Source organism: Hyperolius riggenbachi, chromosome 9 (assembly GCF_040937935.1).
Source record: "Hyperolius riggenbachi isolate aHypRig1 chromosome 9, aHypRig1.pri, whole genome shotgun sequence".
In the NCBI taxonomy this organism is placed as follows: domain Eukaryota; kingdom Metazoa; phylum Chordata; class Amphibia; order Anura; family Hyperoliidae; genus Hyperolius; species Hyperolius riggenbachi.
In genome coordinates this window covers 86,116,617-86,246,438 of record NC_090654.1, presented here as the reverse complement: position 1 = coordinate 86,246,438, position 129,822 = coordinate 86,116,617, and the positions used below count along the sequence as shown (strand labels likewise).

The 129,822-nt window shown below is 45.1% G+C and overlaps 1 protein-coding gene across 1 annotated transcript; it reads right to left on the bottom strand.

Moving 5' to 3' along the window:
- Window positions 1-8,867: 8,867 nt before the first annotated feature.
- On the bottom strand, window positions 8,868-65,615 carry POC1A (POC1 centriolar protein A). The gene is made up of 11 exons (XM_068251593.1): window positions 65,380-65,615; window positions 55,145-55,229; window positions 54,185-54,356; window positions 43,753-43,932; window positions 39,533-39,640; window positions 34,820-34,935; window positions 32,005-32,138; window positions 28,323-28,391; window positions 20,790-20,942; window positions 16,849-17,013; window positions 8,868-9,245 (listed from the first exon to the last, which is right to left on the bottom strand). Exons 1-11 carry the CDS (start codon window positions 65,389-65,391, stop codon window positions 9,132-9,134), a joined length of 1,308 nt encoding a protein of 435 aa, XP_068107694.1. The 5' UTR covers window positions 65,392-65,615; the 3' UTR covers window positions 8,868-9,131.
- Window positions 65,616-129,822: the final 64,207 nt, after the last annotated feature.

Genomic DNA, 129,822 nt, shown 5'->3' with positions numbered 1-129,822 from the left:
AGAAGATTAGTGAGGAGAAATGTAAGAAATATGAATGTTTGGCTGCTGTGAGGGCCTGTCTGAGTGTGTGCAAAGCCTTTTTGTAACTTTTAAAATGCTCAGACAAATCATTTTTTCCGCCTGCACCGTTCAACTATCCGGGAGTGGCATTTCAGTAGTTTGATCTCCTCGTTCAGCCAGGGTTGGCGAAGGGCCTGGTGTTGGTAGAACGTGGAGGAGGGAGCCACAGAGTCAATGACTGAAGTTAAGGTGATGTTATATTGATCAGCTGCTAGTTCAAGGTCAGTAAAAGAGGATAGAGTGAGTAGAGGATGCAGAGAGGCCCGACAGTGTTTGAAGGTTGAGATTGCGAATATGGCGGAACTTGTGTACAGAAGTGTGTAGGGGTAGGATTTCTGCCTATTTCTAGCAGAGACCTCCCCATAATATTTTTAGATGGAATTGTTTATGTGGTGGATCCCCATGCCCGGCATTTTGACAGTACAGCTAGCATAGGGGAGAGAAGGAGAAAGGGAGAAGTATGTCATTTTTTCTTAATTTTAATAAAGACTAACCCTTAGTTGAGAAGTGATTTGTGATGTTAAAGACAGCTCAATGACAGGAATAGATTTCCCCCAGTTTCTCCCATAAAATCCTCTTATAATGCTTAACCATCTTAGCGGTATGGACGAGCTCAGCTCGTCCATCACCGCCGATGGCTGCCGCTCAGGCCCTGCTGGGCCGATTTTGCTCAAATAAAAAGCAGCACACGCAGCCGGCACTTTGCCAGCCGCGTGTGCTGCCCGATCGCCGCCGCGAGCAGCGGCGAAAGAGGGTCCCCCCAGCCGCCTGAGCCCTGCGCAGCCGGAACAAATAGTTCCGGCCAGCGCTAAGGGCTGGATCGGAGGCGGCTGACGTCAGGACGTCGGCTGACGTCCATGACGTCACTCCGCTCGTCGCCATGGCGACAGGAGAAGCCAAAACACGGAAGGCTGCTCATTGCGGCCTTCCGTGTTACTTATGGCTGCCGGAGGCGATCGGAAGAACGCCTCCGGAGCGCCATCTAGTGGGCTTTCATGCAGCCAACTTTCAGTTGGCTGCATGAAATAGTTTTTTTTTTATTTAAAAAAAACCCTCCCGCAGCCGCCCTGGCGATCTTAATAGAACGCCAGGGTGGTTAAAGGACCACTATCTCAAAAAATAAAGTGTAAAATTTAAAATGCATGTAAACACATACAAATAAGAATTATGTTTCTTCCAGAGTAAAATGAGATGTAAAGTACTTTTCTCCTATGTTGCTGTCACTTACAGTAGGTAATAGAAGTCTGACAGAACCGACAGGTTTTGGACTAGCCCATCTCTCAGGGTTTTGTTTATCTTCAAAAGCAATTAGTGAATGGCAGTTGCTCTATTCAGCTGCCAAAAAAGTGTGCAGCGAGTAAGGAGGCCGGCCAGCATCACTGTATAAATTCTTTTCAGGGAATGTCTTTATAAAGAACAAAAGCCTTGTTTAGAATCCCCCATGAAGACATGGACTATTCCAAAACCTGTCGGTTTTGTCAGATTTCTACTAACTACTGTAAGTGACAGCAACATTGGAGAAAAGTAATTTATGGCTCTTTTTACTCTGGAAGAAACATAGTTCCTATTTGTATAAGTTTACATGTATTTCAAATTTTATAATTTTCGCGATAGTGGTCCTTTAAGGCATCGGCTCAGTTAAGCTAATAAGTACATTTGCTGCTAACTTGTGTGTGATGCCAAAGAGGTAAAAGACCTGTATCTCCTTTAATTTCTACAGACCCCAGCAGAGATAATCCAGGAGATGAACAGACAAGTGGCACTATGTGATACTCTAACTAGCCAGTGATAACCACTGATGAGTTCTAAAATTAGGTGATGGGACCGTAGCCTTATTCAGTTGCATTTAGCACTTGGCCAGGTGGGAAAGAACTCACTTGGGGCGATGTGTTCGTCCAGCAAGTTCTTTTCCCCCTAAGCAATTGAAGTCGACACTGCTGATGCTTCCTGTCAAACATGGGTGAGAACCTTTCACCTGCTCAAAGCATATTGACCATGTCCCAATCTGAAATCTGGGGCCCTCCTTTACTAAGGAGATGCCTGTCTTTTAATGTTGGAATGGAATTGATTAAGGTTGAGTTCACACATAAATTTGTACATTTCCAGTTCAGTCCTGTCCTGCCAGTTTTGCAGTCGTTTGTACCAGCTTTACCTGACAAGATTCGAACTCTACACCACACCCACAGAAAATTGATATAAAATTGAAAGGACTGGACCGGAAACCGATGTGTTCGTCCAGCAAGTGCTTTTCCCCCTAAGCAATTGAAGGCATCACTGGTGATGCTTCCTGTCAAACATGGGTAAGAACCTTTCACCTGCTCAAAGCATATTGACCATGTCCCAACGGCTTCTCTTGGAAACTGAGGATCTCCTTTACTAAAGAGATGCCTGTCTTTTCAGTAGGTAAAGGGAGTCATTATTGACAATCATTTTTCTTCCATTGCAATGTTGCTGCCCGCCAGGACCACCTTTTGCCCCGCTGCTGGCTGTTGGGAGCAAACACAATAAAAAAAGACTGGGTTTTTAATTTTGTTGGTCTACTTTAGCACCTTTGTTGGATCCATGTACTGACTGGTTGACTCCCTGGTAGCCTTCTAATGACCAGCGGTTGAGCTACTGGACTTTTTTCTACTGTGTGTTGGAGCAAACACCCCATCACTCCTTCATGAAACTGACCAATGAAAATCCTCCACAGGACAGATCCTGAGGGCTTATGTTGGAATCTGGGAGCCCCCTTTAATAAGGGGACACCTCAGATGTCTGTCCTCTTCCAGGTAAATAGGTATAGAGGGTCACTACTGACCCTGTAGCTATTTAGTGTTAAGAGTAGAATAATAAACTTTATCAGCGAATACAAAAATACTTATATATTCTTCTATTTTTAACGTCATTTATTTATTTTTGTTTCTTTAAATCCTGATACAAGAATCTCCTCCTGTCTGACACTGGAAACTAACCTGAGCCCCGGCAGAGAACCGGATGATGGATGAGTGACAGCGTGGGCACAGGACACCTGCAGGGGGCTGGTGGAAGCTCCAGGTAAGTAAAACTTGTTTTTTTTCTTCTCGGTTAAGGTTCCCTTTAAAGCCATTGTTATTAGAAAATGCAACCCAACTTAAGCATATACTCACACAGAACCCTCCCTCTGCCAGGCAACTAATAAGCCCCCCCTAGTGGCAACTAATAATTACCCCTGGAGGGAAGAAATAACCATTTAAACATACTCTGCTCATGGTCGTCCACAAAAAAAATTTCCAGGCTGTGGGTGGGGGGGGGGGGGGGGGTGCCCCCCAGTTTAGGTAAAGACAGTGACCTTCCATGTTAAGTGGCAGGGACTCCCCTCAGTTTAGGTGGTGACAGGTGCCCCCCAGTTTAGGTAGTGACAGGAACTCCCCCCAGTTTAGGTAGTGACAGGAACTCCCCCCAGTTTAGGTGGCGACAGGTGCCCCCCAGTTTAGGTAGTGACAGTTTAGTGTTAGGGACCCCCAGTTTGGTGTTTATTGACAGGTGACCCCACTCACCGCCGCCTGTCTGTCCCTGCGCCTATCATGTAATAGGCAGTGTGCTAGCAGCCAGCGTCAGACCTCCGATCAGCTGGCGACCAGTGAGAAGTGGGCGTATTGTAACCCCGTGGACACCGTGCTGCATATGCAGAAGTGAGGTCACTTCCGCATATCAGTGCGATGTCCGCAAGGTCCTAGCTCCTGCACTCACTTGTCGCCAGTTGATCAGAGGTCTGAAGCTGGCTGCTGGCACACTGCCTATTGCATGATAGGCAGCGGGGATGGCCTTTGGGGGGCAGGCAACCGTTCCATTTTGCCCCTGTGTGTGGACACCCATGACCAGGTCGGGCCTTAGCTTTCACATCGCCCTGAGCGTAACCAGATTTTGGTGCCCCCATTCATCCTCTTCATGCCCGCACGCACACACACGCTTATGTGCAAGATCCCCTTTAGTGTATATAGGGAGATCCCCCCTTTAATGTATATCGGCAGATTCCACCTTTAGTGTATATATAAGCAGATCCCCCCCTTTAGTGTATATAGGCAGATCCCTCCTCTATTCATTATAGGCAGATCCCCCCCTTTTAGTGGATAGAGGCAGATCCCCTTTTATTGTCTATAAGCAGTCCCCCCCCTTTAGTGTATATAGGCAGATCCCCATCCCTCTTTTGTGTATGTAGGCAGATCCCCCCTTTAGTATATATAGGCAGATCCCATCCCCCCCCCCCCCTTTTAGTGTATAAAGGCAGATCCCCCCTTTAGTATATACTGTATAAACAGATCCCCCTTTTAGTGAATATAGCTTGGCAGATAAATAGTGTATAGTATACAAGCAAATCCAGTTGGGGAATCTTACTTTTCTGCTTGTAGCTGGGGACAGAAGATGGCCAGGAGTCAGGCGTGACAAGCAGGTCTCTCTCTGATTAGTGGGCAGCACAGACATTGCCTGTGAGCGAGGGGCGGCGCTACTGCCACGCACAGCTCACACAGACTCAGCAAGAGGCAGCAGCAGGTTCCTGGAGTCTTCGTCCCATCACTCCCAGCGGCACCAGGGGGCAGAGCTACCACTTGCAGCAGCCACAGATGGACCCGGAGCCCGCAGCCACAGCCAGGCGGTAGAAATGCTGGCAGGACCAGTTGAATACATATCACGTGTACCCCCCTGGAAGCCGGCGCCCTGAGAGACCACTCCGATCAAAGGCCAGCCATGCCCATGACTTGGCTTTAGGAACACCAGCGGTTGCATATTATTACAGCAGAGATACTGTACATAAGAGAAGACGCGCATGCACAGTCCATACAGCGTGCATGCTCTGTATGGCAAGTTGCAAAATATAATGGGTCGAAAGATCTATCACCACACCGGAGCTAGTCTACTTTAGGGGACCCAGCAGGAATTCTCATGGGGAACAGTCCTCCAATCGCAAAACCCTCTTACAGCACAAAAAGTTGTGGGCAAATTCAGTGTGCAGGGTTTACTACAACCAAATGCCATCCTTTCTGATTTAGCACAATTGCAAGCTGCATACAATTTGCATGGAAGCGGCATCATTGATCATCTCTATACATGACAAATCCGTACTTGGGGTATCAATACCCATTTCCATAGTTTTATTCATTTTCTTCCCTGGTAAGAAAATAGGGATCCTCCACCCCTCTCGCTGGTTCCAGTGGTAGAGTCCTACCCAGGTGGTGACTGTCCTGCCCACAGGGAACAGGAATGCAGCAGATAAGTGGCAAGCAAAGGCATACCTCCCCCATTAGCAAATGAAGACAGGAGAGTAGATAATAGGATAACAGAGGCGCCAATAGGATAAAAAACACTAAAAGAACTTAAAAACCCATCTTGGTAATAGAGGCAGTGGTGGACTCACCCCCTCCAAGCAGAACACACAACTAGATTTTAAGTCAAAACAATTTTATTGGATATTCCAAATAAAGTGCAACGTGTTTCACGGGCTACAAACCCGCTTCATCAGGCAATAACAGATAGGAGTAAACAGCATCTGCCAGTATCATCAACACTGAGCGCCTCTGTGACGAAGACAGGAGAGTGGTAGTATGCAGTATGCCTCCTTAGAGGGCACTGCAGTAGGACACACTAAAGCAGCACTTGGCCTCCAGAAGACAAGATTAAATCACACATAATTATTGGTTAAGAATTAAGTTAGCCTGAAAATTAGGCTGCACTGTTAGATACTCTAGATGTTTGTGATAGTGTTTAAAAATAATAAAGTGACCTTGAGACAAACAGATATAAAAGATTTACACATACCTGGGAGCAGCACTGAGCACTCTCACACCACGTTCCTCCACCTCCTCATTCTCCCAGTAGAAGCCCTGTTAGCTTGGCCAGTCAGGGAGCACTGTGCATGTGCAGGCCAGCCTCGTGCCCCACAGCAGAACGCACCCAGCTGCATGAGCAAGATGGGGGCACTCGCAGTCAAACAGCGCATGCGCCGACTGGCCAAACTTACGGGCGTCTACCAGGAGAACGAGAAAGTGCAGGAAGACGGCGAGGAAGCAATCAGTGTGGAGGGGGCTGGAGAAAGCCCCAGGTATGTATAAATCTTTATATCTGTATACACTTTATGTGCTCAGTACCCGTAAAAGGCATCAGCTATCTTTAAGAAATACCATATTTTTCAGACGATAAGATGCACTTTTTCTCCAATAAAGTGTGTGTGTGTGTGTGGTGGGGGGGTCAGTCAGTGCGTCTTATGGTCCGAATTATACATTCAGACTGGCGCCAAGTTTCCCCCACATGTACAGATTTAGCCACCAGACCGCTGAAAATGATGCTGCCTGCTGCTCCCTTTGCACAATCCTCCTCAAAGCAGGGTTACAGCGGTTTAAACAGCACTGTGTATTGTAATGCCCCTGCAGATGTGGGACTCACCAGCCAGTCTAGTGCCAGAACACACTTCAGCTCAGTTCAGAAGACAAAGCCCCGCGTCCGCCATTCAAAGCAGTACTGGTAAGAAGAGCATGGCCTCCCCTTTTGTGACGTCACCACTAGAACGACTCGCGGGCGGAAACAAGGCACCATCATTAGGTCACTGCTACTGCAGGAGTGCATCCATTGGCCCTAATTGTGGCACCGTGATCCCGCCTGCGAGACCTTTGGTGTGATTCATGATACCGTAATCGAGACGATTAGCGATTCTGTATCGTTCAGGCACAGCGGAACAGAATGACATTTTTGTTTTTCCTTTTAAACAAATGTCTTTCCTTTCCCTCTCTTTTGAAGGGAAGCAAACCCCTCACCCACAGAGGAATATCACACGTGGCTGACCCTCCTGCTGAGACCAGTTGCTGGCACAGCCCATTCCCAAAGAAACCAGATACAACTAGTAGAGAAAAGGGATTCCCTCCAAAACCTTAGAATCAAACAAAGACAACTTTAATGCATTTGTAATTCAAAATAGGCTTGTCACAGAAAGACAAAAAATACATTTTCTGATACCCATAAACCAGTTCTATCATCCACCCGAATTACAATTTTCCAACTGTCAGGGGTCAGTCGGGAAACTGCTTTATTCAGCATGCGTAGACCGAACGCGATAGAATAGGCATGTGTAGCCTCATTTGATACAGGGTCGCAGACCGCTTATGAATATAGTCTCGGATTTGCGATATGCCAATCTGGGGCGGAGTCACATAGATGATTAATTAATGTTACATTTTCTGCTCTGAGTTCTGGGGGCAGCAACCTTGCTGATTAGGAGGTAACCGCGCCTGAAACACACCTACTTTCTAGGTAAAGACAGCCCAAAACTCAGTTTCTATAAAAGTTGGGGCAAGAACAAACCCACCCAGTTCTCCAAATTCCATCGACCAGGAATGTCTATGCATGCGTTCCAGGAGGACCAAACGCATGCTTTCTTTCAAGGAATTTTCTGGTATCAATGCCTGCATTTGAACTGGACTTTATTTCTTCCAATATCTCACAAGGACTGCTCAGCTAAGTAAACATTCCACAATTATTCCCTTTTATTTTTAAGCTTTGTGTGTATATGTTAATTAGTGTATATAAATGTATAGAATGCATTTTTGTTATTAAACGTTTAAAAATCAATTAGCGGTTATGACTTGTTGCTGAACATACACAATCGTACCTATTCTCCTGAAACCGCTACCCTGTGTTTAATAGAAGTGTACATTTATAACCCGTATGCATGAACCGTATGCATGATTCCTGCATACTGCAAAGGGTTAACAGAGCGTTCTCGAAGTATTAGCGTAATTACAGTAGCGGGCTGTGTAACCCGCTTCCGCTTGGTGGCAGATCTTTGAATTTTATGTGTGTGGTGAATCCTTTGGCGTCCGAACGCCCCTCCGCTAGTCAGTTCATCAACTTGCGAAGTCAGGTTACACTTCGTGATGAGCAAAATGACAGTGCGAGAGGATTTCTGACTCTGATCGATTGACCTTGATCGCAGACCGGCCCTTGCGGTCTGTGACAGTTGGCACCAGTCAAAAGATGTTCCAAGGGGAGGCCATGCTCTTCTTACCAGTACTGCTTTGAATGGCAGACGCAGGGCTTTGTCTTCTGAACTGCAGTGTGTTCTGGGACTATACTGCTTGGCAAGTCCCACATCTGCAGGGGCATTACACAGTGCTGTTTTAACCGCTGTAACCCTGCTTTGAGGAAGATTGTGCAAAGGGAGCAGCAGACAGCATCGATTCATCGGTCTGGTGGCTGAATCTGTACATGTGGAGGACACTTGGCGCCAGTACGAATGTATAATTCGGACCATAAGACGCACTGACTTCCCCCCACACCTTTATGCGAGAAAGTGCATCTTAAGGTCTGAAAAATATGGTATTTCTTGAGATAGCTGATGCCTTTTAGGGTTGATGAGCCTTAAAGTGTATTTATCAGGCTTTGTCTTCTGAATTGAGCTGAAGTGTGTTCCGGGACTATACTGGCTGGCGAGTCCCACATCTGCAGGGGCGTTACACAACACAGTGCTGTTTAAACCGCTGCAGCCCTGCTTTGAGGAGGAAAATATTGTGTGATTTGGCAGGAGGATACAGGGATAGAGGAGGACATAAAGGGGACAGGCTACTACACCAGGGAGACAGGAGGACACCAGGGGAGACTAAAAGGCATAATGGGGAATAATAATTGGGGGGGGGGGGGGGGAACCTAACACAAGTTTTAATATACTTTTCCTGTTTTTTTGCCCTAGGTGCATCTAATGGTCCAAAAAAATATAGTAATCCAGAGGGTAAAATTAAAACACGAATATGCTGGACAGTATTTATTAAAACAAATCATTCATTAATTTAAAAACACTATTTACAAATACAAACCATTTATTACATTTAAAAACACTATTTACAATTAAAATCTCTCAAGAAATATGTAAACTATATTGACAGAAGGTCAGCAGACCCCATAAGCACATCTCAGTGTCAGTTTGATGACCTCTTCACCCCTTCAACACACTCAGCATTAGCACATGCTGGAGCTATGGATGCTGAGGCAGTACTTCCTCTCTTGCTGCATTCATGTGGCTTTAGTATGTACTGGTGTCATGGCTGGCCGAGGAGCCCCTCATATTAATGCACGCTGGTATCTTGGCTGCTGTCAGGGACCCTCCTCTCTTGCCGAGCTATACATTCCCTCAGTTTGTCCTCAGTTAGTGATAGTCTTTGTTCCAGAATAGCTACAGTCTACAAATAAAAAAAAAAAAAAAAAAAAGTGTAGGAATGAAAATGTGTAATATACATTTAAGATAAATGTGATTCAAAAATGGTCAATACCACCCAGAGTACCAGTAGTATCACATCTTAGGGACTCCAGCAGTTAGATTGTGGTAGATCCATTCTGCTGTGATCTTGAACATGCATTACAGAAGCATTATTTCACAAGTGTATTTAAAGCGTACTCGCACCCTATGATTGTCACCTGCAGGGATCAGGACTTGATCCCTTGGGGGGCAGTTTCGGGTCAACTGCTGTACAGACATGCCACAGGGTTAGTAATAACAATATTTACCGTATGTTTCAGACTATAAGACGCACCTTTTCTCCCCTAAAAGCAAGGGGAAAAAGTCCCTGCATCTTATAGTCCGAATGTGCGGCCAGGTGTCCCCCACAGGCAGGTGCAGGACATAGTGTAAGCCCTCACCTATCCAACTGCAGGCTCCAAGTCCTGCATCCTGCTTCATCCGGCGTCCTGCGTGAGATGGAACGGGCCAATGGGGCTCCAGCTTTCTTCACACTCTTCCCACCCGCTGAGTCCATTCCCCGTGTCGCTGAGACTAGTTTCCCCACTGGCGAGACCCAGACCAATCAGCTGCCTCTCACCTGTGGGCCAACCCTCCAGCCAGCTCCTCCACTGCCGAGACCCGGACCGACCAGTATCCCTGTCACCCGGCGCACCACGTGGGCCAATCCTTCAGTGGCTCCAACTCCTCCACCGCTGAGACCCAGACCGATTAACTTCCTGTCCCCCGGGCGCAGCACGTGGCCAACCCTTCAGCGGCTACAGCTCCTCCACTGCCACCGATGAGACGACTATTTCCCCTGAGGCTGCTGGGACTAGTTCCCCTGCTCCACCAGACTGATGAGCTGCCTCTTACTACGTGGGCAGCTTCTGCTGATCCCCTGTTCACTGTCACTGATGAGGCCCGCCGCTGATGGGAGATCCAGACCGATCTCCATGAGGGCAGCTTCCCTCTCTTCCAGGACTATTAACAGCACACTGAAGCTCGGCTACTGCTGGTAAATGCACTGTAATGTATGTCGGGCCAGTGTAGCTTAGTGTGGGTTGTGAGGCCAGTGTAGCTTAGTGTGGGTTGTGGGGCCAGTGTAGCTTAGTGTGGGTTGTGGGGCCAGTGTAGCTTAGTGTGGGGCCAGTGTAGCTTAGTGTGGGTTGTAGGGCCAATGTAGCTTAGTGTAGGTTGTTGGGGCAGCAGAGGTTAGTGCAGCTTGGCAGTTAAGGTTCTTGTCCTCTGAAACTAGGTGTGTCTTATAGTCCGGAGTGTCTTATAGTCTGAAAAATACGGTAATAGTAAAAACTGTTTGCTGTTAAAAGACAATAAAAATGGAAAACATTCACCAACCTTATCAGAAAAAGTCACTTCAAATTTGATACTCACCTATGTAGAGGGAAGACTCTGGATAGCATACAGCCTTCCTGGTCTTTCGCTCCGTGCCGTTGTACCTGTGCTGTCCCCGGTTAAAGTTAAATTTACTCGACGTCCTAGCTCTTTGGCACTCCTCGGATAGCCTGTGGAAGGACTCACGTCCCCGAATAATTCCCGAAGTTGAGAGCATCTGTACTGCGCATGCATAAGGTCAGACTCATGCGTGCGCAGAATGGGTGCGCTTGTCATTGGAACTACTACTGGGGGATGCAAGTACTTACTAAGGCTGCCCAATGAGTGCCAAAGAGCTAGCAGGTCAAATAACTTCAACTGGAGACAGCGCAGGAACAACAGAATGGAGAGAGGACTGGAAAGGCTCTATGGTATGAGTTTCCTTACTTAAAATTCCACAGGTACACAATTGAGCCCAGGGCTGTGTACAGTATGTGCAGTAGCCCGCGACCGGCTCAATTGGACAGCATTCAGATGGGCATAGCAGCGGACCAGGAGGACCGCGCGGGGGCTGTAAGAAGCCCCAGGTAAGTTAAACAATGCCTTTGCGTTGCTTACGTTTACCTTTAAGACGGCCATACACAGTTACATTTTCCTTTTATTTTTCTTCAAAAAGATCGATTTTATAGACTGATCATATATGATTATCTATTATATGTATTCCTATATAGTACAGATAGTGCACACCACTTATATTATGATTATATGGCTATGTATAGTGTGCTAGGGAAGCAACAGAAACATTATATATGTAGAGAGAAATATTCCCTGTAATAAGCACCACTGTCATATCATAAATCAGGTATAGACTGATCGAGACCAGACCATAGAATTATTCAAAATGGCAAAAGTTTATGAATCATAGCAAAAAACTATATATAATTAGAGCCATAAAAACAATTAAAAAAAACAACGGACCATAGGCCCATACCACCAAGCAACGGTATAATAATTAATTATATATCAATAATCTCTCCAATAGGGGCAAATAAAGCCCATACAGGAGTATGATCCGGAACATGTATAAACACCTGTGCAAGTATGACAATATTATAAAGTACAATGATGAATACCTATGAAATAATATAGTAAAGTGCATATGTCCAGTAAAACTGGATTTTATTCAATACCAGATAACACATAATAAACATACATATAAAGGTGATCTCAAGACGATGGCAGTGCAACCCTGGGGAAAAAAACGTATTTCCTACAGTAACCACATCCAAACGTGGGAGAATGAATGGAGAGAATATCCTGATGGTAAGACAGCCTTAAAGAGAATCTGTATTGTTAAAATCGCACAAAAGTAAACATACCAGTGCGTTAGGGGACATCTCCTATTACCCTCTGTCACAATTTCGCCACTCCTCGCCACATTAAAAGTGATTAAAAACAGTTTTAAAAAGTTTGTTTATAAACAAACAAAATGGCCACCAAAACAGGAAGTAGGTTGATGTACAGTATGCCCACACATAGAAAATACATTCATACACAAGCAGGCTGTATACACCCTTCCTTTTGAATCTCAAGAGATCATTTGTGTGTTTCTTTCCCCCTGCAGCTATCTTCCACTGAAGTGTCAGGCTGTTTCTTCCTGCAGAGTGCAGACAGCTCTGACTGTATGTAATTCCTCAGTATGTGAAAGCCCAGCCAGCTCAGAGGAGGATTTATCCAGCTTATAAAAGATAAGAGAGAAGAGAGAAGCTGCTCTAATCTAAATAATACACAGGCAGTGTGCAGAGAGGGGCCTGGAGGGGGGAGATGCATCACAGAACCACAACACTGAAGAAGTTGGCAGCCTTCCAGACACAGGCTGACAAGTCTGACAAGAGAGAGATAAGTTGATTTATTACAGAGATGGTGATAGTAGAACGTGCTGCAGTAAGCCAGAACACCTTAGAATAGCTTTTGGAACTTGTAGGATGATAAAAAACAGGATGCAATTTTTGTTACGGAGTCTCTTTAATGCATAGCGTGGCTAATTGGGCACTTTGTTAGAATAACCATGCATACTGGACATTTTACTATATTATTTCATAGGTATGCATCATTGTACTTTATAAGATTGTCATACTTGCACAGGTGTATATACATGACCCTGGGTCATACTCCTGTATGAGCTTTATTAGCCTCTATTGGATAGATTATTGATATATAATTAATAATGTTGCTTGGTGGTATGGGCCTGTGGCCCCTTGTTTTTTAATTGTTTTTATGGCTCTTATTCTATACGGTTTTGGTCTATGATTAATAAACTTTAGCAATTTTGAATAATTCTAGGGACTGATCAGTCTATACCTAATTTATGATATGACAGCAGTGCTTATTACAGGGAATATTTCTCACTATATATCTATTATATTTATAAAGCACCAAAATATTTTGCAGCGTATTTTCCACCATGCCTGATCAGCTGTTTTTCTAAGAAAAAAAATTGATATAGATTCATCACTCCCTAATGAAAAGCTTTATTTGATTTTCCTAAACAGACATTTTATGAAATATATTTTAAAATATCAAATGATTTGTTGGTACGGTGAATGGCCACATCCATGAATGTGTTCACAACAAGAGCTTATAAAAAAAAAGTTCTAATGCTTGCATGAGACTGCTACAGTAATTTACGAACCCATCGGCGACCTTCAGCAGGTTACAATACGACTCAGGTGAACGTTGCAATCTTTTACCGCGGGATAGCAGTACAGTGGTGAATGCACTGGCAGAGTACCGGGTTCAGTCTTGCTCAGGAAACTATCTACATGTAGTTTATATATTTACTCCAAGCCTGCATGGGTTTCCTCCAGGCTTTCTCCCACATCCCAAAATTATTCCGATACAGTGGTTTGCAAAAGTATTCGGCCCCCTTGAAGTTTTCCACATTTTGTCATATTACTGCCACAAACCTGAACCAATTTTATTGGAATTCCACGTGAAAGACCAATACAAAGTGGTGTACACATGAGAAGTGGAACAAAAATCATACATGATTCCAAACATTTAAAAAAACAAAACTGCAAAGTGGGGTGTGCGTAATTATTCAGCCCCCTGAGTCAATACTTTGTAGAACCACCTTTTGCTGCTTGTACATGCCTTAATCATCTCCCGCCTAGACTACTGCAACACCCTCTGTGGGCTACCACAAAAAAGGCTAGCACATCTCCAATCCCTTCTAAATTCAGCGGCCCGCCTCATTTACCTCTCCACACGCTCTTCCGATGCAGCCCCACTATGCCGTTCTCTCCACTGGTTACCTATTACCCAGAGAATCCAGTTCAAACTCCTGTCTCTAGCATACAAAGCCCTCCATGAGTTGTGCCCTCCATAAATCTCATCACTAATCTCAAGATATTGTCCCTCCCGCAACCTCCGCTCCTCCCAAGAAATTCTCCTGGCCTCTAAGCTGATCACCTCCTCTCATGCTTGCATCCAAGACTTTACACGAGCATCATATCTTATCTGGAACTCTCTTCCACAGCTTCTACGTCATTCTCCAAACCTGGACATCTTCAAACGCACTCTTAAAACACACCTTTTCAGACAAGCTTATAACATTCTATAGCCCTTATTTACTTATTTGACACAATGTAATCAGAGGCAAAGGGTCACTGCCTCATCCATCTTTCACCCCCTTACCTAATGGGTCCCCCACTACCCACTAGATTGTAAGCTCGCAAGGGCAGGGTCCTCCTCCTAATGTTTACTGTTTTTGTCACAATATTTGTGCTGCTTGAAACTCTGTTTTACAATTTGTTAGTATATCTATGTTCCCCTTGTCGTCTTATTGTGCTTTGTAAAGCGCTGCGGAATATGTTGGCGCTATATAAATAAATAATAATAATAATAATTACAGCTGCCAGTCTTTTAGGGTATGTCTCTACCAGCTTTGCACATCTAGAGACTAAAATCCTTGCCCATTATTCTTTGCAAAACAGCTCCAGCTCAGTCAGAATAGATGGACAGCGTTTGTGAACAGCAGTTTTCAGATCTTGCCACAGATTCTCGATTGGATTTAGATCTGGACTTTGACTGGGCCATTCTAACACATGGATATGTTTTGTTTTAAACCATTCCATTGTTGCCCTGGCTTTATGTTTAGGGTCGTTGTCCTGCTGGAATGTGAACCTCCGCCCCACTCTTTTGCAGACTCCAACAGGTTTTCTTCCAAGTTTGCCCTGTATTTGGCATCCATCTTCCCATCAACTCTGACCAGCTTCCCTGTCCCTGCTGAAGAGAAGCACCCCCAGAACATGATGCTACCACCACCATATCTGACAGTGGGGATGGTGTGTTCAGAGTGATGTGCAGTGTTAGTTTTCCACCACACATAGCATTTTGGCCAAAAAGTTTCATTTTGGTCTCATCTGACCAGAGCACCTTCTTCCACATGTTTGATGTGTCCCACACATGGCTTGTGGCAAACTGCAAACGGGACTTCTTATGCTTTTCTGTTAAAGGCTTTCTTCTTGCCACGCTTCCATAAAGGCCAACTTTGTGCAGTGCATGACTATTAGTTGTCCTATGGACAGATTCCCCTATCTGAGCTGTAGATCTCTGCAGCTCGTCCAGAGTCACCATGGGCCTCTTGACTGCATTTCTGATCAGCGCTCTCCTTGTTCGGCCTGTGAGTTTGGTGGACGGCCTTGTCTTGGTAGGTTTACAGTTGTGCCATACTCCATTTCTGAATGATTGCTTGAACAGTGCTCCGTGGGATGTTCAAGACTTTGGAAATCTTTTTGTAGCCTAAGCCTGCTTTAAATTTCTCAATAACTGTATCCCTGACCTGTCTGGTGTGTTCTTTGGGCTTCATGGTGTTGTTGCTCCCAATATTCTCTTAGACAACCTCTGAGGCCGTCACAGAGCAGCTGTATTTGTACTGACAGATTACACACAGGTGCACTCTAATCATTAGCACTCATCAGGCAACATCTATGGGCAACTGACTGCACTCAGACCAAAGGGGGCTGAATAATTACGCACACCCCACTTTGCAGTTATTAATTTGTAAAAAATGTTTGTAATCATGTATGATTTTCGTTCCACTTCTCACGTGTACACCACTTTGTGTTGGTCTTTCACGTGGAATTCCAATAAAATTGATTCATGTTTGTGGCAGTAATATGACAAAATGTGGAAAACTTCAAGGGGGCCGAATACTTTTGCAACCCACTGTAAGTAGAAAAAAAATTAAGTACCTCCACTGTATTTTAATTTGTAAGTAATGGCATCCTTGTAGTGCCTGAATGTAACATTGAACGTGTAAATAACTCATCTGTTTGCCGGTAAATGGGAACTAGTGTTAAACCATGCCCCGTTGAAAATACACCACGGCCACCCCAACCTGAGTTGCCATGGGGCACACCCTGTTTGGCTGCTCCAGGCTGATAGGCAGCTGAGCTGGGGGCAGGGCATGGTAACACAGGTTGGTGTAGTCACAGAGCTCCGGACTTCTCGTGATGTTTCGGGTTGTGGGGGTGGGATTTAAACAATAATGGCAATTTCCCAGTGGAAAGGTGATTTATTCACCCATTTAATTGCTGAAGTTGCATCCAGGAACAGAAAAAAATATACTCTTACATTCAATTTTAAGTAAAATACATTGGGTGTATTCTTTCATCCCCAAAAATTGTCCCAAGACCATGAAAAGGATATTAGACTGACTATGGTAGGGGGTAGACTGTAACTCCGCTGAGGGACAGTTACTGACAGGACTATGAACTATGTAAAGGGCTGCGGAGGATCAGAATTTTATTTTATATTCTCATTTTATTTGGCCAAATTTTGCACAAGAATTTGACTTGTTGCTTAAAAAAAATCTGTAATAAAAAAAACCTCCCCTGGGGGGTACTTACCTCGGGTGGGGGAAGCCTCCGGATCCTATTGAGGCTTCCCCCATCCTTCTCAGTCCCACAGCGGCGGCGAAAATTCTCCCAGAGCGGCGGCGATGTAAATATTTACCTCCTTGGCTCCAGCACAGGCGCACTATCCGCTCTCTGCACGGAGATAGGCGAAAATAGCAGATCTCCGTCGGGCCGCTATACTGCGCAGGCGCAAGTCTCCTGCAGCAGCAGCAATTTATCAGGAATGTTTCCTGATGCTATTCCTTGCATCACAGGAGATGCCTTTAGTAATTCAGATCCATGGTATTTGATACCACAGATGAACAAGTTTACCTGTGTGAGAATATCCAGCTGCCCCACAATGTGCTCCAAAGTGTTGGCAATGTTACGGACGTTGGTGGCGTCTCCTAGAAGCTTTGGTTGGTCATCCAATAGCAGTTTGGGGCTTCTGCTCCTCTCCACATTCAAAACATTCCTAGGAGGATCAAAATCCACCACCTGGATTTACAAAAGACATGTCAAAACTTAGTTGAGGAAAAAACCTCTCAAAAAAAAAAAAAAAAAAAAAAAAAATGTATAATTTTGCAGTGGAACATTTACTGTATCTATTCAAAGAAAATTCTAACTTATTAACCACTTCAGGACCACAGGCTGTTGTAAAGATGAAGCCATGGTTCCTGGGTTCGTGATCAGCGCTGTTGTGTTGAATTAAGATCATGAGCTGCTTGTTTGCCGTTATACTCCTGTAAAGTAGAGGCTTTAAAGGGGACCCTAACTCTAGCACAGCACACAATGAAAAGTCTTTCTTTCATGTGACGTAGTGGATCACACTCTCGCCCTGCAACACCCAGGGTCCGCAGTTCAAATCCCAGCCAGGACACTATCTGCACAAAGTTTGTATGTCCCTCAATCCCCCCCCCCCCCCCCCCGTGTGTGCGTTGGATTCCCCCAGGTACTCCTGTTTCCTCCCACATCCCAAAAACTTACAGATAAGTTGATTGGCTTCTCCTCTAAAATTGGCCCTAGACTACAATAGACATATGACTATGGTAGGGATTAGATTGTGAGCCCCTCTGAGGTTATGAGGTTAGTGACAGAACTATATTGTGTAAAGTGCGGTGGAAGAGGTTGGCGGTATATAAATAATAATAATACAGTTGCTGAATAAATTTACTGGCCTGTGCTTGTTTAGCTAGATAAGAGTGTCAATTAGCTTTTATCAGCAGCTGTAAATCAGAACTGTGTTGTGGCAGCTCTCTACCCCACAGTAAACACAGGGTTAAAGGAAACCTGAGGTGAGAGGGATATGGAGGCTGCCATATTTATTTCCTGTAAAGTAATACCAGTTGCCTGGGATTGTTACAAGGAACTTACAAGGAAATAAATATGGCAGCCTCCATATCATTCTCACCTCGGGTTCCCTTTAACCCTTTCAGTACTTCCAGAGGAGTGAATCAAAGGAAAACTTCAAGGTGGTTTTTTTTAGGATTTCCATAAACTGTAATGAATACATTTTTTCTCCAAAGGGCTATGGCCCACTAAAGTACTTTTAGCCGCATTTTGAAATCGCCCCCGATTCCGAAATGCTAGGCTAAAGAAAGTTAATGAAGCTGAGAGAGACCACAGGATCAATTTGCCAAATGTCAAATCACCCTGCATGCAACATTTTCAGTGCTAATTAATAGGGGAAAGCAAGGCCCCCAAATCGCTGCAGAAATCACTCCACTTTCAAGTTGCAAAATTGCTGAGTGTTTTGAGAGCGATTTGCAATCACAAGTGTGTGCCCAGCCTAAAGGTTATCATGCTGTGCCCAATCTTTTAGAGCAGAGAGGAAGTTCTGGGGTTAGTACCACTTTAATTAGCCCAGGTATAACACTGTCCGCTAAAAACATGAAGATAGGAAACACAAGTATGGTAGGATTCAACTGTGTGGTTCCTGGTCACATGATGATTGTGACTCACAGCGGACTTTTTACATTGCAGTGTTTCCATATTCCTGGCTCTCACTTTTCTAATTGTATACATGTGGGTTCAGTGGAGAGAGAAGCAAACATACACATATTTTTAAAGTAATGCAGTGTGTATATAATATATAACAGAGCTCCGTCTGCCCTGTAAGAGAGTGTATAAGATAGCTACTGACTATAAACCAAGGAGCAGTTATCAGCTGCACATATCAAACGTGTGAAAAGATGGCCCGATCCTACACAGAAGAGAACAAAACCATCTGTCTGACCAGCATCACAGATCACATTTTACTTAAAGAGATTCTTAAGCCGTGCAAAACTTTCTGCAGCAGTCCCATGCCCTCGCAGTCACTCTTGGATCCTCCTGTCTCCCACCGCCAGCTACTTCTGACTTCGGCCGACAAACTCAATGCGCAGGCCTGGCCACGAGTCTCCTTCTTTGTGTTCCCGTCTGCAATAGCGCTATTGTGGACGGGAATGCGAAGAAGACCACGCGTCGCCAGGCCTGTCGGCGAAGTGAAAGTAGCTGGTGGCTGGGGACAGGAGGATTCGAGAGTGACCGCGAGGGCACAGGACAGCTGCAGGGGGCTGGTAGAAGCCCCAGGTGAGTAAAACTGATTTTTTTTTTTTTTGCAGGCTTAAGTGTCCCATTAATTTGAATTTTTTTTATTATTATTTATTTCCTTTTGCAAACATTTTAAACATTCCTCAAAGTCTAGCTGCAGCTAGTAGCGGTACTCAAGTAGTGCAAGCGTTGCCACAGTGACTCTCAATGTGTGTTACCATAGCAACACTCTCACTACTTGAGTACTGAAGGTCTAACGCTGGGCATACACGGGTCGATTCGGATCGACCCCCGCCTCGTCCGCGCGGATCGATTCGCGCTCGTCCCCGCCGGCGCTTATCACCCGCTCCATTCGCTGCTATTGTCCGCCTGCGGGAATCAAGCGTGGAATCGATCCCCACGATGATCGGACGCGTCAGACATTATCAATCGAGCCATCAGGCTCGATTGATAATCCTCCCCTCGACGCCGTGTATGCCCAGCATAATAGCATAACTCACAGTGCAATGCTGCCGGTAGTAATAGTAATATTGCCGTGCACTTTCTGCATAAAGCATTACCGCACTTTTGTTCAGCAACCCCCATATGACATGCTGCTTATAAATGGTTTGTCCCACTTTAGAGCATGCCTAGCATACAGTTCACATGGACAGTGAACTGTGCAATTGGCTGTTTTAAATCTGAAAATCCATCATCTTTTGATTGCAGTGCAGTGCAACCAAATGGCAGAATGTATAGCCACCATAGGTGCCAAAGTTTGCAATTACTCAGTTTTTAATGGGTTCCAATAATATCACAACATTGGTAAAAACCATTATCTTTAAAACTAAAAAAGGCCTAAATGATGAACAAAATATAATATGCAAGATCTTTCTAAATAAGGAATAACAAAGCTAATTGTGGCGTTCATACATCTGGCCTGTAGACGGCACCTGAAATGATGATCTATACTGTTGTGGATTGTTGGTTCCAGTCTGCCTGGCTGGAGACAGGAGAAAAGCATTGTGACTACTGAACACAACACTAGACAAGACAAATAACACTCCTCGCAGACTCAAAGTGCCTGAGCTGCAGCCACTAGGGCGCACTCACTGGGCAGTAACAGAGTTAGGGAGTCTAGCCCAAGCACTCCTTACTGAATAGGTGCTGGCTCTTGAACAGGAAGATCAGAGAACTGAACCCAGGTCTCCTGTGTTAGAGGCAGAGCCATTAAAGTGAATGGGAATCAGACAGATCCCCTGTAGCAGTATTCAACCAATTTGGTCAAATACTTCACTCTCCGCTACCAAAGAGAGGCTTTGGAAGTCTTCGCGAGCCCTAGTGCTCCGGAAGATGGGCCGCTCCATACTGCGCACACGCGCGAGTGCCCTCTCTCGACTCGCACACTCACAGTATGGAGCTACTTGGCTTCTGAAAGTATCAGAAGTCCCTCGCGGCGGGGGATTCAAATGGAGGAGCTGCTGCTGCAACAAGGGGACCGAGAGAGGAGATGGAAGGGTCTATAGGACTCAGAGCCTTCCCACTCCTTAGGTAAGTATATGGCTTTTTATTAATCTGATTCCCATTAACTTTAACCATTACACTATCCAGCCACTAATCAAAGCCAAAGATGTTGATTAACAACATTTCACCTAAAGGATCAAGAGCTCAGTTCTCTTTCATTTTCTGGCTCAATAGAGATTTGAATGTTAGAAGACATTTTGCTGAACATTTGTGTGAGAGGAATACTTTAGCTGTACAACCTCACATATTGGGTCATCTGGGACAGCTGGATAATTTGGTTTGAGGGGGCGTCTTGTCCTGGTCTCCAAGGCACCCATAGCTGGGTCTTGCGCTTTGTGTTTGAGGAGGTCACTGTAGGCTGCAGAATCGAAGTTTGTTTTCCACACCATTATCTGAAATGAATGACAAGTCAGCAGTGATTTGTAACACAAACCCAACACAGCAACAACAAAAAAATCAGTAATAAACATGTATCAGTAAATGCTCAAATATCTGTTGTGTTTTTTCTGTTTTAACTATAAGCACTATAGTAAATAGTGCAATAGTCTGTGCCACTAGTCTAGGGGGCCCAACAGGAAACCTCATAGGGAACAGTTCTCCAATCACAGCACCATCTACAGCACGAAGCCTTGAGTGGCCAAATAGTGTTGGCGTACTTTACTACAACCTTTGTGAAAGCTAGAAGTTCAAGATGGTGCCATTCACCCAACCACATTAGTGAGATTTCCCAGTGGATCACCTAAAGTAGACTATCGCCCATTCTGTTTCCTCTATCGTAATTCATGTATTACTAGTAGGATATATGGTTCATTGCTGAGGGAAAAAAAAAACATGATCAGACATATTTTTCAGTATCAGATAGCAGTTCATCTGTTAATAGGGCTACTGGAGTGGCCTAAAATCCGGTAGGGTTATCAAACAAATTACCTCATATGAGATAATTTACCTCATGAGCTAATGACATTTAGCAATTCTGGTAGTTTTTAGTCATGTTCTACCTCATGAGGTGAATTTTACAGAAAATAGCTATTCGCATGGAAATTAGGGGGCATGTTAGCACATAATTTACCAATCAGTTTAAGACCTGCCTGTACCTGGAGGTAAAGTCAATTTGTATGTATTTTGCAGTTTTAGTGGAGTTCCTATTGCTGTTTTAGTATCGTTCCTATTCAGGCTGTGTAATAGAAAAGAATGGTAGAAATAGAACTCCAAATATTTACTGGATTTTTTTTTTATAAGGGATGCCTATAAATATACTTTTCATAGGTTGCTACATAAGTAAATACACCTTCCCCACCTCAAAAAACATCTTCCAAAGACTAGCCTAACTTATGGAAGACAATTAAAGACTACAATTATTTATTTACTGCATGCTTACTGCTGAAATACCTTGTTTCACCTCACTTTATGCATTTACCTCATGTTCGGAAATGGGGAAAAATCGTTCAGAATTGCTAAAAAAAAAAGTTGAAAATACCGCTTGAGGTATTTTACCTACAAAAAAATACCTACCTCACATGGCTACCAGAATTGAGGCCAATACCCCATCTTCTACAACAAGACTTTCTAACAGCCATAAAGCTACGTACACACATGCGACAACGATCGTTCGTTGTCAACGACGAACAAACTTTTAATTGATGAAAGAACGACCTAAGTAAAGTTAGTTTTAAAAGGTGTGTAACGATCAGATCGTTAGAACGAACGTTACATCACATAAAAGTAACTATTGCGCCTGCGCATAAAAATGAAAAGTTCCATGGAGAAATAGTGAAATGCGCATGTCAAGCCTAGTACGAACGATCGTTTCCAACGATGTACTACTTTTGCAAACGATCGTCGTTGGGAAAAATCCGCCAAGCTAGATCATTAGTTTTGAACGATCTCGCTCGTCCGTCGTTAGACTTCATGGTCGTTGGCTGCTTTTTTTCAAACGATCGTCGTTTGAAAGGATCGGGGAACGATCGTTTCAAACGACTATAGTCGCATGTGTGTACGCACCTTAACACCTGTGCACACAGCAGCTGACTTGACAGATATGTTCACACTATGCTTGTCGCTTTGCATAATACCACCGTATGTGAACTCACGGCTCATACAATGTATGGGGGTGGTCATGCATCCATGAAAAAGGAGGTGCGGGGAAATTTGGGCACCCAATTTAGCAAAGTAGAATATCGGTACATTTACTGATATTCTACATTTTAAAAGAGTAATATTTGTGACACTAAAATGTTGATAATTTATTTTACTACAACTAAACCTAACCTTATTCTCACACTGAACCCTCCCACTATCGATGCCTAACCTTAACCCCCAACCCTCCCCCCCACCCCTAACCTTAACTACCCCCACTCCACAGCTAAACTTATCCACTCCCCCTCCCATAGCTAACGCTAACCATCTCCCTTGGCTATCCTTAGCCTCCCTCCCTACCATGGCTAACCTTAACCACCCCCACGGCTTACATTAACCACCCCCTCCTCCACAGCTAATCTTAAAAAAACAACCCCCGCCCCCCAAACCTAACCTTAACTAAATGCAAAAAACAAGACCAAAAACAACAATACTCTAAAACTATATAACTATAAAACTTGCAAAAACGAATTATCCCGATGGGCGACCCATACAAATTATTGTGTGTGGTGTGAAATGTGGGAGCCGTTATATTTCACACTATAAACAATAATTTGCATGGGCTCCTAATTTCCTGCTGTCAGTGGTCACACTTCTTATTTATTTAAGTATTGGTATATAGCGCCGACATATAATGCAGCGCTGTACAGAGTATATTGTCACCAACTGTCCCTCAGAGGGGCTCACAATCTAGTCCCTACCATAGTCCTATGTCTATATCGTGCAGTGCATGTATCATAGTCTAGGGCCAATTTAGGGGGAAGTCAACTTATCTGTATGTTTTTGGGATGTGGGAGGAATCTGGAGTAGAGTTGGGCCGAACCTCCGATTTTAGGTTCGCGGAAGGTTCGGTTCGCGTTAAAGTTCGCGAACCGCAATAGACTTCAATGGGGATGCGAACTTTGAAAAAAAAAATAATTATGCTGGCCACAAAAGTGATGGAAAAGATGTTTCAAGGGGTCTAACACCTGGAGGGGGGCATGGCGGAGTGGGATACATGCCAAAAGTCCCCTGGGAAAAATCTGGATTTGACGCAAAGCAGCGTTTTAAGGGCAGAAATCACATTGAATGCTAAATGACAGGCCTAAAGTGCTTTCAAACATCTTGCATGTGTATACATCAATCAGGTAGTGTAATTAAGGTACTGCTTCACACTGACACACCAAACTCACCGTGTAACGCACCGCAAACAGCTGTTTGTGTAGTGACGGCCGTGCTGGACTGGTGCGCACCATGGCGAGAGTGCAGGTTTTGGTGGCTTTACAGCCCATATGGCCGCCTGGCTGATGTAGCTGAATGACAGAACAGTAACTGTCCAGCTGATCAAATTTGGTCTGACCACAATGAGGCAACGACCTTATTATCGTGGGTGTGCCCCCCGAGACACTCATCTAGGCGCCGGTCATTGCTTCATTGTGATACGCAAGCCCCTTCACCACGGCAAGGTAATGATCACGAAGGGGAATGGGCGCATGTACATGCCTTTTCTTTTGTTGTTGCAGCTGCCCGCAGTGCAGCCAGAAAAATTAGGCAGTCATGTACACGCACCAGAAAAATTATTACAGCCTAAAAAATTCAGCAATCCGCCTGGAGTCCCGGACCCTGTTGGTGGTGGCGGAGAAGGTAGTCAAGCGGCCTGCAGGCAGACATGCTGTGTGGAGGGACTGGGAGCGACTTAGTCTTCTTGGGGCAGGCCAGGCAGCCAGTCACACGGCGTGCAGGCAGAGATGCTGTGTGTGCGGGGACTGACTTAGTCTTGGGGCGGGCAGCAGCCCTCCGGGATCCATGCCTCATTCATTTTGATAAAGGTGAGGTACTTAACACTTTTGTGACTTAGGCAACTTCTCTTCTCTGTGACAATGCCTCCAGCTGCGCTGAAGGTCCTTTCTGACAGGACGCTTGCGGCAGGGCAGGAGAGAAGTTGGATGGCAAATTGGGACAGCTCTGGCCACAGGTCAAGCCTGCGCACCCAGTAGTTCAAGGGTTCCTCATCGCTGTTCACAGCAGTGTCTACATCCACACTTAAGGCTAGGTAGTCGGCTACCTGCCGTTCCAGGCGTATACAGTGGCGGGTCCACTGAACAGAACAGGTATGCAGTGGCAGGTTCACTGAACACAACAGGTATGCAGTGGCGGGTTCACTGAACAGGTATACAGTGGCGGGTCCACTGAACAGAACAGGTATGCAGTGGTGGGTTCACAGCACAGGTATGCAGTGGTGGGTTCACTAAACAGAACAGGTATACAGTGGCGGGTTCACAGAACAGGTATGCAGTGGCAGGTCCACTGAACAGAACAGGTATGCAGTGGCGGGTTCACTAAACAGAACAGGTATACAGTGGTGGGTTCACAGCACAGGTATACAGTGGCGGGTCCACTGAACAGAACAGGTATGCAGTGGCAGGTTCACTGAACACAACAGGTATGCAGTGGCGGGTTCACTGAACAGGTATACAGTGGCGGGTCCACTGAACAGAACAGGTATGCAGTGGTGGGTTCACAGCACAGGTATACAGTGGCGGGTCCACTGAACAGAACAGGTATGCAGTGGCAGGTTCACTGAACACAACAGGTATGCAGTGGCGGGTTCACTGAACAGGTATGCAGTGGCAGGTCCACTGAACAGAACAGGTATGCAGTGGCGGGTTCACTGAACAGGTATACAGTGGCGGGTCCACTGAACAGAACAGGTATGCAGTGGCGGGTTCACTAAACAGAACAGGTATACAGTGGCGGGTTCACAGAACAGGTATGCAGTGGCGGGTCCACTGAACACAACTAGTATGCAGTGGCGGGTTCACTGAACAGGTATACAGTGGCGGGTCCACTGAACAGAACAGGTATGCAGTGGCGGGTTCACTAAACAGAACAAGTATGCAGTGGTGGGTTCACAGAACAGGTATGCAGTGGTGGGTTCACAGCACAGGTATGCAGTGGTGGGTTCAATGAACAGGTATACAGTGGCGGGTCCACTGAACAGAACAGGTATGCAGTGGTGGGTTCACAGCACAGGTATACAGTGGCGGGTCCACTGAACAGAACAGGTATGCAGTGGCAGGTTCACTGAACACAACAGGTATGCAGTGGCGGGTTCATTGAACAGGTATACAGTGGTGGGTTCACAGAACAGGTATGCAGTGGTGGGTTCAATGAACAGGTATACAGTGGCGGGTCCACTGAACAGAACAGGTATGCAGTGGTGGGTTCACAGCACAGGTATGCAGTGGTGGGTTCACAGCACAGGTATGCAGTGGTGGGTTCACAGCACAGGTATGCAGTGGTGGGTTCACAGCACAGGTATGCAGTGGTGGGTTCACAGCACAGGTATGCAGTGGTGGGTTCACAGCACAGGTATGCAGTGGTGGGTTCACAGCACAGGTATGCAGTGGTGGGTTCACAGCACAGGTATGCAGTGGTGGGTTCACAGCACAGGTATGCAGTGGTGGGTTCACAGCACAGGTATGCAGTGGTGGGTTCACAGCACAGGTATGCAGTGGTGGGTTCACAGCACAGGTATGCAGTGGTGGGTTCACAGCACAGGTATGCAGCCAGACAGGAACAAGTTAAGCCTAACTAATCTTTCCCTGAGAGACAGTCTGCAGCAGCTCGCCCTACTCTCACTAACGCAGGCAGCACACGAGTGACCGTAATGGCCGCCGCTGCCTGCCTTATATAAGGGGGGGTGGGGCTCCAGGGGCTAGTGTAGCCTAATTGGCTACACTGGGCCTGCTGACTGTGATGTAGAGGGTCAAAGTTGACCCTCCATGTGCATTATGGGGCGAACCGAACTTCCGCAAAGGTTCGCCTGCGGGACGCGAACGCGAACCACTGAAGTTCGCATGGAACCGTTCGCAGGCGAACCGTTCGGCCCAACACTAATCTGGAGTACCCGGAGGAAACCCACGCAGACACAGGGAGAACATACAAACTCCTTGCAGATGTTGGCCTGGCTGGGATTCGAACTGGGGACCCAGCGCCGCAAGGCGAGAGCGCTAACCCCTATGCCACCGTGCTGCCTCTGCGTCACGAAAACATTTTGTACGATACACAAAACCATCAAAAACCTTATTGCCCAAAAGTCAATGTGTGGTTTCATGTATGAACTAGCAAATAATTATTTGTCTCTACAAGTGGCTTATTTGTTGGAGCAGAGAGGATATTTTGACTATATTGCCACTTTAAAGGTTAGGGTGTGCCTAATAGGACAAGGGATGGAGTTCCAGAGTGAAGAGCAGCCCAAGAGAAGCATATAACATTACACAACTACCGTATAACCCTATTTCAGAAATAAAAGCAAGCAGTGTGTTGCTAGAATAAAGGGCAGGATTCCTGTAACCACGTTAGTGGAGTAAATATTGTGGCATCGTTTGGCAAGTTGGGTGACATGAGACACCAGTAGTGAAAATATTGGTAATCTGTTCTTACCAATATTTTCCTTCTGACCCTTGCAGGGTCTCCTTTTGAAGAAGCGGAGGGAAGCCCGGGGAACTAGTGGACTCGTCCACCCTGACAAGTGGAGACGCCACACTCGCCTTCTTGGGTCCTTCCTGGTCTGCATACCTGTGTCATGTATATTTGTATACACTTCTATTGCTCTTCACCAGCATCATTCGATGTATGTGGTCATTATTATGCGATTGATGTTTTTTGTAGATGTTTTTTGCACTTGTTTGATTTCACACTATTGCACTTTATCTGAACTCGGGTTCATAACACACGCTGTTTCAGTATGAATACAGTGCTGTGCAGATTTACCTAGCATTACCAGGATTCTAATAAATTACGGTACCTATGTATTTCTGATTACCTTGGGAAAGTGTTTTTGGTTTGAATTGGATTTATATTTATATGTGTTTAAGACGGGTTACTGATGATATAATAAACTTTTGATATTTTTGGAATATACACTGGAGTGGTGCGGATAATATATGAGGGGGGGATTTTTTCTTGTTGTTCTATATACATCTCTCAAATACCCACCCATAGCACACCCCTAGTGGTCGAGTGCGGTACGATTTATTGTTTATAAACCACTTCCTAAAATCTAACACTACCTCCCCAGTGCTGACCAGTTCTGCTCCTAGGTCAGAATACCCTTTATTTGTACACTACCAAATAAGCTTTCAGGAGCTGCACGCCCTAAAGCTTTTCCTGTAAAGTCATACTAATGTACTATGGCATACAGCAGAGCCATAACTACAGGGGAGCTTTTTGTGGCTATACTTTTATGGGTGTGACGATCATGATGGCCACACTTGTTTTATGACCCTTGTGAGGGGCACCAAGGGAAAGGGTATGAACATTGAAGGGGTCCCATCAAACTTTCTCTGGGGGTCCCATGAATTATAGTTACGCCACTGACAGACTGCATTTTTCTTTCTTAATAAATAAACAGAACTGTAGCGTTGGCCTGCCGGGGCTCCCAGTAGCAGTCACTGTATGTTACTATTCCAGCAGGACAGAGAAGCAGGAAGAGGTGGTAAATAGATCAGCGTGTTCTACATTTCAGTCATGTCAGTGTGGCAGTGTTCTGTGCCGCAGCTCACGCCAACACATTCCAGGTGTGCAACTATCGGCTGTGCTTCGGAATCCGATGACGGCTGTTCCAGCTATTTACGTATCAGACTTGCACTCACTTGTTCATCAGATCCCCCAGAGGCAAAGAAATCTCCTTCTCGTGAAAACTTGACACAAGTCACCGGGCCCTGCGTAGCAGAAGAACAAAGCAGGAAATGTCAAAGCTTCACGGTCGCTGCAAAGCAATCATCAACGCAATTTCCCTGCCCCCCGCATCACTGCAGCAGCTTGTACAGATAAGATTAACATGTATAGCAGAAATATTTACACGCCTGCCTGCTCTGGGTATATTCCAGGGCTTCTCACTGTGTTAGGTCTAATGTATGTACATAGCTTGCCCCATGTATTATTGCTTCTTCCCACACTCCAACATGTAAAGGCCGGTATACACCATGCAATGTTCACTTCAGATGCAATCCAAGCAAGTGATCAGATATTCAGATCTGATATCGATCGGATATAGAAGAAAGCTAGCAGACACACTGAGATTTTTTTGAAATTCCAGATTTCATAATGGATACGCCTTGAAAATGAATAAAAAAGGACATATACAAAAGGAACAAACAACAACATTTTCCAGCATGTCCATTCGTGTACATTTAATTAAGGCGCCAGGAAATTTGGGCGCAGGTTAAAGCCAAAAAAACAGCTTGTCCTGCTCCTGCAAAAGTCACGGTGGCGTTAATTACAAGACAAATAAAGTTGATATCGCGCTTTTCTCCTGGCGGACTCAAAGCGCCAGAGCTGCAGCCACTAGGACGCGCTCTATAGGCCGTAGCAGTGTTAGGGAGACAGAGCAGAGATTTGAACCCTGGTCTCCTGTGTCAGAGGCAGAGCCCTTAACCATTACACCATCCAGGCTGCCACTGAGGTAAGACGTTGCCAGCTATTGTTGGTGGGCGAATTACGCTGTTTTTATCATAATTTGGTCTTTTGATGCCACTGCTACAGCCATTATTCACATAATGACCTATTACGGCACCAGCTGCGCCCAGATTTCCAGGGTCATGTTTCCCTGGCTTGTGTCCGATCTGCTCTGATCTGGAAGGACGTTGATTTTCAGCGGAGTCTGGTCGATGGCAGTCAGTATGCTATATATTTTTTTGACCTATCCAATAATGTTCTCAGTGGGAAATAGGATCTGAAGTGAAAATTGCATGGTGTGTACCCACATGTAAGCCAAACAAAATAGCTGATTTAACAGATCGTGTTCAATTCATGTAACTCCTGTAGTTTTTAAAGCCATAAAAGTGATTAAATTATTCAAGCACAGTAGTGGGCTTATTCTTTTATTGTGGCTTTTTAAAACGAATACATGGTTTGTAATCCACTATAGTTCCCTTAAAGCCCCTGGAAACATTTTTCAGATGTCTTCAAAATTTCTTCTCGTTCTGTTCAGACTTTCAGAAAAAGTCAACAATATGATTACATGAGCAGGAAGAGAGTCTGGAATGTTTTGTATGTAAAGTGTACTGTTACTGGAAGTGCCCAGTCATACTAAAATATGTGCAGTGAAGAGCAGCAGTAAGTGAAGCAGGGGATTTAACCTCCCTAGCAATATTCCCGTCCCAGCTTCGGGGTAAAAAAAAAAAAAAAAAAAACACGCTCCTAGCAGTAATCCAGAGCTTGGGTCGGGCAACCACTGGGCAGGTTACCGAAGACAGCGGAGTGGCTTTTAAAAAAACGTATCCCTGGGATCGGAGGACTCTCTCGGGTGAGATCGCCATTTCACAGGTAATTGAGTTCTGTGCAGGAGTTGCCTGAATTAGGGGAAGGGGGTGTGTGACCAGCTCTAAATTTTAGGGTCTAAAAGCTTCCAGAACACCAAGGAGGTTAAAGAGAACCAGAGACAAAGCACTCATGTATTTTATTATATTTATCAGTGGGAACATGACAGTAAACACCTACCCTGCTTTTAAGCCCAATCTACACGATACGATTCTTTGTACAATTCGATTACGATTCTATTTACGATCCGATTAAATCCGACATGTCCGATCGGGATTCAATTCGATTTGCCATTGCAAAACAATGGCTAGTCAAATTGAATCGAATACCGATCGGACATGTCGGATTTAATCGGATCGTAAATAGAATCGTAATCGATTCGCACAAAGAATCGTATCGTGTAGATGGGGTTTTAGTTTCATTCTTCTCTGCTTAATCTGTCTGTTACCAGCTGTGATAAAAATCCCAGACTGAGCCTTCAGTCTAGGTTTGACCTGGAATCATTATAGCTGAGTCAGTCTTCTGTGGAGTCTTTTCTAGCCCAAGCCTGCCCCTCCTGGCTCAGCTTTCCTGCTTTGCATACTTAGAGCTGATGACATGGGAGGGGCTGCTCCTGAAGAAAGAAGCTCTGAAACTGACAAGTGTGGCTGTGTGATCTGTCATCATTATTATCTACTGTATGCAGTTTCATTTGTATGAGAGACACTTCCTACAGGCAGCCACACAGCATACCAGAATAATGAAAGCACACAGATGAAAGCCTGCAGCAGCAGCCCTGCTTGACTATAGTTTTATAGGCCTGGTGCACACCAGAGGAGTTTTTCTGAGCGTTTTGAGTTTTTAAATCTGCTGCTAATGTTATCCTATGTGTCTGTGCACACTGGAGCAATGAGGTTTTGTAAAAAACTCCATAGCATTACATTGGGAAGAGCTTTTGAAACCTTTCAAAAGCTCTTCCCAATGTAATGCTATGGTTTTTTTTTTACAAAACCTCATTGCTCCAGTGTGCACAGACACATAGGATAACATTAGCAGCAGATTTAAAAACTCAAAACGCTCAGAAAAACTCCTCTGGTGTGCACCAGGCCATAGAGCCTAGACAGCTTATCCAGAACAGTTCATAACCTGGAAGCAGAAGGGATATGAGCCGGCAGCCATATTGGATTTTTCCTGGAGCAATAATGGATAAAAAAAAAAAACACACAAAAAGGCACACCAGAGAGGCGAAATTATCAGGTAGAGCATTTATTCTTTACAAGCTAACGACTGATATGTTTATTTTGGGTGAATCGTTCATCTCTGGTTCCCTTTAAAGCCCAATTCAATCATTTTTGTTATGACTGCACCCCCCTCTTAAGTGCATCTACCCAACCCCCCATATTACATGTGGGTTTTTATCTTTTGGATGATATGACCCCTTCCCTCAATGCCGCCGCACCCCCCTCCCCATATCTAGCTAGACGGTCCACAGAGCTGGGCACTCAAAGCCACTGTGACTCCAATCAGTACTGTCCCGATCCCCCCTCATCCAAAGAAACCCCATGTTGCTCCCACTTTGCCTTCCACACCTTATCACACTATCACGACCATGACCCTCCACTACCCAGTGTATATACTGAGAACAGGGAAGGGGGGTTAGGGAAAAACCCATGGCTAATAACATTTACGTCTTTCCTTCTATCACAGATGAAGGAAAGGGATGTTGCCACACCCTTCAGATATTACTGCGGCAGGCTGAGGCACTGCAAGGATGCAGCAACCCACCTACAGTAGACCAGGTGGAAGTTCTAACAGGGGGTGTCTAGTGGATACAACGATGTGCTCTGGGAAGACACTTGTCAGGGAGGTGGAAGGACGGGTGGCAAAACTTGTGCAAATTTGGAGAGGCGGTTAGAAAAACAAAAAAGGAAATTCATTTCATGATTGGATATTTGAAGCAAACTCAGCATGAATGTTCATCCCCTTTAGTAACCCAGCACTATAGTCTACAGTTTTCCCATTCGGATATGTCACCTGGTGGCCGTGCAGGGTGTACAGCAGTCGTCCTTCCAGCAAGTCCAGGATCTTCAGGGTGGAGTCGTTAGAGGCAGTGATGAGGTAATTCCCAGATGGATGAAAGGACAGAGAGTTGACCACCCCACTGTGGACTGAAAGACAAGGCGAGAGTGATGAGGACTGCGGCCTACACTGCAGACATCCAATCAGATGCACAGTGCCCCGAAATGTACCAAGTCCCTGGAATATGCCACATCCCAAGCAGCTCAACATGGAATCCAACTGGCCACATGATATTATGCTGCCAACCATGCACCAACCAGCACATGGTGGTGCTTGGCATGTGCATAGAAGAGGTGGCCACCGCAGTCACTGTGAAAAGTCTTTGTAAGAGTACTTACATCCTTCTCAGCAATCACTTAGGCTGCATCTGAGCAGCCTTACTGTCAATGCACACAATATATATATATATATACACACACACATCTTCAGGGGCTCTCCATGTCCCTTTCTACACCTGGCATGGTTCATGTGACTGCATCGGATAAGATAGATCGGATGAGGCTTTGAAGTTGCCAGACTATGGGCACTAATGATAAGCACTGTGGGAGGAGCCACTACATAAAAATCATCTTTCTTAATGATAAAGATAATCAAGATAAAGATTAAACATAATCAAGTGTGTATACAGTACCGACCACAACTCCACAAGCGATTCGTCCAGTGGAGCAACTTGGCTGAGTGACGGCCCACTCATTAGTGCATGCCGCTCCCCCGCAGGACATCACATACTATGAACGGGGGGGGGGGGGGGGGGCATAACAGAATGCATTGTCAGCTACGCATCTGTACTGGCTGGCCCAGTGATGTTGCCCAAAGGTCCCGATCCCCGATGAGCGACATAAGTGAAAGGTGTGTGCATGCACCTTTAGGCAATACGCTGTATTTAATCTAGAAACACCCCGTTTACTTACCAATAAAGAGAAATAAGAAGGGCAGTATAGGTACTCTTAAGGTGGCCATACACTGGTCGATTTGCCATCAGATTCAACCAACAGATAGATCCCTCTCTGATCGAATCTGATCAGAGAGGGATCGTATGGCCACCTTTACTGCAAACAGATTGTGAATCGATTTCAGCCTGAAACTGATCACAATCTGTGGAGCTTCCGCTGTTGCAGCCCCCCCCCCTCTTCCCCCTGTATACATTACCTGCTCCGGCCAGCGCGAGTCCCCTGGTCTCTGCTGTCTTCTTCTCCGCTCTGGACCGTTCCTACAGCTACCGAACTTCCTGTCCAGGGGAAGTTTAAACAGTAGAGGGCGCTCTACTGTTTAAACTTCCTGCCGGGACAGGAAGTCCTGTGCAGCTGCAGGACCGGTCCGGAGAAGAAGACAGCAGAGACCAGGGGACTCGCGCTGGCCGGAGCAGGTAATGTATACCCGCTGTATTGCGTCGGTCATTCGAACGCCGCTATCGACGCACTTCCGACCCGCTGGCGATCGAGAAAAATCTTCCGCACGGACGGATCAACGGGAACTATCGATTTCGGACGGAAATCAATAGTTCTGTCAGCGGTGTGCGTGGAGATTTCACAGCCGATTCGATCACGGTGATCGGATCGGCTGTATATCGGCGGGAAAATAGTTAGGTGTATGGGCCCCTAAAAGGCAATCTGAAGTGAAAATAAACTTCTGATATAATGATTTGTGTGTGTAGTACAGCTAAAAAATAGAACATTAGTAGCACAGATATATGAGTCTCATATTGTTTCCACAGCAAGAAACTTCAGTTATCTATGGAAAAGAGCTTCTCTGAGTAATGCTATTTTCTGAAGCACTTATCTCAACTGTCTCTCACTGTTTCTTGTTTGTTTAAGGTTTTTCTGCCAGAAGTTCAAAGAGTCAGTAGCTCTGCCCTGTTTCATCATTTAAAATACAGAGTGTAATTTTTAAACTGCAAATATTAGAGAATGATGCAATGTTATAGAAAAACAGCCATATAACATGCAAATAAAAAATATGAGACTCTTTTCTTTGCTACTAATGTTCTATTTATCTATACTACATATACAATTCATTATAATATTTATTTTTTCCGCTTTAGTGTCACTTTAAAGGTGTCACACGCTTGGGTGTTGCACAGGAAACTTGCTATTTAACATTAATCCCACCACTGGTCCAATTGCCATCAAGAAAGTGGGGTGGGGGATGCAAAATATTTACAGCTAGACTGGAAGAAAGCAGCCGGACTCCAAATCCATTTTCCGCTGTGTTGTTTCCCTTACTAAACGACTTGGTGAAAACTGATGATTGCAAATTCTTATCACGGTGACTCAGCAAAACACTGGCAACACCACCTCTCTCAACTTCCTGTTTTCAGTCAGGAAACCAACTACTGTTTATTTACACAAGGTGTGTCTCAAACGTTACCCTTACTGCCAGTTTCCTTGCCCATAGAATAAATTATATTTTTATTTACATTTATGAACACCCTCAGCATAGCTGGCCCACAGCTATGGGGATTTGGATGCGGTATGCAAACAAAAATACAGCCTCAGCATGCGAATTCGGATGCAGCCTACTGATTTCCATAGGCTGCGATACCCCATCCAACTTCACGTACAGGGCAGGGAAGCGCTGCAAATCGCCCCTAGTGGAAATGAGCCCATACTGTATGCTATGTTAGTCATTGACTGCACCATAAGCAAAGTTAGATAATCACTGAGAAGCAGATATTGTCATATATACTGGTAATATTCCCTGCTCTGAAACAACGCACTGCAATTATTCCCCAACACTGCCTACGGTAGTCTATGCCTCAGGTGGTGAATACCTTGGTAATGTTGGATTAGTTTGTTCATTCGAATGTCCCAAACTTTTACTGTGTTGTCTGTACCAGCAGCAGCAATGCAGGTCCCACTGGGGTGAAAGTCCACAAAGTTCACAAACCTGCAACACAGAATGGTTAAAAGAAACACGGAGAGGGTCCAATGGCACCAGAATTAATAGAAAAAAATATACATCACATCAGACAGGTATATTTACTGTTTTATTACTCTACCCTATAAAAAAAATAAGAGGTATGTGTTCACAGTGATAGAGGACACTATATGCAGCACATATCCCCCCCTCCACCCCCCGGTTGGGGGTCTGTCCTTCAGCACACACACACCTTGTGTCCTGAGGGCAGAGGAAGAAAAAAAATGATATACACATACATACATAATCGAAGCAGCAGCTGCGCGCCAATGCAAAATGTGGGGCTGGGGGGAGGGGCGCCAGCATCATTTCTCCCTCTCCATAGGCCCACTCTCGTGTCCCCTTGCAGAGTACTGACGCAGGTGTTCAACTCACCTGTCCGTGTGTTTTGGCTTCTGTCTACTTCCTGTTTCCCATGAAGCATCATGCTGAGGAACAGGAAGTAGAGAGAAGCCGGCTTTCAGAACGCACGGACAGGTGAGATAAATGCCCGCACAGCTGCGCCAATACTCTCAAAGGGGACACAGGAGGAGGGCCCATGAAGAGGAAGGGAGGAAAGAGGTCAGCCCCACTTTCTGTATCCCCACATTACTCACCGCCGGTGTACCATCATTTTTGCCTGTGCGTGAATTCAGCCTACAAGGATAGGCTTGGAGCGCCGACACTGCAACCCAGTGGCACCCTCCTCCCTACCCAGTGGCACCCTCCACCCTAACCACTGGCACTCTCCTCCCCACCCAATTTTTACCCTCTCCCATGCACTGGCACCCTCCTCCCACCCAGTGTCACCCTCTCCCACTGACTGGCACCATCCTCACCTAGTGTCACCCTCTCTCACCCACTGGCACCCTCCTGAAAAAGTAGGAATGTGGCTTAAGGCCACACAGTGGGCACAGCTTAAGTGTCCCTCTTTCTCATCTTCAAAAGTTGTGAGGTATGTATGCATATATTTGTATATTCTCCATGTGTTTGCATACCTTTCCTCCAGGCACTCCGGTTTAGGTAGTTTAACTGGTTCTACTACAAACTGGCCTCGACTACAACAGGAACAAAACTCAATTACTGACCATGATAAGGATTAAGTTATAAGCTAGTCTGAGGGACAGTCAGTGACCTGCTCATGTAAAGTGCTGTGGAAAAGTTCAGCACTTTATAAATAAACAGTAATAATTCAAAATCACACATATGCTTAGACTATTGTAGAATGTCTCTTGAAGTCCACAAGGTGGCACTGTTCGGACTATGAACAGATGTCTTAATGAAACACAAGGCTAATTTTTTCTTCAGGGGCTCCCCTTTCCTTATGTAAGCATGTCATTTTTCACCAGGGCTGCAGCTTGGGTTTGCTTTAAAGTGCACCTAAAGTGAACTTTAAAAGGCTAAATTAAATTTCCCCCAGAGAGTTTATGAAAAGCCCTGCTAAATCACATTACTTTGTCAGGGCTCCTGACAAAGCCCCACTTAGTCAGGAGCGCAACATAAAAATCTGAATCTGTCTTGTCTGCAGGAAAGATATCAAATGTTGCTAATCCCCACCCCCTTCAGTGATGCTGCTTCCCACCCACCTGCTGTTCTGTGTGTATGCATTTCTCTTGACTGTTTTTGCTATTAAAGCACACCTCTGGCATAACCTAAAATAAAAACTAATGCATACCTAGTGGTATTAAATTATAATGTCCTCACACATTCCATTAGTAAGACATGCCTTATCGGTCAGGATTTGGCATGTAGCTCCACCCCTTTCGGGGTGTGTGTGTTCTGCACTGAAACCCGGCTGATACGGGTCTCCAGTGACACTTGTTATGGTGGCCATACATTAATCGATGGGCACCTGATTTAGCCAAAAGAACGATCCATGTCTGATCGAAATCTGTTCAGAGAGGATCTATTACTACCACACACTAGAAATAGATTATTAATAGATTAAATCTATTATACAGCAAAGTCCCCGTTATTCGGAACTCAGGACACCGGAAGTCTCAACTCACCTGCATGCCTGAGGGATAACAGGGGCTGTGCTTTGGGGGTTTTCAGAAGCGTTTCCAGGCAATGAACTACTCACTGAGCCTCCAGTGACGTCTTGTAGCTTTCCTGTTGCTCCTAGCGGCTGGCGTCCGCAAACCGCTCCTGGCGTGTCACATGACCTGATGCAGATGACGCTAAAAAGCCACTAGGAACAACAGGAAGGCTACAAGATATCGCTGGTGGGTATTTGGGAGGAAGTTGTGCTTTTCAGCTGGTGCTGGATACTGGGGACTTTGCTGTAAATCTACAGGACCGCCAGTACCCTTTTGTATCACCCGCCCCCAGAGGTTTAGACCCAGCTCTTCCCCCAAATAATAGTGGTCCACCGGGACACCATGCAGTCCATAGCATCCCTGCCACCGTTCGAGTAAGATCTGCCATCCAGACCAATCAATTTCATCCAGAAATCGATCGAAATTACCATCTCTGCGATCAAACCTCTGCCAGGTCTGATCACAGAGATTGAATCTGCCAAGGAAAATGTATTGGTGTATACCAATAAGTATTATTCATTTTTTAGGCTACACCAGAAGTGCTCTTCAAATCACGTTCTTCCATATACTGTATGAATGTACTGGGTATGCTTAAAAAAACATCCACACACACACAAAAAAAAAAACACGCATATGTTTAAATGCTCTGCAAAGTAGGGATGATCAATCGGATGCAAATCTTTCCAAGTTCATGCAGGATTACGTAAATTTGATTGCAAATTTAGGCAGCTTGAAAATGGACCAATCAAGTCCCACCCAGGGTTAAATTGATTGGCCCTTGATAATCCTGCACGAACCCGGAAATATTTGCATTTTATTGATCATCCCTACCTGCAAGTGAGATCCCTGCCTTACTTGGCCCTAATCATCATCTGTCTCCAGTGACTGGACTGCCCATGATAATGGTACGTACACACTTGCGATAACGATAGTTTACAAGGAACGATAGTTACCAGACCAACAATATTGGAACGATTGGAATGCAACGATGGGATGCAGCAATCATCATACACATTTTAATGATCGTTCTCGCAGAAAAAAACAATCAGAGGGAAATGTTGCGTACATATTTCTATAAAATTAACAAAACAAAAAACAATCAAACGTGGGGTTACAATAGATAAGAATATACGTATGATAGTTAAGTTGAAAACAAAGTTTGTTTGAAATTTATAATGTAACAATCTTTACGGGCCACGCTACACAAGAAGTACGGAAGCCGGGCACAATCCAACGCAGGCGCATTGGCCCTTGTAACGATCGTGCTCGGCAGAGAACTGTACACACTATAGTTTTGTAACGATTGTCGTTCAATATGATTCATCCTGCTGGATTTTCTCATCATGCCGATATAGTTCGTTCGTCGTTGTACATCAAGAAAACCTGTACTGAAAAAAGTTCCCCTGGGGGGTACTCACCTCAGTAGGTGGAAGCCTCTGGACCCTATTGAGGCTTCCCCCGTCCTCCTGTGTCCCACGGCGGTCTCGCTGCTGCCCACAGAATGCACAGGCAACAATGGTCAGGCTGTGCAATATTTACCTTTTCTGGCTCCAGCGGGGGCGCTGTTGCAACTCTTCCCACAGAGATAGGCGAAAATAGCCAATCTCCGTCGCGTCCGCTATACTGTGCAGGCGATTTGCGCCTGAGCAGTACAGCGGCCCGACGGAGATTGGCTATTTCCGCCTATCTTCGAGCAGAGAGCGGATACTGTACCTGCGCTGGAGCCAAATATTTACATCGCAGTCGCTCCGGGAGGATTTTCGCCGCCGTCGTGGGACCGAGGAAGACGGAGGAAGCCTCAATAGGATCCGGAGGCTTCCCCCACCCGAGGTGAGTACCCCCCAGGGGAAGTTTTTTCATTACAGATTTTCTTTAATGTTTGTTTGGTAAAGTTCTTTACCCGATTGTCGGCAGACCAATCATTAAAGAGGAACTGTAACGACAAAACGGCCCCTGGGGGGTACTCACCTCGGGTGGGGGAAGCCTCAGGATCCTAATGAGGCTTCCCACGCCGTCCTGCGTCCCTCGGGGGTCTCGCTGTAGCCCTCCGTACAGCCGTGACGCAATATTTACCTTCCTGGCTCCTGCGCAGGCGCTCTGATGCCTCTCGGCGCCGAAGTAGGCGGAAATACCCGATCACCGTCGGGTCTGCTCTACTGCGCAGGCGCAAGTTTCCGGCGCCTGCGCAGTAGAGCGGACCCGACGGAGATCGGGTATTTCCGTCTATTTCCGTGCAGAAAGTCGCCACAGCGCCCCCGCTGGAGCCAGCAAAGGTAAATATTGAACTGACAGTCGGCACAGTCGCCGGCTGTTCGGAGGGCTGCGGCGAGACCCCCGTGGGACAGAGGACGGCGTGGGAAGCCTCATTAGGATCCGGAGGCTTCCCCCACCCGAGGTGAGTACCCCCCAGGGGATCTTTTTAATGTTAGAGTCTCTTTAAGCTGCTGTTTCAAACGACCATAGTCGCAAGTGTGTACGTAACATAAGAAGCAGATCACAAAGCTGGCTGCTCTGACTCACTGGGCTTTCTAGTGGGATTGATTACTTACCCTCCCTGCTCACAGAAGGAATGGATACATTCTCTGCTGGTTTTATCCCACACTTTTATGGTTTTATCATCGCTGGCTGAAACAATGAGTCTTCCGTCCGGTGAAAACCTACAGATATAAGCATGAGTTATAGTAGTTTGAAAAGACAAAGTGGTGACAACAGATGGAAAATGAGATACCAAGAATTCTGGCTTGCATGTACATCTCATGCAAATTGTATGCAGGTTGAAACTTGGCCAATTAAAACATCAGCTCAGGTACAATTTAAAGGACAAATGGAGATGGGTATGGAGGCTGCAATATTTATTTTATTTTCAGTAATACCAGTTGTCTGACATCCTGCTGATCCTCTGCCTCTAATACTTTTAGCCACAGCCCCTGAACGAGCATGCAGAAAATTAGGCGTTTCTGACATTGTCAGATCTGACAAGATTAGCTGCATGCTTGTTTCTGGTGTTATTCAGACACTACAGCAGCCAAATAGATCAGCAGGGTTGCCAGGCAACTGGTATTGTATAAAAGGAAATAAATATGGCAGCCTCCATATAACTCTTGGTTCAGTGGTCCTTCAAAATACTCACTTTCATTTAGCTCTTGATGACTCCAGTGCATTTCTTATTCTGCCTGTACCCAATAAAAGGGCTCCTTTTGCCCCCTGCTGGATTTTTCAGATATTGTATATTATGAAGAATGTAAAATTCAAACTTCCAGGTGGTAGGAAAATACAGCTGGGAACTGGTGAAGGGAGATCATAATTCCCACCAAAACCAATAATTAAAATATTAGTACTGGCTGCTGGCTGAACATGTAAAATACCTAAAAACTTAAAGGGTAACTTTACTTATCGGTAGCCCCCAAATATGATTCTTCTTTCTGGGGCTTCACTCCTGTGCAGTGTGGTTGTGCTTAAAGTGTACCAGAGATGTTTAACTAAGCAGCTTTTATACTTACCTGGGGTTTTCTCCAGCCCCATGCCGGCCATGGGCTCCATCGCCATTCTTTTGTGCATGTGTGTGTGTATGTGTGTGTGTATAGGGGTGTGTGTGTATAGGGGTGTGTGTGTGTATAGGGGTGTGTGTGTGTGGGTGTGTGTGTGTGTGTGTATAGGGGTGTGTGTGTGTATAGGGATGGGTGTGTGTGTGTGTATAGGGATGGGTGTGTGTGTGTGTGTGTGTATAGGTGTGTGTGTGTGTGTATAGGTGTGTGTGTGTATAGGGGTGTGTGTGTGTGTGTATAGGGGTGTGTGTGTGTGTGTGTGTATAGGGGTGTGTGTGTGTGTGTGTGTGTATAGGGGTGTGTGTGTGTGTGTATAGGGGTGTGTGTGTGTGTGTGTGTGTGTATAGGGGTGTGTGTGTGTGTGTGTGTGTGTATAGGTGTGTGTGTGTGTGTGTGTGTGTGTGTGTGTGTATGTGTGTGTGTGTGTGTGTGTGTATAGGGGTGTGTGTGTGTGTGTAAGTACCGTAAGCTTCCTCCTATCACCTTACGGCGGCAGGGAGGGAAGGGACAGTGGCGGGGAGCCGGTAAAGAACAGGCTTACGATAATCTAAGTGTCTGCGCTTTTTTTAAATGGGGGACAACAGAGCCTGGGGGCACAGTGTAAGGACAGAGGCTGGGCATTGTATACAGAACGTGCCTCTGTATCCTAATATGATTTCACAAGCCCACCTCAGGTTCTCTTTAAGGCATACCAGTTTGCTGGCATCATGCTGATCCTCTGCCTCTAATACTTTTAGCCACAGCCCCTGAACGAGCATGCAGAAAATTAGGCGTTTCTGACATTGTCAGATCTGACAAGATTAGCTGCATGCTTGTTTCTGGTGTTATTCAGACACTACAGCAGCCAAATAGATCAGCAGGGTTGCCAGGCAACTGGTATTGTATAAAAGGAAATAAATATGGCAGCCTCCATATAACTCTTGGTTCAGTTGTCCTTCAAAATACTCACTTTCATTTAGCTCTTGATGACTCCAGTGCATTTCTTATTCTGCCTGTACCCAATAAAAGGGCTCCTTTTGCCCCCTGCTGGATTTTTCAGATATTGTATATTATGAAGAATGTAAAATTCAAACTTCCAGGTGGTAGGAAAATACAGCTGGGAACTGGTGAAGGGAGATCATAATTCCCACCAAAACCAATAATTAAAATATTAGTACTGGCTGCTGGCTGAACATGTAAAATACCTAAAAACTTAAAGGGTAACTTTACTTATCGGTAGCCCCCAAATATGATTCTTCTTTCTGGTGCTTCACTCCTGTGCAGTGTGGTTGTGCTTAAAGTGTACCAGAGATGTTTAACTAAGCAGCTTTTATACTTACCTGGGGTTTTCTCCAGCCCCATGCCGGCCATGGGCTCCATCGCCATTCTTTTGTGCATGTGTGTGTATGTGTGTGTGTATAGGTGTGTGTGTGTGTGTGTGTGTGTGTATATGTGTGTATAGGGGTGTGTGTGTATATATGTGTGTATAGGGGTGTGTGGGGGTGTGTGTGTGTGTGTATAGGAGTGGGTGGTTGTGTGTGTATAGGGGTGTGTGTGTGTGTGTGCGTATAGGGGTGTGTGTGTGTATAGGGATGGGTGTGTGTGTGTGAATAGGGGTGTGTGTGTGTATAGGGATGGGTGTGTGTGTGTGTGTGTATATAGGTGTGTGTGTGTGTGTGTGTGTGTATAGGGGTGTGTGTGTGTGTGTGTATAGGGGTGTGTGTGTGTGTGTGTGTGTGTATAGGGGTGTGTGTGTGTGTGTGTGTGTATGTATAGGGGTGTGTGTGTGTGTGTGTGTATGTATAGGGGTGTGTGTGTGTGTGTGTGTGTATAGGGGTGTGTGTGTGTGTGTGTATAGGGGTGTGTGTGTGTGTAAGTACCGTAAGCTTCCTCCTATCACCTTACGGCGGCAGGGAGGGAAGGGACAGTGGCGGGGAGCCGGTAAAGAACAGGCTAACGATAATCTAAGTGTCTGCGCTTTTTTTAAATGGGGGACAACAGAGCCTGGGGGCACAGTGTAAGGACAGAGGCTGGGCATTGTATACAGAACGTGCCTCTGTATCCTAATATGATTTCACAAGCCCACCTCAGGTTCTCTTTAAGGCATACCAGTTTGCTGGCATCATGCTGATCCTCTGCCTCTAATATTTTAGTCATAGACCTTGAACAAGAATACAATACAATACAATAACATTTCTATAGCGCTTTTCTCCCATAGGACTCAAAGCGCTTAGGCTCTCTCAGATTCAGTAATTAGTAGGATGAAGTATTCACACAACAAAAGTTATATTTCTGCAAATGCCAGACTAAACAGGTGGGTTTTCAGTCTGGATTTAAACACGTCCAGGGATGGAGCTGTCCTGATCTGTTGAGGTAATGCAGATCAGATGTTTCTGACTGAAGTTTGACTTGAATCTAGCCAACTCCAGTTACAAGCTTCATGCTTGTTTCATGTGTATGATTTAGACATTACAGCAGCCACAGAGATCAGCAAGACTGCCGGTTCAACTGGAATCGTTTATAAGGAAATAAAAAGCGACTTCAATTCTGCCTTTTTCCTTTTTTTTTTCTTCCTTTGCCACAGCTTAATGTCAATAGCACAGCTAATATCGCCTAGACAACAGGCTTAACTCACTGTGTAAACGCTTTAAAGGGAGAGGGTATTTAAATTCTAGTCGTAGTGTCCTTTTCTAAGTTTTCATATCTGAAATATGAAGCTTCTTGTTATTTGCATGCTGAGCTAAGCTTGTTACCGTAGCTAAAGAAAAAAAAAAAATAAATAACTTCCCGCAATACCACTTGTACTATAGAATTCCTGCAGTTAGGCCAAGGCACCCAAGACCAGGTAACATGAAAAAAACATGGGACATATAGGGAACTATTTTGGGGAAGGGGGGGGGGGGGGGGACGTTTTTGTTTTTGTTTTTTTTACACCAAGAAAAAAAACCTTATTGAAAGAAAAGTTTCATACAGCACAACCAGTGCTGGGCAGATAAAGTCATCATGTTAATCGCAACAGATCTGGTATAATTAGAACATGCACATTGGGAATGTACAAAATAATAGGAAGGGAACACTATGGGCACGATTGATGTGTCAGTAGATAGAAGAGCATGCAATATATATATAGGCTTAGTTGAAGGCAGGTTAACTTAAGGTCCTCAACAAATACAAATACACACACACACACACACACACACACACACACACACACACACACACTAAAAAAGGGAGTTTACACTTACTTGGCACAGCGAACCCAGTTGATATGCTGGTTGAGACAGAAGAGAAATTTCTGCCGGTGTACCGTCCACACTTTCACCGTTTTATCATCAGATGCAGTGACCAGAGACTGACCATCACTAGAGAAGCTGACACTTCGCACGGTGCCCGTGTGAGCCTTGAAAACCGTAGACTCTCCTTTCCTGGAAGCAGGAAATAGCATCTTAAAGCCATTATACAGTGCAGCCAGTGTTGGAAGCCAGAGACATGACCATAACTGATGAGGGTATGATGTATAAAACTTACAAAAGAGAGAACCTTGCTGCATTGCCTAAAAAATAAACTATGTATGTCCTATCGAGCAAAATAATAAATGTTAGTTACATAGGGATCCTCCTGGAAAGGCTGTAGAAGGCATCAGGTTGAAAGGGAAACCCAAGGCAAACCTCAGGCAAAAAAAAAAAAAAAAAAAAAAAAAAAAAGGACATACCGTATATCCTCGAATATAAGTCGACCTCGTGTATAAGTCGACTCCAATATTTGACCCTCTTAACTACTTCCTGACTGCGTCACACCGATGGCTGTCGCTGCGGCGGCAGCCCCAGGACCACCTAACGCCGATTGGCGCAAGGTCCTTGGGGTCTGGTTTGCAGGCGATCGCGCATGCATCCCTGCTTGGATGGCAGAGCTCCGCCTTCAGTCTGCCAGCGGCGATCGCCGCTGGGAGACTGTTAGACAGTGTAACCACCGTCTATTTACTAGGTACAGTGCTGCGATCTGAGGCAGCACTGCACAGGGGACAGCCGTGTGACACGGCTGTCCCCTCCAGAGGCAGTGAAGAGATTGGCTGTCATAGGCTGAAGCCTATGACAGCCCATCAGGCGGATTGGCTGGCGTGGAGAGGGAGGGAGGGGGGGAAACCACAAAAATAAAATACACATTTTTATTTAAAAAATACTGGCAAAAAATTAAATAAATAAACATTGGGGGAGTGATCAGACCCCACCAACAGAAAGCTCTGTTGGTGGGGAGAAAAAGTGTGTGTGTGTGTGGGGGGGGGGGGAAGAAATCACTTGTGTGCCGAGTTGGATGGCCCTACAGCGAGGCCTTAAAGCTGCAGTGGCCTAATTTGAGGAAAATGGTCTGGTCTTTAGGGGGGGGGGGGGGGGGGGGTTAAACACTGTGGTCCTCAAGTGGTTAAGCTGGATTTTTTTTTTTATTGACTCAAATATTAGTCTACCCAGCAAAGTTAATGGCTGCCCTTAGGAACCAGGAGGAATTAACAGCTGCACTTGGGGTAAGTGACTGCAATGCATACAGTATTGCGGCCATTAACCCCTCCTGGCCCCTAAGTGTAGTCAATAACTCCTCCAGGCCCCCAAGTGCAGAAATTATTCACCCCCCCCCCCCCCCTGTTAATTTTGGCTAGGACTTTCAGGCCTGTGTTTACTTGGCATTTCCTTTATCAAGAAAATGTCACCACTGAGTAAATTGCTACAAATGGGAATGTCACTATTAGTACACACATAAGGCCTCGTTCACATCATATGCGCTTACGTGCGGATATGGAAGCACGTAGGATGTGCTGAAATGCAGGAACGGCAGAAGGGCATAGACTGCCGCAGCAGTACGATGCACTGGGAAGTGCTTGCGTACTGCTGCCTGCATTTTGCCCGCACCGCAGAGCTGATCCCATCACTGTCAATGGATGGGATCAGCAGCGCAGATGGCGTGCGATCGGATGCGCTGCGTTCCGATCGCACAGCCATCTGCGTTGGCTAGATGTGAACGAGCCCTAACTCAGTGTGTTCAGTGTTACCCGTGACTCATGTATAATTCGACCCCTACAGTTTTATTTAGCGAGTCAGACCTAAATTTCCAGACTTATAGTCGAGTATATACAGTACTTAGGGCCTGAGCCCACTGACGCAGTTGTGTCCATTTTTCAGTTATACATCAATGTTAGAAATGCTGAAAAGTGGACACAACTGCGTCAGTGGGCACATGCCCTTACCGAAGAAGACGGAAGCATGTGGAGACTTCTCATGCCCTGCTCGTCCCTGCCACCAGTTGCTAAGACCCTTCGGAAGATTCTGGCCACACTCCTCTTCAAGCATGAGCGCGGCCGTGCTGCACCCGCGCTAGCATGGTCACACCTGCGCAGTAGTGGACTTCCTATTGCTGTGCCACTTTTGCGCCAGCAGCACACAACCACTATGCCACCAGCAGCCACATTTAGAAGCCACCAGCAGCCACATTTAGAAGCCACCACGAACAACTGTTTACGGTTTACAGCACTGGTGCGTGTACATGTAAAAAAAAAAATGGTGCCCAGTAAAAAAGGGCACAGGACATAGCCGCTAGTAGAATATCGGTAAAATTACTGATATTCTATTACTTAATTACAATAGCAAAAGATCGGTAAGCTTTATCAATATTTTACTATGACCTAACATAACTCTATTCACACAGAACCCTCCCTCTACTGATGCCTAACCCTAATGCTGGGCATACACGGCACTTTCTTTCCTTATCAATCGAGCCGCTGATGGGCTCGATTGATAATATCTGACAGGTCTGATGACCTGCCGGATAAATTCCCCGCTCGATCCCCGCCGGCGGACAATAGAGGGGAATCGAGCGGCTGATAAGGAGCGCGGGCGGGGACGAGCGGGAATTGATTCGCGCAGACGAGCAGGAATTGATTCGCGCGGACGAGCGGGGATGCGCCGGCATCGAGCCAGCAACTCGATCCGGCGCACAATTGCATCCAGAAACGTGCCGTGTATGCCCGGCATAGGACTGGCCATAAAAGATAAAATCTTGGTTGTTCTATCTTACCATGTCTTATCAAAGTATTTTCAATTTGTTGGCCCTTATACCTGTTCAATCAAAATTGAATATTGTATGGCCACACTAGGACTCCCCTGGTGGTGCCTAACTATATCCCCCCCTTGGGGAGCCTAAACTTAAATTCCACCCCCATGCCTGGTGGAGCCTAACCTTAGCCCCTAGGGACCCCTACCCACAATTCTAACACTAAAGCCCCTGCCTCCATATTTTGGTCGCCTAAGGCGGCAATGTCAAAAGCCCCTATTAGCGGCTATAAACAGTAAATTGAGGCTATAAACAACTAAATAGAGGATATAAACAGTAAATAGAGTCTATAAACTGGTACCTCTGGGCGCTCAAATTACAGTTTACAGACGCTAATCACATCTATCGACATTACCGCTTTTTACCTGCTGCGGCTGGCCCAGCCTTACTCGTGAATCTTCAATCCGGCAAGTTTTTGTAGGCTCTCCCTGGGGGAGGGGCAATAAGGGACCAGAAGATGGCAGAAGAAGTCTCTATAGCAGGGGTGCCCTTCACTTTTTCGGCTTGTGAGCTACTTTAAAAATTAACAAGTCAAAATGATGTACCTATGTGCAATTTTAGGAGCAAAATTGTATTTACAGAAAGGAAAATCTAGTGGGGTTGGGATCTACCATGAAGTCCTTGTGATCTACCGGTAGATCGCGATCTACCTAATGGGCACCCCTGCTCTATACTATAGGATCATTTGTTAAACTGCTACACTATAGAATCTGTCTTCATTGCAAGCCCAGAAGCCTCCAATCCTAAGCCCATCATGAAGAGAGGTGATGACTTCTAAAAACATGATGTTCTGTCCTGCCTCTGCCAGCTGTCCACAAGCAAGTCATACCAGCCCTCCTGTCTACTACAGAACTCTCATTGATTTATTAAGGCCAGGAATGGGTGGGCATTACAGAAAGACATAAAATGTCAAAACCCTCATTCAGGCCTGTGGGGCTCCCTGGACAGAATCTGCAGTACAGGAAAGTCTCCATTCCAATACTCCAAAAGTATTGGTTTGCAAATTCAAAACAAACATTACCTTTGCTAATCTATATATTTTATGCCACAGGGTATCCATTTTAAGCACAGTGGAGAAAGTGATTACACTTTGGGGTCCGTTCACACTGAATTCGCTGTGTTTTATCCAGGGCTGTGGAGTCGGTCCAAAAATCCACCGACTCCTCAGTTTAGGATTCCACCGACTCCGACTCCTCTAATTTGCATATTACAATTTTGTTGATTAAAAGTATGTAACATGAAATTCGTCTCTTAACTGCCAACGCTTAGGAATTTTACAAGACAACTGAAGTGAGAAGGATATGTAGACTACTATATTTATTCCCTTTGGACTAAAACTAGTCCTTGGTAAGAGTACTTGTAAAAGGTACAAACCGGAACAAAGAACATCTATCAGGCCCTAGGCAATGTAACTGTGGGTACATGTAAGAATGATGTGCAGGTACTCTGCAGGGGAATGAGGAGATTGTAAACAGACAACACCTCTGTATTCAATGTGCACAGCATTCTCAGTGGATTCCCTGCAGCTCTGTGGGGAGTGCATATGTAGAGTATAGTACTACTGTGTAACAAAGTAAACCTGAGACAGATAAAATTAAAGTTTTATACATACCTGGGGCTTCCTCCAGCCGCCTTCAGGATAATCAGTCCCTCGTTGTCCTCCTCCACCACCTGGATCTTCTGCTAGGAGTCCAGGTACTTGAGCCAGTCAGGCGTAGTGCGCATGCACACACTCCGCCGCCAGGAGCATACTACACCTGTGCAGCACTATTGCGCAGGTGCAGAATGTTCCTGGCTGTGGGAGCGGCATGCGGCTGGACAGCGCTGACTGGCTAAATTTCCAGGACTCATAGCAGAAGATTCGGGTGGTGGAGGACAGTGAGGGACTGATTAGCCTGAAGGGGGCTGGAGGAAGCCCCAGGTATGTATAAAACTTTACTTTTCATCCGTCTCAGTTACCCTTTAATTTGTAGTCACCAAACCAAATTTTAATAACATATCAAATTATTTGATTTCATCAGCAAAGGGAGTGCATACATTTGCATAAATCAGCATCAGTGCGGAATTATTTCCATCTCATTGACCATCTCTATTAGTGACATGGCTACACATCAGGCTTTATTCTTACAGCATAGATGTTATTTAGTATATATAAGAGATTCCTGTGTACACATCATATATACAGTCACAATCAGATATGTATATCAGACCTTAAAAATACGGGGACTGCTTTATTGAAGCAGCACAAGTAACTAATTTTGATTGGTTTATTTCATTTTTGTGGACAAAGCACAGCTATTACTGTATATATACATTATTTTTAATGACTATTATCTGAGAAATAGAACATTTTATCATATTTTCTATTTTAATTACAGTTACAAATTCATTAGGAGTCGGAGTCGGTGCATTTTTTCCCGACTCCGACTCCAGGCACCCAAAATTGCCCGACTCCACGACTCCGACTCCACAGCCCTGGTTTTATCTCAACAAACAATATCATCAAATCCCATTGTTCACATCGGGTGCAACTGCTCCCGTTGGAGTAACACACTATTGCGGTAAGCATGCTGTCATTGTACTGTAGGCTTCACTGCAAAGTCGCATTGCTTGTCTAGGGCGTGATGCCACTTTTCGGGACTGTCACACGCCTATCGCAATTCAAGGTGCATAGTGTGAAGGGACTTTTAAAGGGAACCTAAAGTGACAGTAAGGTGACCAGTTTAAATTACCAGGGGCTACTTCCAGCCCTCTGTAGTCATCCTGGTAGCATGCGGTCATTACGCTTTGATCCCTTCAGCAGACTTCCCTTCTAAAAGCTGCATGTGCGGCCCCAGGGCACACTTTGCCTCGATCGCGCTTCAGCAACCAGGAGCATGCTGTGCTTGCACAGTTCATAAAAACTGCAACTGCGCACGTGCCAAACCCTCCCTGATATGTGATCAAGGATGGGCACGACTGGGAGCGTGCATGCACAGTACCTCGTGACTGGCTCAATCGGCCAGCTTTCGGAGGCGCACAGTTGTTGAAGGAATCACCGGAACAACAGCGAGGGACCAGGATGACTACAGGGGGCTGGAAGAAGCCCCAGGTAATTTAACCACTTCAGGACCACAGTCTTTTCGCCCCTTAAGGACCAGAGCCTTTTTCTCCATTCAGACCACTGCAGCTTTCACGGTTTAATGCTCGGTCATACAACCTACCACCTAAATGAATTTTACCTCCTTTTCTTGTCACTAATACAGCTTTCTTTTGATGCTATTTGATTGCTGCTGCGAGTTTTACTTTTTATTATATTCATCAAAAAAGACATGAATTTTGTCAAAAAAATGACTTTTTTAACTTTCTGTGCTGACATTTTTCAAATAAAGTAAAATTTCCTATACATTTGAGCGCGAAAGTTATTCTGCTACATGTCTTTGATAAAAAAAAAACCATTCAGTGTATATTTATTGGATTGGGTAAAAGTTATAGCGTTTACAAACTATGGTGCCAAAAGTGAATTTTCCCATTTTCAAGCATCTCTGACTTTTCTGCGCACCTGTCAGGTTTCATGAGGGGCTAAAATTCCAGGATAGTCCAAATACCCCCCAAATGACCCCATTTTGGAAAGAAGACATCCCAAAGTATTCAGTGAGAGGCATGGTGAGTTCATAGAAGATTTTATTTTTTGTCACAAGTTAGCGGAAAATGACACTTTGTGACAACAACAACAAAAAAAAAAGTTTCCATTTCTTCTAACTTGCGACAAAAAAAAAAAATGAAATCTGCCACGGACTCACTATGCTCCTCTCTGAATACCTTGAAGTGTCTACTTTCCAAAATGGGGTCATTTGTGGGGTGTGTTCACTGTCCTGGCATTTTGGGGGGTGCCTAATTGTAAGCACCCCTGTAAAGCCTAAAGATGCTCATTGGACTTTGGGCCCCTTAGCGCAGTTAGGCTGCAAAAAAGTGCCACACATGTGGTATTGCCGTACTCAGGAAAAGTAGTATAATGTGTTTTGGGGTGTATTTTTACACATACCCATGCTGGGTGGGAGAAATATCTCCGTAAATGACAATTTTTTTATTTTTTTTACACACAATTGTCTATTTATAGAGATATTTCTCCCACTCAGCATGGGTATGTGGAAAAATACACCCCAAAACACATTATACTACTTCTCCTGAGTACGGCAATACCACATGTGTGGCACTTTTTTGCACCCTAACTGCGCTAAGGGGCCCAAAGTCCAATGAGTACCTTTAGGATTTCACAGGTCATTTTGAGAAATTTCGTTTCAAGACTACTCCTCACGGTTTAGGGCCCCTAAAATGCCAGGACAGTATAGGAACCCCACAAATTACCCCATTTTAGAAAGAAGACACCCCAAGGTATTCCATTAGGAGTATGGTGAGTTCATAGAAGATTTTTTTTTTTTGTCACAAGTTAGCGGAAATTGATGTTAATTGTTTTTTTTCACAAAGTGTCATTTTCCGCTAACTTGTGACAAAAAATAAAATCTTCTATGAACTCACCATACTCCTAACGGAATACCTTGGGGTGTCTTCTTTCTAAAATGGGGTCATTTGTGGGGTTCCTATACTGCCCTGGCATTTTAGGGGCCCTAAACCGTGAGGAGTAGTCTTGAAACCAAATGTCGCAAAATGACCTGTGAAATCCTAAAGGTACTCATTGGACTTTGGGCCCCTTAGCGCACTTAGGGTGCAAAAAAGTGCCACACATGTGGTACCGCCGTACTCAGGAGAAGTAGTATAATGTGTTTTGGGGTGTATTTTTACACATACAGATGCTGGGTGGGAGAAATATCTCTGTAAATGACAATTATTTGATTTTTTTTACACACAATTGTCCATTTACAGAGAGATTTCTCCCACCCAGCATGGGTATGTATAAAAATACACCGCAAAACACATTATACTACTTCTTCTGAGTACGGCGATACCACATGTGTGACACTTTTTTGCAACCTAGGTGCGCTAAGGGGCCTAACGTCCTATTCACAGGTCATTTTGAGGCATTTGGATTCTAGACTACTCCTCACGGTTTAGGGCCCCTAAAATGCCAGGGCAGTATAGGAACCCCACAAGTGACCCCATTTTAGAAAGAAGACACCCCAAGGTATTCCGTTAGGGGTATGGTGAGTTCATAGAAGATTTTATTTTTTGTCACAAGTTAGTGAAAAATGACACTTTGTGAAAAAAACAATAAAAATCCAATTTCCTCTAACTTTTGACAAAAAATAAAATATTCTATGAACTCATCATACACCTAACAGAATACCTTGGGGTGTCTTCTTTCTAAAATGGGGTCACTTGTGGGGTTCCTATACTGCCCTGGCATTTTACGGGCCCAAAACTGTGAGTAGTCTGGAAACCAAATTTCTCAAAATGACTGTTCAGGGGTATAAGCATCTGCAAATTTTGATGACAGGTGGTCTATGAGGGGGCAAATTTTGTGGAAGCGGTCATAAGCAGGGTGGCCTCTTAGATGACAGGATGTATTGGGCCTGATCTGATGGATAGGAGTGCTAGGGGGGTGACAGGAGGTGATTGATGGGTGTCTCAGGGGGCGGTTAGAGGGGAAAATAGATGCAATAAATGCACTGGGGACGTGATCGGAAGGGGGTCTGAGGGGGATCTGAGGGTTTGGCCGAGTGATCAGGAGCCCACACGGGGCAAATTAGGGCCTGATCTGATGGGTAGGTGTGCTAGGGGGTGACAGGAGGTGATTGATGGGTGTCTCAAGGTGTGATTAGAGGGGGGAAATAGATGCAAGCAATGCACTGGCGAGGTGATCAGGGCTGGGGTCTGAGGGCGTTCTGAGGTGTGGGCGGGTGATTGGGTGCCCACAAGGGGCAGATTAGGGTCTAATCTGATGGGTAACAGTGACAGGTGGTGATAGGGGGTGATTGATGGGTAATTAGTGGGTGTTTAGAGGAGAGAAGATCTGCGGGCGATCTATTGGTGTGGGTGGGTGATCAGATTGCCCGCAAGGGGCAGGTTAGGGGCTGTTTGATGGGTGGCAGTGACAGGGGGTGATTGATGGGTGGCAGTGACAGGGGGTGATTGATGGGTGATTGACAGGTGATCAGTGGGTTATTACAGGGAATAACAGATGTAAATATTGCACGGGCGAATTGATAAGGGGGGGTCTGAGGGCAATCTGAGCGTGTGGGCGGGTGATTGGGTGCCCGCAAGGGGCAGATTAGGGTCTAATCTGATGGGTAACAGTGACAGGTGGTGATAGGGGGTGATTGATGGGTAATTAGTGGGTGTTTAGAGGAGATAAGAGATGTAAACAATGGATTTGGGAGGTGATCTGATGTCGGATCTGCGGGCGATCTATTGGTGTGGGTGGGTGATCAGATTGCCCGCAAGGGGCAGGTTAGGGGCTGATTGATGGGTGGCAGTGACAGGGGGTGATTGATGGGTGGCAGTGACAGGGGGTGATTGATGGGTGATTGACAGGTGATCAGTGGGTTATTACAGGGAATAACAGATGTAAATATTGCACGGGCGAATTGATAAGGGGGGGTCTGAGGGCAATCTGAGCGTGTGGGCGGGTGATTGGGTGCCCGCAAGGGGCAGATTAGGGTCTAATCTGATGGGTAACAGTGACAGGTGGTGATAGGGGGTGATTGATGGGTAATTAGTGGGTGTTTAGAGGAGATAAGAGATGTAAACAATGGATTTGGGAGGTGATCTGATGTCGGATCTGCGGGCGATCTATTGGTGTGGGTGGGTGATCAGATTGCCCGCAAGGGGCAGGTTAGGGGCTGATTGATGGGTGGCAGTGACAGGGGGTGATTGACGGGTGATTGACGGGTGATTGACAGGTGATCAGGGGGGATAGATGCATACAGTACACGGGGGGGGGGGGACTGGGGGGGGGGTCTGGGGAGAATCTGAGGGGTGGGGGGGTGATCAGGAGGGAGTAGGGGGCAGATTAGGGACTTAAAAATAAAATAGCGTTGACAGATAGTGACAGGGAGTGATTGATGGGTGATTAGGGGGGTGACTGGGTGCAAACAGTGGTCTGGGGGGTGGGCAGGGGGGGGTCTGAGGGGTGCTGTGGGCGATCAGGGGGCAGGGGAGGGGGAAATCAGTGTGCTTGGGTGCAGACTAGGGTGGCTGCAGCCTGCCCTGGTGGTCCCTCGGACACTGGGACCACCAGGGCAGGAGGCAGCCAGTATAATAGGCTTTGTATACATTACAAAGCCTATTATACTTGTTACATGCGGCGATCCGGGTGCTAGTAACCCGCCGGCGCTTCCGAACGGCCGGCGGGTTACAACGAACGGTGGGCGGAGCCAGTCCCCGGCGGCTGATCGCGTCACGAATGACGCGATCGCCGCACAGACACTCCCGCAGCCGCCCCCGCCGATGGGCGTATTGCGGTCGTTTGGGCCCGGTCTTTGCCGCCGCCCATCGGCTGGGGGCGGTCCTCAAGTGGTTAAACTGGCTACCTTACTGTCACTTTAGTTCCCCTTTAATTCTTCAGCATCTTCCATATTCTGAAACATCCTGTCTAGGTGAAGTGTCATATTGGTGCAAAGTGTGAGTTTTTAGACTTACACGCTGGGCACCCACAGGCGCACGGTTTTATCTCTGGAAGCAGATGCCAGGAGATGCCCAGAGGGTGAAAACTCAACAGACATGACAGCGTCCTTGTGGCCGACAAAACGATAGGCTCTCATCTGAGGTTTCATGTTCCAGACCATTACACACGAGTCCATAGAGCCACTCGCTGCAAACAAACAACACCACAGACTGTAAAAATGTTGGGGTTAAATTACTTTTTTTTCACATGCATACAGTGTGAAATGTATTATGATTTGCAGTGCATGGCGTTTTGTGAATTATACATACAATATGATGGTGGGAGGGGGGTGTCAGGTGATGGCTCTTTGCCGAGAGAGAAACCTCCACTCTCCTGGCAGCTCTGTACTTCACGCACAGATCTCTAGGGCATGTGACTAACTTTTCCATTAAAAAATTCTCTGATGATTGTCTGACGAATGGGCGACTAGTGTCTTCTATTCATCTTAGCTGAAGCTCGGGTACAAAATCACATACCTGCCTAAGAGGAAAGCCTCTGGATCCTAATGAGGCTTCTCTCTGGTCCTCTGACGCCAAGCGCAGACTCTCCAAAGATTACCGACAGGGCTAGTCAGCAATCTGATCGGGGCCATGCTCCTTCTTCAAGCATGAGCGTGGCTGTACTGCGGAGGCGCAAGTATGGCCGCACCTGCACAGTAAGCCAGAGCCACTTATGTGGCAACAAGGGAAGCCTAATTACGATCCAGAGGCTTCCTTCTCCTTAGGTAAATATCTGTTATTTTTTAATACATTTTGGTCTTGTTTCTCTTTAACCACGTCAGGACCTCAGGCTTACACCCCCCTAGTGACCAGGCCATTATTCATACCATAGGGCTGTGCAAGCATGCTGGATGGATGAGGAGTTTGGCAGTGCCCAGGTTCAGGAAGGGACGGATTGTAGAGTTGTTGCAGGTAACATGTATCTGTGCAACTTACCTGTTTGCTTCATGTTGGGATTAAAATCCACACTGGTAACAGTGTCTCTGTGACCCTTGAAATGTCGCTCAAGGGAGGGATCATCCTGAAACACGGAACAGATGGCATGAGGATTGAGTCAATATAACATTGCATGCTGGAACTTCTATTGCGCTCAGAAGATATTGACTTGCAATACATCCATAATAATGTTAGTAATACCAACAGTGTCTGAGAATTGGCAACACTAACAGTTTCTTGTACTGCTCCAAATTATAAACAGAAAATGCATACCCCTGCCCATGCTGGCAAAACTAGTAGTACCGACCCATGTAATAAATACAGGTCCTTCTCAAAAAATTAGCATATTGTGATAAAGTTCATTATTTTCTGTAATGTACTGATAAACATTAGACTTTCATATATTTTAGATTCATTACACACAACTGAAGTAGTTCAAGCCTTTTATTGTTTTAATATTGATGATTTTGGCATACAGCTCATGAAAACTCAAAATTCCTATCTCAAAATATTAGCATATCATGAAAAGGTTCTCTAAACAAGCTATTAACCTAATCATCTGAATCAACTAATTAACTCTAAACACCTGCAAAAGATTCCTGAGGCTTTTAAAAACTCCCAGCCTGGTTCATTACTCAAAACCGCAATCATGAGTAAGACTGCTGACCTGACTGCTGTCCAGAAGGCCATCATTGACACCCTCAAACAAGAGGGTAAGACACAGAAAGAAATTTCTGAACGAATAGGCTGTTCCCAGAGTGCTGTATCAAGGCACCTCAGTGGGAAGTCTGTGGGAAGGAAAAAGTGTGGCAGAAACTGCTGCACAACGAGAAGAGGTGACCGAACCCTGAGGAAGAGTGTGGAGAAGGACCGATTCCAGACTTGGGGGACCTGCGGAAGTAGTGGACTGAGTCTGGAGTAGAAACATCCAGAGCCACCATGTACAGGCGTGTGCAGGAAATGGGCTACAGGTGCCGCATTCCCCAGGTCAAGCCACTTTTGAACCAGAAACAGCGGCACATGCGCCTGACCTGGGCTACAGAGAAGCAGCAATGGACTGTTGCTCAGTGGTCCAAAGTACTTTCTTCGGATGAAAGCAATTTTTGCATGTCATTCGGAAATCAAGGTGCCAGAGTCTGGAGGAAGACTGGAGAGCGGAAAATGCCAAAATGCCTGATGTGCAGTGTCAAGTACCCACAGTCAGTGATGGTCTGGGGTGCCATGTCAGCTGCTGGTGTTGGCCCACTGTGTTTTATCAAGGGCAGGGTCAATGCAGCTAGCTATCGGGAGATTTTGGAGCACTTCATGCTTCCATCTGCTGAAAAGCTTTATGGAGATGAAGATTTCATTTTTCAGCACGACCTGGCACCTGCTCACAGTGCCAAAACCACTGGTAAATGGTTTACTGACCATGGTATTACTGTGCTCAATTGGCCTGCCAATTCTCCTGACCTGAACCCCATAGAGAATCTGTGTGATATTGTGAAGAGAAAGTTGAGAGACGCAAGATCCAACACTCTGGATGAGCTTAAGGCCGCTATCGAAGCATCCTGGGCCTCCATAACACCTGAGCAGTGCCACAGGCTGATTGCCTCCATGCCACGCCACATTGAAGCAGTCATTTCTGCGAAAGGATTCCCGACCACGTATTGAGTGCATAACTGAACATAATTATTTGAAGGTTGACTTTTTTGTTTTAAAAACACTTTTCTTTTATTGGTCGGATGAAATATGCAAATTCTTTGAGATAGGAATTTTGGGTTTTCATTAGCTGTATGCCAAAATCATCAATATTAAAACAATAACTACACACAACTACTTCAGTTGTGTGTAATGAATCTAAAATATGATAGTCTAATGTTTATCAGTACATTACAGAAAATAATTAACTGTATCACAATATGGTAATTTTTTGAGAAGGACCTGTACAGTAGTTATAGCGGTATACATTTTCCCCCACAGCCTCTCCATGCAGTTAGATCCCATATATTACTGATACTTATTGTTCTGTTTCGATTCCCGCTTTATGTGTGAGGCACACTCCAGAAGACCCAGCCTGTTTTACTCGATGAAATAATACTCCAAGTATAATCCAATTTATATTTACTTGCATTTAAAGAGAACCCGAGGTGGGTTTTAAGAATCCTATTAGCATTTAGGAGGCTGGTTCTGCATATAATCACCAGCCTGTGTTACTATACTGTTCCCCACCAGGCACCCCCCTGCGCTCTGCTCTCCCCCATAAATCAAACCACTGTGCTAGCGACACGCAGCGTGTCAATAGCATGCTGTTTCCATGCAGACTGTCACTCTCCGCCGCTCCCCGACTCCTCTTTCCTGATACCTCCACGTCTCCATACTTCCTGGGTTAGCTCCTCCCCTCTAACCCCTATAGGACCCGTACAAAGCTATAAATAAAGGATATGATCCCACTACCCTCATTCTCTTTTTTGTCCTCAGACACTATAGGATCCGTGGTTTGGTAGATATGTTGTACAATTTTCTATCTGCTATACTTTCATTACTCTTTAACGATTGTTTACCTATTGCTCATTGAGCACCTTACCCCATGCCAGGTTTTTTTTTTCAAATGTTTTTTCCTGGTAAATAAGAGGGCCTTTGGCTACTAAATGTGCCTGTATAGGACCTCTTAAGGATCATAGAAGGCGTTTATACAGGCTAAAGGCTTGTGGGGATTCCTGTGTGCCCGTTTTGGGTGCGCTTTAGCCTACCTGTGGGCTCCTGTGCGTGTATCTTTTAATATGGCTCCTTGGTCGGGCTCTTGGGTCGCGCTGACTTAGGAGATTGCTATGGCGGCGGCGCTTCTTCACTTCCGGGTGCGCGTCCTAGGCGTCCGGAAGTACGCATCTGCGCATGTGCGTCATGCCGCGCATGGTAGAGACTCGGGAGAGTCTAGCGGCGGACATGTTGCGTGTGGGCAAGCGTGCCCTCTTCTTGCGGCTACGGCTGCACGCACAATAAGCGCGCTAGGCGGTGTATTTAAGGGCAGTAAGATCCGCTCCTCAGAGAGAGAGGAGTGGGTTACTGCTGCTCTGAGAGTTCTCCAACTACATTCTTTTTTTGGTGGAAAGAGGCTGCAGCTTGTATGAATCAGTAAGTGAGCATCCAAAGTTTTCTTACACTACTCATATTGCAGCATACACAAAACTTTCTGCATGTTATAGTAATAGTTGCCTTGTTGGACTGGAAGTAATTAGGTGTTTCTAATATTCCCCACAGTGAATCCCGCCGACAATATTGATCCTGGTCCGTCAGGGTAAGGTTTTAATGTTTTAAAGGGGCCTTATATAAAAAAAAAAAAAAATTTAATATATGTATATATATGTATATATCAAATCTATTGGAAGCAATTAAATTATTGCTTGTATCTCACAGAGCACATAAGGATGATGCTGGATCAGGCTCCAGTAGACCAAAGTCCACAGTGCGTGCCGTAGATAGCGCCTCTCAAGGAACATCGGGGTGAGAAAAAAAAAAAAATGTTTTAAATAAACTTAAAAGCAGATCCGTCCTTTCAACAAGTGAAGCAATTAATTATTGCTTTTATCTTGTAGAGTGCGCAAAGTGGGGCAAGATGAGTCAAGATCTAGCAGAACCAGGTCAAGGTCAAAATCAAGATCGAAAAAGCACAAATCGAAGAAGCATCATCACAAGTCTTCTAGATCCAGATCAAGATCTAGATCACGCTCCAGAAGAAGGAGATACTCGTCTAGATCAAGTCATTACCACCATTATAGGAGCAGATCACGTTCTCCTACACATAGACATTTTCCGAGTAGCAATCAGTGTTGGGCATGTCCAAACCCTGCTATGACGGATAAGACTGTTTGTGAATCATGTTTCAGTCAATTGGCTAGAACGCAGGAAGCCAAGTCCGAGGATATATCGGAGATCATAAGAAAGGTTGTGAGGGAAGAGGTAACGGCACACTCTTCAACATCTCTTCAATCCACACAAGAAGATGTCTTGGAGTCTGACCAAGGGGAAGATGATGAGGCACCCTGCCTATTTGACTTTAAGCTTACCAGCCCATTCATAACAGCAATAAAGGAGGCCCTTGAGTGGACAGATCCTCCAGGAGAGGAAGAACAGAATAAAGAGTATTACTCACACTTAACGAAAAAAACCGAATACATTTCCAATTATGAAGGAAATAAAAAATATAATATTAGAAGAGTTCAAGAAAGTGGAGAGCAAAGCTTCAATTCAAAATCGTTTTTCTAAATTATATCCTGTGAAGGATGAGGAAGTGCCTTTTCTTCAAAATCCACCATCAATTGATGCCTCGTTATCTAGATTGGTAAAACACGTTACGTTACCCAAAGAGGATTCGGCCATCTTTAAAGATGTTTTGGATAGAAGAGTGGACAGTGACCTAAGAAGATCATATCTGGGTGCAGGGGCCACATGTAAACCAGCCATTGCCCTCACCTCGGTTGCAAAGGCCTTGAAGATTTGGATAGACAATATAGAGCAAGCAATCCTGGAAGACAAGGATAAAATGGAAATCATATCCGCCATGGAGGATTTAAAGATCTCTGCAGATTTTATAGGGGAAGCATCCATGGACATTCTAAGATCCCTCTCTAGAATCATGATAAATTCAGTAACGGCTAAGAGGGCAATGTGGCTGAAGCCATGGCGAGCAGACCTAAGCTCTAAACAAAGTTGGGTAAAGATACCTTATGATGGAGTATGCCTCTTTGGAAGTGAGATGGACAAGGCGATCTCTAGAGTCACTGGTGGCAAATCAGGGTTATTACCACAGGATAGACCACAGAAAAGAAATTTCTCAACAGGGAGAAGACAGCAGAATACCCGATTTAGAGACTCCAAAGCCTATAGACCAGGAAGGCCTTTTAGAAATAACTGGAAAAGCTCACAAGCCTCGCTGGCAAGGTCACTCAAGTCTAGTATTCAGAATGCAGGACAAGCAAAGCAGTCTTTTTGAAGGTACGCCCACCCAGATATCCAAAGTGGGCTCTCGATTGATGGAATTCAAGGATGTTTGGGTGGAAAGGATAAAGGACGACTGGGTAACCAAGACAGTTTCTACAGGGCACAAGTGGAAATTCCGATGGCGCCCCAGAGACAGATTTCTGCAAACTCACATCTCCAAGAATCAGCAGAAGGCAGACACATTAAGAGATTATGTGAATTCCTTGCTAGATCAAAAGGCAATACAGATGGTTCCTCCAGCAGAAAGAGGAAAGGGAGTTTACTCGCAACTTTTTCTAGTACAGAAAAAGAGTGGAGGATTTCGCCCAGTTATAGATCTAAAATATCTAAACAAGGCAATAGTTATTCCAAGGTTCAAGATGGAGTCCATTCAATCGATTATCCTTGTTATTATGCCAAACGATTGGATGATGTCAATCGACCTTCAGGACGCTTACCTCCACATACCCATACATCAAACTTTTCAAAGATTCCTGAGATTCTATGTAGACAACCTACATCTGCAATTCACTTCTCTGCCTTTCGGCCTGTCTACAGCACCTCGAACATTTACCAAAGTTTTGGTGGCCGCAATTGCGGAATTGAGACTGAAAGGTATTCGAATACACCACTATCTGGACGACATCTTGATACTAGCAGACTCGGAGCAGAAACTAATTGCTCACAGAGAAACAGTGATAACGTTTCTGGAGAAATTAGGATGGATTATCAACTGGAAAAAGAGCCAAATGATTCCATCCAGGGAATTAACTTACCTAGGAGCAAGATTCAACACGACAGACAACACGGTGTCCTTACCGAAGGAAAAAATGCAGAATATCCGCAGATCGATTCAGGGAATCATGTATCGGACACAGATAGTATCGAGACATTGTCTTCAAATATTGGGTCTGATGTCATCGGTGATTCCAATGGTCAGATGGTCCAGATGGCACATGAGATCTTTCCAGTGGAATTTTCTGAGGCAATGGGACCAGTCATCCATGCATCAGAAGGTCAAACTATCAATGTCGTGCAGAATATCTCTTCTTTGGTGGATCGATCAGAAAAACCTGTGCCAGGGGTTTCCATTAGCTCCTTTCAATTGGATCATGATTACTTCGGACGCAAGTCAGACCGGATGGGGAGCTCATTGTCTACAGAAATGGGCACAAGGTCAGTGGCCGGAGAATCATCAGAGAATAGTGTCCAATATATTGGAACTGAGAGCAGCTTTTCAGGCGACCCAGGCTTTTGCGCACATGATCAGGAATTCGGCCCTATGTCTACAGTTGGACAATCGTGCTGCGGTTGCATATATTCAGAAGCAAGGAGGAACGAGGAGCTTATCATTGATGAGGGAACTTACTCCATTAATGATCTGGGCGGAGAAGAACTTACAAGCTATCAGGGCAGTTTACCTTCCAGGGAAATTGAACATTCAAGCAGACTACTTATCCCGGAATGTTGTCGACAACAACGAATGGAAATTGAATTCCTCAGTGTTCAAACAGATAATTCAATTATGGGGTCTCCCTCAGGTCGACCTATTCGCATCTCATCTCAACAACCAGTTGCCAACATTTCTTTCCAGATGCTGGGTTCCAGGGACGAGCGGGATAGACGCCTTAGTAGCCCCATGGAGAGCATCCCTAGTATATGCATTTCCTCCGGTTCCTTTAATCCTGAGATTCCTCAAGAGGCTGAAAACGGAACAGGTTACAGCAATAGTGGTGACGCCCTATTGGCCCAAGAGGCCTTGGTTTCCACTACTGATCAACATGTCTCTCTGTCCACCTCTGAAGTTATACATGGCACAGGACCTACTATCACAGAAGGAGATATACCATCAGAATCCGGAGATATTATCTCTAACGGTATGGAGATTGAGAGGAGGATCCTAACAGAAGCTGGGTTTTCCCTACCTGTGGTGAACACTTTACTAAGAGCCAGAAAAGTATCCACTAACAGATCGTATCATAGGGTATGGAGAAGATTTATAGATTTCTCATCACTGAGGGAAGTGGACTTTCTATCACCATCCATTCCTCATATACTGGACTTTTTACAAACGGGGGTGGATCTGGGCCTGAGTGTTAGTACCTTGAGATGTCAAGTTTCAGCTATTTCAAGCCTAATAGGCCAAAGACTTTCAGCTGATAGACTGATTCAGTTATTTTTTCAAGCCCTAATGAAGATCCGACCCCGTTAGGAAGATTCTTCCATCTTGGGATTTACCTCTCGTCTTAGACTATCTGTCATCAGAACCATTTGAACCTATCGAAACCTGCTCCATCTGGAATTTAACCCTAAAAACAACATTTTTAGTGGCTATCTCCTCTGGCCGAAGAGTGTCAGAGATCCAAGCACTGGGAGTGCTCAATCCACACATTGTTTTCTATCCCGATAGGGTAGTCCTCAGGCCTGTAATGGATTTTCTACCGAAGGTAGTTTCGGAGAAGCATATAAATCAGGAATGGACCTTACCAGCCTTTCCCAATGCAGAGGAGGGATCGGCAATCAAGCATTTGGATATCGTCAGAATCCTGAGATTCTATATAGAGGCTACAGAACCCTTCAGGAACTCTGATCACCTATTTATTTGTCCTTCGGGACCTAGAAAGGGCCAGGAGGTTTCAGCTAGAACAATAGCTACCTGGATAGTCAGGCTCATAAAGGCAGCATACAGAGCAAAGGGGGCAGAGGAGATTCCATCAACCTCTGCTCATTCAACTAGAAGTATGTCAACTTCTTGGGCAGCATCCGCAGGTGTCTCCCTTACAACGATATGCAAAGCCGCGAACTGGACATCTCCAAATACGTTCATAAGACATTACAGAATTGATCCATCTGTATTAACCTCTGTAAATTTTGGAAAAAAAAGTATTGTCTGCTGTAGATAAATAATCTGCTGATCTTTTCATATAAACATAATATTTTTGCATTGTACCCACCCGTCTGGTTTATTGGTGCTAGTTATATCCCAAGAAGTATGGAGACGTGGAGGTATCAGGAAAGTCAGAAAATTTGTACTTACCTCTGTAATTTTCCTTTCCTGATACAACTCCACGTCGACATACGACCCGCCCTTAGTTTTGTTGTGTCTGAGTACTATATACAAGAATGAGGGTAGTGGGATCATATCCTTTATTTATAGCTTTGTACGGGTCCTATAGGGGTTAGAGGGGAGGAGCTAACGCAGGAAGTATGTCGACGTGGAGTTGTATCAGGAAAGGAAAATTACAGAGGTAAGTACAAATTTTCTGACTTTAGCGCCGCTCCCCGCCTGCGACCCTTCCCTCCCCGCCTCTGTAAGAGGATTGGAGGGAAGGGATGCAGGTGGGGAGCGACGCTATAGAGGAGGCGGGGGAGCGGCAGAGAGTTACAGTCTGCATGTAAACAGCCTGCTAGCGACACGCTGCATGTCGCTAGCACGGCGGTTTGATTTATGGTGGACAACAGAGCGCGGGGGGGGACAGTATATTAACAAAGGCTGGTGATTATATGCAAAACCAGCCTCTGTGTGCTAATAGGATTCTTAAACCCACCTCGGATTCTCTTTAAAGCATACCGTATTGTTTTTGGAGCATATTCATAGATAAAAAGACGATGTGATTGCAAGGTGCATACAGGATTACCTCACCAACTGACTCCACTCTATAGAAGACTGTTCTAGAAAGTGGCTGCTGAGCAGGGAGTGAAAGTTGGAATAACAACTGGGAACAACTGTTTGTACTGTGTTTACACTAACAGCATGCAATCAGAGTAAGAAAAAAAATGAGAGGAGATCAAGGTAAAGATGTCATTATTGGGGAAAAACAGCTTGTTGTGCTATGTGAGGAGTCTGACAGTGAGTGAGGAGGGGGGAGGCAGGAGAGCAGCAGTGTTTCATTTGACTTGCACAGCAAAAGGGAGGAGTAGGCAGTGGCACTGCTGTCCTGACTGTGGAAGAATGGAGTGGCTGTCTGGCTGAGGGTGAGCAGTTTGTTTGGCACAGACTCCCTGTGCTATTGTGTTGAGCTGCAGTATGTGATGTGAGAACATTAAATGAAACCAGAGTAAACTGCAGTGTGATCGTTACAAATTAGGGGGAGGCAGCACATCCTCACACGTTTGCCTCGGGCAGCAAAAAGTCTAGAACCAGGCCTGCATAGATGATTGCACAACAGTCGTCTTGAGTTTATCCGCCTGATGGTGGCCACTAATGATCCATTCTAGCAAAAAAATTGTTCAAGCAATCAGATAAGTGAAATCATTCACTACACCATCAACAAACCAATCTTTGCTTCCTATCTATCTCAACCAACAAGAAAATCCAAATTTTAGTTCTACAAAAAAAAATCCAATCCGACGACTGTTTTTTAAAATCGTGCATAATCGATTGTGCCCATCAACAGAGATTATTTACAACCAATCTGAGCAGAATTTCTGATTGCACAAACGATTTTTCGCTAGGAATTGGACCATTAGTGGCCACCTTAATGGATCATACAAAACACCAGATTTCAGTCACTTAGCATAAAGGTGGCCATACACTGGCCCGATTTGCGGCTGTTTCGACAGCAGATTCGATCCTGGGATCGAATCTGCTGCCAATCGTTCGCGCTAAACGCACCCGCCGATCCGATTTACTTCCGAAATCGGATCGATCCGTCGATCGCGCCGTGCGGGAAATTACCCTCGATCGCCCGCGGGTAGGGAGCGCGTCGCTAGCGGCGGCCAATCCGATCAGGTATACATTACCTGACGCTGGCTCCCGGGCGTCTTCTCCGCGCTGCACCCGCTCCATCCCGGCGCTTCCTGTCACTGCAGTGACCAGGAAGTTCAAATAGAGGGCGCTCTATTTGAACTTCATGGTCACGGAGTGACACAGGAAGCGCCGGGATGGAGCGGGTGCAGCGTGGAGGAGATGCGGAGAAGATGCCCGGGAGCCAGCGTCAGGTAATGTATGCGCGGGGGGGGGGACAGGCGGCAGCGGCGGCTCCACAGATTGTGATCGGTTTCAGGCTGAAATCGATTCACAATCTGATTGCAGTAAAGGCAGCCATACGATCCCACTCTGATCAGATTCGATCAGATAGGGATCTGTCAGCTGGTCGATCTAATGGCATTTTTTACCACATTTGTCCTCCGATTTGGTGAAATCTGCACCCCCCCCCTCCCCCATAGTTAGTGATACTGAAAGTACTCGCTGTACAGCTGGGATTTATAGTACTCCATATTATAATGCCATTAGTACATGTGAGCCCCCAATAATAAAAGATGTTCCTGCTCACCAGCCTCTCCATGTTGCTGTTATTAGGACCCCTCGGTGACTCCTCCACTTCGTCAAACTGAATGTGGCGCTCTGGCCCGGGAGTCCCTCATCTCCACGCCCCCTTCCGCTCTCAGCCAATCACTAGGGGCTAAAAATGTCAAGGGAGAACGCGCCGCGCTACCCGCCTCCCGCTTTATTGGATCAAAGCAGACATGAAGGCGGGTCTAACGGATGCAGGAACATGGAACCGGTTGCTAGGAAACGGGGAAGAAGCTCTGGTAAAGCTGGTGTGGGGAAACGTCACTTCCGGTCCGCAAGCTATCCCGGAAAAGCAGTAATGTGCGTGACAGTCACAGTGGAGCTGTCCCAGGCAGGCATGCAGGAGGAGCACCACTACACAGGGCATGTGTGCTCAGGAAATAATCACAATCAGTACAACCTGCAATAATCAATATCAACCAATCAGCTATCCCTTATCACTAATCTGATCTGGAGAATGTGATACCTTATGCCTGTTTCTTGATTCCAGCATGCTTCTTTATCTACTATGGTTGTGTTTTACAAAACTCAGTATACTGGAATCATGAGTGGGTTTCTAGGGGAAAATGTGCAGTAGACTGCTATAGTGTAATAAGCCCCAGTCTGAACCTAGAACTTCATCTTTGCTGTAAAGTATAAGCAACAGCATAATAATCTTTAAAGAAAAATATTTCTTTGTTACAGCTGATATAAATCTGCAGTGTGTATCCTTCCTGCTTTCATGGAAGCAGATATCTTAGCAGGTGGTTTTGGTATTCAGTGCCGAAACTAGGCGCTGCTGTTGTAGTAGTAGTTATACTGCGTGGGGCACGTAAGGGTGTTTTGGGGTTCCCGTCAAATTAAAGTTCCCTTCCACGACTTGGAGGGGGAATAGTGTTTTACGCCACCGGGAATTTGAGCTGCAGCAGGGTGAGCCATCATTTATCTCACCGGCGGTGTACACATATACGTACGCAGCAGACATAGGGTTAACATCCTGTGTTTACAAATTAGCTGCTCTGTTGAGGCAGGCCAAAAGTTTTGAGACTGTCAAAAATATTAGTTTTCACAAAGTTTGCTGCTAAGCTGCTTTTAGATCTTTGTTTCAGTTGTTTATGTGATGTACTGAAATATAATTATAAGCACTTCATACGTTCCAAAGGCTTTTATTGACAATTACATGAGATTTATGCAAAAAATCAGTATTTGCAGTGTTGGCCCTTCTTTTTCAGGATCTCTGCAATTCGAATAGGCATGCTCTCAATCAACTTCTGGGCCAAATCCTGACTGATAGCAACCCATTCTTTCATAATCACTTTGAGTTTCTCAGAATGAGGGCTGGTGCACACCAGAGCGGTTCTGAAGCATTTTTTAAAACGCTTGCAGGGGGAAAACTGCTTGGCTAATGAAAGTGAATGGGATGGTGCACACCAGAGCTGTTCATTTTTTTCCACAAACACAAACTCGGGGGCTGCAGCATTTTTTAGATTTTTTTGAGGTTTCTGCCTCAATGTTAAAGTATAGGAAAGTGGAAAACGGCTCTGAAAAACGCTACATCAGAGCGGTTTTCCAGGCATTTTTGTTACAGAAGCTGTTCAGTAACAGTTTTACTGTAACAATATTTGAAATCTGCTACACAAAAACGCTGCAAAAAAATGCTAGGCATGTTTAGAAAACCTCTAAACATGCCTAGAATCGCTCTGAAAATCTACTTCAAAAACCTCTAGCGTTTTGTGGATCTGCTAGAGGTTTTTGATGTGCACTGGGCCTGAGTTGGTTTTTGTTTGTCCACCTGCTTCTTGAGGAATGACCACAAGCTCTCAATGGGATTAAGATCTGGGGAGTTTCCAGGCCATGGACCCAAAATTTCAATATTTTGGTCCCCGAGCCACTTAGTTATCACTTTTGCCTTATGACACAGTGCTCCATCGTGCTGGAAAATGCATTGTTCTTCACCAAACTGTTGTCGGATTGTTGGAAAAATTTGCTGTTGGAGGGTGTTTTGGTACCATTCTTTATTCATGGCTGTGTTTTTTGGCAAAATTGTGAGTGAGCCCACTCCCTTGGATGAGAAGTAACCCCACACATGAATGGTCTCAGGATGCTTTACTGTTGGCATGACACAGGACTGCAATGAGCAGCTACAGACCTGTCTCCAACCTCCCCATCTTAGGTAAAGTTATTGAAAAGGCTGTCTATCTGCAACTTGAAACCAGGCTGTCAGTAAACAACATCCTGGACCCTCTACAATCTGGCTTTAAGAAACACCACAGCTGTGAAACAGCCCTCATCCAAGTCTGCAACGATCTGCTCATGGCAAGGGACAGAGGGGAATGCTCAATCCTAATCCTGTTGGATCTCTCAGTGGCTTTTGATACAGTTGACCATGAAATCCTGCTTAACAGACTGCAGGAGTACTGTGGCATCAGTGGATCAGTCCTCCAGTGGTTCAGATCATTCCTGACTGACAGAACACAGAGAGTAAAAATGTGACAAAATTTAAAAATGGGGGGAGATTGTTAGTCACGCCTCACCACCCATAAAACCAAGAACCAGTATAAGACTCAATGTTCAGATGAACAAAAATGATTTATTAGTACTCCCAGGTGCTACGCGTTTCACGGGCAAATCCCGCTTCCTCAGGCAATCAAACAGGAGTACAAGCTATAACAATAAAAATATAAAACAATGCATAAACAATAGGACCCCAAATGCTTGTAGTTAGATACATATAGTAAAGCAAAACAACCGCTAATTAAATTAGGCAGAATGCCAGAACCGTACAGTCATATATCATATATATATAGGCGTGATTCCTTATAACTAAGGTTGCTTGTGTATTTCTTATAATAGATGTCATAAAAGTTTATTATAAACATGACCATATTGCCAAAATAGATCAAGACAAAAAGGCTAGCAGTGTTCTCCCCAGAATCTTTTTCCAGCCGGGTGGCATGAAATAGTAGCCGGGTGTCATGAAAAAGCAGCCGGGTGGGGCGAGATAAAAATGCAGGGCCACTCTGCTTACAGCATAGGAGGAAGTAAGGAGGTGAGCCGATGACAGCCGGGTGGTCACCAAATCTAGCCGGGTGGAGCACCCGGCTAAAAGAGCCTGGGGAGAACACTGGCTAGTATACCTGGCCTAAAGTTATTATGTATCATAACATGTTGTCAAGAGCGCAGGCTCCACTATGGCTGTATGCGGAAAGATATGAAGAGGACTCACCTATTCAGGGTCTGGTATAGACTTAGCGCCTCAGTGCAGAACATGCCTGGCTGGGTACTATAAATAGAATGTATATGCGGAGACCGCCGTATCCGCGTGGATTACAGTGACTTCCGGAGCGCTCAGCGGAGGTGTCGTCAGACGCGCATGCGTCGGAGGCTGTGGGCGCCATATTGGTACGGGGCAAATAGTACCAACAAGCGGCAGGCAATGGGACACGCTTACGTCAGGGTCTCAGGGCGCCATGTTTGTTCAGGGCATACAATGCCCATAAGCGGCGGATAGTGGTTCTATGGCGTTCGTGCATACGCAATAACGGCTACTAGGCGATCGTGCAGATGGTAAAACATGACAAGACGCTCAATTTATATAAAGTCTCATGGATGGAGTGAATGCGTGCATATAGACGCCAATGTTATCCATATTGTGCATTACAATAGGTTGCTAGTGCAGAACTTCATAAAAATTACTAAAGTGCATGTAGATCTAATAAGTGGACTAATATAGCCACGGGATCCATAGGAGTGGTGTTTGGAAGGTGGTATCTAATTGTATGCTGACATAGTTTAAAAGTATAGATGCCTTAATAATATAAACAACATATAACTACACACACAACCCACATGTGTACATCTATATAAATACAAATGTGTACAGTTATACAAAACCACTACATAAAAACATATAATATAATATAGGAGTATATAAAATATATATATATATATATATATATATATATATACATATATCCATATAAAAGAATAAAAATTCACTAAAACAGAGAGGACAAAGTACTAAAACGTTGTTTCTTATAGGGCTAATGGTAGCGAAAGTGATTTGGAGCATAACCGAATTTTAAATTTAGGTGGGCCGCACAACCCAGGAGGCCCGCAGCAGGGTCGGCCAGCATAAAAGAAACATTATCAATTGTTTGGCATTGCACAGTGTATCCAGACACTTCGGCACACATCACGACCAAAATCCCCAATTATTCCGTATCACATTCATCGAGGCTATCTCACCACACATTCCGAACACCTTTGAAGCCTTGCGCCAGAAAGAGATCTACTGGATTAATATTCTTAAAAGTTTGGCCCCTAATGGGCTTAATGAGGTCCTAGAAAAAGCCTTTTGAATACTCAAAACACCTAAATTTAAAATTCGGTTATGCTCCAAATCACTTTCGCTACCATTAGCCCTATAAGAAACAACGTTTTAGTACTTTGTCCTCTCTGTTTTAGTGATTTTTTATTCTTTTATATGGATATATGTATATATATATATATATATATATTTTATATACTCCTATATTATATTATATGTTTTTATGTAGTGGTTTTGTATAACTGTACACATTTGTATTTATATAGATGTACACATGTGGGTTGTGTGTGTGTAGTTATATGTTGTTTATATTATTAAGGCATCTATACTTTTAAACTATGTCAGCATACAATTAGATACCACCTTCCAAACACCACTCCTATGGATCCCGTGGCTATATTAGTCCACTTATTAGATCTACATGCACTTTAGTAATTTTTATGAAGTTCTGCACTAGCAACCTATTGTAATGCACAATATGGATAACATTGGCGTCTATATGCACGCATTCACTCCATCCATGAGACTTTATATAAATTGAGCGTCTTGTCATGTTTCACCATCTGCACGATCGCCTAGTAGCCGTTATTGCGTATGCACGAACGCCATAGAACCACTATCCGCCGCTTATGGGCATTGTATGCCCTGAACAAACATGGCGCCCTGAGACCCTGATGTAAGCGTGTCCCATTGCCTGCCGCTTGTTGGTACTATTTGCCCCGTATCAATATGGCGCCCACAGCCTCCGACGCATGCGCGTCTGACGACACCTCCGCTGAGCGCTCCGGAAGTCACTGTAATCCACGCGGATACGGCGGTCTCCGCATATACATTCTATTTATAGTACCCAGCCAGGCATGTTCTGCACTGAGGCGCTAAGTCTATACCAGACCCTGAATAGGTGAGTCCTCTTCATATCTTTCCGCATACAGCCATAGTGGAGCCTGCGCTCTTGACAACATGTTATGATACATAATAACTTTAGGCCAGGTATACTAGCCTTTTTGTCTTGATCTATTTTGGCAATATGGTCATGTTTATAATAAACTTTTATGACATCTATTATAAGAAATACACAAGCAACCTTAGTTATAAGGAATCACGCCTATATATATATATGATATATGACTGTACGGTTCTGGCATTCTGCCTAATTTAATTAGCGGTTGTTTTGCTTTACTATATGTATCTAACTACAAGCATTTGGGGTCCTATTGTTTATGCATTGTTTTATATTTTTATTGTTATAGCTTGTACTCCTGTTTGATTGCCTGAGGAAGCGGGATTTGCCCGTGAAACGCGTAGCACCTGGGAGTACTAATAAATCATTTTTGTTCATCTGAACATTGAGTCTTATACTGGTTCTTGGTTTTATGGGTGGTGAGGCGTAACTAACAATCTCCCCCCATTTTTAAATTTTGTCACATTTTTACTCTTTTGGCGCCTCTGATTCGTATCCTAAGAATAAGCGATCCACCTACGGTGGCAAGGATTTTTCCTGATTTCTATCTACAGATAGCGACATCTTATACCTGAGTGGGGTCAGGTACTAATTCTCCCCACCGGCATATGGAGTGGTTGCCTAGGGGCAACCCATGTTTGTGAGTATAACCTTAATCAATTTATTATCCAACTGTTTGGCGATATTGCACAATTTGGGCTCTCGGTCTTGTTGTTTTTGTTTTCAAAGTGCAGAACACAGAGAGTATCCCTAGGACCTATAATGTCCAAACCTGCACCTCTACAATTCGGAGTGCCACAAGGATCAATCCTATCCCCCCTGACAAAACTGAGGTCCTTTTTGTCCAAAGCCAGCGCTCGCCATCAAAACAGCTCTATCCTAAAGCAACACCAATCAGGATTGGGAATTCAGACATAAACAGCTCCAACCTTGTGCGCAGCCTTGGCGTACTAATCGATGGGGAATTGAGTTTCAGAAACCAAATTTCATTTGTAGTTAAATTTTCCTACTTTCATCTGAAGAACATTGCGAAGATTAAACATCTGATTCCCCCAGAGGATCTTCCAACCCTAATTCACGCCTTCATCACATCACGGCTGGACTACTGCAATGCCCTTTATGCTGGCCTCCCCAAAAAGGACCTGCGTCGCCTGCAATTAGTGCAGAATGCTGCTGCCAGATTGCTAACAAACCAGCCCCGCCACTGTCACATTACACCGATCCTTCGCTCACTGCACTGGCTACCAGTAGAATGGAGAATACTCTTCAAGATTGGACTGCTGACATTCAAATCCCTGCACAATCTGGGCCCTGGATACATGAAGGACTTGCTGAAGCTGCACCACACCTCTCACAACCTCAGATCAGCAAGTTCTATAAACTTGGTCTCTCCCAGAGTGCACCTCAAAAAATCTGGAGACAGAGCCTTCTTTCGCGCTGCCCCTACTCTTTGTAACTCCCTGCCACACCCAGTAAAGACAGCACCATCCCTGGAGCTATTCAAATCCAGACTGAAAAGCCACCTGTTTAGCCTGGAATTTCCGGACTTATAAAATTCTTCCTCTGTGCCACGATGGTCTGAGATATGCTTATGTGCTTTGAGTCCTACGGGAGAAAAGTGCTTTACAAATGTTATTTGTTGTTGTTGTTGATAGTAGCGCTCACCTTTTCTTCTCCTGACAAGCCTTTTTCCAGATGCCCCAAACATACTTTCTGCAGAAGATCAATCTGTCCTTGATGTTTTTTGGGAGAGAAGTGGCTTCTTTGCTGCCCTTCTTGACACCAGGCCACCTTCCAAAAGTCTTTGCCTCACTGTGCGTGCAGATGCGCTCACACCTTCCTGCTGCCATTCATGAGCAACCTCTGCACTGGTTGCACAATCCTGGTGCTTGCTGAACTTTCTTGGACACCCTGAAGCCTTCTTAAAAAGAATTGAACCTCTTTCCTTGAAGTTCTTGATGATCCTATAAATTGTTGATTTAGGTGCAATCTTAGTAGTCACAATATCCTTGCTTGTGAAGCAATTTTTATCCAACGCAATGATGGCTGCTTGCGTTTCTTTGCTGGTCACCATGGTTAACAATGGAAGATCAATGATTTCAAGTATCACCCTCCTTTTAACATGTCAAGTCTGCCATTCTAACCCAATCAGCCTGACATAATGATCTTCAGCCTTGTGCTCGTCAACATTCTCACCTGAGTTAACAAGACAATTACTGAAATGATCTCAGCAGGTCCTTTAATGACAGCAATTAAATGCAGTGGAAAGGTTTTTTTGGGATTCAGTTAATTTCCATGGCAAAGAAGGACTATGCAATTCATCTGAACACTCTTCATAACATTCTGGAGTATATGCAAATTGCTATTATAAAAACTTAAGCACCAACTTTTCTAATTTCCAATATTTTTGACAGTCTCAAAACTTTTGGCCAGGACTGTACACATGCTAGAAGATGAAACTGATAACTTCTGCCTCTGCTGAGAATCCAGTGTGCGTACAGCACACTCCGACCAGCCTTATACCCCTCTGGTGGATTGCAATGGCTGAAAGCATTGTTCTCCCTTACGCCCCCGCACATAGGAACAGAACGCTTTGATAGCCTTTTGGCTAGCGTCCCATTTATACAGTCTCGGCCCTGCAATGTAGGGGTATTGGATGGCAATCTTCGTCGGGCGACATGCTCTAGACATGTGTACAAAGCTTTACAAGTGTGATATTGTTTGGCAGCTGTGTGCACACAAGTAATGGCTGTTCAAAATATTGTTAGATAAAATAGACTTATCAACCCTGCCCTGCTGATAGATGATTAGCTATCAAGTAATACAAAGTGACATTACTGAGTGGATGCAAAATGGCACAGTAAATCTGCTGATTTGCATCCGCTTTGACCACTGCCATGACATTGCAGCTTGGTCCAGGGAATAGCCGGTGTTGTGTCTGATTACGCTGCCTGTGGATTTGCGCTGCCCCGCATGCGCAGTAGGAGACTGTGCGGCCACATTTCCTATAGAATGATGCTGCTGGAGGTAAAATACTAAATATCTCCGCTCCCACACCTCTTACACTCCCCAAATTTTCAGGGTAGAGAGGGGAACCCCCGAACTACCTCTATACCAAATTGCAGCCCCCGAGACCCGCTGGTTCCCGAGATAGATTTCTCTAATCTATCTCCTGAACCAGCGGGTCTCGGGGGCTGCAATTTGGCATAAAGGTCGTTCGGGGGGTCCCCTCCCTACCCTCAAAATTTGGGGAGTGTAAGAGGTGTGGGAGCGGAGATATTTCGTATTTTATCTCCAGCAGCATCATTAACTTCACACTGAGCATGCGTGCTACTCAGTGTGGAAGGGAGCTTCCGGGCAGCGCAATCAGACATTACACCGGCACATACAGGAGGCCCAGCAGGAGCATGGAGCTCCCCATTGGTTTACAATAGACCAATTCTCCCTAGCAACAGGGAGGATATTCATTGGTTCACCATGAACGAATGAGAATCCTATCTGTTGTTGAGCATTCCTATTGGTCTTTTGCAATCCAATGGGAAGCCCCATGCTTCTGATGGGCATCTATCTGTTTTCCGGCATTGGGACCGAGTGGAGGGGAAGGCTATATCTCCAGAGTCAAACCGTCTCTGCTGACAGAGTGGGACTCTTCATGGGGAGAAACCACATTTTTTTCCTGCTTATTATGTACCTGAACATAGCATAATGGAAAGCTTCTAAAAAGCCTGAGAAAAAAACGTAAAAAGATATATACTTACCTAGGTTGTGGGATTGCCTCTTAATGGTCTAGAATTTAGATCAGTGGTTCCCTACCTTTTTGAAGTCGTGACACATCACGCCAAATGCTCAGATCTCCATGACACATCACATATGTATAATAGATAAATACTAATAATAATCACGAAATGGATGGAAAGAGTACATTATACGGAATATACTTAAAAATGAAGGCTACAACTTTTCAGAGGGACAGTTAGGGGTCGCCCTACAATTTGGAATGATAGCATAGTACCGACAATTTTCATCTCACACATAATAGCCATGGTGTGCCCCCCCCCCCTAAAAAAAAAAACCACCCTCAGACTCAGTATAGGTAGGTAGCCAGGTATAGTTGCCACCATTATAGTAAGCCAGTATAGTTGCCCCAGTATATGTAGGTAGTATAATTGCCGCTGTATAGGTAGCTAGTATAGTTGTCCCCAGTATAAATAGTATAGTTGCCCCAGTATAGGTAGTTAGTATAGTTGCCCCAGTATAGGTACTATAGTTGCCCTAGTTTAGGTAGTATAGTTGCCCCAGTATAGGTGGTATAACTGCCCCAGTATAGGTGATATAGATGGCCTTGTATGGGTAGTATAGCTTTCCCAGTATAGGTGGTATAACTGCCCCAGTATAGGTGATATAGATGGCCTAGTATAGGTAGTATAGCTTTCCCAGTATAGGTGATATAGTTTCCCCAGTATGAGTAGTATAGTTGCCCCTGGTATAGGTAGCTAGTATAGTTGCCTCCAGTATAGCTTAGCCAGGTAGGTGGCCAGCCTGCTTCCCCCTCCCTTCCCGCGGCTGCCACTCATGTAGCTTTCTGAGCTGGCGGCCGACTCCTTTATTTTTTTTTTATCTGGACGGGGCCCAAAGAAATCTTTTTTGAATTTGTTGAGCGTTTGAATTCTAATAAGTTTAATATATTTTTGACATCCAGGATCGACAGTGATGAACTAGAATTTCTGCATAATAAAGTGTCCAGGGATGGAGGGAGTTTGTCCACCAGGACTTTTAGAAAGAAAACAGCAGGAAACTTGCTCTACAAAAGTGCCCATTTAGGCTGCTTACACACCAAGACGTTACAGGCGCACGTTAGTGCGCCTGTAACGCTCCCCCAACGCACAGCAATGTAACACAAGTGGGCTGTTCACACAGCCCACGTTGCGTTACATGTAATGCTGCACGTTCGGTGCAAAGTGCAGCATGCTACGGCGTTGGAGCGGCTATAGCCGCGTTAGACTGTTTGCACATGCGCAGTGGGGGGCGGAGAGGAGGCGGGGAGAGCCAGCTACAGTAGCCGCGCACATGGCTACTTAATATTCACTGCACTGGCGGCAGCTGATTGGCCGGCGGGACCACGTGATGCGGAGTGTCTCGCTCCGCATCACGTGGTCCCGCTGGCCAATCAGCGCCACTCTGGGAGACATTATAGGAATCGAGCCGCCTAACGCGGCTCACTCTACCGTCGGCTCTTGCAGCACCATACGTTGTGTTAGGTGCACGTTATGCGACCTTAACGTGGCACCTAACACAACGTCTTGGTGTGCAAGAAGCCTTAAGGAGGCTAGCATGTTGATTTATTTAAAAAGAAGCCAGTTGACTGGCTGTCCTGCTGAGCTTTCTGGGATTAGTAGTGTCGGCATCAAACACCCAAAACAAGCATAAACACAACAAGGGGCGCTGCTGATACAATGAATATCTTAAAGGGTAGGGGGTTCTAATGGCACACCTCACATTACCCAATCGCAATAGATGTATAACTTCCACCCGCTGCTTCCTTATCTGGTGGGGTATCCCCTTAACTCCCACCTAAAACTGGTCAATTGTATATAATGAATTAGGAGCGCTGGGTATATAGTAAATATGTCATTTATTCATAAAAGGAAAGAACCATATAAAAGATATTGCACATCTATACATCACTCACAACTGCAGTCTCCATACACACCGAAGTATACTGGTTCCTCAGAATCACTATTTTGCCTAAAAATCTGTGTGCACACATAGGATACAAAAATAATACTGAAAGTTTGTAATGGTAATTAAAAAATTGTAAAGTTGCTAATAAAAATGCTTCATAGTTTCCCACACATTGCCAACAATCTTCTCAATGTTACTATTAGGAGACCATGGAGTCCAATAGTTACAATAGACAACCCGTATGTTGGTATTGCTGTGTATACAGAAAAGGAGAAGCTCACCCTCCTATGGACCATTGTAGGCGAATCCTGTAAGTCCGCGTTCAGATTTTTTGTATTGAAATTCCGCTGTTGGCCCCAGCGTACGCTCTCACCGTACGCTCACAACCAGCCACACAACGCCGGTCTCCAGGGATAGCCGTTAGCGTGGTCCGGGAGTAGACTTCCGGTCGGATGGTGGGTTAGCGCGACGTCACTTCCGTCCGCGTTCCAGCCAGCAATTCAATCCACTTCCTTGCGCTCCACTGGTAAACTTCTGCCGCTTATTTGGTACATGTGCAGCGATTTGGGTGCTTGAAAGTGGAATTGTTCTTATATCCAGAGGAATAGATGGGGCGCCCCACACCTCAAAGATCAAAACAAGCATGCAGCTAATCTTGTCAAACTTTTAGTCAGAACAATCTGATCTGCATGCTTGTTCAGGAGCTATGGCTAAAACTATTAGAGGCAGAGGATCAGCAGGACAGCCAGGAAATTTGCATTGCTTAAAAGTATATAAATTATGGCAGCCTCCATATCCCTCTCAGGTCAGTTGTCCTTTAAAAAGTCTGTGACAAACCACTCCCACTTCTGACCACACCCATCAGGCCACACCCACAAGCCGGTATTTTTTCATCCTAAAGGTGGCAACCCTAGGCACCTTGCTGGAGGGGGTAGCAGCTGTAATGTCTCCCTCTATACTTCGGAGGGTGGCATTGCAGGAAGTAATGTGGCGAGCTGAGGAAGAAGGTAAGCTCTGCTCGCTGCCACTATACAATACATTAGGTTTTGTGCAAGTAGCTGGAGGAGAAGCAGGGATAGGGGACCCAGGTGAGGGGGGGTAACTTCCCTCCCCGCCGACACTGTCACCCCCGTCCTGGCTGCTACCCCCTCCACCTTGGCACCCCCCTCCCCACCCACAGGCTGTGACACAGAAACGGATCCATTTCTGTGTCCAAAACTGCCTGTGTAGAGGGGGGTCCGTTTTCCTATTCCCCTGCACTTCCCCTCCATGTATCCCGGGTCCAGGAAAATTCAATAAATCCAGGCCGTCTGTTCTGGGTTTTAAAATGGATCCCACTGAGAGCAGACAGATGTTTTGACAGTTGTCAAAACAGCTGCTTTTTTTAACATTGGTATCCGTAGCTCTGTTTTTGATCCGGGCTGAAAAAACGGAGCCACGAATACGTTTACAGACCAAGTGTGAATCTAGCCTTAGTCACTTGGACATAAAAGGGAATTACTGCCCTGTATGCTGTATAATGTATGGCAGCATCTACGGTGCAAACACCACCTGTCACACTCGACAGGTGGCTCTCACAACGTACAGAGACGTACAGTACCAATAGGACAGTTCCTCAGGATTAGGAGGAACTGTTCCTCAATTTCTGATTACTTAAAAGAAGCTCAAGATCTCAAAATTACATTGAGGGCAAGAGGTTATCCCCAAAAATTATTAAAAAATTGCTATGTACAGGGCTCTACACATTAATAGACAATCATTGTTAAGGAAAAAGATGAAGAATCAGGAGGAGGAATTTCCCAGGACCATAGACTAAAAGAAGTATTGGAAAAATACCGGCACATATTATTGAAGGATAACAAGATTGCCAGAATTGTAGGACCACGTCCGCAGTTGACTGCCAGGAGGAATAAAAATCTATCTGACATACTGGTACATTCTGAATATAGGTCAAAAACTGGAACAACTTCCCGCAATGCTAATGGTATGAATGTGGTAAATGCTCCATTTGCCCTTTTGTAAATGAGACTGATACCTTTTCCAATTCTAGTAATACTAAATATTTTAAAATTAACAGCAGTATTGACTGCAATACTACTCCTACTGTGTATCAATTGATACGTCCGTGTGGACTATACTATATTGGAAAAACAAAAAGAGACTTAAAAACACGTATACAGGAGCATATTAGGAGCATAAATGATTCAATTAAGGAGGAAAAGAGGGATAAGACCCCTATTTCCACCCACGTTGCTGAATATCATGAGCCTAAATCCAAGTATATGTCTTGAGAAGGCGGATTCTATTTTATATAGCAAGAAGTTTTAAATCAGGATGATACCATTTATTGGCTAACTACAAATGAATAAGAATAAACAAGCTTTCGGCCTTGCAGCCTTCGTCAGGTTTACATCCTGTTAGTTTGCAAGCTGGTGGTGCAGACAGCTTTATACATGCAACATCAAAAGGGAAAACAGACATTTTTTTCAAGCATAAATACGTCATTAAGATGCCTTAATACAAACAGACCATCTAAATGGGGTAAGATAAGGATCCTTGTTTACTCCATTGCTCACAGACCTGGTATTTAGGATTGACCCAGAGGTATCGTAAATTCTTAGTTCACAAGTTCAGCTAGAGTGGCTGAGACAGTTCATATATCATCAATCTCATACCAATATAGAAAGTTGTTGTCCTTATTCAAACCCTTCTGCACAGCTTTGAACCAATTTATAAATTTTGTTTCTGCTATTAATCGGTCATTTGACGTTTTGAAGCCGCCCTTCAGGGCAGTGACACAAAGATCATCCATGCTGTGTCCGTTGGACCGAAAGTGTGTAGCAACTGGGAGTCCAGATTTGGTATCATTAATAGTGTGCCTGTGTCCATTCATACGTTTGCGCAGTGTTTGTCCAGTTTCTCCCACGTACATAACATTGGGGCATTTAACACACATGATCAGATATACCAGATTGGTGGACCTTCAGAAAAATTTACCTTGTACTCTGTACTCCTGTTGTGAACCTGGTATCGTTACCCTGTCAGTGGAGTAAATGTGTCTGCAGGTCCCACATATTTTTTGTCGGCAGGGTGATGTTCCGTTTTGTTGAGGCCTATTCAAAGAGCTCCTGACAATCATCTGTTTTAGATTGTGTGGTTGCCGATATGACAAGAGTGGAGGTTTAGGGAATATCGTTCTCAGTCTGTGATCCTTGTGTAAAATGGGATGAAGTTCCTTAGCAATCCTCCTTAAGATTTCCAGGTGTGGGTTGTAGGTGACAACCAAAAGGACACGTTCCTCTTTCTGGTTTTGCTTATATTTCAGGAGTTCAGTCCTGGGGATGTTGCTGGCTTTCCTGATTTGGGCCTCAGCCATGGGAGGACTGTAACCTTGTTTAATGAAAGTGTTCTTAAGGTGATCCAGGTGCTTGTCTCTGTCCATCCTGTCAGAACAAATCCGGTTGTACCTTATAGCTTGGCTGTAAATTATAGAGTTCTTACTGTGCTTGGGATGAAAACTGTCATATCTTAGGTATGTGGGACGGTCTGTAGGTTTGCGATACACAGAGGTTTGTATGTTGTTACCCCTGATGTATATGGTGGTGTCCAGAAAGTTAATCTCTGTGTGAGAGTAGGTAAGTTTCAATTTGATTGTAGGATGGAAGGCATTGAAGTTCCTGTGGAACTGGAGAAGATCATCCTCACTTGCGGACCAGATGATTAAAATATCATCAATGAAGCGGACGTAGGCCAAGGGTTTTATGCCACATGCATTGAGGTATTTCTCTTCGATTTTGGCCATGAATAGATTTGCATACTGTGGAGCGAATCGCGAACCCATTGCCACGCCCATCTGCTGTAAATAGAGGTCCTGTCCAAAAGTGAAATAATTATGAGTGAGAATGAATTTGATCAGTCCAGTAATAGGCTTTACAGGTATGCCCTGACCCTGAAGATATTTACGGCAGGCCGCAATACCATCATCATGGGGAATGTTCGTGTACAGGGACTCCACGTCCATCGTGGCTAGTATGGTTCCCTCAGGTACTGGGCCGATGGCTGTCAGTTTGTTCAGGAGGTGGGTGGTATCCTGTAAGTAGCTGGGTCTTTTACAGACAAGAGGTTTCAAGATGTTTTCCAGCCACCCTGAGATGTTCTCTGTAAGAGTTCCGCTCCCTGAGATTGTGGGCCTGCCTGGGTAATCTCAGGGAGCGGAACTCTTACAGAGAACATCTCAGGGTGGCTGGAAAACATCTTGAAACCTCTTGTCTGTAAAAGACCCAGCTACTTACAGGATACCACCCACCTCCTGAACAAACTGACAGCCATCGGCCCAGTACCTGAGGGAACCATACTGGCCACGATGGACGTGGAGTCCCTGAACACGAACATTCCCCATGATGATGGTATTGCGGCCTGCCGTAAATATCTTCAGGGTCAGGGCATACCTGTAAAGCCTATTACTGGACTGATCAAATTCATTCTCACTCATAATTATTTCACTTTTGGACAGGACCTCTATTTACAGCAGATGGGCGTGGCAATGGGTTCGCGATTCGCTCCACAGTATGCAAATCTATTCATGGCCAAAATCGAAGAGGAATACCTCAATGCATGTGGCATAAAACCCTTGGCCTACTTCCGCTTCATTGATGATATTTTAATCATCTGGTCCGCAAGTGAGGATGATCTTCTCCAGTTCCACAGGAACTTAAATGCCTTCCATCCTACAATCAAATTGAAGCTTACCTACTCTCACACAGAGATTAACTTTCTGGACACCACCATATACATCAGGGGTAACAACATACAAACCTCTGTGTATCGCAAACCTACAGACCGTCCCACATACCTAAGATATGACAGTTTTCATCCCAAGCACATTAAGAACTCTATAATTTATAGCCAAGCTATAAGGTACAACCGGATTTGTTCTGACAGGATGGACAGAGACAAGCACCTGGATCACCTTAAGAACACTTTCATTAAACAAAGTTACAGTACTCCCATGGCTGAGGCCCAAATCAGGAAAGCCAGCAACATCCCCAGGACTGAACTCCTGAAATATAAGCAAAACCAGAAAGAGGAACGTGTCCCTTTGGTTGTCACCTACAACCCACACCTGGAAATCTTAAGGAGGATTGCTAAGGAACTTCATCCCATTTTACACAAGGATCACAGACTGAGAACGATATTCCCTAAACCTCCACTCTTGTCATATCGGTAACCACACAATCTAAAACAGATGATTGTCAGGAGCTCTTTGAATAGGCCTCAACAAAACGGAACATCACCCTGCCGACAAAAAATATGTGGGACCTGCAGACACATTTACTCCACTGACAGGGTAACGATACCAGGTTCACAACAGGAGTACAAAGTACAAGGTAAATTTTCCTGTGGGTCCACCAATCTGGTATATCTGATCATGTGTGCTAAATGCCCCAATGTTATGTACGTGGGAGAAACTGGACAAACACTGCGCAAACATATGAATGGACACAGGCACACTATTAATGATACCAAATCTGGACTCCCAGTTGCTACACACTTTCGGTCCAACGGACACAGCATGGATGATCTTTGTGTCACTGCCCTGGAGGGTGGCTTCAAAACGTCAAATGACCGATTAATAGCAGAAACAAAATTTATAAATTGGTTCAAAGCTGTGCAGAAGGGTTTGAATAAGGACAACAACTTTCTATATTGGTATGAGATTGATGATATATGAACTGTCTCAGCCACTCTAGCTGAACTTGTGAACTAAGAATTTACGATACCTCTGGGTCAATCCTAAATACCAGGTCTGTGAGCAATGGAGTAAACAAGGATCCTTATCTTACCCCATTTAGATGGTCTGTTTGTATTAAAGAGAACCCGAGGTGGGTTTGAAGAATATTATCTGCATACAGAGGCTGGATCTGCCTATACAGCCCAGACTCTGTTGCTATCCCAAACCCCCCTAAGGTCCCCCTGCACTCTGCAATCCCTCATAAATCACAGCCACGCTGCTGACAAACAGCTTGTCAGAGCTGGCTGTGTTTATCTCTATAGTGTCAGTCTGCTGCTCTCCCCGCCTCCTGCAGAACTCCAGTCCCCGCCTGCATCCCTTCCCTCCCTGCTGATTGGAGGGAAGGGACGGGGGCAGGGACCGGAGCTATGCAGGAGGCGGGGGAGCAGCTGAGACTGACACTACAGATGTAAACAAAGCCTCAAAGCATGGCTGTGATTTATGAGGGATTGCAGAGTGCAGGGGGACATTAGGGGGGTTTGGGATAGCAACAGAGGCTGGGCTGTATAGGCAGATCCAGCCTCTGTATGCAGATAACATTCTTTAAACACACCTCGGGTTCTCTTTAAGGCATCTTAATGACGTATTTATGCTTGAAAAAATATCTGTTTTCCCTTTTGATGTTGCATGTATATAAGCTGTCTGTACCACCAGCTTGCAAACTAACAGGATGTAAACCTGAGGAAGGCTGCAAGGCCAAAAGCTTGTTTATTCTTATTCATTTGTAGTTAGCCAATAAATGGTATCATCCTGATTTAAAACTTCTTGCTTTTACTGATGGCTAACACGGTACAATACCCTACTGCTACTACTATTTTATATAGGAAGGAGAGTCATTGGATCTACACTCTGAATACCCTACACCCTAAGGGATTAAATAGGGATCTTAAAAGTTTTTTTGAAATGACAAATGATATGCTATTGAGGATATCTATATATTTTAGATTGTAGATCCTATGAATAATGGATGACTGGGTGAAGTTTGATTGTAAATATTTAGCTGTGGATTAATATTCTGAAAAATGCCCACTAGATGGGGATATAGGGTATTTTCTTCATGGGCGAGTACCTTGTTAATGTGTTTTCTACAGCCTCTGTGGATGTGACCTTTATGTCGCATAAACCAGCGTTTTTCAACCGGTGTTCCGCTGTGCCGCGGGATGTTGCCTGGTGTGCCGTTCAGGTCTGGCCTCTCGCTCCTCCCCTCCCCGCGGCCGCCGCTCCTGTCACCTTATCATGAACGGGCGGCCGCTTGTCCGATTAGATTCCCCCGTAGTAGCCGCTCTCCTCTGTGGCATCTCCTATTACAGCAGCGCGCTCGGCGGCTGCTGTGATGACCAGGAAGCGGTACAGCGGTTCCCATGGTAACGGCGATGCATATCGCCGCTACAGGAAGCCTCTGTACCGCTTCCTGCTCATCACAGCAGCCGCCGAGCGCGCTGCTGTAATAGGAGATGCCACAGAGGAGAGCGGCTACTACGGAGGAATCTAATCGGACAAGCGGCCGCCCGCTCATGATAAGGTAACAGGAGCGGTGGTCGCGGAGGGGGAGGGGCACACCTACCCATACTAGGAAGCTATATTGGGCACTATACTAGCTATACTGGGCACTATACTGGGGCACTACCTACCTATACTGGGCACTATACTAGCTATACTGGGCACCATGCTAGCTATACTGGGCACTATACTAGCTATCTGGGCACTATACTAGCTATACTGGGCACTACCTACCTATACTGGGCACTATACTAGCTATACTGGGGCACTACCTACCCATACTGGGCACTATACTGGGGCACTATACTAGCTATACTGGGGCACTATACTGGGGTAACTATACCAGCCATACTGGGGCAACTAAACTCCCTATACTGGGGCAACTATGCTAGCTATGCAGCCACACCCCAGCCCCCCCCCCCCCCCCCATAGCCTGCTGCGCACGGCACTGTCCACTAGGTCGCGCAAACACCCGCGCCGTAGCACCCCCCCGATCTCCGGAGAAAAATTTGGTCAGAGAGTGTTCCCCGGGCCGGAAAAGGTTGGGAACCACTGGCATAGACAATGGTAAACTTTACAGTGGTAGTACATTTTAGAATCAATTAAACACATTTTTCAGTAGAACAATACATCTATTAACCACTTCAGCCCTCAGTCGTTTTCACTTTATGCATCCGAGCAATGTTCACCTCCCATTCATTAGCCTATAACTTTTTTTTTTTTTTTTATTCTTTTTATTGATTTTAAACAATTGAACAGATAAAACAAAACAAGACAAAACATTATCCCCAATCATTGACAATAAATGGAAAGTACAGTTGTATAGGTTATATAGTTGCAGACTTAAATTGCGAGATACAAGTACATATTTATGAGAAGTTCTATATAGTACAAGTAAGAGTCCATGGAATGAATTAGAGTGCTTTAGGCAGACGAATATATGATGGAGTCATACACATAGCGACATTTTAATAAAGCAAAGCCAATCCCCTCATGCTAGGAGATTACAAAGTGTCTAGAATATGTGGGTTAATGTCTAAGTTGTCGACTGCTGACTCTGAGGTATCTAACCATTTTTTCCAAATGTTTTCAAATTTGACTGAAGACCCCCTAGCCATCCATGTTAGCTTATACAGAGGAAGGGCGTTATTAATTAATTTCTTCCATAGGTTGATGGAGGGGGCTGAGGAGTGTTTCCATTCAAGAGTGATAGCTTTTTTGGCATAAAATAACAGCAATCTAACCAGGGTTGTTTTATGCTAACGGCCAATCATCTACCATGCCTAGCAAATATGCCTTATATGAGGACACCATAGGAATTTCTAGCACATTACTCATAAAAAATGCTATTTCCTGCCAAAAAGCTTGTATTATAGCACATTCCCAGACCATATGCCGAAAGGTGCCGGGGCTGTGTCCACATCTCCAGCATACATCACTGGCACCCCTAGCAAATTTCGAGATTTTAACTGGAGTCAGTGTAATACACCTGGTGAAACCATTGTAGTTGAATGAGTTTGTCCCTAGAGGATATAACTGTCTTCATATACGTTTCGGCAAAATCCGCCCACTCTTCCCGCGTTATTTCCTCTCCCCAGGTGATAAGGTTAGAGTAGAATTTAGATATTAGTCCTGCATCATCTTTGGCTAGTAGCCAGCTTTCTATGACACCTGTAGTTAATTGTACTTGTAAGGATTTAAATTGGGACATAGCTGCATGTCTAATTTGAAAGTATCTAAATTTAGAGTATCTAGGCAGCTGAAATTCAGATACCATTTGGGACCACGTTTTGAAAACACCATCCTGATAAAGTTGATGGATGTATTTTACCCCTCTTTGGACCCAAAAATAAACCCCATCCATAGTTGAGAATTCTGACAGACGCTGGTTGCACCACAACATCTATCAATTCTTTCACCTACAACCTTCATGGATTTTTGAAAAATATTAATGGAGACCCTCAAAATTGCATTTCCCTCGGGTATAGCTGTATTACCCCTATATATAATGTTACATAGTGACTCATATGAAGGGGCTATATCGGCTTTGGTATCAAGGGAGGCATCATCTCTAATACAGTGCAACCAGCGTCTAACATAGGTGAGTTGGGCAGCTAAATAATACAGTTGGAAGTGCGGTAGGGCCAGGCCCCCCAGGTTAATTAGCCTATAACTTTATCACTACTTATCACAATGAACTGATCTATATCTTGTTTTTTCCGCCACCAATTAGGCTTTCTTTGGGTTGTACATTTTGCTAAGAGCTACCTTACTGTAAATGCATTTTAACAGTAAGAATAAAAAAAAAAACTGAACAAATTCATTATTTCTCAGTTTTCGGCCATTATAGTTTTAAAATAATACATGCCTCCATAATTAAAACCCACGTATTGTATTTGCCCATTTGTCCCGGTTATTACACCGTTTAAATTATGTCCTGTGAAGAAACGCAGAAAAGCCGCCGCATGGACGCAGGATGAGGCAGCTTTTTCCGCGGCTGGCATAGCGGAACGCGGAGAAACTGCCGCGTCAGAAGCACAAGCCTGCTACTGACAGTCTGACCAGGCACGGGGAGGCCACCGCATGCGCTAATAGCGGTGCGTCTCACCCCGCGTGCAGGCCAGCAGAGGCATTGCAAAGCGTGACTGGTGTGGCTGGGACTGATAGTCCACACAGCTTCAGAATGACGCGCGCGCGCGCCGAGAGGCAGAGTTTATATGACAGCCAGAAGAAGGTCAGCTGACCAAGCCGGTCAGCTGACATTTCCACCACTTTTCATTGGCCCAGCACTTAAGGGTGGCGCTGGAGAGCGCTATAGTATATATACTGGGTGCTGGTCATTTCTCGGGTGTCTGGCGTTGCGATCACTACGTGGTAGCACTCAGGCCTTGTCTGTTTCTGTGTTCTAGCATAGTTTCCAAAGGTGTTGACATCAAGGAGCTCACACCTTAGCTTTAGGAATATTGAATTGTATTATTTGTTATGACCTTCTGCCTGCCTGACTATTCCTCTGAACTCTGATCCTGTACCTTGCTATTTCTGATATCCTGTTGCCAATCTCTGCTCGTTCCTGGACTCTGTACCTGCCTCCTGATTCTGTACCTCGTTATTCTGATTCTCCGTTGCCTGACCCTGCCTGTTATTGGATTCCGTGTCTGCCTTCTGATTCTGTACTTTATCTGTCTGTGTGTTGACGACCTGGCTTGGCCGACCTCGAGAACTAGCCTTACTGTTAGAGGCAGTTCCCAGATCTGTTAGTGACACTCACTCAGCGGTGTCACTCACGCTCTGTCCTTCCCACATTCTGCTTAGCTCCTCCCCCGGGAGAGTCTAGGCGTACGGAAGGAGCATACTTCTGTGCAGTATTCCTTACTGCCTCTGTACCTACTCCTTAGGTACAGTCCACTAGTGTTACTTTTACACCCAATCACTCACTTCTCTCTCAGGTGTCCAGAGGTTAGTAGATATATCTGATTATCGGTGATACTGCAGATCATCAATAATCGGGTATATTCTGCATTCTCGGTGATACTGCAGATCACCCGTAATCAGACCCTCTCTGTGTTACACCGATCGTTACATGTCCCTATCACAATGTATGGCGACAATATTTTATTTGGAAATACGTCCCTTTTCCGTTTTGCATCCATCACTATTTACAAGCTTATAATAAAAAAAAAAATAGAAATATTTCATCTTTACATAGATATTTAAAAAGTTTAGACCCTTAAGTAAATATTTATATGTTTTTTTAATTGTAATTTTTTTTCTACTATTAAACATGTTATTTGGGTATTTTTGGGAGGGTGGGATGTAAATAGTAATTTTTTTTTACTGTAAATATGTGTTTATTTTTTTTTTTTAATGTAGATGTAGTTTTACTTTTGCCCACAAGATGGCAACCTTAGGTTTGTTTGCATGACGTCACTCCAAGCGTAACATGTACGCTTAGAGGGACGTAGGGGGACATAGGAGGCAGAAAAAGCAAGGCTTCTGAGAGAAGCTGTCGCTTTTTCTGCGGGGGAGAGGAATAAGTGATCGGGCACCATGGCCCGATTCATTGATTCCTGAGCTAACAATCCACAGCCAGGTGCACACGCGATCGGCCGCGTGAGCGCGCATGGCCTCCTGGACGTTGCTCTACGTCCAGGAGGACAAAGTGGTTAATATAGATCTGTACATCAGTCCTGAAAGAGGGACAAATGAAGAGGAAAGATGGACAGGGCTCTCAAAGAGGGACTGTCCCTCCAAAAGAGGGACAGTTGGGAACTATGGATTTAGGCAAACCGATGGAAGGTAGCCTTGTGCACTGACTCACATCAGACCTTCTTTCTTGGGTGGGCAATACAAGAGTATACAGTATATGATGATGCAGATAGAATACCTTGAACTCTTAACAAACAATACTACCCATGTGCTTAACTTTGATTGGGAACAGACTAGTTTTAAAAGGGAAGCAAACAAGGAAAGAGTGCCCTAATCACAAAGCACCAGACTAATTAAATAGTATCAAAAATAATTCAATTCTTTATTAAACATTACCAAAATATGTATATAAAAACAATTAAATGTCACCAACTAGGGGGACAAGCAATGTCTCTCAAAAGTACATAAATGAGTGAATTTTTTATACATAAGTAACAAGCCAATGAGAAGCCATCACCACAAATAGATAAAAAGGAATAATATATGGATAAATAAATGTACAAAAGTATATTCCACAGGTCAATAATCATGTATCCCAACAAAACTATCACAGAATGTGTATATAATATATAAGAAAACCTATCTTGTGCAAATTATGCAATTAAATAACGAGAGGTAGTGATGGTGAGGTAATCTCTAACAAGAGAGAGGAGTATTAAGAGGTAAAAGGGTTGAAAATGGGAAAAAGGGTGAGTCAATTAGAGATAAGACCAGCCGAATGCTACCACGAGTAATTAGCCACAACGCTGAGAAGGAATTAAAAGTGAAGGGGTGTGGGAGGAATCTGAGAGGCCTGATGAAGAGAGACGATCGGCGGAAGCCTTAATGCATCACTCAGGCTCAACCCGCTTCAGAGGAAGCTACTTTGATTGGGAACAGACTAGTTTTAAAAGGGAACCCAAATCGAACAACAACAAAAACAAAACAAGTTGAACTTACCTGGGGCTTCTACCAGCCCCCTGCAGCCGATCTGTGCTGGCGCCATCACTAAGCGATCCTACAGCCCCCTGCAGCGCCTCTCTTTCGGCTGGACGACTTGGCAAAACAATAGCTACCACACATGCGAGGCCGGAGCTTTGATCACACTCTCATTGCTGGGAGCGTTCTGCATGTGTGCAGTAAAGATTTCCCTGTAGTGCGCATCCATCTACGGGAGCACGGTCAGAACGCGTGCGGACTGGGGTCGCACATCCAAATGAAAGAGGGGCGCTGCAAGAGACTGAAGGATCACTTAGTGACAGCGCTGGCACAGGGTGGGTGCAGGGGGCTGGTAGAAGACCCAGGTATGTTAAACTCATTGGGTTTATTTTTATTTAAGTTCACTAAGTGTTTTGAGACAATATTACTGATACTGCAGCAGTGTACAGTGTGTTACGCTATATAAGCAACATTGCAACAACCAACGATTTATACAGGAAAATCATGAAGACAACCAAAGTTGCCCAAACTTTTGCATCCCACTGTATACTGGAGCAGAGCCAGTACTGTGTCTGATTGTGCTGCCTTCATGCGCATGCTCAGTGGCACATTTTCGGGTGTCGTGGATTACTATTCCTCCTCTAGGCCACCATGGACTCTGAGGTAAGGACAGGACAAAATCCTACTGCACACTGGGCAGTGCAAAATTTAGGGAACCACAGTCGGACACAGCACCGTATCATCCACAAGGCAAACCTAGGCAGTTGCCTAGGGCCTGGAGATAGTCTAGGGGCCTGGTGGATGCTAGCCCCCACCAAATCTTAATAAAATAGCCAGGTGACCACCCAGGGCTGTGGAGTCGGTACAAAAATCTTCCAACTCCAACTTTGACTCCGACTCCTCAGTTTATGAAACCTCCGTCTCCAGGTACCCAAAATTGCTCAAACTCCTCGACTCCGACTCCTTAGTCTAATACTTACCAGGGCTGTGGATTTGGTACGAAAATCATCCGACTCCGACGTATAGAAAACCACAGACTCCAACTCCGACACCAGGAACCCAAAATAGCTCCGACTCCTCAACTTCAACTCCGACTCCACAGCCCTGACCATCAGTGGTGGCCAGAAACAATGCTATATTGCCTAGGGCCCCATTTCAGCTTAATCCTTTTCTGTATTGGAGTCAAAGTGCTCCCTATAACTCTATATCAGATAAAACAGAAAGGACCAGCACCGCTTTCTTGTATCAAAGCTCTTTTAATAGCACCAAAGTGGCAGCAGTGCTGCCACTTTGGTGCTATTAAAAGAGCTTTGATACAAGACAGCGGTGCCGGTCCTTTCTGTTTTATCTGGACTGCACTTCCCAGGAGGCCCTGGGGAGAGACCATGGGCACGCTGCATACTCTTTTTTGAAAACGGTGCTCCCTCTCTTTTGTTTATATATAACTCTATATCATACCTGTCAAACTCCGGCCCGTGGGCCAAATCTGGCCCTCTGAGCCATTACATTTTGCCCTCAAGTGGTTTCCCCACTTCACATTATGTTTGGCCCACTCTAGACCACCAGGGAAGCTATATTGGAGGTGAAGCTCTAGATCACCAGGAAATAACTAAACACTAGGGAACTGTATGGGGAGGGGGAATCACTAGACACCAGGGAACTGTGTAGGGGTTGGAGGGGAGCCATAAGACATCTGGGAACTTTATAAGGGAGTCAGGTGGCCAGTAGACATTGAGGTTGGCCCGCGACTAGGTCCCAGTGTACATTTTCGGCCCACTTTGTATTTGAGTTTGACACCCCTGCTCTATATGCAATACTATCGTTGCTGTGCGCCTACATTTCTTGTAAGAAGAATTGGCTGCATTTTGTGACATCACCTGTAGGTGTCTCACTGCCCACACCTTTATGGGAGTGCTTAGCAGCAATAATGTAATTAAACAGTTCCATTTCACCTCCCTTGTATAAGCAGTAGAGTGTTGTACCGTGTTAGCCATGACATGAGTACAAACCTCCCTTGTATGAGAACGTCATGTTCTGCTGCTTAACTTCCAGAAGGTCCTCGATATATAAGTATTAGTGTTCTTGGAATATCTTGAGATGTTCCGTTTAATCCTTGACAGTGTTCTGCTTTGTGCTTTTTCAAAGCAAAAATAAAATAAAAACTTACACAAATAAAAATGTGTTCTAATCCAAATTGGCACTGTTTATTTATTAATATAGCCTTATCTGTGATGGGTTCATCTTGTTTATTTGCTGTTCTTGTCTCTTTGTCAGTACGGGGTGTGGAGACGATCATTAGCAAGGTTCTTTGGGCTGAGAACATTGAAGAACATTGCGTGCACATTCCTATTAACGCTTTGCACAACTTTTTTTTCCTACAAGCCACAATAATAGAACTGCTAGTATTGATTGGCATTTTTTTTTTTTATACAAAAATTACAGAATGTGTTTATAATGATCAACCACAGCAAGGTCCTTCCCTCTGATAAGTTCCTGTACCTTGTACCATGCACGCAACTATCACCATTAGCGGTGCCTTAGCACATTACATAAGATAAGATTAGCTTAGCACTCTTATGGCAATAGCCATATAAACATCAGTCAGTTGAAATAAAAATAACAATGAATAAAATTGTTTATTTTTTACAATATTCATTTATAGATTATTTAGTAAGTGTTTGCCCATTGTAAAATCTTTCCTCTCCCTGATTTACATTTTGAAATTTATCTTTAGCTCTGCCAGGTACTCTCTGTGCGGAATGTTTGTTACTGAGAGTTCTATGCACAGAGGGCGATACTGCTTTCTTGGCAGTTGGAAAAAGCCGTTATTTCCCACAATGCCACAAGGCTCACAGACAGCAAACTGAGTCTGTCAGGACCATGGTCATGACATCACACTGTGGTAGGGGTTTCCTTACAATATCAGCCACACAGACCACTTGATGATCTATTTTAGAGATGGCCCGACTGGTTAGCCGGCGAACTTCCGTGGTTCGCGATCGCGGAGAACCGTGAACTTTTTCGGAAGTTCGATTCACCCCTATACTACATCATTAGGGTCAACTTTGACCTTCTACATCACAGTCAGCAGGCACATTGTAGCCAATTGGGCTACACTCCCTCCTGGAGGCCCCCCCCCCCTTATAAAAGGCAGGCAGCGTCAGGCATTTCACTCACTTGTGTGCCTGCAGTAATTAGAGAAGGGAGAGCTGCTGCAGAGAGAGATATAGAGAAAGCTTAGTTAGGCTCTTGTAGGCTTAATAGCTTGCTCCTTGCTGATTCTTATTGCTAAAAAAGCACCCCTCAACAGCTCTTTTGAGAGCTAATCTTGTTCTTGTGATCTATTTTTTTTTTTTGTGTGTGGCCCATTTGCATTATATACAGCCCTGTCACTCAGTCGCACCTGGCTTCTGGCCCCTTGGTGGTAAATCCTACTGTGCCACTGCCAGGCCCAGCACATTCAGTGAGTGACTACCTGTGTGTGTGTGTGACAGGCAGCTGCACATTTGTAACTGCTCCTGTTCACTGTTCAGTGCACCTACCTACCTACCTATCTACCTATGTGAGCGCACGCATTGTTAATACCACCAGTCATTGCACCTGTTCACAGTACCTGTGTGTGTGTGTGGCAGCTTGTTATACCAATCACTGCGTACCCACCTGTTCAGTGCACCTACCTACGTGAGCACACGCAGTTTTATATACCACCACCAGTCGCTGCACCTGTTGACGGTACCTGTGTGTGTGACAGCTGTACATTTGTAATACCAGTCACTGCATACCTGTTCACTGCACTTAAAAAGCTTGTATTTTAACCACTTAACATCTCAGTCGTTTTCAGCTTATGCATCCGAGCAATGTTCACCTCCCATTCATTAGCCTATAACTTTATCACTACTTATCACAATGAACTGATCTATATCTTGTTTTTTCTGCCACCAATTAGGCTTTCTTTGGGGGGTACATTTTGCTAAGAGACACTTTACTGTAAATGCATTTTAACAGGAAGAATAAGAAAAAAAATGAAAAAATTCATTATTTGTCAGTTTTCGGCCATTATAGTTTTAAAATAATACATGCCTCCATAATTAAAACCCACGTATTGTTATTGCCCATTTGTCACGGTTATTTCACCATTTAAATTATGTCCCTATCACAATGTATCGCGACAATATTTTATTTGGAAATAAAAGAGCATTTTTTCCGTTTTGCATACATCACTATTTACAAGCTTATAAAAAAAAATAGAGAGAAATATTTCATCTTTACATAGATATTTAAAAAGTTTAGACCCTTAGGTAAATATTTATGTGTTGTTTTTTTTTATAGTAATGTTTTTTTTGTTTTTATTTATTAAACATTTTATGTGGGCATTTTTGGGAGGGTGGGATATAAAAGTGTTTTATTTGGGGAAATATTGGTGTATTGTAATGTTTTTGGGCATTTACTTGTAGTTTTACTTTTTGGCCACAAGATGGCAATCTCGATTTTTTTTACATGACGTCACTCTAAGCGTACAATGTACGCTTAGAGGGACACAGCTTCAGAAAGAGCGAAGCTTCCGAGAGAAGCTGTCGCTTTTTCAGCGGGGGAGAGGAATCAATGATCGGGCTCCCTAGCCCGATACATTGATTCCGTGGCTACCGACCCCGCGGCCGGGAGTGCGCGTGCACGTGCGCGATCGGCCGTGGGAGCGCGCCTGTCCTCCTTGACGTTTTTATACGTCAAGGAGGACAAAGTGGTTAAATTTAGTGCCCCTACTGGGATGGGTAAAGGTATCACCCTTACACACATAACTGCAGAGATGACAACCCAGGCATGGGAAAGTCCCATTCCTTACTGACCCGTTTCTTCTCTGAACCAATATTCCCCTTTACAAGTATGTCTCGCAAAGATGGTGCACGTTTGTAAGACATCAGGGGGTAACTGTGAAACTCTTGTACATATGGCAACCCCTCTTTTAACATAGGCCAAAATTTGTTGATAATTCTTGCCAGGGGCGTAGCAATCGGGGTTGCAGAGGTTACGACTGCATTGGGGCCCTTGGGCTAGAGGGGCCCCGAAGGGCCTCCTTCAACTACAGTATTAGCTCTCTATTGGTCATGTGCTCATAATAATCACTTCTATAGATACTTTGAATAGTGGTAATCATTAACAAGCTGTCCCCCATCCCCTTCTTGCACCTCTGACACTGTAGTTGCCATTGGCAGGTTTTGGTGCGCCGTATCAATTGTTATGTATAGAGTGCTTGTGGGGCCTCATTGTAAAACTTGCATCGGGGTCCTTAGTTACACCTCTGCTATCCTATCTGATAAGACATTATAGGTTGTAACACACAATATCCTGTCGCTAAAGTGAACTCCATTCTTTTGTAACCCAAGTCTCCTACCATTGCCAGTCCCCATTTTATATCCACTCTCTAGACAAGTAATTGGATACCCCCTGGCCAGAAATTTATATCTAATCTCTTCCAGTCGAAGAGCTTTAATTTTGGCCTATGTTAAAGAGGGGTTGCCATATGTACAAGAGTTTCACAGTTACCCCCTGATGTCTTACAAACGTGCACCATCTTTGCGAGACATACTTGTAAAGGGGGATATTGGTACAGAGAAGAAACAGGGGTCAGTAAGGAATTGGACTTTCCCATGCCTGGGTTGTCATCTCTGCAGTTATGTGTGTAAGGGTGATGTCTTTACCCATCCCAGTAGGGGCACTAAATTTAAAATACAAGTTTTTTTTTACTTGTGAATTGAAGTATGTTATTTATATGTTGAAGTGCCCCTGTCGGATGGGCTATGTGGGGAAGACCACCCAGGCATTACATGATAGGATAGCATCTCGTAAATCTAAAATTAGAAATAAAAATATAGATTTGTCAGTGTGAGAAAACGCGGAAAAGCCGCCGCGAGTACTCAGAGTAAGGCGGCTAATTCCGCGTCCAACATGGCATCCACTAGCCTGACGGAGCGGCGGTTTGCACGCATGGGCCTACCACTAGCAGTATGGCTGAACGCGGGGAAACCGCTGCATGCTCTGACAGCGGTGCAGCTGGCCCTGTGTTCAAACCAGCAGATACATTACAACACATGTCTGGTGTGGCTGGGACTGATAGTCCACACAGGTTCAGAAGGACACGCGCGCGCGCGCGCTGAGAGGCAGAGCCTTTATGACAGTCAGAAGGGTGTCAGCTGATCCAGCCGATCAGCTGACCATTCTATCAGGTTTCATTGGTCCAGCACTTAGGTGAGGCGCCGGTGAGCGCTGGTGTATATATACTGGGTGCTGGTCATTTCTCTGGTGTCTGGTGTTGCGATCACTACGTGGTAGCACTCAGACCTTGTCAGAATCTGTGATATTTTCTGTGTTATACTTCAGACTAGTTCCAGAGTGTTGATGATCAAGGAACTCACACCCAAGACTAGGGAACTGTATTACCGTTCTGTTATACTTCAGACTAGTTCCAGGGTGTTGATGATCAAGGAACTCACACCCAAGACTAGGGAACTGTATTACCATTCTGTTATACTTCAGACTAGTTCCAGGGTGTTGATGATCAAGGAACTCACACCCAAGACTAGGGAACTGTATTATCACTCTGTTATATATCAGACTAGTTCCAGGGTGTTGATGATCACGGAGCTCACACCTAAGACTAGGCATTGTTATTATCTGTTATGACTTTCTGCTTTCCTGACCACTCTCTTGATCTCTGATTTGGTACTTCGCAATATCTGATACTCTGTTGCTGACCCCTGCTTGTCTTAAGATTCCGAATCTGTCTCCTGTCTCTGTATCTGATCTGTCTGTCTGTTGCCGACCTGGCCTGTCCGACCTCGAGAACTGTCTTCCCTGTTTGGAGATAGTTCACAGACCTGTCAGTGACACTTCACCATTACTGTCACTCACTCTCTGGTCCTTCCCACTCTCAGCCTGGCTCCGCCTCTTGGGGAGCATCAGACCATTGGAAGGAACCTGTTCTCTGAGCAGTATCTCTTACTGCCTTGCACCCTCTATACGGGTGCTCTCCTCAAAGTATTACTGTTGCACCAAACACTCATATTACTCAGGTGTCCAGAGGTTAGAAATATATCTGATTATCGGTGATACTGCAGATCATCAATAATCGGGTATATATCTGTATTTTCGGTGATACTGAAGATCACCGATGATCAGATCCTCTCTGTGTTATTCCGATCGTTACAGTCAGTTTCTGAACATTTTACAGTCCAAAATCATAGCTTATCGCAACTTAGAGTACAGGTTTTGGAGGGGGAATGCCTCCGTGCAGATAAGTCTTGCGGACGTTGTTGCCCGCTATTTCATTGGCTGACGGTTTAGGTAGGCGGGCCCCGTGCTTTTGTTTACATCAGTCTTTAAGCGGACGTTGTAAGCGCACACTTTGTTGGCTGGTGAGATGAGGGAGTGCCGCAGTTCCAAGTGTGGACGTTGTAGGCACTGCACTGATTGGTTGTCAGTGTTGTCTGTTAGACAGCGTAAGCAGATGCTGATTCCCGATTGGCCGGCGCCGTAAAAAAGAGCGAGCACTACAGTTCTAAGCGCGGACGCCGTAGCTATTAATTTGATTGGCTGGTGGAGAGGGCTTTCTAATAGCCTGAGCGGACCTTGTAGGCACAGTTTTGACTGGCTGACCCTGCAATAGGTGGATGCGCTTTATAGCACAATGACTTGGTAAGTCTACTACACGTGTTTTTCCATGTCTTATGACGTGAGTGAGTGCAAACAGCGCTATTTACAGACAGGCTTAAAGGGAACCTTAACTGAATGGGGGGTATAGAGTTTTACTTACCTGGGGCTATTACCAGCCCCCTGCAGCAGTCCTGTGCCCTCGGCGCCGCTCTGGAATCCTCTGGTCCCCCGCTGTCACTTAGTTTCGTTTTTGACGACTCACCAGTCGCCGGCCGCCATGCGTATTATTGGACGCATTCACCAATGCAATTAGCGCGATTGCGGACCGCAACGCGTACAAAAATACGCGTTGCCGCATATCTACGCGTGCGGAATGCGGCAACGCGTATTTTTGTACGCGTTGCGGTCCGCAATAGCGCTAATTGCATTGGTGAATGCGTCCAATAATACGCATGGCGGCCGGCGACTGGTGAGTCGTCAAAAACGAAACTAAGTGACAGCGGGGGACCAGAGGATTCCAGAGCGGCGCCGAGGGCACAGGACTGCTGCAGGGGGCTGGTAATAGCCCCAGGTAAGTAAAACTCTTTACCCCCCGTTCAGTTAAGGTTCCCTTTAAGTGTTTGACTCTCCAGCTATATAATGATTCATCTATTTACATTTGTTTTCGGCATGTATATGTGGATTACTATGACTGGCTCCACTAGAAATTAATATGTATATATGCAAATTATTTGAACGTGTTGTAGTCTTCCATCAGGTCCACTGATGTTTTATATAATTGGCATGGTTTGTAGGAACTGTTGTAGTGTGTACTGGAACTATTTTGAAGAAGGCTTGTTATCCGAAATGCCGTGCGTCAATGGTGACCCAGCACACACTGACATTATGCCTATGTCATTTTTAAAGAGCTTTGAATAAATACTTATTTTAAGACAGTGCGGATTCTTCCAACTTATACATTGAATCCCTGTGACTCCAGGGGTGATAACAGCACTTCTATATCCATTGGTGCGGATGTACAGTAATTGGAGTTTCTGTCTCCTGCTTCATGACACCACCTCCTCCGTCAGAGCTTACAAAAAAATCACTTCTAATTCACCTGATCAATGCAGCTAGAGCACTTATCCCAGCTCACTGGAAATCTCCTACTCCCCCTTCAATCTCAGAATGGATTCACAGCGTGGATGCGATAGCTGACATGGAGGAGTTAGCGTTATCGGCAATGGACAATCTTGAGAGATACACTATAACAACATGGTCAGCGTGACATTATCAGATGATTTCCAACACAGGGTTGGGTCACAGTAATAACTCCTCGATACCCTCTGGTCATTAGACCTACGAACCTTCTTCTCATGCAGGACTCTGTCTCTCCTTATCTTCGTCTTTTATTATTTCTCTCTTATTCCAATTCCTCTGTTTCTTTCTCTCTTCTACGCTCCCACCTTCTGCACACATCAGATTTTGATATCAGACTCCTCTTGTTGAATTTGAAATTTCCAGTTAACCTGCAGATTGATACCTACATTTGTCTATTATTGAAACTGGATGTATACTGCTATGAACCTATCCATGCCTTTATAACTCGCTTTATGCTTTTTGATACTGTTATCTTTTGTACTTTTTCAATTTCGCTCAATAAAGCTCTTAATATTAGAAAACGCAATCGCAAATGCATACAAAAATGCACTGAAAAATGCACAATGCAGAAAACTCAAGCCAAGCGTGCTGCCAGCCTCAAGGATACAACACAAATACAGTATAGTTTGAAATTTAACCTTTTCACCTCCCCCAGCAAGTATCTATGTCCCTGTATTTACACAAATATAAATACATACAAACACTTGGTTCTGTTTCTATTTTTAGAACACACTAAGGGCCCTTTTCCACCTGCAATCGCTAGCGTTCACGCTGAACGCTAGCGATTGCTGAATCGCAAAACCGGCGATTCCCCCCGACGTTTGCGGCCGCGATTTTGCTATGCTATGCACTGCATAGCAAAATCGCGGCAATTATCGCTCCGCCGCGCGTTCGCGTTCCCCGCAAAAACGAATCGCGGTAGTGGAAATGACCTACCGCGATTCCCATGTTAAAAAGCAAACCGTAGCGATTGTAAAATCGCTAGCGGTTTGCGTTTTTGCGATTCAGCATCGCAAACGCCGCTAGTGGAAAAGGGCCCTAACTCTGTATCTCCATCTTGTGGCCAAAAAGTAAAACCACATCCAAATACCCTATTATACACATTCCCATAGAAAAATGAAATACATTTTCATTATTTTTAAAAACCCTTCGAGGTGAAATGGTACAAATAGGAAAGAAAAGAAAAAAAAAATCAGCACAAAACCATATAAAATTGTCAGTAGCACCACAGGTGAGAATAATAAAAAAATAAAAAAATAATAAAAACACTGGAATGGTAAACACCATTTTGGGTGAAAATACACCTTACATACAATCCATGTGGTCTTAATATTGTCAGCACACTCAGCTATTTCCTTTGACATAGCACCTGTCGTCATGCCCTACACTAGTGAGTCAAAAGGGGCCTGAAGAGAACTTGTTCTAACTGAGGGCTGGGCAAACTTAAATCGGCCCAGGCCACACGCTGTGGGCAACGGGCCGCATTCCTTAAATTACAACCCCACTCCCTCCCTGCAGAGTTGCGAGTGGGCTGCGGGGGATTTGAAACTCATCTTCATCATCTGCATCTCCATGGCAACAGGGAGTCACTTGACAGGACTTCGGGACGTGCCAGCGTATTACAGTGTATTATGGCAGCCAGCGTGTTATACGCTGGCACACCCTGACGTCGCGTCACGGGACACGACGCGGGAATTGGCGATCAAGGTGTGTTTCAAATCCCCACCGCCCACTTGCAACTCTGCAGGGAGGAGGGAGAGGAGAGGAATCCGGCTGCCAATCAGCGGGCTTGAGATCTAGTGCGTAGTTTGCCCAGCGCTGTTCTAACTGCTGGTGGCACTGTATGCAGGACTGATGCACTTTACTCATCTACTAGCAGGGGGCAGTCCACTAAACATGTCCAATGAGTTGATCCAGGATTATGCTAATTTTGTATGCAAATATATGCAGCTTGAAAATGGACCAATCAAATCTTGCCTGTGTGAAATTTGATCAATTTTCAATCTGCATAAATTTGCATAATCAGGCATCAACTCAAAATCATTTAACCATTCCTACTGTACACTACTCTGGGAGTGACTCAAAGTTTCCGATCTCACCTGCAGATATCCGATGTGTGGACTTCCACCTCCAGCCAGCAGAGGTCTCTACAACCTAATTACAACCTAATCATCTGGACACGCTCCAGTTCTCCTTCCAGCAGGTGCCAGGATGTGGCCTTTAGATTGTATGCCTTTGGGAGCGCCCTCCCTCCTTTAGTATCCTACCTGATCGTGAACACTGCCCACTTGAATTACTGCGACTACTACTCCAGTGCATGACCTGGCATTGTGTGTCTTACTACTCATTACCTGTACTGTGTTGTCTGTATTAACATTGTCTGTAAACCTACTGTATTTACTGTACAGCGTCGTGTAATATGAGAAACAGGAGAAACAGAGGCACTGTTGTTGCAAAATGAGGTACCTTTAATCCACGGTGCATTGACACAGCGGGGTATACAGTGGTGGTGAGGGGATGCCTGACAGCTGTTTCGCTAAGAAAGCTTCTTCAGAGTCAAAATTGAGGAACAACTTAACCCAAGTAATGTCTGGCATTAAATAGTTTCACTTACCGCCATCCTGGCAGTGTACAACGCCCACACAAAGCGGCAGCGGCGTCCCGGCATATAGGCTCCACCCCCGGAAGTGACACACATGCTGCTTCAACCAATTGGTGAGCGGAAAGTCTCCCTGCTTCCTGCGTGTCATCGCTTACTGGGCCTAGCCTTACAGCCTGCCCGCGCGCCGGCCACAGTTAGAGGCTTGTTGTCATGGTGATCATCAACTATACGCCACAGACATACAAGGGGACACAACCGTCTAGCATATAATAGACAATAGTTGAGTAACATAAACTTCTAGATTAAAGAACAAGATAGCTTCAAAATGGTAAAGATCAGAGAGGCAAAGTAAATACATTAAAACTTAGATAAAAAAACAATGGAGCTTGTTTCTCTCATTTAACCCCATAAAGGGCCACAAGCTCCAGTCTCAGAAATTAATCTAGCTTCTCGCTGAAGCAATATCTGTTCATGATTTCCTCCTCTATGAGGTATGGGAATCTGTTTTTAGCCCAAGAATTGCAAGGAATCTGCGCTGCCACCGTGATACTCACGCATATCCTGGATGAATCTTCCTGCACCCACACCTGTCACAATGGAATTGACATGTTCCTGGAATCGGGTGCAGATCATTGGGTGGTCTGTCCTATAGAGAAACGGTTGCATGAGTAGACTATTGCATACAGCTTATTTTTAGATCGGCAATACAAAAATTGGTTGAACCTAATAATTTTAGCGCCAAGACGTGCGCTCTTACCAGTTTTAAATTGTGCACAATGATTGCAATTTCCGCATCTAAAATTACCAACTGGTATGTGTTTCTGCAACCAGTTCTGCTCATGCACCGACCTGAACTCGCTATTGGTAATCGTATCCCCAATTGTCCGCGCCCTCCTAAAGAAGATGAGCGGTTTGTGGCCAGCGATACTAAGTGGACCCACATTGGTTTGAAACTCGCACCAATGTTTCTGGACTATGGCCTTAATTCTGTCTGCCATTGGTGAATAGTCAAAAACACATGTGAACGATTGTCCACCGGGTTCTTGCCCTTTTTTTGCCCTTTTTCTATTCATCATCAATTCCTCTCGTTTAAGGGCATCCGCCCTTCAAAAGGCCTGATTTAGGTCATTCATATTGTATCCCTTAATGGACAGTCTGATTGCCAGCTCCTTACTCTGGAGGATCAAATCCTCCCTCTTGAAGTTGTTTTGTTTTGAACCGGACAAACTCTCCATAGAGGATAGCTTGAGGGTGGCAACTTGACTGGAGGAGCACGGAATTGGTGGCAGTTAGTGTTGGGCCGAACCTCCGATTTTCGGTTCGCGAACCGGGTTCGCGAACTTTCGCGAAAGGTTCGGTTCGCGTTAAAGTTCGCGAACCGCAATAGACTTCAATGGGGATGCGAACTTTGAAAAAAAAAATAATTATGCTGGCCACAAAAGTGATGGAAAAGATGTTTCAAGGGGTCTAACACCTGGAGGGGGGGATGGCGGAGTGGGATACATGCCAAAAGTCCCCGGGAAAAATCTGGATTTGACGCAAAGCAGCGTTTTAAGGGCAGAAATCGCATTGAATGCTAAATGACAGGCCTAAAGTGCTTTCAAACATCTTGCATGTGTATACATCAATCAGGTAGTGTAATTAAGGTACTGCTTCACACTGACACACCAAACTCATCGTGTAACGCACCGCAAACAGCTGTTTGTGTAGTGACGGCCGTGCTTTACTGGTGCGCACCATGGCGAGAGTGCAGGTTTTGGTGGCTTTACAGCCCATATGGTCACCTGGCTGATGTAGCTGAATGACAGAACAGTGACTGTCCAGCTGATCAAATTTGGTCTGACCACAATGAGGCAACAACCTTATTATCGTGGGTGTGCCCCCCGAGACACTCATCTAGGCGCCGGTCATTGCTCCATTGTGATACGCAAGCCCCTTCACCACGGCAAGGTAATGATCACGAAGGGGAATGGGCGCATGTACATGCCTTTTCTTTTGTTGTTGCAGCTGCCCGCAGTGCAGCCAGAAAAATTAGGCAGTCATGTACACGCACCCGAAAAATTATTACAGCGGCCGCTGCTAGCAGCGGCCTAAAAAATTCAGCAATCCGCCTGGAGTCCCGGACCCTGTTGGTGGTGGCGGAGAAGGTAGTCAAGCGGCCTGCAGGCAGACATGCTGTGTGGAGGGACTGGGAGCAACTTAGTCTTCTTGGGGCAGGCCAGGCAGCCAGTCACACGGCGTGCAGGCAGAGATGCTGTATGTGCGGGGACTGACTTAGTCTTGGGGCGGGCAGCAGCCCTCCGGGATCCATGCCTCATTCATTTTGATAAAGGTGAGGTACTTAACACTTTTGTGACTTAGGCGACTTCTCTTCTCTGTGACAATGCCTCCAGCTGCGCTGAAGGTCCTTTCTGAGAGGACGCTTGCGGCAGGGCAGGAGAGAAGTTGGATGGCAAATTGGGACAGCTCTGGCCACAGGTCAAGCCTGCGCACCCAGTAGTTCAAGGGTTCCTCATCGCTGTTCACAGCAGTGTCTACATCCACACTTAAGGCCAGGTAGTCGGCTACCTGCCGTTCCAGGCGTTGGTGGAGGGTGGATCCGGAAGGGCTACGGCGAGGCGTTGGACTAAAGAACGTCCGCATGTCCGACATCACCATGAGATCGCTGGAGCGTCCTGTCTTTGACTGCGTGGACACGGGAGGAGGATTAGTGGCAGTGGTACCTTGCTGGCGTTGTGCCGTCACATCACCCTTAAAGGCATTGTAAAGCATAGTTGACAGCTGGTTCTGCATGTGCTGCATCCTTTCCACCTTCCGGTGAGTTGGTAACAGGTCCGCCACTTTGTGCCTGTACCGAGGGTCTAGTAGTGTGGCCACCCAGTACAGCTCATTCCCCTTGAGGTTTTTTATACGGGGGTCCCTCAACAGGCAGGACAGCATAAAAGACGACATCTGCACAAAGTCAGATCCAGTACCCTCCATCTCCTCTTGCTCTTCCTCAGTGACGTCAGGTAAGTCAACCTCCTCCCCCCAGCCGCGAACAATACCACGGGAAGGTTGAGCAGCACAAGCCCCTTGCGATGCCTGCTGAGGTTGTTCTCCTGCCGCTGTCCCCTCCTCCTCCTCCTCCTCCTCCCCCAAAGAAACACCTTGCTCATCATCCTCTGAGTCTGATTCGTCTTCTGAACACGACTTCTCTTCTTCCTCCTCCTCCCCCCTCTGTGCTGCCGCAGGTGTTGAGGAAACAGCTGGGTCTGATGAAAATTGGTCCCATGCCTGTTCCTGCCGTAACGGTTCCTGGTCACGCTCATTCACAGCTTCATCCGCCACTCTACGCACAGCACGCTCCAAGAAGTAAGCGTAGGGAATTAAGTCGCTGATGGTGCCCTCACTGCGGCTCACCAGGTTGGTCACCTCCTCAAACGGCCGCATGAGCCTGCATGCATTCTCCATCAGTGTCCAGTTGTCGGGCCAGAACATCCCCATCTTCCCAGACTGTTTCATTCTACTGTAGTTGTAGAGGTAGTGGGTCACGGCTTTCTTCTGTTCTAGCAGGCGGGAGAACATGAGCAGGGTCGAGTTCCAGCGAGTCGGGCTATCGCAAATGAGGCGTCTCACCGGCATGTTGTTTTTGCGCTGAATTTCCGCAAAGCGTGCCATGGCTGTGTAAGACCGCCTCAAATGCCCACAGAACTTCCTGGCCTGCTTCAGGACATTCGCTAAGCCAGGGTACTTTGCCACAAATCTTTGAACCACTAGATTCATGACATGTGCCATGCAGGGTATGTGTGTCAGCTTCCCCATATGCAAAGCGGCAAGCAGATTGCTGCCGTTGTCGCACACCACGTTGCCTATCTCCAGGTGGTGCGGGGTCAGCCACTCATCCACCTGTTTCTTAAGAGCAGCCAGGAGAGCTGCTCCAGTGTGACTCTCCGCTTTGAGACAAGCCATGTCTAAGATGGCGTGACACCGTCGTACCTGGCATGCAGCATAGGCCCTGCGGAGCTGGGGCTGTGTAGCTGGAGAGGAGAACTGCCACTCAGCCAAGGAGGAGGACGACAGCGAAGAGCATGTAGCAGGAGGAGAGGAGGTGGCAGGAGGCCTGCCTGCAAGCCGTGGAGGTGTCAAAATTTGGTCCGCTGCGCCCTGCTTGCCATCGTTCACCACCAGGTTCACCCAATGGGCTGTGTAGGTAATGTAGCGGCCCTGCCCGTGCTTGGCAGACCAGGCATCCGTGGTCAGGTGTACCCTTGACCCAACGCTCTTCGCAAGAGATGACACCACTTGCCTCTCAACTTCACGGTGCAGTTGGGGTATGGCCTTTCTCGAAAAATAATTGCGGCCTGGCATCTTCCACTGCGGTGTTCCGATGGCCACAAATTTACGGAAGGCCTCAGAGTCCACCAGCCGGTATGGTAACAGCTGCCGAGCTAACAGTTCCGCCACGCCAGCTGTCAGACGCCGGGCAAGGGGGTGACTGGCCGAAATTGGCTTCTTCCGCTCAAACATTTCCTTCACGGACACCTGACTGCTGCTGTGGGCAGAGGAGCAGGAACCGCTCAAGGGCAGAGGCGGAGTGGAGGAGGGTGCCTGTGAAGGTGGAAGGGAGAAAGCGGCAGAAGCAGATAATGCACCTGATGGAGGAGGAAGAGGAGAAGGAGGGTGGCTTTGCTTTTGTGTGCTGCTGCTGCTTTTGCTCAGGTGGCCATCCCATTGCTGTTTGTGCCTTTTCTCCAGGTGCCTTCGTAAGGCACTTGTCCCTACGTGAGTGTTGGCCTTTCCACGGCTCAATTTTTGTTGGCAGAGCGAACAGATGGCTTTGGTCCGATCTGAGGCACACACATTAAAAAATTTCCACACCGCTGAGCCACCCTGGGATGTGGGCACTATGGGGACCTCAGCAGCTGATGCTGAAGGGCAAGTTGGCTGGCTGTACATAGGTGGCAATACATGGTGCCGGACACTGCCACCAGCTGTTTCTGACGAAGAGCTGCCCCAGCTTCTTTCAGCAACTTCTCTCCTCCTCCTACTCTCTGACTCCCCCTCTGAACTGTCCCCCTCTTCATCTCCTCTATTGGGTACATACAGAGGATCCCTATCATCGTCATCATCGTAATCATCCTGCCCAGCTTCGCTTGCCTCAGACAAATCCAAACATGCACCAACATCAGTAGGTCCTTCATCCTCCTTACACGTTACATCCATAATGTTGCCGCGTAACTCAGACATATGAGCTGGTGAAAATTCATCTGGCTGTAACAACAATGGCTGTGCATCAGTGATTTCACCACTAAATAATTCTTGCGAAGTGTCAAATGCAGCGGAAGTGGTGCAAGTAGTAGCACTGGTGGCTGAGCAAGATGAGGTGTTCTGTGTCGCTAAATACTCAACCACGTCCTGACAATCTTGGGAGGTGATGGGACGTGCCTTCTTCCGAGCACTGTACTGTGGGCCAGGTCCACACGAAATTACATTTACACGACCTCGCGCAGACCTGCCGGGTGGCCTTCCTCTGGCTCTGCCACTACCTCTTCCTCTACCTGTTTTGTCCATATCGGGTATGCACGGAGTGGTATATCACACTGCGTGCACTCACGTAGGTAGGTGGGTTCACTTAACTGCACAGGTATGCGCACTGATGCGGTGGGTTCACTGAACAGAACAGGTATACAGTGGCGGGTTCACAGAACAGGTATGCAGTGGCGGGTCCACTGAACAGAACAGGTATGCAGTGGCGGTTCACTAAACAGAACAGGTATGCAGTGGCGGGTCCACTGAACAGAACAGGTATGCAGTGGCGGGTTCACTTAACTGCACAGGTATGCGCACTGATGCGGTGGGTTCACTGAACAGAACAGGTATGCAGTGGCGGGTTCACTAAACAGAACAGGTATGCAGTGGCGGGTCCACTGAACAGAACAGGTATGCAGTGGCGGGTTCACTTAACTGCACAGGTATGCGCACTGATGCGGTGGGTCCACTGAACAGAACAGGTATGCAGTGGCGGGTTCACTAAACAGAACAGGTATACAGTGGCGGTTCACTGAACAGAACAGGTATGCAGTGGCGGGTTCACATAACTGCACAGGTATGCGCACTGATGCGGTAGGTTCACTGAACAGAACAGGTATGCAGTGGCGGGTCCACTGAACAGAACAGGTATGCAGTGGCGGGTTCACTAAACAGAACAGGTATACAGTGGTGGTTCACTAAACAGAACAGGTATGCAGTGGCGGGTCCACTGAACAGAACAGGTATGCAGTGGCGGGTTCACTTAACTGCACAGGTATGCGCACTGATGCGGTGGGTTCACTGAACAGAACAGGTATGCAGTGGCGGGTTCACTAAACAGAACAGGTATGCAGTGGCGGGTCCACTGAACAGAACAGGTATGCAGTGGCGGGTTCACTTAACTGCACAGGTATGCGCACTGATGCGGTGGGTCCACTGAACAGAACAGGTATGCAGTGGCAGGTTCACTAAACAGAACAGGTATACAGTGGCGGTTCACTAAACAGAACAGGTATGCAGTGGCGGGTTCACTAAACAGAACAGGTATACAGTGGCGGTTCACTAAACAGAACAGGTATGCAGTGGCGGGTCCACTGAACAGAACAGGTATGCAGTGGCGGGTTCACTTAACTGCACAGGTATGCGCACTGATGCGGTGGGTTCACTGAACAGAACAGGTATGCAGTGGCGGGTTCACTAAACAGAACAGGTATGCAGTGGCGGTTCACTAAACAGAACAGGTATGCAGTGGCGGTTCACTGAACAGAACAGGTATGCAGTGGCGGGTTCACTTAACTGCACAGGTATGCGCACTGATGCGGTGGGTTCACTGAACAGAACAGGTATGCAGTGGCAGGTCCACTGAACAGAACAGGTATGCAGTGGCGGGTTCACTAAACAGAACAGGTATACAGTGGCGGTTCACTGAACAGAACAGGTATGCAGTGGCGGGTTCACTTAACTGCACAGGTATGCGCACTGATGCGGTGGGTTCACTGAACAGAACAGGTATGCAGTGGCAGGTTCACTAAACAGAACAGGTATACAGTGGTGGTTCACTAAACAGAACAGGTATGCAGTGGCGGGTCCACTGAACAGAACAGGTATGCAGTGGTGGGTTCACAGCACAGGTATGCAGTGGTGGGTTCACAGCACAGGTATGCAGTGGTGGGTTCACAGCACAGGTATGCAGTGGTGGGTTCAATGAACAGGTATACAGTGGCGGGTCCACTGAACAGAACAGGTATGCAGTGGTGGGTTCACAGCACAGGTATGCAGTGGTGGGTTCACAGCACAGGTATGCAGTGGTGGGTTCACAGAACAGGTATGCAGCCAGACAGGAACAAGCTAAGCCTAACTAATCTTTCCCTGAGACACAGTCTGCAGCAGCTCGCCCTACTCTGACTAATGCAGGCACACGAGTGGCCGTAATGGCCGCCGCTGCCTGCCTTATATAAGGGGGGGGTGGGGCTCCAGGGGCTAGTGTAGCCTAATTGGCTACACTGGGCCTGCTGACTGTGATGTAGAGGGTCAAAGTTGACCCTCCATGTGCATTATGGGGCGAACCGAACTTCCGCAAAGGTTCGCCTGCGGGACGCGAACGCGAACCACTGAAGTTCGCATGGAACCGTTCGCAGGCGAACCGTTCGGCCCAACTCTAGTGGCAGTGTCTTTTCGGTGTCCCCTGCTGCATATGCAGCTATCCTCAACATATAGTTCCAGGTCAAGAAAAAACAGTGGGGTTAGTCAACACTCCTGTAAACTGCATGTTGAGGTCATTGAAATTGATGTGTGTGAGGTAATCCTCAAATTCACCTACCGTACCCCTGCATGTCAGAACTACATCGTCCACATACCGATACCAATGGCCAATTTTCTCCTTGAAGGGGTTGGTGGTCACAAAGATGTATTTTTTTCTCCCAGACCCATAGGAAAAGGTTGGAGAATGTGGGAGCTACAGGCGTTCCCATGGCCACTTCGGATCGCTGGTGATACCATCTGTTATCAAATAAAAAAATATGAGACAAAACAAAGTTGAGGCACTGCATCAGATAGTCTACCCAAAGACCATCTTCACCACATTCAAGTAATAGTTCTCCAACCACCTGAATCCCCTGGGATTGGGGAATACGAGTGTACAAATTGACTACATCAATCGATGCCAAGATCTCGTTCTCCCCAAGCTCCACACCCCCAATCCTCCCCAGGGTATCCAAGGTGTCGGCCAGGTGGGTGCGAACCACCCCAAGAAACCACCCCAAGAAAAGGTATCAATTGGTAGTCCAAAGATTTGGACAAATGTTCAGTAAGTGAATCCCTGTGAACCCCAGGCTGCCACAATTGCACACCCCGGAGGAGAGGGGTCCTTGTGGAGCTTGGGCAGAAAATACCAAACAGGCTTCCTTGGGTGTTCGAGCAAAAGTCCCTCCCCTATCCGCTTGGTAATGAACCCTTTCCCCACTCCCTGTCTCAGTAGGCTCTGCCAAAAGGTTTTTTGTTGTGGTATTGGGTGGGTGCAGGAGGATTCATCCAGCATATGCGTGAGTATCACAGTGGCAGCGCAGATACCTTGCAATTCTTGGGCTTAAAACTGATTCCCATACCTCATAGAGGAGGAAATCATGAACAGATATTGCTTCAGCTTCGGCAATTTTGCCTCTGAAGAAGCTTTCTTAGCGAAACAGCTGTCAGGCATCCCCTCACCACTACTGTATACCCCGCTGTGTCACTGCACCGTGGATTAAAGGTACCTCATTTTGCAACAACAGTGCCTTTGTTCCTCCTGTTTCTCATTTGCAACTGAATATTTCTGAGAGCACGTTGAAGTATGGAGTACGCAATCCGGTGAACCCAGGGTCAGTCTACCCGCATTTAGTGCCAGTCTGTTTCTCCCCAATATTAGCATTGTGTAATATGTTGGCGCTATAGAAATCCAATAAATAATAATATTAATGGCCAGCCTTCCGAGTACTCACCTGAAATCCTTTTATCTGTCCTGACTTGTTCTTTGGTATTTGCTAGCGGCTAGCCCATGACTTTGTCTTTGCCTATTGATTTTGTACAGCAATCTAGTGTGTATATTGTATATATTTGTACATACCTAATGTGTATATTGTTTTTTATGTTTGTACTGCAATCTGGTATATATATTTACACATACCTTTCTAGCGGAACAATAGTGAGGTAAGGTTCACAATACAGCCTAGAAAAGTTGGATTTGTGGAACAGACCATAATGGATATGTCCATGCTATTAGACAAATGCCATGTCCGTTCTAAACTGACTGCGCAAAGTTCCAGCTAACCGTGATCACCAGTTCTTGTCCTGTGGGCTCAAGACAGGAAGTGACAGAAAGTAAGGACAGGAACACAAACAGCAAAAAAAAGAAAAACAAATTAACATCAGTAGATGCTTATACATGTGGTGATTTTCATTTAATTTAACTACCATTCAATTTTCATATGAAGAGATTGGCTCTGGTCTTTTTGGTAATTAAAACAGGCGAATCCACATTTTTTCGATTAAAAAAAATAAAATCATTTAATTTGTTTGTTGAACTTGATTGAAACTAGCATTGACTGTAATAGAAAACAGGGCTATACTCGGCTATAAGTCTAGAAATGTAGACCTTACTCACTAAATAAAAGTATGGGGGTCACCTTTACCTCCGTTTGGGTAAATATTCATGGTGGAAATAAAAGTTGCCAATTGCTTATTGGGGTATGCTACAGACCACCTCATATTAATGAAGCTGCAGAACTGCAATTACTACAGCAAATTGAAAAAGCGGCAAGTAAAAATGAGGTCATAGTTATGGGCGACTTCAACTTTCCAGACATTGACTGGGGTATTGAGGCTACCCATTCTGGTAAAAGCAGCAGATTTCTGGCAGCACTACAGGACAATTACTTGACTCAAATGGTAACGGAACCAACTAGGGGGAATGCGTTACTGGATCTGATCATTTCGAATAGACCAGATAATGTATCAAATGTGCAGGTTCAAGAACATTTGGGAAATAGTGATCACAACATGATAACGTTTGATCTGGTGACTGATAGGCCACGGGGCAGCGGGACCACTAAAACTATGAATTTTAGAAAAGCAAAGTTCAATCAAATCAGGCAGGCACTAAGTTTGGTGAACTGGGATAATGTACTACAAGGGGAGGACACTGAAGGGAAATGGCAAGCTTTTAAACGTATTCTCAATCAATATTGTAGTATGTATATCCCATATGGAAACAAAATGTCTAGGAATAAAAAAAGGCCTCTATGGATGAATAGAAAGGTTAAAGATAAAATGAAGAGGAAAAAGAATGCCTATAAGGTCCTAAAACAGGAGGGGACCGAGGCTGCACTAAGCAATTATAAGGAGTGCAATAAAAATTGTAAAAAAGAAATTAGGCTGGCAAAGATCGAAGCTGAAAATCAAATCGCTAGGGATATCAAATCTAACCCAAAAAAGTTTTACAAGTACATCAACTCTAAAAAAAGAAAGGTTGACTGTATAGGACTCCTAAAGGATGAGGGTGGGAACTCAATGGTGGATGACCAAGGTAAGGCAGAGTTATTAAATGCTTTCTTTGCTTCTGTCTTTACAAAGGAAACAGCACTGTTGCAAATTACAGAGGCGGAAGAGTCTCAATCTTCTAACTGTAATATTAAATACTTAACGCAGGAAGAAGTAAAGGCAAGACTAAATAAATTAAAAATAGACAAGGCACCTGGCCCGGATGGCATGCATCCTCGGGTCCTAAGGGAATTAAGTTCAGTTATAGATAAACCCCTTTATCTTATCTTTTGTGACTCTCTTGCAACTGGCAGAGTCCCAGTGGATTGGCGTACAGCCCACGTTTTCCCATTATTTAAGAAGGGCAAAAAATCAGATCCAGGAAATTATAGACCTGTAAGCTTAACATCAGTTGTATGCAAACTATTTGAGGGGTTACTAAGAGATACTATACATGACTTCATAGTAGAAAATAATCTTATTTCTCAGCATCAACATGGGTTTACTAAAGACAGGTCCTGTTTGACTAACATGCTCAGCTTTTATGAGGTAGTGAATGCTAATATGGATATTGGGAATGCTGTAGATGTGATATACTTAGACTTTGCTAAGGCATTCGACACTGTTCCCCACAAAAGTCTGGTGCAAAAGATGAGGATGCAAGGACTGGGGAAGAGTCTGTGTGCATGGATAGGGAACTGGCTAATGGACAGAAAACAAAGAGTTGTGGTCAATGGATCATACTCAAAATGGGAGACTGTTAGCAGTGGGGTCCCACAGGGGTCTGTACTGGGTCCAGTGCTCTTCAATTTATTTATTAATGACCTAGTGGATACAGTAGTGAGCAATGTTGCTATTTTTGCAGATGATACAAAATTGTGCAGAATCATCAACTCTAAGGAAGATAGTGTTATATTGCAACAGGATCTGGATAGGATGGCTATATGGGCACATACATGGCAGATGAAATTCAATGTTGAAAAATGTAAAGTCATGCATTTTGGTCGTACCAATGGTCTAACACCATACAAAATAAATGGGATACAGTTGGGGACATCAAACTTGGAGAAGGACTTAGGAGTACTCATCGACAACAAGTTAAATAATCGTACTCAATGCCAAGCCGCTGCAGCTAAAGCTAACAAAATTTTGGGATGCATTAAAAGGGAAATAAAAACTCGAGATGCTAGCATAATATTGCCCCTGTTTAACTCTCTAGTAAGGCCACATCTGGAATATGGAATTCAGTTCTGGGCACCACATTACAAAAAAGATATTGCAGTTTTAGAGCAGGTGCAGAGACGAGCAACAAAATTGATACGTGGGATGGAAGGTCTCACTTACCAAGAAAGGTTAGATAAACTGGGTTTATTTAGTCTAGAGAAAAGACGCCTTAGAGGAGATCTAATTAACATGTATAAATACATCAGAGGGCAATATAATAGCTTGGCGGATGAGCTTTTTGTCCCTAGGCCTTCTCAAAGGACTAGAGGACATGATCTGCGCATGGAGGAAAAACGTTTTAGCCATTTATTTAGGAAAGGGTTCTTTACAGTAAGAGTGATTAAGATGTGGAATGCATTGCCACAGGAAGTCGTTATGGCAAACTCTATACCTGCATTTAAAGGGGGCTTAGATGCTTTCCTTGCGTTGAATGACATCCATGGCTACAATTACTAGGTAATGCCAATGATGTTAATCCAGGGATTTTATCTGATTGCCAGCTGGAGTCGGGAAGGAATTTTTACCTTGTAAGGGTTTTTTCGCCTTCCTCTGGATCAACAGGGATATGTGAGGGAGCAGGCTGGAGTTGTACTTTGTACTGGTTGAACTCGATGGACGTATGTCTTTTTTCAACCAAAGTAACTATGTAACTATGTAACTATGTAACCTTATACAGGAGTCACGAGCAACACTGACACACTGAGGAATGTGACAGTCCCATTTGCAGCAATTGACCCAGTGGTAAGTGACACTTTATTGATAAAGAGAATACCAAGAAAATACTGGTGTGAAGTCCTGGCCACAACAATTAACCTCCCTGGCAGTATGATTATTTCTGAATTTCAAGGTTTAAAAACGGTGCATTTTTTTGCATGCTTTTAGATCCTAAAAAACTGTGAAATAATCATGCTGCTAGATAGTCTGCAGAAGCTTCTGCACTCACCTCCCTGGGATCCTTCCGGATGGCGCTGTAACCCTATAGTGAGATCGTCGTCTATCGTCATGATCTCACCAGGGCAATGCTGAGCCTCCGTGGACAGGAAGAAGCTTGGTTGCCGACTTTTGAATCCCGGGGGAGGTGAGTTGAAATGCCCGCTGCATGCTATACTCTGCAGTAACCTTGCGGCAGTCACCACAAGTCAGGGTTGGGGTTACCACTCAACTGCGGATTTCCAATCCCGAGCCTGACTTGGGGCTACTGCTGAGGAAGTTAATAAGGAAAGGGGCAGAGGGAAAATACTTGGCTGCAGGAAGGAGAGTGAATAATTGCTGCACTTGGGGATCTGGAGGAGTTATTGGCTGCAATTTAGGGATAGTAAGGGTTAATGGCTGCAATACTTTGTGCACTGCAGTCATCAACACCTCCTGGTCCCCAAGTGCAGCTGTTAATTCTTCCTGGTCCCCAAGTGCAGCCATTAACTTGCTGGGTAGACTTATCCTTGAGTCAATAAAAAATTCCAGCTTAAGAGGGTCAAATATTGGAGTTGACTTACATTTGAGGTAAGTCTCTAGTTTTTTTGGCAATGGGATAAAAAAAATACTTTTTTTTTTATTATCACATGCATAGGTACCATTTCCATAACAGATGATGGCCCTGATTCACTAACTTACTGCTTGCATATGGCAATATTATCAGCCACCAATTTGCACAAGTTGCACAATTAGCGTGACCCTCAGTACATGGTTAATGCGTGTTACACGTGTTCACTGCTGCCGCTAGTATTAATAATATTACAGTAGGTTAGCAAATCAACCCCATTTTTTAAACTGGAGTCCCGCCATGTTATGTTTCTGATTGAACACATAGATGTTTTGTTTTTATTTACCTGACTGTTCAGCTTGTCATTTTTTGGCTTTGTATTTTTAGTGAGAGCTACAGCTGGTTTTGCTGGATTCTCTGTTGTATCTTGCAGGGCCTGCGGACCAGAAGCTGGGAAGAGTCGCAGAGTGACAAAAGCCGGATCTGATCCCCTCCATGTGGTACAGCTGGACAATCTCCACAGTAAATATCATCTGTCAGAAACAGGAAATGTTTATGTGCGCTAATGTCATTTGCGTGTGACAGTCCACCCTGTGGAGAGGGTCTTTATATATCACATGCAGCCAGAGATCCAGGAGCCTCCCTGCTGTGTTGTCTGTTATTCCTAAGTGCTCTGTATGTTTTTCCTGAAGTGCTTATTGTTGCATACGTTTCACTGCTTCCCAACGGAAACGACTGCCAATGCTGTGTATTTACAGCAAGGCCCTGCTATGTCCTATGGATTCTGTAAGATATTCTTGCAGTGCTATCAGAGGGGTGGAATGTGCTATATGGTATTCACATATAAAGGTGGACATACACTGGCAGATAGCTGTCTGACCGGCCCAAAACATAGATCTAGATCCCTCTCTGATGGAAATCTGATCAGCCAGGCATCTATTCCTGCCACACACTGCAAATAGATGTTTAGTTTTTGGGCCCCCCAATTTCCTCCCAATTAATAATGCCTTCTCAGGGCCCCTGCAGAGTGCTCACACTCACCTGCTTGGCCAGTGCTACTATATAGGCAAAGGGAGCTATTGCCCCAGGCTCCGCCCTTCCCCCCGGTCTCACCCTCTGCCCCCAACCCCCTGCCCCCGCTCCCTGGGGCTCCCTCAAAGTTTCGTTAGCATAACAACTCGTCTGTCCCGTCTTGATGCTACATTAATGCTCCCTGTCCTTATCCCGGCTGGCTCTGCCTCTTCTCCTTGACCTGGCACATGTCATTAGGTAATAACATGCGGCAGCTCAATGAAAAGAGGCACTCTGGCTAGGATGAAGACGAGGAGTGCACAGACTGGAGCAGATTGCCGGGACAGGTGAGTTGCTATGCTGACAAAAATGGTGCAGGGGCCTTGGGGAGCACCAGGGGAGATCAAGGGGTCAGCAGCCAGTTTGGGGGATAGGGATTCTCCAGGCTATTTTTGCCCCAGGGCCCCATTGTGGCTTGAACCAGCTCTGCTAGCCTGTCCGGCCAACACGCTCGCTCCTGTCTCTTTCCATCTCCATCCCTCCATGAACCTGTTTTCCCTGTCCTGGCAGCATGTATGTACTCACATAACATGCCGCTGGGTCACAGGGACAGAGTTGCTGTGGGGAAGAGACGGACAGACACAGGAGGGAGTATGCCAGTCAGACAGGTGAGTGCACTCCGCTACAAGATGCTGGGGGTCTGTCAGCTGGCCGAACTGTCGGCCATGTTGTGGCATCGATCTCTAGCAGATTCGATCACAGTGAATTCATGAATGTATAGGCATCACCAACACTATCGTATCAAAGCAATCAGATGCTGCATTCCATATGTTATCAGATGCTACAGTCCACATTACGTTATAATAAGTTAATGATGGAACTTCTGCACCGATAGAGTGCAAAGGCATTACAACAAATCACTCACAGGACAACCCTGGCAGGGGCTCCCCAACGTTCACACCCTTTTCCCTCATGCAGTTCCCCCTGTCACAGGGGTCCATTTTCAAGGGGTCATGTAACAAGTGCCACTTTAACTAATGCAACCAAACACCTGCTGGTCTTCCTTGTTTTGAAGCAGGAAATGTGGGCCCTGCACAACTTTGGGACCCCTTGCAGCTGCATTGGCTGCTTCATTATTTGTTTTACCTCTGGCTGAGCACCTACACAGAGCTGGACAAGCATTCAGGGGCGTAACTAGAAATCACTGGGCCCCCTGCAAAACTTTGGATGGGGCCCCCTCCCCTGCACACTGAAGAGGGACTGCCTACTAATCTTTGTCTAAAAACTTTGTATGATTTGTTATCAGTGGCTGAGCAGATGCAGTCATTAGAAAAATTGTGCAGAGAGCAGAAAGCCTTTTCTTTCCTTGCCCTTAGTTGTCAGTCTCTCATGTCACAGCCCCCTGTTGCTGAATCCCTTGCAGGGTCTATTGTTACGCCCCTACAAGCATTCATTCTCAGGGCTGGACTTTAAATGTATTGTGCCATAGCGATGTAAAAATTCTGTCGGCAAGATCTGTCATTGGCCTTGACCGCAGTGCAGTCATTAGTGCCTCCAGCAGGGATCCTGTCACTCACTCTGTCACCCTCCCCATCAGTTTCCTCCCTTGTCTCGTCTATTTTTAGTCAGTTCTCTCAGAATGAAGGTTACACGTGTGTTAAATACACAGGGTATAGAATAACCACACAGTGCAGTAAGTGGCATAGAGGTGCTGCACGCCTCTTCTGAGGGCTGAGACTTTTACTTATGCTTTAGGAGTCTTTGGCATAGTCAGGGTAACTATTACGGCCTGATAAAGGTGCCCATTAACAGTACAATATGCTGGGAGGCAGTTGTGGACTTACCTCCAAAAAGCAGACTAGACAACTGTCTGGCATAAATAAATAAATACTTTATTTGGTACCCCAATAGATGCAACGTGTTTCGCAGGTCAAAGCCCGCTTCATCAGGCAATATGTAGGGGACAAAAACTGTCGACAAATGCAAAAAATACATTGTTGTAATGAGCCACGTAATACGCAACAAGGAATCATAAGTGCATACAAATTCTTATGGAGTACAGAACTCATGCATTGTACACGGTGCAGACATTTGCAATACGTAATTAATGAAGTGACCAAAATAGGACCAGGAATACGGGGAACTGCATATTGTATTACTATGTGGTTAGGCCACAAGAGAGGAAAATATTGTGCCAATATACAGGGAGTGCAGAATTATTAGGCAAATGAGTATTTTGACCACATCATCCTCTTTATGCATGTTGTCTTACTCCAAGCTGTATAGGCTCGAAAGCCTAATACCAATTAAGCATATTAGGTCATTTGCATCTCTGTAATGAGAAGGGGTGTGGTCTAATGACATCAACACCCTATATCAGGTGTGCATAATTATTAGGCAACTTCCTTTCCTTTGGCAAAATGGGTCAAAAGAAGGACTTGACAGGCTCAGAAAAGTCAAAAACAGTGAGATATCTTGCAAAGGGATGAAGCACTCTTAAAATTGCAAAGCTTCTGAAGCGTGATCATCGAACAATCAAGCGTTTCATTCAAAATAGTCAACAGGGTCGCAAGAAGCGTGTGGAAAAACCAAGGCGCAAAATAACTGCCCATGAACTGAGAAAAGTCAAGCGTGCAGCTGCCAAGATGCCACTTGCCACCAGTTTGGCCATATTTCAAAGCTGCAACATCACTGGAGTGCCCAAAAGCACAAGGTGTGCAATACTCAGAGACATGGCCAAGGTAAGAAAGGCTGAAAGACGACCACCACTGAACAAGACACACAAGCTGAAACGTCAAGACTGGGCCAAGAAATATTTCAAGACTGAGTTTTCTAAGGTTTTATGGACTGATGAAATGAGAGTGAGTCTTGATGGGCCAGATGGATGGGCCCGTGGCTGGATTGGTAAAGGGCAGAGAGCTCCAGTCCGACTCAGACGCCAGCAAGGTGGAGGTGGAGTACTGGTTTGGGCTGGTATCATCAAAGATGAGCTTGTGGGGCCTTTTCGGGTTGAGGATGGAGTCAAGCTCAACTCCCAGTCCCAGGCACAAGCAGTGGTACAGGAAGAAGTCTGCATCCTTCAAGAAAAACATGATTTTCATGCAGGACAATGCTCCATCACACACGTCCAAGTACTCCACAGCGTGGCTGGCAAGAAAGGGTTTAAAAGAAGAAAAACTAATGACATGGCCTCCTTGTTCACTAGATCTGAACCCCATTGAGAACCTGTGGTCCATCATAAAATGTGAGATTTACAAGGAGGGAAAACAGTACACCTCTCTGAACAGTGTCTGGGAGGCTGTGGTTGCTGCTGAACGCAACGTTGATGGTGAACAGATCAAAACACTGACAGAATCCATGGATGGCAGGCTTTTGAGTGTCCTTGCAAAGAAAGGTTGCTATATTGGTCACTGATTTGTTTTTGTTTTGTTTTTGAATGTCAGAAATGTATATTTGTGAATGTTGAGATGTTATATTGGTTTCACTGGTAAACATAATTAATTGAAATGGGTATATATTTGTTTTTTGTTAAGTTGCCTAATAATTATGCACAGTAATAGTCACCTGCACACACAGATATCCCCCTAAAATAGCTAAAACTAAAAACAAACGAAAAGCTACTTTCAAAAATATTCAGCTTTAATATTAATGAGGTTTTTTGGGTTCATTAAAAACATGGTTGTTGTTCAATAATAAAATGATTCCTCAAAAATACCACTTGCCTGGGGGGCGGAGCCTGACATGGAACTGTGAGGGAGCGTTTCTTCGGAGCTCCGGGCTTTTTGCTGTAACCTATCAGATATGAACAGAAAAGGCGATTCTACTATACCCCCGGAACCTGCCAACACTAAGGGGAACAAAAGGCACACTAAACAAAACCCAAACTCAGCACCTTCCGCAGAGAATACGGTCTCAAGGTATTTTACTGGGCCTGTGCTGCGTAGTGACAAGATGGCAGACCGCTCCAGGCCAGCGGAATCCTCGTGCAGCCCTACTGCAACCACATCAACCAAGAACCTAGATGACATCTGGGCCTTCTTGCGAGGACTCCCAACCAAACAAGATATAGAGACCCAGACTAACCTTATTCTCTCCACAACGAGAAGTGAAGTGGCCGCCATCAAGGAGACAGTGACGGGCATCGCAGATAGAGTCACAGCGGCAGAATCTGACATCCAGCAGCTCCGTAAGGAGCTGGACGACATGAAGAAGAAATCAAACCAGCAGGCTACTCTAAACGGGGTATATCGCTCTTGCCTGGAAGATCTCCAGAACAGGAGCCGCCGCAACAATGTGAGACTTAGAGGAATACCGGAGGCCATTAGTTCCGAGGACTTACAAGATACCGTCCAGACCATATTTGATAAGCTCCTCGATCAAGTTTATACCCCTCCAATCCGGCTAGACCGAGTTCATCGAGCACTTCGTCCCTCTCCGCAAGGTGATGCACCCCCTAGAGATGTAATTTGCCGGGTCCACCATTTCCCAATCAAGGAAGCCATAATGGCGGCTTCTCGTCAACAAGGCTCCGTGGATTTCAATGGAACCCGAATCTCACTCTATCAAGATCTGGCTCCTTATACATTGGCCCAACGGAGAGCTCTTAAACCTCTCGTACAAGTCCTCCAAGAGGAAGGAGCCATATATCGTTGGGGCTTTCCTTTTTATCTACAGGCAAAGCTAGGCTCGAACACAGCCATGCTTCGCACACCAGCAGATATTGTGCCGTTCTGCACCGCCTTAGGAATAGACATAGTATCCTTACCGGAGTGGATTCCTGATAAGCTGATCGTTGGAGCCCCACACAAGCAAAGCCGCAACACTACCTGATTGCCCTCTGGACATCTACCTCCGGAAATTCACCTAACACTTATATACCCCCGCGACCTAAGCTGGTAAGCATACCCTATATGGATCTTTGATACACGCATATAACTACTTTTGCTCTGCCCATACCTAGTTGACCACCTCTTGTGCCCCCTTTTGATAAAACCTTTTGAACTTCCGTATTTGGCTGATACTACGTGCCACCAAGACTATGGAAGCCCCCCTTTTGTGTTTTCAGATACTTTATTGGCACCGAAGCCCTGACTGTTTAACTTGCAGACATGCTGTTTTCGTACGAGCTCTCGATTCACTAATACTACTCAATGGGACTTTCACTTCATCTGATCCAACCCAGAACGCAACACTTATATTATGATAGAACCCTGCTATACGATAAGAATATATCGCTAGATAGAGGTCTTGTTTTGTTACGTTATGTTATATCATATTGTTCAAAGTGACTTAGCTTTCTCAGGCATATATATGTTCCTTCCCCTCTTTGTAATAAACAAACCTTTCGCATGTCATCTATAATCACTCCCCATCTATTATATTATATCAGTAGAACTCCTTTGAAATAAGGAAAATCAAACTAGACATGTCGCCAATAATTTCCCCATATTTTAAAAGATACTCATAATACTGGAAGATACATGTGCCCGGGGCTCTGACTCACTCCCTTCAGGTAACCTGTTTCTCTGTCCTTCACCCATTGTGACCACACAGGCCTTAACAATGTTTCTCAATTTAATTTTGTACCCTCTCATTGGATGGTTTTATGCATACCGGACAAGGATTTATACTTGTCCACTCTCCTCTCCTCTACTTACTCTTTCTTACGCTATCCTTTCTTCTTTTTCCAGCCATTCTTTCTCTTTTATGTGGATTCTCGCTGGATCTGACCAGATCTCACTCATAGGAATTTACTTGATGTATAATGTTTATTAAGATTCAGACCCTAAATGCGAAGGGCCTCAACATTCCTGAAAAGCGAAGAGCGCTACTAAGACAACTACACAAACAAAAGGCTCAAATTGTTTTCTTGCAGGAAACCCACTTTAAAGGGGAATCTACTTCGAGACTAATAGATAAATTCTATACCCAAGCTTACTTTAGTAATTCGCCAGACACCAAATCTAAAGGTGTTGCAATTTTGATTTCAAAAGATATTGCCTTTACTTTCCTGCAGGAACACAAAGACACATCCGGACGTTTTCTCTTTCTTAAGGGTACTTATCGCTCTCGCCCCATAACCTTGGGCACTTACTATGCCCCAAATAGTGGCCAGACCACCTTCCTAACCAGAACCCTTGAAGCTCTCGACAACTTTGCAGAAGGTAGTCTGATACTAGGGGGCGACCTTAATATGGTCCTCGACCCCACAATAGACACGTCCTCTGGGAGAAGCTCCTTACCCTACAAATCATTAGCTACTTGTAAGCGAGAACTTTCTCGACGACAGCTATTGGATATATGGAGAATCCAACACCCAACTGAACGTGATTATACATTTTATTCTCACGTCCATGACTCCTATACCCGCATAGACCATATCTTTATCTCACAAAACCTGAATCGGAACAACTTCGTGCGGATGTGGGAGTCATGACCCTTTCAGATCACTCCCCCGTCTCGCTAGAGATAGGCATTAGATCGAAGCAACAACTTCCCAGACAGTGGCGAATGAATGTGTCTTTGCTACAAGACAATGATTTTAAACAAGCCATAACGGTCGCACTGGAATTATATTTTGCTTCTAATGCTACCGGGGAGGTCTCATCGCCTATTCTCTGGGAGGCTCACAAATGCGTGATAAGAGGTAAAATGATCCAGGAAGCCTCTATTAGACATAAACAAAAACAGGCAGAAATAGCACATAGCCTAGCCACTATCAGACGCTTGGAAAATCGTCATAAGCTTTCACTGTCCCCCTATGATTTACAGACTCTTAAAGCTGAAAAAGAAAAACTATGCAAATGTCTTTTCTCTAAAGAAAAATATATAGCCCTGAAATGTAAAAATGCATTCTATGAATACGGAAACAAATGCAGTAAGATGCTGGCAAGAGCCTTGAGAGAAAAACACTCCCTCACCAATGTGACACGTATACAGGACAAAACTGGCAATAAAAAGACTAGGTCAGAATCTATCGCAAGAATATTTAAAGATTACTACGAATCCCTATATAACTTACCTAATAACAACTTAAACTCACCCAGAGTAGACAGGTCCCAACGCATCAGGTCATATCTCCAGGCTTCCGGTCTCCCTAATTTAACAGAACAGCTCCGTCTGGACTTAGACTCCCCCATCTCTGATTTGGAGCTTCTTCAAGCCATTAAAGAATCAGCTATTGGGAAGGCTCCGGGTCCGGACGGTCTTCCCTTAGATTATTATAAAGCTTATAAAAATATATTGATCCCCCATTTACTGGCTTCTTTTAATGCATTAATTGAAGACGAATCTAGCTCCCTACGTTTACCCAGAGATATGCTTGCAGCGCAAATCGCAGTTATCCCTAAACCGGGCAAGGATGCCACCTTGTGCTCTAACTATCGCCCAATCTCTTTACTAAACAACGATTTAAAGCTATTTGCTAAAATTTTGGCAAATAGGCTCACCCCTCTTATGGACTCCTTAGTCCACCCTGACCAAGCAGGTTTTATTCCATGCCGTGAAGCAAGAGACAACACCATTCATACCATTGACATTATCCAGTGGGCCCACAAATCCCATGTCCCCCTGCTGCTACTATCAACTGATGCTGAAAAAGCATTCGACAGAGTGAACTGGGGTTTCTTGGAGGCCCGAGACATCTAGGTCTCGGGCCTCATATGCTTAGGTGGATCTTAGCACTCTACTCAGACCCTACAGCACAGGTCAGGGTGAATGGTGTTGTCTCTGCCCCTTTTTCCATCAAAAATGGAACTAGGCAGGGGTGTCCTTTATCCCCATTAATATTTGCCCTAACCCTAGAACCATTCCTCCGTTCTGTCCGGAATAATCCTGATATCAAAGAACCTCAATTCCCAAGTTCTGAGCACAAGGTGGCAGCCTACGCGGATTACCTCCTTTTTTATATGATTAATCCCTATATTTCCCTACCATCACTCGTTACTGAACTGGAACGTTTCCAGGCTGTCTCAAATTTTAAAATAAACCCCAATAAGTGCCAAGCCATGGGAGTCTCTATGCCACCCTCCCTAAGTTCTATGATACAACATAATTTCCCATATAAATGGACTCCGCAGGCCATCACTTATCTAGGTGTCCGTATACCATCTACTCTAACCAATCTATACAACCTCAACTTCCCCCATTTAATTAAGATCTTGCAAGACGACCTGAAGCGCTGGGATAAATCACATTTCTCGTGGCTGGGTCGAATCAATATCATAAAAATGAATATGCTCCCACGCTTATTGTATCTCTATCAAGCTATCCCAATAACTCTCCCTGTAGAACACTTTAAACTTCTCAGGAAAATGTTCACACATTTTATCTGGAAGAAAAAGCCCCCCCGGATTAGACACACGGCACTTATATTACCCAAGACCTTAGGTGGTCTTGCAGTACCCGACCCCGGGAAATACCACACAGCGGCCTCCCTAGTACACCTTGTTGATTGGCACAGACACCTCTCTAGGAAGCGCTGGGTCCAACTTGAACAAGATATACCGTAGTTGGTTCTGACCTATCTATATACCCATGGTCATCAGCTAAAATTAACCATGAATTTCTTTCTGTTAACTCCACACTAACCGCCCTTGCACGAGTTAGGAAGCTACCAGAAATTTCCCCTTGGCCCTCACCATTGATCCCCCTATTAGAAAACCCTTTATTTCCCATGGGGTGCACACCACATAGCTATATTAGTTGGAGAATGGGTGCACCCATACGAGGGAAAGACATCATCACTGAAGGGATATGGAAAACTTTGGACCAGCTTAAAGCGAATCGTTCTTGCCCCTTTCTGGATGACTGGAGCCACATACAATTTATACACTTCCTTAGATCATTAGGCACCAGAGAACAGTTATCCCGATCCCTTACACAATTCGAAAAATTTTGCATTTCATCAGGCACCTCTAAGGGCACACTATCATTTATATATCAGCTGCTGGTGTCGGACGCCACTTGGTCACAGGAATTAAAGCTCAAATGGGAAAAGGACTTGCAATGCCAGTTTTCTGATGAGCAGTGGCAAAAAATCCTACATCTCAATCAGAAAGCTTCTGTCGCTTCTAGAATAAAGGAATCTAACTATAAAATCCTGGCCAGGTGGTATCTTACACCAGACAGACTACACAGAATGTACCCGACTACAAGCCAAATATGTTGGAGATGCAATAAGGCAACTGGCACGCTTCTGCATATTTTTTGGCACTGTGAAGCAATACGGCCATTTTGGACGAACGTCCAGAAATATATTAAGATCCTGACAGATGGAGAACCATCCAATGATCCATCCTACTACTTAATTCACAATACTCCCAAACCATACAAGAAATGTAAGCGTTCATTAACAAAACACCTGATTCAGGCAGCACGAGTCCTGATTGCTAGACACTGGAAAACTACAATAGCACCATCCATACATGAATGGATCTCAGAGTTGAAACACATATACCAAATGGAATCCATGATGCATACTTTACATGGTAGGGAGGAGATTTTCTCCAACACATGGATACATTGGAATATATTTTTAGAATCTGATGAGTATAAGCAACTGATTAAGGAATCCCAAGTTTGATTCTGACCAACGTGCTGTAGGGCTTTTCCATACCATACCCTTCGCAGGGGGTCTCCACCTGGAGAATTATTTTTTCCAGAGCTTTGTAAGATGATGTGAGATTCCTGGGTTTGGATCCAGCGGGAATTTTCTTTCTCTCTTGGCCTCTTTCCTCTCTCTCTTCTTTTTCTCTCTCCTTTCTCTTTATTGTGGATTCCTTGGAGACCGGGGCTCTAGGGGATCAACACTATATATTTTCTCTCACTTAACATCAGGTTTGATATGCGCTTTAATGTTACATAGGCTTCTATATGAATATCTACCTTTATACATTTAGCTCCAATAAGAAATATTACATATCCCCATGTCTTTTTTTTTTTTTTTCTCTTACTCCCGCAAACTTTCACACATCAATATGACATATGGGTCGGGGAACCCAATAGTTGTGCACCCATATTGGACAGTCATATTTTCAATATATAACATCCCCAAACCATTGTCTTCTCTCTCCTGCTATACGATGCACCATTTTTCTGCATATTTTTTATTGTTGTGATATTTCCTGATGTTTTGAATTTCTCATATGTTGAAAGCACCTTTCGCTTGTTCTCAAAAAATTAAAATAAAGAATCTTTAAAAAAAAATACCACTTGCCTAATAATTCTGCACTCCCTGTAGTGTGTGGTCAAATAAGATTATCAAAGATGATATGCGCAATGTTCAAAAATGAAGTGCGAGCATTTGATATTACTGTGTAAGGTATGTTGGTCTAGAACTGGCAGTACATAGGCTGTTAACTTTATGGAAATATATATAAAGGCTATAAAACTCCACATACGGATATATTATATGCACAGCAGTGTGCTAAAGTATTGTGCAAAGGAGGCACACAAAAAAAACAATAAGCAAAAATAGGTGCGAATAAGAATTGGCAAAAGGGATTGCATATATAAACCAAAGGGTATCTATATTTAGATACTACTACTACACTACACTAAATATAGATACCCTTTGGTTTATATACGTAATCCCTTTTGCCAATTCTTATTCGCATAGCCCCGGGACTTCTTTGCAGGTGAATAAACAGACCCCAGAGAATTGCCTGTGCGTTTCCCAGATGGGCAATTTAAATTGGAAATGTGAAACACAATCAGAAAACCGATTGATTGCATTTCTTCACAAATCCATTGCGTTTCATCATGAATTGTTCGTGACACCTGGAGCTTCTTCCAGCACCCAGCTGTCTATCAGGTCCCTTGCTGTAGTTCTGATTCTTTCCATGGTGCCGCTGTCCCCTCTGAAACATCCGGCTACTGCGAATGTGCAGACCCGTCTATGGGCCTCCTGGATCGTGCCACCGTGCCTGGGAACGTCCTGTGCAGTAAGTCTTTGTGAGCTGCGTAATCGCAGAAAGCTCCCTTGGAGGGAATCGGAACTACAGCAAGGGACCTGATATACTGTAATTAGAAAATCTACAGAGCACCAATAACGAAACAAAAAAAGCAGATTGCAGGCAGGGAAATGTTATCTCCCATTATATAAAAATGCATTCAGGTTTGCTTCAACCAGACCGCATGTAGTTAAAACTACGCCACACTCGTGGCTGCTTAAAGTGTACCAGAGATATCATGGTATAGCAAAAATCAATACTTACCCGGGGCTTCCTCCCGCCCCATAAATATATGTGAGTCCCACGCTGTTCTCCCATGGTCTGCCTTTCAGCCGTGATCAGCCCCAGTAACTTGATCAGTCGCATCCCGTCTGGGTCTTTTGCGCATGTGCGGACCTACTGCACATGTGCAGTAGACCCGGACTGACGTCACTGAGCAAGTTACCGGGGCTGATCACAGTTGAACGGCAGACCGTGGGAGGACGGCGAGGGACTCACACGTGTTTATGGGACGGGAGGAAGCCTTGGGTAAGTATTGATTTTTGCTATACCCTGATCTCTGGTTTCCTTTAAACCTGATACAGCGTAGTTTTAATGTCACCCAATCCTGAAAACGGGACAGCTGAGCTCTGTACCTTGGCCAGGAGCCTTTTCATTGGCTCCTGATTACTGTGAGCCAGAAGTTCCCGTACACAAGTGAGTAAGTGGACCTGAACTCTTGCACAGGACAGAAGGAAAGCATATACTGTAGAAATGCACCCTGTATGTATTTAGAGAGTTTAGCCTGTCCTATTCCCCCTCATCTGTGACTAATCGCAAGTTGTAGTTTGATCCCTTAGCTCTATCAGATTAGGAATCTCCTCTGCCAGGGCAGAGAGCTAATTGGTACACACAGGATGTTAACAATATGTCTGCTTCCATGGAAGCAGGAAGTAGACACAATGCAGATTTATTGCAGGATTTGTATCAACTGTGACAAAGAAATGTTTTTCTTTAAAAGTTATTATGCTGCTGTTTATCTTTTAGAGCAAAGGAAGTTCTTAGTTCAGGTCCGCTTTAAAGGGATCTTGTAGTGAGTAATCGTACTAAAAGTTAAAACACGCCCACACAGGCCACTGACTGTAGGCAATACAACCAGGTCAGGCTTTGTGTGACTAGGCTGCTGGCTAGTTTGCACAGAATTTCTATCAGGGAATATTACACTATACTAGCGTAGATAAGTTTACTCATTGGAACTAATTGTAAGTACAGTCAGTGCTGTACATGACACTGTTTACTGAAAGGGAACCTTAACTGAGAGGGATATGGATGTTTCCTTTTAAACAATACCAGTTGCCTGGCAGTCCTGCTGATCTCTTTGGCTGTAGTGTCTGAATCACACACCTGCAACAAGCATGCAGCTAATCCAGTCTGACTTCAGTCAGAGCTCCTGATCTGCATGCTTGTTGAGGGGCTGTGGTTAAACGTATTAAGGCTGCCATACACTGGTCGATTGCCACCAGATCGACCAGCAGATAGATCCCTCTGTGATTGAATCTGATCAAAGAGGGATCTATTGGCTGCCAACACTGCAAACAGATTTTAAATCGATTTCACTATGAAACCGATTCACAGTCTGTGAAGCTGCCGCGCCCCCCCCCCCCCCCCGCATACATTACCTGATGCGGCCGGCGCGAGTCCCCTGGTCTCCGCTGTCTCTTCACCGCTCTCTCTGCTCCACTCTGGGCTCCAGCTTCACTTTACTTCCTGCCGGGGGAAGTTTAAACAGTAGAGGGCGCTCTACTGTTTAAACTTCCTGTCGGGACAGGAAGTAAGTGAAGCCAGCCGGAGCCCAGTGCGAAAAAAGGGACAGCGGGGGGCTAGCGTCGGTCGTCGGACATTTGAACACCACTATCGATGCACTACCGTCCCGCCGGCGATCAAGCGAAATCTTCCGCACGCCAGAAGATCGACGGGAACTATCGATTTCGGACAGAAATCGATCGTTCGGTCAGCGTTTGCGCAACGATTTCACAGCAGATTCGATCTCAGTGATCAAATCTGCTGTATATCAGCAGGAAATCGTGTAAGTGTATGGGCCCCTTTAGAGACACAGGATCAGCAGGAGAGTTAGGTAACTGGTATTATTTTAAAAGGAAAAATCTATTTCCTTCTCAGTTTAGGTTCCCTTTAACATTACCTTTTCTTTTCCTTCAGTACAAGGTACCTTTAAAGAAGTTTTAAATCAGTGCAGGAGAAGAGTAGTCAAAATTCTAGATTGTTCACATTCATTGTTAATTGACTTAACGCATCTTGACCTTTTTCTTCTGCCATGAGATCACCTTGTTCCTTTGATGTCAGCCGTAGAACCTGAAAATCTCACAGATCACAAGTGACTGCGCCCAGATCCCTTATAAACTCTGACCTGATTTGTGGTATGTGCAAATCTGGCTGTTATTTTTAGCACCAATATATTATTCCCAGACAAATGGCTATGTATGCAAATACTTGTGATATGTCAGAGGCTGGAAGAGTTCAGTCATAACAATGCAACCCAACCAGGAAATGACTGAGGGGAAAAAGTTCTGTATTTACTATATTACATCATAAGCTACCACTGAAATCCTGGAAGGTGTGGAGGTAATACAGTGCCCAGGCTTTATGTTTTCAACATATTTCACAATATTCAAGCTGTAGGCACGTGATTGTATGACCAATTAAAGTTCAAAATGATGGTATCAATTTCCACTTTATAAAGAATATATATGTTCCTCCACAATCTAGCTCAATAACTTTGAGAGTTGGGGACTTACTGCGCATGCGTGGCCCGGCCGTTCGCGTGCCTTTTCTCGCTCCCATCACTGGGAGAGTCCTGCACCAGAACGATATTGCCCACGGGAGCACAATGTGGGAGATCCGTGAAAAAGGATCTGATCACCAGTTGATCGGATCCATTTTCACTCCGTTTTCGTACAGATTCCCCTCATCCCCACCAGACCCTCACCCCAAAGTGGATTTTGTCCCTTAGAATGATCTGTTTCTTCACTAGTGTGAAGAAACATTCTGTTTTCTCATTGCCCCCATTGCAGCGCTTGAGTTTCCGTTACCATTCCACTGGGCTCAATGGTCCAGAAAAATTGGTGCAGTAGGAAAGTTGCGTTCCGTTCAGCGTATTGTGCGGAACGGATCTGTTTAAATGGACGGATGTGAACAGATCCATAGGTGAACATTGGATCCATTTGCATCCATTAGGATCTGTTTCGTTCCAATCTGTGAACAGACCGTTTTTTTTAACCGGGCCTTATCAGGACAGATTGTGGAGGATTAGGGCGGTGGCGGAGGATGGCGAAGGACGGATCAGCATAAAGGGGGCTCGAGGAAGATATTTTGATAACATTTTAAACAGCATCTGATAAAGGATCTGTGAATCCGTAACGTAATGAGTTCTGTTCTCTAATACAAACACTTTTGCAGCCAGTAGCATGCCGCCTCTCATTGTATGTTTGAAGTTGTGGAGGACTGTGTGAGCAATCCCTCCGAGGCATGGACACCGGCAATTCCAGAGACAGATCAGTCCTGGAGCACTGCTTCCTTGGTAACACATCATCTAACATTGATTTTGATAACATTTGTTTGCTCCATATTAATGCATAAATGTGGGTGGGTCACCTTGACAGGGCCGGGCCGAGGCGAGAGAGGCTCCAGCCTCAGGGTGCAGTGTAGGAGGGAGCGTAAAACTCACTCAGGTATTATTCCCCTATTGTGTTTGAAGCAGAGAGAAATAAGAAAAGGGGATACAGGGCAGTGACTACAAGCCAGATAACTAGAGATTAAGGTGTTGGGGCGGGTGCCTCTTACTCTAATAGCAATCAGTGTGTGACAGCTGGGGTGAGAGGGATGGGGGGGGGGGGGGGGCGCACTTTGAAGTCTCAGCCTTGGGTGCTGGAGGACTTTGTCCCGGCTCTGCACCTTGAACTGGCTGAGTTGAGGTGCAGTTTTCAACCAATCCAATCACTGTTATTCTAGGAGTCGTCGGTTCACTGAAGTCTATAGGGATCTATATGACTTCATAGTCCTGTCATTTGATGATCAGATAAGATGGCATAACTTTAATGGTTCCTGGTTCAGTCATAGGTCAGGTCTCAGTGAGGAATCGAGGCTCTGAATTCTTTATGATTTTAGATAACGTAGTATGCTAGAATGTGTATTGCAGTTCCACTTGTATGAAATTGCCATAAACTAACAGCTATGAAATGCTTATGAACTGAACTGATAGATATTAGATCCTCTGGGTTCTGTCCAGAGATAAGGGCCTGGTGCACACCAAAAACCGCTAGCAGATCCGCAAAATGCTAGCAGATTTTTAAACGCTTTTTTAAAAAATTTTATGGTGTTTTGCTAGCGTTTTGCGGATTGCTGCAGCGGATTTCAGTATAGTACATTTCATATATTGTTACAGTAAAGCTGTTACTGAACAGCTTCTGTAACAAAAACGCC

What these genes read in the sequence shown, in the direction of transcription:
- POC1A (XM_068251593.1), bottom strand. An exon ending in AACTGGGTTCGCTGTGCCAA is followed by an intron (nt 39,641 to 43,752) that starts GTAAGTGTAAAC and finishes TTATATCTGTAG; the next exon opens with GTTTTCACCGGACGGAAGAC. An exon ending in AGCTGGATATTCTCACACAG is followed by an intron (nt 9,246 to 16,848) that starts GTAAACTTGTTC and finishes TTTTATTTGTAG; the next exon opens with ACTGTAGCTATTCTGGAACA.